This window comes from Canis lupus, chromosome 5, assembly GCF_011100685.1.
Source record: "Canis lupus familiaris isolate Mischka breed German Shepherd chromosome 5, alternate assembly UU_Cfam_GSD_1.0, whole genome shotgun sequence".
In the NCBI taxonomy this organism is placed as follows: domain Eukaryota; kingdom Metazoa; phylum Chordata; class Mammalia; order Carnivora; family Canidae; genus Canis; species Canis lupus.
The window spans coordinates 9,579,366-9,715,053 of record NC_049226.1 but is presented as its reverse complement, the minus strand read 5'-3'; the positions used below and the strand labels follow the sequence as shown (position 1 = coordinate 9,715,053).

Below are 135,688 nucleotides of genomic sequence, written 5' to 3'. Positions count from 1 at the left end.
AGGGATTTCCAACTCGGTCAAAACACCTCATCTCTAAGGATTGCTCATGTTTCCTCATTTCCCTTGCCCCTTCTCTCCAGGCCTGCCTTAAAGATGGAGGCTTGGCTTTTCCTTCAAGGCCTCACAGAGGTCAGTGTGACCAATCTCTTTCAGGGTTCCCGAACCCAATTCCAATGGCAGGGGTGGGAAGAGGTCCCACAAACACAACACCAAGCAATTGTCAGAGAGCCTGCTGGGTTCTGAGAATTCAACCCAATTCTGACACTAACTACCCAGAGATAACATCAGGTTATCCTGTAGTTAAGGGCTCACTCCTACAAGACTACAAGACTACAAGTCCTACAAGACTACCTCCTCACCCCCCACTTCCGATGCCAGTCACAAGCGCCAGGCTGTCACCTTTGCTTCTGACCAACAAGCTACAAATTGGAGGCGTCAACAACCTCCTCCTTAGATTCGGTGAATTTGCTAAAGCAGCTCATAGAACTTCTGGAAATACTTACCTACATTTACCAGCTTTTAAAAGGATATGATGATAAAGGATGCAAATCAACAGCCAAATGAAGAGATGCATAGACTGAGGTCCTGAACAAAGGAGATCTGTCCTCATGGAGCTACAAGCCCTACTAGGTTGCATGTGGAAGCATTCTGGTTCCCCTAGCATGGAGGCTCCCCTAAAAAGAACCCAAACATTGTCCTCTTGAGTTTCTATGGAGGCTTTGTTACATAGTCATGATTGACTAAGTATTGCCTCTTGGCTGATTCAACTTCCAGCCCCTCCCCACTCCCAGAGGTTGGAGGAGGGAGCCTGAAGGTTCCAAACCTTTAATCACAAGGTTGATCCTCCTGGCAACCAGCCCCATCCTTGAGTGGGGTCCAAAAGTCACCTGCATTAATAATGGGGCACCCACTTCACCTTCATGGCTCCGAAATATTTTCAGAAACTCTGGATGAAGATCAAATATACCTGATAAACACATTTTGGTCATCTGAATGAGTAAATATATATATTTGTATATTTTATATAATTTTAATATTTATATAATTTTTATTAATATATTAATAATTTATATAATATTTATATTGGGACGCCTGGGTGGCTCAGTGGTTGAGCATCTGCCTTCGGCCCAGGGCGTGATCCTGGAGTCCCAGGATCGAGTCCCACAGCAGGCTCCCTGCATGGAGCCTGCTTATCTCTCTGCCTATGTCTCTGCCTCTCTCTCTGTGTGAGTGTCTCAGATAGATAGATAGATAGATAGATAGATAGATAGATAGATAAAATCTTTTTAAAAATATTTATATTATATATTTATATATATACATTATATTGAATCTTCCCAGATCCCCTTTTGTTTAATTAATCTCTCCCTCCCTGTTCTAAAAATACCTGCATCTTCTCACCATTACTTTTGTTTCAGATCAGTAATCTATTCTTCTGTCTCATCCACTAGATGGTTGAACTCCCAGAAGCCAGTATATTTGCAATTTTTATTTTTTAATCCCCTGCTTACTTCTAGAATATTTGCTCACAATAGATGCTCATTAACCTTTTTATTTTTTTATTTTTATTTTTTTTAAAGAATTAGAGTGGTGGGTTTTTTTTTTAAGATTTTATTTATTTATTCATGAGAGACAGAGAGAGAGAGAGGCAGAGACGTAGGCAGAGAGAGAAGCAGGCTCCATGCAGGGAGCCCAACGTGGGACTCGATCCCAGAACTCCAGGATCATACCCTGAGCCGAAGGCAGATGCTTAACCGCTGAGCCACCCAGGCGTCCCTCATTAACACTTTTAAAATTTGTTCATCCCCATCAAACATGCATTGAGCCCTACCAAGACTTACACACCATAAGTAATCATGAAACATTCTCTATCATTTAGGAGCTCTTGGCCCAGTGGAGGAAGACAAGTAAACAGTTTTAAACAATGTGATGAATGTTGTAATAAAGATATGCCCAGAATTGCAAGAAGTTTCCTGAGGCAGGGGTGAGGGTGGTGTAGAATATGAGCAAGAGAAACAGAAATGGTTTCATGGAGCTTACTCTTGAAGAGCGATTAACATCCACCACTGGATGATCACTTCAATCAAGAAGAGCTTGTGTGGAGGTTCAAAGACCTAAGGGGGTGGGAAAAAAAGGATTGGATTGAATTGAATATACAACCCGGGCCCTCAACAAGTGGAATCTCCTGCTGGCCCAGTTCATCTCTCTGATACCCACACCCCAGATCCATGCCCATTGGTGTCTTTCCTCAGGAAGTAAAAACCTCTTCCCTCTCCTTAGCCACCTATTTCAGGCTGTGGGGACCAAACTGCTGCCAGAAAGAAGATAATTAAGAGAGACTAAACAAAGCTGACACATACCACAAAGCCCCCTGTGGAGTCACACTCCTCAGTGGACCAAGAACTCATTCAGTTAGCTTGACCAGCCTCCAAAGACCAACTGTCAACTCAGGAGTGGCTGATGGGACTCCATTCGAACAGAGCAGGCACCTGTTTCTTTAGGCAGTGGGCATGGAACCATTGGACAGATGGCAACATCTCCTCCCCCAAATCCAAGATTCTTGACCTTTAGTGAGACAGAAACTGCAGCAGAAATTTCTAGGTGTCTGCCATTCTCTCCTTTTTCTTATTAATAGAAACACTGATTTTACATGGAGCTGCAACATGGTCAGTTGAACGACCATACTTCTCTTGTAGGTGGGTGTGGACAGAAAGATAGAGGTGAATTTCTGGGATAGCTTACAAATAGGGGGATCCAAGACCGGAGTGGATCTTTCCTGCCCCCCTCTGCCCACCCACCTTTCTCTTGCTCCCTGTCCAGAAGACAGATGTTCACCTAAGGCCCTAGCGGCCATCTTGGGCTATGAGGTGACCTCAAAGGTGGGTACCACATGCTGAGGATGACACTGTATAACATCACATCAGCTCAGAGGAAGTTCACTACTGTCCCCAAAAAGCTGTTTATGTGTGCACACACAGTTTTACAAACAATTTCCAGGGTTTTGTGAGCCCTGTAACCAATGCATGGACCCCAGGTTAAAAGAACCTTGCTCTAGAGATATGGGGCGAGGCAGGCTCTACCACAACTGCTTAGATCACCACTGTTAGTGTGGGGGGAGCCTAGGATTGTGTTGTGACCACGTCCCCTGTAACCTGACAAGCCCTCCACTCCCCTCTCCAATTCCAGCACCAGTCCCTCCCCTGCCTCATTCCTCTTACTGGTTCTTAAGTGGGGCCACCCACCTCTCTCACCTCCTCTCCTCCCCCTCCCCACCTATTCTCCCCCGGCTGCCAGTCCCACTCCAAAGTCACTGTATACCAGGAAGGAAATTAGCATTTATGTTGGGACAAAAAGTGACACTGCTCAGCTCTCCTTGTCATTCTGCTCTTAATTAATATTTAACCTCAGAGATTGTGTAGCAGACGGAAGTGGCTGACGGGAGAACACAGCCAGAGCTGGCTCTCCTTTTCAGCACTGCCTCCCCCACGCCCAGCCTCTCTCCCAGAGGGCCCAATGGGAAGTGACGAGGAGTGGCAGCGGACACGCCTGAGTCCCTCGATGGTACTTTCTGGATTTGCATTCTCAGGATCCCCTGTCTAAACAACCCTCCTGCAACAAAATGGGAGCAGTTGGAACCCAGAACTGGCTCCCAGTGCCCAGAGCTAGACCGGGGCCTGGCCTGCCCAGAAGGATGAAGAGACAGGCGAGGGCGAAAGAAAAGCAATGCAAATGTGCCCCTCAACAGATTATATTTAATGCACTATTTTTAGCTGCCTTCAATCCCTCGGGGCTGTCAGGGCGGTTGCAGCCCCACTCCCCCGGGGAGAGGAAATGACAGGCATTATTACCCAGCCCAGAACACTGGTGCAGTGCGTGGTGGGTGGGGGAGGTGCTGCTGTGCCAGCTCCAAAATTTGGGAACTTCACTTCCAACAGAGAACTGAGGACACCAGGGAAGATCAGGCTACGCACAAAGGGCCTGGGACCCCCTCCTCCGCCTCCAGCCAGCCTGCCAGACCATCCCCAAAGACGCGTCCACTGGGCCCGGACCAGGAGTGTGGGAGGCTCCTCAGTCCCCAAGTGTCTCGAAAACTAGGTTATACAACATCCCTCACTGCCAAGTTCTTCCTTCTCTCTAATCTTAGCCCTGCCTTCGGTCTAAGCCCATTTCCCCTTGCTCTGCAGGCAGAGGCAAAGGAGGACAGCCGGTCACATCCCCCACCAAGGGAGCCCTTCTTGGTCTTGCAGGAAATCATTCCATTTCCCCCGGGGCCTTCTCTTCTCCAACCTGGGTCATCTCCGCTCCTTTAACCTTTCCACACCTGTCACGCGGTTTAGCTGATCTCTTTGTCCCTCTAACCCTGCTCTGGGTGTATCTCCAACTTCCTCCTTGGATCTGAATAGTTGCTGGACCTTGGCCAGGGGGCACCCGAACGTCAACTTGGACAGAAGAACTTACCGCATACGGTCTCCTGAGAGATTCTCTGATCGTCTTCATGATCCCGCCTCCCTATAAGACCAAACTCTGCTTACGGATTTCATCCTTTACTTCTGGAACCTCCCTCACCCTCCTCTGCACCCAGCTAAGTGCAAAGCTTATAAGAAGCGGTTGCAGACATTTTCATTGTGTTTAGGTTTGTTTTTTTTTTTAATGTGTTTAGGTTTAAATGAGATGCGCCTATACCATTTTTCAGCCAAGTTAGCTATCATTTGCTTTGTAAATTCTACAGTGGCATCTAAGTGGTAGCTTTTATCGGTTTGCGCATGCCAGACCCCTGGAGAATGCTTGTTTTCTAACCGTAGCGTTGCAAACCACAGCACTGTATCCTATTCATCCCATAAACACGGATCGAGTGCCTACTGTATTTCAGGCACCATGCTAGATCCTGAGATGTCAAAATGAAAGGCCAAATTCTGCTTCTACAGGAGTTCACAGTCTAGTGAGGAAGATACGATGTGAACAATTAGGGAGCAGTGTGGGAGCCACTGATAAAGCACGTACACGTCCTCCGGGTATAGGGAAGGAGGGACCGACCACAACTCTTTCCTTTCGATGATTCCACCTTGTTGGGCATTGGTGTGGCTGTGCGTATGACTGCCGGCATCCTGTCCAAGGGTCGGCCCGGTCTGTGTTGTCCAGAAGTATTGGTCAGCAATGTGGGCACATACCCAAGAAGGGCTGTTGCAGAATCCTGCCACAAAATTTGGGGAGAGATGGTTCAGGAATCTTCCTGTAGCCTTCTCATCAATCTGAGGGTAATCTAACACAGAGAGACTCTGAGAGAAGCAGTGTTGAAAAATGGAAAGGAAAACAGAGACCCACAACACCATTCTAAGCCCCTAGGTCCAGCCATGCCAACCCAGTCAAGTGGCTCACTAAATCCTGGGCTTTGTTTCAGCTAGGAACTCCAGAGGAAGTAGAAGCCCCAAAAGAGCCCACAGCACCAAGATGGCATTTCCTGGAGGGTGGCTGAGGGGTAGAAGGTCATTGCCCAGTGTACAGACTTAGGGTAATTTGCCTTAATGGCTCCATAGATTCTAAGCATATAGATGGAGGAGAAACTCCTCTAGGGAGGAGAGGTGGTCAAGCAATAGAGTAGTTTTGGAGTTAAGCAGACTCCAGTAGAATCACAGGCCTAGGGGCATCTGGGTGGTTCAGTCGGTTGGGTCTGCCTTTGGCTGAGGTCATAATCCTAGGTTCCTGGGATTGAGCCCCACATCGGGCTCACTGCTTGGTAGGGAGCCTGCTTCTCCCTCTCCCTCTGCCTGCTGTTCCCCTTGCCTGTGCGCTCGTGCTCTATCTCTCTCTCTCTCGATCTCTGGCAAATAAATAAATAAATAAATAAATAAATAAATAAATAAATAAAAAGAATCACAGCTCTATATCCTACCAGCTGTTCTGACCTTGTTTGAGTTACTTAACCTCTCCGTTTCCCCACACCTTCCTTGTTTGTAAAACATGGATAATAGTAATTACCTCACTGGACTATTACGAGCACTTCCTGGCTTCACGTACTCAATTGGACATCCATTGCTCAGCCAGCCTGGTCGGGAACAACACCCCTTCTCTTATGGAACTGCTCTTCCCCACTCTGCCCACATGGTTCTGGAAGGCACTGCCAATCATATAATCCAGCTGGCCACACGGTTGTGCCACAGGCTGGGTCAATTATCCTTCATCCTTCAATTATCCTTCATCCTTCTAGCCACAAGGTTTGGTGCGGGGATGGGCGTGTGGTCCAAGTCTGGTTTATCAGAGACCTCTCCTAGGGATTTTTAAATTATTATTAATGAAATTGGGCTTGAAGAATGCTATTTCCTCTTTAGTTTCAAGACTATAATGGTTTAAGTTCAGAGCTGCCTGCAAGCCATAGTTCCAGGAGTATGAGGATGGCAGCATTATGCAGAAAGAAGCAAAAACCAGAAATTAAAAGGGAAAAGGAGAGTCTTATTAATATTTTATATTCCTGGATTTGGTTCTTCCTGAAGTTCCAGCTCCGTCCTCACAGTAAACTGATGCTTATGCTAATATAAATTGGGTTTCTATCCCTTAAAACCAAGAGAATCTTGATCAACACAACATGTGATGCCCTTAGTATAAAGGAGATGGGACATAATAAATGCTCAAAATAAATATATGGTGCAGCAAGTGCTCCCAGGAAATGGTTTGAGATCTTCCGGACTTATGACATATTTACTTTAAGGTAAACTCGGACATTCTTGCATATATGTACTGGTTTACAATAATAATAATAATAATAATAATAATAATAATAAGTACCCTCCCAGTGTCCCAGGGGTTTCTGCTTATAGGTGCAAAGCATTCCCTTCTAGAGATTAAAAGTCATGCCTCTTTCAAGGGAGACACGCCTTCATTACCCCAAGAACTGGTAGAGAATCTTCGTCCTGGGGGTATCTAATTAACCCTTCAGAATATCAGCAGGACTAGACAGGCAAGGTCAGGTGGGCGACACAGACTGTCTGCAGGAATGATGGAAGAGAGAAGCGTGCCCTGAAAGAGCTTGGAAGGCTGTACCGAGATTCTGGATGCATATCTGCTCTGCCTTGTATCTAGCTCCTTCCAGTGCTAACCCTGGAATGTTTTCTTTTTACTGAAAGAGGTGGGAACTCGCATCAGTACATGACCTGTTATGGTTGATCCCAATTCCCTTGAATAAGTTGATATGTTAACAGCTTCTCTCCCTACCAAACTAAACCAGAGGCCTGTTGGGTGGACAAAGACCAGCCCATTACTGCCATTTATAAGGAATCAAGGGTCTACCACCTATAACTTTTAAAAAACCAATATAGAGCAGCCATCTGGCTAGAGATAAAATGCCCAAACCCAACCAGTCCTCATCTAGCTCTGGGTTCTTGTCTCTGTGTTAAAGGAACTTTCCTTAATTGTCAGTAATTCTAATTATAGTGAACCCACACACCAGTCATGGGACAACTGAGAGGTTGATGTGATAGCAGTGCTGAGAGGCCAGGGACAAAGACTTTGAGCGTGACTACAGGAACTATAAATGGTCACTTAGAATCCTACAATGGTTCCTTTAATTATGCAGAGCCAATCTAGGACAACCAATCAGGAAGTCAGGCTGCATGAGATCACCTACACTCATGTCTGAATTACTAGCTATTTTAACTTAGAATTTTCAGGTCTGTCATCAAAGAATCCCTGGAAATCACCTGCACACGCAGTCCCCATCTTGTCCACGATAAGCACCCTGATCCGACGCTTGAATCTCTCTTGTATTACAACGTCATACTAGGGATTCATTTGTGTAAACCTTCCAGAAAGTTTGATTGATAATGCCTTAAATATAAAAGAGGTGGGTTTCTTTTTTTCCTTCATGATTTCAGTATTTGATTTGCTGCATGGTCGAAAGCGGATGCAGCTCTAGACTTCAGGTCTGTTTTAAGGCAGAAAGAAGGGGGCTGGTGGTGCCAGCTGCATCTGCCTCCTCCTCTCGGGAAAGCAAAAGCTTTCCCAGAAGATTTCTCAGCAGAAATTTGCTTATACCTCATTGGCCATATCTGGGTCTTGTGACCAGCCCTAGCTGTCATAAAAGCTGAAGTAGAAACAGGCTTAGTCTGATTATGGCAGAATGTCAGGTCCGGACCCATGACTGCTCCCAACAAAATCACAGTTCTGTTAGCAAGCAAGAAGGGGAAATGCGTAGATATTGGCTAGGAAGCCAATAGCGCCTGCCATGATGGATTTAGTAAGATCTATACGCATCCTCACATAGTATCCCAAATGTGGAACTTTCCTGCTATTATGATCTGACATATGTTTAGCAAATCATAACACAGCATAGCTCCATGATGCTGTTCCCAGTAGAACAGAAAGTGCTCTCTCTTTTTTAAGGACCAGGCTTTATACCCTTTTGCTTGTGAGGAATATATATGACATAGGATTGTGTCTACGGTATTGACCTTTGACTCTTGTCTCCCAGGTAGGTGTGAACACTGAACACCTGTAGAAAGACTACTTAAAGACCTAAAGGCTTCAGGGTCAAAGGACAGAATGGTTTTACCTGGCATGCCTTCTATCTAAGCAGCAGGAACATTTCCACTAACAACCCAGTCCCAAAACAGCTCATGTTCCAGCACTCCCCACTCACCCCACTCCAACACACAATCCCACGGCAGGCAAAGCAAAAATAACAAGAGTATACCAACCCCAAATAACTATCAGTGCTTACCTCATTAAACTTAAATGCTCCACCCAAATTACAGAATAACAAAAGCTTGTAGCTAATAATCCTTTACTTTTCAGTGCTTCCACCTGGCCAAAAAGGGGGAAAAAATGCAAACAAAACAACAGCACTTTCCCAGGCAGGGTTAAGCTAGGTAGAACTACTCTCATTTTTACACTGGGAAAGACATTTGAACTAATGGCCAAATTCCTGTGTCATCCAATTCCAGGGGTATGTGACATGTCTTTCATGTTGGGTTGTGCCTTTAAGGAAGCTTTCTCCTGCAGATGGCCCACCACCCAGGCCTTACAATGGCTGAATTCTAATATCTGTTCCCCCATATCTTGGCCATATTGGATGACAGTCTGCTAGGGAAATGCTGTCAATGTCTCCTTCCTTTGGAAGTTTGAGGGTAAGAGACTTTTCCATACCCACACTTACTGTTCTCATAGAAGCTCAAATGGAAATCCAGTAGAAGATGATCATTGGTAGACCATCTCCAGCCATGTGGCTGATCTTTATTGGCCTAAGGAAAGTGATAGGTGGTAGGTCCTTCATTCCTTATAAATGGGAGTGGCAGGCCAGTCTTCATCTACCTATCAGACCACTGGATTGGCCTGGTAGACAGAAAGTATTAAGATATAGACTTATTCGAGAGAATTGGGATCAATCATGATCAGACCACCCAATGAAAGAAACTTCCCCCTTTAAAAAAAAAAAAAACAAAACTCTCCAGGTTATCAATGGGAAGAGAATCTCCCAGTGGAACAGGGCAGCAAGACCACAAAGCTGGACTCTGATTTGCCAAGAGCCACCTTCCTCATCAGATGCTCCATGAATGGCTGCTTTCACCAAGTTGGCTATTCCACCTTGGTCTCTTCAGCCTAAGACTGAGTATATAACTCTTCCTTAAATGTCCCCTTTCATAGCTCAGACAAAGTTGAAATGCTTAACCAAGATAAAGTAAAGAAGCAATAAAACAGAAATAGAAACAAACTCAATAAACTGGTTTATAGGCATGGCTCCTTCCCCTGGCATGCTCCATCTCCAATGCTGCTCCCATAAAAGGGCCCCCTCCACATGGACTTCCAAGGAACACATGGGTCTGTGTCTCAGCTCCTCAGAATGGAAGGCCTAAGACTGAATCTTATAGAGATAAAGGGTTCCCTCCCTACTTAAAATCCACCTAAGTGCTTTGCTGAAGACACACTTGGCCTCTAACAAATTTGATCGTTCCTGATCACAGATATATGCACTGTGCCTTACCCCTTGTTTCCTTTTTTTAAAAAAGATTTTATTTATTCATTTGAGAGGGAGATAAAGCATGAGCAGGAGGAGGGGCAGAGGGAGAGGAAGAAACAGACCCCCTGCCGAGGAGGGAGCCTGACTTGGGGCTTGATCCTAGAACCCCAGGATCATGACCTGAGCTGAAGGCAGGATGTCCAATCCTCTGAGCCTTGCTCTTCATAACCCTCCAACCTTGTTTCCCTGAGACAATAGTATTCATTCACCCCCTTATTCATTCAATCATTCAAAGAGTATTTACTGAGTATCCACTATGTCCCATACACTGTGCTAAGGCTACAGTTGTAAAGAAAATAGCTCTAATCTCTCCCTCCAGAGCTTCCAGGCTAATGAACATATGCTTTAAAAATAGGTATTAAAGAGTTAGTATGTTTTAAGGATACATACTTCAATGTTTATGAATGAAATGGTAATGGGGGAATCATAACAAATATAGGTTATAGGAATTTGGTGATGAGCTGGAAATTATAGAATGTGGGTAATGGAACAGTGGGGTTCATTATATACTACTAACTCTCGCAAGAGTTTGAATTTCCTAAAATAAGCCAAATGATTTAAAAAAAAAAACAGAGTACATTGGTAGATGCCAAATGAATGAGAGCCATGGCCAGTGGATCCAGCACAATACCACCACTCCAACCTCTCAGATTAGACAGTGTGAACATGAGGAAGTGTAAGGCTGGAATACTGACCCCATAGACACACTCCAAAAGATGCTCATTCTGAACGATTATAAGAGGGTCTCCATCTCCTAGATAAGAGTTTCTTTTCTCTGCCCTGAGGTAGACAATGATAAGGAGAATAGCTTGAACCTCACATGACACATATTGCTGGTTAAATCAAGAATTTCTTTTATCTGAATATCTGGGGGAACCACAAAAGAAAGGGTCTTTAAATGGATTAAAGAGGGGGCACCGGGGTGATTCAGTCAGTGAAGCATCTGCCTTCAGCACAAGTCATGATCCCAGGGTCCTCGGATGGAGCCCCGCATCGAGCCCAGCATCGAGCCCCACATCGAGCCCCACATCACATCAGGCACCCAGGTTAGCAGGGAGCCTGCTTCTCCTCTCCCTCTGCCCTTCCCCTTGCTTGTACTCTCTCTCTCTCTGTGTCAAATAAATATATAAAATCTTTATAAAAAATAAATGGACTAAAGAATAAGGTGAGAATTATACCTCCTGTAAGCCTTTTTATAAAAAAACTAATTAAAACAGACATTTGCCTGGACCCCAACTGAGGTGGTTATTAGGTTCGTGCTAGAGTTTGTCATTAAAATATTATCAAGATGGTTGTTCCCTTGTTACAAAAATGGTTGTGTTGGTCCAATGTTTACAGATGGCATGTGTAGGACCAGAAGGTACGCACACTGCTTAGCCATCACTGGCTGTTATTCATGAGGAAAGGTGGGAAAGCAAACTGAGGAAAGGGAAGTGAGTGGAACAAAACAAGTAGATGTTTGGGGCAATTTAGGAACAAGGCATTAAGCATATCCAGGACTTTGAACCGCACAGGCCCAGAGAACAGGAGGGCGGAGGTGAAGGAAGCAGCCTCCTACCACATCAGGAGGAGCAAGGGGTAGGTGTGTGTTAAAGCACCAAGGAACAGCAGGCTGCTGACAGGCACAAGCACGCATTTGCTGCGCACCTGCAGGTCCTGGGGTGCTTCAATATGTTGCCATAGGTAAAATCAGGGCGCTGGGCTTCAGACATAAAACCTTGTTGGGAGGCGAGGGGTGCAAGAGGGCGCCTGGATGGCTTAGTGAGTTAAGCCTCCAACTCTTGATCTCAGCTCAGGTCTTGTTCTCAGAGTCATGAGTTCAAGCCCGTGTGGGGCTCCACACTAGGTGTGGAGCCTGCTAAAAACAAAACGAAGCAAAAGGACATTGTACGAGGGGGAAGGCGTTTGGGTTTGCTGTCCTCAGAGCCTTTCTGGACTGGGGTAGCATGCACACAGTGCCACCACGTGCAGTGCACCGCTCACAACATTTGCTCCTGCCTACAATGTCCTTCTGCCCATTTCTAGCCCCCTCAACCAGGAAGCCTGCCTGGATCATCCAAATTTTCAATCATTTCTCTCACAGCTCAACTCCCATTAACACTTATTGTCTGCATCACTCCTTTGGCACCTATCATTTATTACTTTAGGAGATACAAATATATCTCATATATATATACACATAGATATATATACACATCTATTTCTATACATATATGCGCACACATATACATATGTACTTCTATCATCAGACTGTTGGATCCAAGAGAGAAGAGACTATGTCTGATTTGCTAACCACTGAAACCCATTCCACTGTAACCACTGCAGCCCAGTACAGGTCCTGGCTGTGGTACAGAGCAGCTTAGAGGTGAAAACACAGAATTCGAAGTTAGAACTCCTGTGTTTTAGCCCTGGTTCTGAAACTCACCAGAGGGCTAATTCTGGACAAGTCATGTAACCTCTCGAGGCCTTACTTTGTCCTCAGAAAAAAGAGGTTAAAGATACTAATACCTCCCCCAAACAGTTCCCACCAGCGGCAAATTAAATCACGAATGTGGTAGCACTTTGGAAAGCACCATTCCCGTGTCGGATGATGTTATTATTCTGCTCTGGGTTTTGATCTAGATTCTTCCATTTAATGACGATATAACCTTGGGTAAATTCTTCAACCCTTTTGCTTCTTCATCTATAAATAGGAAACATAATGCCTAAGTCACAGGATTGTTGTAAGAATTAAATGCAACCATATACATGATGCTGCTAACTCAACACATGACACCTAGCAGTCACTCACAAGTGCCGGTTCCTTCCCCTCGTCTTTCCAAGTATATTAAACCTTTTCCATTGTGTCTCTAGTAGCACCCTGCACGCAACAGAAGTTCAAGAAGTATTTCATCTTCTGGATAATGCTGCTAATGATGATACAGCTGATGACTGGTACTATGGGGGAAGACTACTTAATGGTCAGCTAGTGCCCAGCAAACCTGATTTGAACGCAGCCCTTAAGCCATGTGCTTTCTCCCCATCTCCTTTAGGATGTGTGGGGTAAGGGTGGGAGGAGGCCTCCAGTCTGGCAGAGGCCCCTTTAAAAATGTACCCGGGCTCCTCCTCTGCCAACCAAGTTGCTAAAAATACTACTACAGCAAAAGCTGAAATATTTGCAGAGAAAACTGAATTTCCTGCTACCCCCACCCCCTCCATTCAAATGGGTGAAATCCTGACCTAAGAAGCCCCCAGATCAGCTCCGCCAAAGGCATAGGCCTCCTACTTTCCACCCCCATCTCATCATGGAGTCCCTCTGTGGGCTTGAGCTGGGATGTTATGTTCAGAAAGTGCCCACTCCAAGGAAGAGAAGCCACAAGTATTGGCAGATAGCTTGCCATGTGCCTTGGCTTTTCTCTCTGCTTACGAGGACCAACTCTCTCCAAATCCCCCACCATCTGTCCCCAGATGGATCTGTATTGGACCCCAGAAGCTTCCCACTAATCCATCGCCTCTCTTTTCCTTTGTCTAAAATCTCTTCCTGTGCTGGCCTTGGCTTCTGCTTCGCACCCCTGCCTCCCTGCTGGAGGCAGCCCACCACACCCACGCGCCCCAAATCCCTCTCTAACCTGGCCCTCCGGAGTTCATCTCATTTCCGAGGCTTGCAGACCCTCTCCTTCCATGGCCGTGGGGACCCGCAGAGTTTATGAAATGCGAAGAGTCGCGGAGGACAGCTACGGGGCTCAAGTCCAGCTGGTTAATCGGTGACCCTCCAAAGGATGACCCCGGCACCCAGGTCCTAAGCCAGGGCAGGCAGTCCCTCGTGGGGTGGGTCATCTGGCGCCCCTCTGCCAAGCTCCTGAGCTTTGCAGACTGAGGCAGCCGGCCCCTCAAAGCAGCCAGCCCCAGGCATTCCACACGGCTCCTGTCCCTTCTCCCAGCTTGTCCACTTGAGCGGGGCTCAGAGTCCCACCCAGCCCATCTTGCTGACAGACCCCAGCCACCTAGCCCAAGAAAGGAGGCCCTCACCACGGAAGCATGTGCCCTCGGTGAAGGGGTCCACTTCCGTGCAGATCTTTGGATGGCAGTGGGTGGCAGTGGTGTCTCTGTGGATGTGTGAACAGGGGGTGTCTCTGTACCTCTGGGTGAGTGTGTGCCATTTAAATGAGAATGTACGTGTTGCTGCTCCTTCCTCTGGATTATCTGAGTTTGCATGTCTTCTGATTCCGGTCTCTGCCTTCCTCTACCTTCTCCTTACCTCGAAGACCGCCCATCCCCCAGGGCAGACACAGTGGCCAGTTCTGCGTGGGCGCCTCAAGTGGGCTGTTGCCGAGATGCTTGTTTTGCGGATGGAACTGACAGTTGCCGTGTCTGCTCTTCCACGGCCCGCCAGCGTTCAGAGACACCCTCACCCCACACAAGGGCGTCCTGCGGGAACAGGGGAGGGCTGTGCTGCCTGTGTGGGAGTTTAGGGGGCCATGTTGTAAAGGCACCCCCCCTTCAGCTCTGACCAGCAGGAAGAAGGGCCCAGAGGCAGCGCAGCCTGCAGAGGGATGTTGCCTAGCAACTTCGAGACTTTACTGCAAACTCGCTAAATCCCGAATTCCTCAGCTCTAATTTGGGAAGAGAAAAGCAGAGTCCAGGCCTGATACCCATTCTGTCCCCAATTTCCTCCTTCCCTTTCTCCTCTGGATTCTAGATTTGAGGCCCAACAGGAAGTGATACAACCCAAAGCCCCCGATGCGCCCATCATCTAGGCAAGGGGCTGAGTTCCCAGGACATCCTGCCATTTGGTGGAGGTGGGGGATAGACGATGTGCCAGAGACAGATTGGGGAACAGATTTTCAGTTACAAGGGTGGGTGGGTCCCAAAGATGCTGGGAGAGACACCCCTGTACCCCTAGCCCTGGAATCCCGGCCAGCATCCCGCTTAATTTTGGTGGCCCAAGCTGACTAAGCCTGTTCCCAGCATGAGTGGCCACCAGAATTTCCCTCCCACTCAGTTTCCCTTTGGCAAGCAAAGCCTGTAGCCCATTCAGGTAGGAAGGAAGCATGCAACAAGCCACACTGTGACTGCCCAGTGGCTGTGGATTCACGGCAGAGCTGTTTCAGGGTCCCCTGTCCCAACCAGACCCACAGGGCACTTGCCCCTCTTTGCTCTGCTTCAGTCTACCTACCTGAGCAGCAGCCATCCTTTCTACCTTCCCTCCTCTGGGACCTTAGCTGAGAAAGGCTTTCTATTTTCCTCCGAGATGGCCCCCACTTAACATGCCACACTGCCAGCAATAGTACCCTGACAGGCTGGGGGTCCGAGGGGGGCACTGGTCAGCACAATTGTGGCTAGGCCACCGCTCCACGACGTGCCTCCTATATCTTCTTTTTCCAGCCTCTCACAAAGCCCACATCCTTCCTCCACCACAGACCTCAAAAGACGATTTTTTTTTTTAATATATTTCCCAACACTAGGGTTTAAGGTATTTTTCTTCTTCTCACAGGCAAGGTGAGAATGGCTAGTTTTTGTTTTATTCTGAAGCAATGGATCAGGAGGTTAGGGAGGGACAGTGAGGGACTCTTGGTTTTGGCTGAGGTCATGAACTCAGGGTGGTGGGATCAGCCCCATGTGGGGCTTCTCTCCCCATCAGCTTACAGAGGAGTCTGCTTGTCCCTCTCCCTCTTCTCCTCCCCACCCTTGCTCTCTCCCTCTCTCTCAAATAAATTAATTTTTAAAGAGGTTAGGGAGATTCTGGTATGGGGAGTGAGAGGGAAGGGTATTTCTCCTAAGCCAGTGGCTATGCATAAATACATACATTAGACAGAGGACAGATAACAGGTAAGGAGGACATCGCAGGTAGGGCGAGCACCTGCCTCCATAGGCGGCGCACACGTCTGCATTTACCTGCCTAGTGTGCACAAGATCTGGGTAGCTCTTTTTTTCAGGTTGTGTCTGTAGAGTGTGCACGTAGAAGTGCACCTTCTAGTGACCCCGGGGCACCACCACATTTGCACATTGCACCACGTGGGGCTCGTGAGCTTTTGTGTTGCTGTGTGGTCCCCCTCCGGTTTTGTCCCGACGGTTTTCTTGGTTCTCTTAGCAGAGCGATGAGGGGACTTTAAAAATGCACGTCTTAGGGGGCTTTTCTTTGAGGACTGGCGGGGGGTGCGGGGAGGAGGAGCTGGAGCCATACTGGGGACTCCAGCTAAGTTGTGGAAGTCTGGGGAGGTGGGTGAGGGGTGCGTGGTGTTCCGCATGCGGGCGGGAGGGGTGCCGCGCCCAGATGTGAGTGTATTTGTGCCCGGGGTGTCGGGGGCCCCCCTCTGCCCGCGGCGGCATGAATCTGCCTGGCAGTCTGCCGCCTCGCCAAACAGGGGGCTGGATTTGGGAGGCTGGGGTGTGTAGGAGGCAGGGATGGAAGCGCGTAGGCGGAGGGGTTGGGGCGGGGGGCGGGGGGAGCGCGGAGGGGGCGTGGTCCCCGCGGCAGAGTCCCCGCCCACCCGGCGAGGGCCCCTCCTGATTGGCTTCCCGACCGAAGGGCTCAGGTTACATTCGCGAGCCGAGCGGAGCGCGGGAGAGAGGACCCGGGAGCGGAGCGGCTGCCGCGGCGCTGGTCAGCGGGCGCGCCGAGGCCCCCGAGTCCCCACCCAGCACCACCCAGACCCCACCCCCGCCCTGCGCCAGCCCGTGCCCCAGCCAAGGACCCCCAACACCAGCATGGACTGCTGCACCGTAAGTTAGAGGGCCGTGGGGACCGGCGCTCGGCTCGATCCGGGGCAAGGGGCTCCCAAGAACCCCCTGGAGGGAGAGTAAGGGATGGAAGCGCCTTGCGGGTGCAGAAGACCCAGGAGCAATAAGGGGCGCCTGCTGAGACGTGGGTGGTGGGTGGTGGAAGGTACCCGCCTGACTTGGAAGCCCTAGGCGAAATGCTCCCCAACTCGCGGGGGCGTCCGGGCGCCCATTCGCCAGGCAGTCTAGGTTGGACGGGGAGCTCGGCTGCAGGTTAGACGAGAAGAGGAACTTCCCAACACCCACCCCCAGAGAGACGCTGTAGACTGCAGCCAAGCTGCGGCGACTCCTTTCGGTGTCCTTTACCCTGGCTTTCGCCCTCACCCCACTCCCCATCCCACTGCCACCGCCGTGGGTGGGCAGACAGGATGATCTCCGTGACCCTGGTGCACCGTCCAGCGCAGGGACGGGAGGGGGGGCAGTCAGTCCACCCTGGTTAGCTCAGGAGTGATGCTGGGCAGCAGAGAGCCTCGTCAGTGAGGTTCTGGGGAGGGGTTGGCCCGTCCCCCAACGCCTTCTAGCCCCGGAGGGGGCTGGGTGAAGTGACCGCGAGAGAGCCCTGCTGGCGAGGCAAGGAAGTGTCTGCAATTTGTCAGCGCCCACACGGAGACCTGGATGCTGCGAGTGCCTGATGCCAAAGTAGGTTGCTGTTAAGGTGACTTGGGTATGAAAGCGCCTGGCACAGGACCTGGCTCCTAGCACACTAGCGGAGTACAGTGATCATACGTCTATTAAATGTGTTTATATATATTTTTTATTTTTAATCATTATTTTTAGCCCCTATACATATAGAGAAAGACTACTCCAAAGTCCTTGCATTCTCTGTCATTCAGTCAACCCAGTTAATGATACGAGAGGTTATGACTTTGCCAGCTCCCCACCCTCCACCCTATGGCTTACAAAAGAAAAAAAAAGTGAGGTTTGGAAGGAAAGAACAGCACACTTTAGAAGAGGTGAGACTTCCCTATGTCTGGGTACCAAGAGGGAGAAAGAACATAGGGGCACATCATTGTGGTTGTTCTTATGACTTTGACTCACTAATATCAATAATATTGGTCAACTGGTGAAGGCTTACCGTGTATCTAACTTTATATTTAATCATCACAACCGCCCTATGAGGCCCTGTCCCAGATCCGAAGGGCTAAAGGACTAAACAGGAGATGGCACCATTGTCAGACTGTGCAAGGGGCAAGAAAAGAGAGAAGAGGTGATGGGGGCAGAGGGCTGGGACAGGGCTGGGACTGAGCATCTTTCTGCCCCATCCCCATTCTGTGGAGGTGGACTCAGCTGGAAGGGGGCTGGGACATGTAGAGAACAGAGTGCATCTGGGGTCTAGAGGCAGGGCCCTCTTTTTTTTTTTCTTTTTTTAAAGTAGGCTCTACACCCACCCCCACCCCGTGTCAACTCCCTTCGCATGTTCTACCCACTGAGCCAGCCAGGCACTCCAAGGAAGGGCCCTCTTTATCTCTCATCCTGGGGCTCTCCTTGCTGACCATCTGACCTGGTGTTTGGGAAACAGTCTTGCCTTACTACCTTCTTGCCCCTTGGGAAGGAGGCTCAAACAGAAATGAGAAGAAAACAGCCTTTTTTTTTTTTTTTTTTAAGAGGCAGAGCTGCTGATTCAAATGTACCAGTTGTTGATTTACATGGTCACATATATATGACTTCCCTCCATTTATTTAATATGAAAAGGCAAAGAGACTTTTTTTTTTTTTTTTTTTTTTGGATCCTACTCCTTGCTGTTGCTTAGTCTAGTTGGCCTGGTCTAGCTGAACTCATATAAACAATTACCTGCCCTGAGGCAGTGGCTAACAGGCAGGCTTCTGAATCCCATCACAGTTTGTTAGTTCTGTGGCCTTGGGTAAGTTACAAAATGTCTCTGAGGCTGTTTTTTTGACCTCTGAAATGGGGATTAAGTGAGGTAATGTGTGCAAGCACAGGGCCTGGCATGTAATAAGCAATAGGCAGAGATAATTCTTAAGGCTTTTAGGATTGGGGACCTAAATAATTTATTCCTCTAAGCTGAGTTCTAGTTGCGACAGAAGAAACTGAGACCCTCAGAGGTGCAGTGATATGCCCACCTGGGACCAGAAGCCATGGCTCCTATTTTACTCACTAGTGTATTTTTCCACCTCTGGTTATATGGAGCTCTCAGGCACACACCATAAATCTTGGCTTTAGAAGGCACCAGCCCAGAACCACAACCCTTCCTGGATTCCTTTTATTTTCTCTCCAGTTCTGCCTTTGGACAGGCCATCTAGCACCTCTGCCCTGAGAATTCAGCTGGAGGGAAAGAGAGGTGATTTAGGGGAGGAGCAGTGTGTTGGGTGGCTTGGCCTGTATGGAGTTCCAGGTTTCCATTCTGGATCTGGCTGAGGTGGGTAGAGATAGCAGGTTGGTCATAGCATGGATGGGGGAAGATACCCCTTCCCCCATAGCTGCTGGCCAAGGATAGGTTGGTCAGGAATGGGTTTGTGTTGCTGTTGTGCTGGGTTATTTTTTTTTAATCATTGTCCTCTGTTGAGGAGAAGCTTCACTGTTCCCTAAGGATATCCCAACAGGGGCATGAGCTCTGAGACGCAAGGAACCCAGAAGAGTCATTTCTGATTACAGGTAGAGACTAAGATGTCAGAGAGAGAGAGAGAGAGAGAGAGAGAGAACTAGACCTGCAAAGACAAAAAGGGTCAATCCCCTCCACAATCACACTGGCTTCTTAATAACTCCCTTTAACTGCATTTAAATCAATTGTGGGCATCTTGAGCACAAATTGCAGCACTCAGAAGCCCAGGAAATGAAAATAGCATTGCGAAGTATGATGAGGGGAAGCCATTTTTAAAGCAGTAGAAGTCCTTAGGAAAAAAAAAAAAGAAGAAGAAGAAAGAAAGAAAGAAAGAAAAAGAAAGAAAGAAAGAAAGAAAGAAAGAAAAGAAAGACAATTCCTAGATGCCAGAGGGTCAGATCAAAAGAGAAATGCCTTTCTAACTCCCTCAGTAACCATCTCCAGCCCAACCCACATTAATGCTGTGCATAATATTAAGCAACAGAAGGGCTCAGGGACTGAGGCCCTCTCCATTTCAGAGCCTTACCTCTAAAAGCAATACTTTCTCGGTTCCCTAACCCTCACCTATCTCAGCTAGGGCAGGCTGTGGGAGATAGAAACCTGAGGCATGGGGGTGGATGTGATTATTACAGGCTGAACCATATGAAATTATTTTTATCTGGCCACCTTTGGCCTACAAAAACAACTATTTCACATCAACTTATTAATTAAAAGAATCGTCCTCATAGCTACCATTTATTGAGCAACTAGATTGTGCCAGAAACTGGGTGTAGATCTTGCTATTTATTCTTCCTCACCACCCTAGAGGCAGGTATTATGATCCTGATAAGAAAGCATTAGGTAACAAGAGGTAGAGCTTGGCTCTTTTTCTTGACTGCCTTTGCTTATCCTCCAGAATAGGGGTTGAAAATATACTCGGGCCTCTGACATACAAGAGTCTGAATCTTAGGTCCACTAGTAACTATCTGCGTGACCTCATGTCAGGTTTATAAACACTTAAATCATCAGTTTTATTAGAAGTAAACTAGGATAGTGATAAAAGGTACGTCATAGCTTTGCCAGGACCGAACAAAATAACCTCTGCAAAACATTGTGTTACTGTGCCTGGAACAACAGGCGTGCTTAGTGAGTAGCTACTGTCATACTCTCTTTCTTCAGGAGCACACAACGCAAAGGGCTTCTTGCTCCTCCTTATCTTTCCTTTGTCCTTTTTTTGGATTGAAGCCTTTTCTCCGTAGCTTCTTCCTTCCAGACCACCTCCTCTGTTCTGTGTTTGCCTACCTCCTGGGGAGCATTGGAGAGGAAAGAATCCACAGCCTGGCAAAGCAGTCTCTGGGCCTCTAGTCCCAGGTGGAGGGAGGCTGACTCACTGGGGTGGGGGGTGGGGGGGTGTTAGCCCCACCTTCACCCTAATTCCAGCTTTGAGCCCTGGTGTGATTTTCCTCAGGTTAGGGACTAGCCTGATTCTTCTACACCCTGTCCCAGGGAATCCTGGACTCCGAAGGGGCCCTTCAGAGCTGGAGGCAGCCTCTGAGGACAGGGGCAGGAGAGGCCACTTCCAGGAGACCTTACTGCTGTTCACTTTGCTCCTCCCGGCCCACGCTCCATCAGCTCTGCAGCTCTGCAGCTCAGCTGATGGTGAAAGGACCCTTGGCTCGCGCAGGGCCATCCGGCGGTCCTGTACCCCTTGCCACCGCGCGCGACTGTTTGCTGTGTTGGAAACAGCTGTGCCCACCTGACCCCCCCACCCTAACTTTTTTGCCTGCCGCTCTCCTGGAGGGACAGACGCACACGTGCACACAGGCGCGCGCACAGGTGTACACACACACACACACACACACACACACACACACACACCAGCGCGCGACCCCTCCTCCCCTCCCCGCGTTTCCCACGGGCGCGCCGCCCTGGTCCAGGTCCCCAAGGCTCTGCTCCCACCCCACCCTCGCGGGGTCCCAGCCCAGTCACCCCACGAGTGCCCCCCCGCCCCGCCCCCAGGAGAGCGCGTGCTCCAAGCCGGACGACGACATCCTAGACATCCCGCTGGACGACCCCGGCGCCAACGCAGCCGCTGCCAAAATCCAGGCGAGTTTCCGGGGCCACATGGCGCGGAAGAAGATAAAGAGTGGAGAGCGCGGCCGGAAGGGCCCGGGCCACGGGGGAACGGGCGGAGCTGGGGGCGCCCGGGGAGGCGCGGGCGGCGGCCCCAGCGGAGACTAGGCCAGGTGAGGCGGGCGGCAGCTGCCCTCCCCAAAGCCGGGACCGCTCTCCCCCACCCGAGGAGCTCGACGACCACGGGGAGGGCTGCGGGGTGCAGAGGGAGCTAAGGGTGGGGGCCTAACCTCGGAGACGGGGAGGCGGGGGGCGGGGGGAGGGCCGGGAGGAGGCCGAGAGCTCACCTGTTCCCCTCTCTCCTCCTCCCTCTGCCCCGCCCTGGACCGAAGAACTGAGCGTTTTCAAAGGTAAAGAATACCCTCGCCAGCGGGTGCAAGGCCCCGGGGGGGGGAGGACCAAATCCCCCACCCTGCCCTCTAACCCGCCCTCGCCCCCGCCCCCAGCCTGCGGGGTTTGCTACATCCGGACGCCCGAGGCTGCGGCGGGGACCCCCCTGGGCCGACACGGAAACGCGGCCACCCGGGTTTGGCCGCGCGAACACGGCCTGAGGCTATAAGCACCCCGGGCGCGCACGCACAGGCCGCCGGCTCTTTTCCGCTCAGTGACTCGGGGGGCGGGGGGGGCGGGCGGTTCTGGGTGACTGGGGTCCCCTGGCGCTCGCCGCCCCGGTGTCCTGGCTCAGGAAGGGGGGCAGGACCGGGGAGAGGAGGTGCCAGGAGGGCAGGTGCTCAGACCTTCTCTCTTCGCAGTTGCCGAGGAGAGATGGATGCCGCGTCCCCTTCGCAGTGACGAGACTTCCCTGCCGTGTTTGTGATCCTCTCCTTCCCACCACCTGCCAGCTTCAGGAGCCCTCCCCGCGTCCCTGGACTCCCTCTCCCAGGCAGGCTCCGTCGAGGAGTCGCTAAGCCCCGCGCCCTTTTAGTTAGTCCTCCGGGCTAGTACGGTCCCCACTCGCCCCTCCTTCCCACCCGAGCCCCAAACCCCAAGCCCCGCGCTCTCCTGTCTTCCTTCTTTTGCTTCTCGCCCACCTCTGCCCGCGCCCCGCATGCAGCTCTGCCTCCGCAGCCGCCGTGCACTTCCCTGCGCGCACTGCGGGGGGCGCCCTAAGCGTCGCCCAAGTACACTCACTTAAAAAAAAAAAAAAAGTCCTTCCGTTCTGTGCGCAGCTAAAGGGGGCGCTCTGCGTCTCTGCGCTGTTCGCGCCCCAGCCGCGCCCCGGAACTTTGGCTCTGGGGCGAGGAGAGAGAGGAAGAGGGTTTTCATGGTGTCGGATACCTCCTGCTCTGATCCTAAGGGAAGTACCTATTGCTCTGATCCTAAGAGAAGTACCCATTTCGCGCCCTCACCCCACGCCTGCCTGTAATCTGCTTCCCCCCCCCCAGCGCACCCCGAGAGCCGCCTCTCCAGCTCTCACCTGGTTTATGCAAACGCCGAGCGCCGGGGAGGCTCGGTAGGAGGAGTCTGCCGCGGCCCCGCCCCCGCCCCTGCTAGCCCCGCCCCCCGCCGGGCTCCTGGGGCTGTGGCCCGAAGGATTTTTATCTCCGTGTGTGCATGTGACCGTGCTGGGTTGGAATGTGAACAATAAAGAGGAATGTCCAAGTATTCAGAGGGTGCCGGAGGCGAGGGAGTTTGGGTGCACCAGGCCATCGCCTGAAGCTTGAGCGGACTTCCCTTGACCAAACCAAAGAGCGGAGGGGAGGACGGGGACGAGGGGACAAGGACGACCTTGGTTAAAACCCACTGTCTTGGCCGCCAACCAAACTTCCCACCCGCAGCATCACCTCTAGGACTCCAAGCCCATTCTTTCCCGTGCTGGTAGTATTTTTGTGCCGCCTGGGGGGATTTGCTTTGCCACCAGAAGAGAAGAAGGGGAAACAGCATGGTACCCAAGGGCTTTAATTCTTGATATTCCCCCTTAAGGATAGGGGGAGAAATCAGACAAGCATAGGAAGCTTGGACTTGGTGGTTGTCGCACTGCCGGCAGAGGGGGGCCTCTCCAGGAACCCTTTGCTAGAATCGGCTCTCACGGAAGTTTGCCCAGAAATCCCAGGAGCAAGGGCATCCTCCCTGATAGACATAAGAAAATTTTTAGTGGAGGCTGAAAGCATCCCTCAGAGGATCCCCCCCCATTCCCCCCCCATCCTCTAACCTGAGGACTTTACATTTTTAATGTGCATGCAAATCATCTGTGGATTTGGAGTTAAAATGAAGATTCCAGGCCCCATCACACACACACACACATACACACACCACACGCACACTGCTTCAGGAGGGATAGGAAGTAGCGTGAATCTGAATGTTTAAGAAGCGCCTGGTATTTTCTGTCCAGGTAATCAAAAGACCACACTTTGAGAAATATTGCTCTGCTTCCTATTCTGGACCCCAGGACTGACAGCTAAGGTGGATGACTGAAGTGGCGTTTGCCTCTCCTTTCCCTACTACCCCACACAGAAGATCTAAACTCAGTTGAAGGCTCTAACTCCCGGCATCCATATCCCGTATATGTATAGGAAAAAGCCTTAAAACCTGAGAAATTCTCTTAGTATGAGGAGGGTAAGGGAAGCGGTGAACCAAGTCCTCCACCCTCACACGCAAATATACTTGCTGTACTGCCACCCCCACCACCAAATCCCAGAGCTGAGCAGCACTGCTCACCCCAAAACAACCCTACAGATGTCAGAGTTTGAGGGCTGAAGTCACCTACTCATAACCCAAGCCCTTGTCTCTCGTCCGCACACCACCACCACCCAGCCCTCCGCTCACCGAATGTCACTGCCCCCATATGTCTCCTTAGGCCTCTTCCTCCTCTCTTTCTGGAATCTTAACAGGCAGAATGCAGCAACTGACAAGAGCAGCACGACCAGGAGCACCCCAATCAAGGCCCCAGCCACTCGGCCTTTGGATGGGTCTAAGGGGACATGGGAAACTCAGAGCTGCAGACCTTCTTGGCCCACCCCCCTCAGGTTTCTGGCGAAGCCTCCCCAGCCCAGGCCCGCCAGCGGGGCCTCTGCCCCGCATCCCCTACCAGTCACAGAGAGGGTCAGCTCACAGGAGGCACTGCCCATCTGGTTGGTGGCCACACAGCGGTAGGTGCCAGAGTAGGTCAGGGAGAGATTGGTGAGAATGAGCTGGCCAGACACCTCATCTAGAGGGTAAGGAGGAAGTGCTCCATCATTCACTCAACCCACAGTGAGCAGCTACCGGTTGAAGGCATGTCTCATTTCACCCTTGCAACAGTCCTGTCAGGAAGGGACTAACCTCATTTATTAGGGGGGAAACTGGCTCAGAGAAGGCGAGTGATTATCCAAGGTGACCCTGGAAGGAAGTGCCAAAGCTGCTGCTACTTCCATGCTCTTTCCACCCTACACAGCTGCCTTTTCAGGGGAGGGGGAGGTAGCACACTCTTGGAATTGGGGTGATGTCAGGTTCCTGGTTGGGGGTGGGGGGGAGAAGGCTTGATTGCTAGAAACTGTATCTTCTGGGGCGGCTCAAAGCTCACCCAAATGTTTTACTAAGCTGCTTGCCTTCCCTTTAGAAGGCAGACCACACACCAGATGGTCTGGAGGGCTCTATGCACTGATAAAGGGGTGTGCTGGGGCTGGGGCTGGGGCTGGGGCTGGGGCAAGGGATGGGCCCTGGAACAAGCATGAGGAGGCTCAGGAGCCAAGGCTCTTACCCAATGATATGGTTCCTCCCAAGATGCTGACTACATGACTCCAGCCAGTCCATGCTATTCTGCCTCAGTTTCCTCTCTGGGAAGCTTACAAATGATTCACAACCCTTAAGAAACCCCCAGATGTGGGAGTCATAGAAGACCCCCTGCTTTCCACTGTCTTCCAAGAGATCAGAGGACATTCAAGTCAAGAAATGCTCCCAGGACCGCGGAGCCACAGACTGCAGGGAGGCAGACAGGAGGGAACCATAAGGACACCAAGAGAGAAGCAGGGAAATGTAGAGCCGTTTCTCTCACACCCACAGGGACAGAACCGAGAAGGGTGGGTGTGTGGAGTTTAGAGACCAGATTTGCTCAGATCCTGAGTCCCCCTTTCCCCATGCCCTGGGCCCTTACCTTGCATCATGCTGCCAGGAGAAGGTGCAGGGGAAGATCCGAGGCGCACCCAGTTGTACACTGGCCTGGGGGCTCCCTGGGAAGAGCTGCACTTCAGTGCAGCAGAGCCCCCCACGGAGGTCTGCCCACTTGCACTGCAGGAGGGACTACTGGGGGGCACTGCAGAAATCACAGGAAGTACCTTAGCCATCTCTTAGCTCCCCTCCCCACCCAGTAAGTGCTAGATTTCCTGCTCTGACCAAATAGTAGTCCACCTCTGGTCACGTCCCACTGCATCCCCAGGAAATGATTCCCACTATTGGAAATTCTGATTGTTAGAAAATTCTTCCTCGTGCTGAGCCAAAATCTGTGTTAATACAACATCCACCCATTTGGTCCCAATTTCTGTCCACAAAGAGAAATGAAAAACCTCTCATCCCCAGGACAAACCTTCAGCTATTTGAATGCAGTTGTTACACACCTCCTAAATCTTCACTTTTCCACCTAGACATCCCCAGCCTCTTTAAGAGTTTCTGTTTGCTCATCTCTGAGCAGGTTCTGGGGTGGAGCGAGAAACTTGGAACACAAGGTTGGTGCCTTAGTGGCAGGGGCCCTTGTTCCTTTAATGGCCACTTCCCTTCTCTGCCACTGACCTAAGGAGAGAAAGAATCTGAGCTACAAATGGGATGTTCCTCCAAAGAGAGAGTTGTTGGGGATGTGACTCAGATCCCTATAAAAGGGAAGGGTTTTCTCTCTCTTGAACCCTTTGTTACTAGGGACTGAGGAAGGAGGCATTCTTTGTGGAGGGTGGAGCAGGAGTAGGACTATGGAGATTAGAGGATTTGGGGAGGGAGGTATTCTCCTTCGAGGTCGAGGTTGGAGCAGGGTGTGCTTGGGCTAGAAATGGGGATATGGGGGTGGACTTAGCAGGCCCAGTGCAATCTTTTACAATACAGGGGTGGCTGGTGGCTCCCCAGGCTGCCTTACCAAGCACAGTAAGGTTGATTAGCCCCAAGCCATTGGTGTAGAAGTCTGGCGGGTTATTAACTTGGCAGAGGTAGGTTCCAGTATCCGAGGGCTGGACATCAGTCAGTTTCAGGGTGGCCACCCCTCTTGTGGGGGGGTTCTGAAGCAGGCTGGCCCTCTTTGCCTTAGAACCAGTTGGATACAGGTGGCCATTGGTGAAATACAAGATCTGGGGAGAAGCAGAAGACACCCGTGTGTGCCTTTTTCTGCCTGGCATCCACTCTACTGTCCTTTCTTTAAAGCAGGTATAAGAAAGTATACGAGGCCCCTCCTTGTATACCAGGCAGGGAAGCTAATGCTCTGGAGCAGGAACCAGCAGGGTCTATCTGTCTCCAAATGCCATCCCTTCCTGGGTGCTAAATGAACTTTATTTGCTCATTTATTTGCTTGTTGTTTTGCTTTCTGCTAAGCATGGTTCTCAATTTGGGGGGGCGGGGAATCAATGCAGATATTCTTGGAAGGGGCATCATTTGATCCTACTAACAATCACTAGAGCTCAACAGCAGTGGGTTTATTTGCTGGAAAGGCACTAGGAGAGGGGAGTTGCTTGTAGAAGGTAGGGGAGAGGAGGATGCACAGAGCCCTGTAGGGGATACCCCGGCAGGCAGACTGTGGTGCTAAGATCTAGGAAGAATCCATTCTTTTTTTTTTATCCAAGCATGCCGATCCCCAAACCCACCCTCTCTGACCCGCACCCTCATCCTGGCTGGGCCCCCTGTTCCAGCCTCCCCCAGCCCCACTCCCTGCCACTGCTCTCAGCTCACGGGATGGGCCTCCGAGACGGGCTTCCCAGGCTGCACAAAGCTCCACTCCAGGGCGAAGTTGTCTCCCACGGACGTGCTGTAGCTGCAGGTCAGCTCTGCGCTCTTGCCCGCGGGGGTGCTCAGGGGCTCCACGGGCACCTTTACCTCCACAGCTAGCCCGGGGGCTGGGGGACACAGAGAGGGGAGGCCAGCCGAGAAGGGCTGGAAGGCACAGGTCTGGGGTGGAGGGGAGGCCCTGCCCTAGATCCCCGGGGGTGATGTGGGGGTCCAGCCCAGACTAGGGGCACCCAGGGCCCAGACTGGAGGACCCTCTCCCTCCTCCTCCTCCTCCAGAGCTCAGTTCCCTTCCAATCCCTCCCTTCTCGGTTTCCGGGAGGGAGGAGCGCACAGCTCGGCTGGGTTTTGTAGGTAAAAGGACGGAGCCGAGGCCCGGTATGAGGGTGTGTTTGTCGGGGAGGTAAGACAAATGGGGGGGGAGGTGGAGACCTTCCCGGGGAGGCCCAGCTTGCCCCCCCCAAGTGCCCACCTCCGATGGCCCCAGCCCCCCAGCGCCCCCAGCCCCCCAGCGCCCCACAGAGCCAGCAGGCCCCAGGAGTGGGGAGCCCGGCCTGTACCCCCAGCCCTGCCGGCCCCCCGCGGCCTCCTCACCGCCCAGGCAGACGAAGCCCAGCAGGGCCGCGCAGAGGAGCAGCCCCGGAAGCCCGGCCATGGCGTGTCCAGTCAGTGGGTGGGTGGGTGCGTGTGTGGGAGGGACAGCGGCACCCACGGGGGCAGCCTCGGCTGGGCAGGAGTGAGACTGGCTATCTCAGAGCAAACAAGGGGAGAGGCCGGTCCCTGAGGTAAGGGAATGCTCCTCCCTCCTCCAGCCCCAAGACTGGAGCCTTTGTAGGCCTACTCCCTCTTCCTCCCTCTTCCCTCCAAGTTTCTGAAGCTGCCAGCCACCACCACCCCGTCCCCAGACCCGCTGGGCTTGGAAGGGCACCCTCCCCACCCGGGGCAGGCATCAGATCTGGAACTCTCTGTAGACCCAGAGTCGCCCTGGAAGAAGAGGGAGGCATTCTGAGAACCTGAGTTGGCCACCGGGGCGTCACCACTTTGGGGTCCCGCCTGGAGCATGAGGCCCAGGCCAAGACCCTCCCTTCCCGACCCCTCCAGAGATTCTTACTCCTTCCCAGGCCTTTTCTCTGAGATCCCTTCTTTGGCACCTTTATCACTGCCTGCTGAGGTAGGGGTTTCCATGGAAACTAGAGCCACCTCCCCACTCCCAGAGCCACTCCATTTCTCCAGGAGAGAAACTGAGTCTTGGAGGAGACGCCACCTGGGTAGGAGGTAGGACAGGCTGTAGCAAAATTGGGGCGCAGGCCTGCACCCGGTCCTATGCCCGGCTTTCCCTCACTACATGGAGGGCAGGACTTGATGGTCTACAAGTCAGGTTTCTCTCTCCTGTCCTTAAGAGGAATCAGAAGATTAAGAGGATCTACACCCCAAGTCTGTGAGCTGTCAAGCCCTAGCTGAAAGGGCACCGGCTTCCATCCCCTTGCTGCTCAGAGTGAGTTAGGATCTTCCTGGCCTCAGACTTTCGGAGCCTTCCCCATGCCACCTGATAGCAAGTGATCCTTTTATTATTTTTTTTAAGATTTATTTATTTATTTGAGACAGAGAGAACATGAGGAGGAGGGGCAGAGGGAGAGGAAGAGAGAATCCATCCCAAGCAGACTCTGCAGGGCTGGATCTTAGGACCCCGGGACAATCACTCTGAGACCATCACCTGAGCCAAAACCAAGAGTTGGTTGTCCATCTGACTGCACCACCCAGGCGCCCCCACAAATGACCCTTTTAAAGACCCTAGGAGAGCTGTTCCAGGAGGCTGTGTGGAGAAGCCCTCCTGGGTTTGAAAAGGCAATTTGACTCTTACTTTCCATACAAACACAATGCGTCTTTATTAAAATTTGCAAAATAAAAACAAAAACATATTTCAAGTTAGTTAAAAAAAAAAATACCTTCCCTATCCCCTGCCCCCAACAAAACCCAACCAAGCCAGCAGGACAGGTTATATGAATGCAGGGAGCTGGAGTGGGAGTGAAGGATGCTGTTAGATGGGGTGGAGTACAGATCAAGGGCCTGGAGGACTCCTGGACTGGCCCGTCCCTACCAGGGCCACATCTCAGCAGTGTTCCCTGCAGTCATAGGAAGGCCTGGGGGAGGGGGTGGCCCTCTTCCTAATCCCCAAGATTCACTTCCTCTTCTACCTCTTGAATGTTTGGATCTTAACTGAGACTCAGTTTCCCCATAGTAAAGAAAGGTGTGAGCAGAGAACTGGAGGTCTGGAAGGTGGTCTCCCAAGACTCAGGCCTCTGTGCTAGGGGGACCCGTCTAGGAAGGAGAGAAACCAGATGGCTTAGCTGATGAGTGGCTGGACCATCACACCAGAGACCCAGCCTGACTCTGGGCGGGCACCATTACGGGGACAGCGCCCATGCGGCTCAGCGTGGAGGAAGAGACCCCACCCGGGCTGGGGGATATTGGCTGAGGCTGGGCCCCATCTGTCCTGGGCAGCCTGGGTGAAGGCAGGACCTGGCTGGAGAGGCTGAGCGTGGGGGTCAGGGCACCGGGCCTGGGAGGCCCTTGCGGGTGCCGGAGGGCTCGAGCTGAGGTGACCGAGGAAAGGGTCCCATTCTTGGAGATTGTGTCTGAGCCCTTGGGCCAAGGCAGTGTCCGGGGAGCAGTGGCATCCTCCCTGGTCATCAAAGAAGTAATAAGAGGTCAGAAGCTGGAAGGGGGAGCAGGGGAGCATTTCTACATGCTTTGTCTTCCTCCCTGGTCACACACCTTTTCACTCTCCCCTCCCTTAAAGCCCACCCAATGGAAAGCCGTTTCAGCCACTGCCCACCTTTCCCTGAGAGGACAGCTGCCCAAACTCTGAGCACCAAGGGAAGCGAGCAGAACCCCATTGGAGCAGAGACACTTACTTGATATCATTGGCCGGCTCCTCTAGGGCCTTGCTCCGGCGGTGGTACAAGAGGACCAGCCCGGCCAGCATCCCCAGCCCCACCAGAGTGCCCACGACAGCTCCAGCAACCACCGCAGGCCCTGGCCCTGGAAAAAGCCTTGGGGTCAGAGGGAGACTCCCAGCTGGTCCCCGCCCCCTCCAATCCCTGTACCCCACCGCCACCAGAAACCTTTTCTTTTCTTCCCGTCAAGCAGAAAATGGTCAGTCAGTGACCAGATATTTGTACAAACATTTGACCAGGACAAGCTCCTTGTCCTGTTGACATTGAGAGGCCTCAGCAGACAGGCCTCCTCTCCTCCTGCAACCCCGCCCCCACCTGTGTCCAATCTTCTCCTTAACCACACTTACCCCTCACTGACCTGTGCTCACTTCCAAGGTCACGTTGCACTGGGCACTGCCCACCTCATTGTGGGCCTTGCAGATATAGACTCCAGACATGGGACTGGAAAGGTTTGTGAGGCTTAAAGATCCACGGATGGCATCTGTGGACACAATTTGGCCATAAGTCCAGGGACCCTCTTTCCCCCTGAAAAAATTCTGCCCCTTCTGGAACATCTTCTTTGTCTCTCTGGGAGACTCATCTGTCTGTTGCCTCACAGTGGGAAAAGTTGTGACAGCCGGCATGCTGGGTACTAGCCCCAGGCACTGAACTGCGAACCCCATGCCCCTTGCCATTTCCACTGCTCAGTGTCCCTGATTGATTTCTAAAAAGATTCAGAGAGGAACTGATGCCCAGAACAACCCAAATACCATTTTTACTTTTATTTCGGATTGGCTGTGTGATGAGAAAGAAAATATTAGGCTAGGAATCAGAAACCCCGAGATGCCCCACAGGCCATGTGACTTTGAACAAGTTACTGGCTATTCCTGGGTCTTAGTTTTTTTATCTGTAAAATGAGGTAATATGACCTCTTTGATGGTGTTGAAAGGATAATATAATATAACCATTGTAACAGTTCGAGTTTATTGACCACTGACTCTACCCCAGAGACTAAGTTCCTGACATGGACTAACTTATGAAAACTTCACAACAAACCTATGAGCTAAGTACTATTTTAAAAATACAAATAATTTTTTTTATTATCAAACTGGTCAAATGAAAAGTAGAAAAAGGGACAAAATGAAAATCCATATACCCACTACTTTGATTCGATGATTGTTAACATTTTGCTCTACTTACTTCATTTCTCTTTTTTGCGAGACATTTAGAAATAAATGCTTCAGCATAAGTCTCTAAAACGTAAGGACATCAGCCGCATCACTACAAATCCACTGCCACATCTGATAAGTTAATAATTCTTTAAAGGAATTATCTAACACCTAAGAGTAATTATCTGATTATCCATATTGAAAATATCCAGGGACGCCTGGGTGGCTCAGTGGTTTAGCGTCTGGCTTTTGGTTCAGGTCATGATCCCGGGGTCCTGGGATTGAGTCCCCTGCAGGGAGCCTGCTTCTCCCTCTGCCTGTGTCTTTGCCTCTCTGTGTGTGTCTCTCACAAATAAATAAATAAAATCATTAGAAAAAAAAAAGAAAGAAAATGTCCAATTGTCCTCAAAACATCTTTTATAACTAGTGGGTCCAAATCAGGGCTATGATATTCCCGTTTTAGAAATAGCTCAGAGTTGCAGAGCTAGTAAATGGCAAAGCTGGAATTTGAATGCAGATTACCTAGCTCCAGAGCCACAGCACCTGAAAGCCCCCAGCACAGTGCCTGCACCTGGAGGGCCCTCTTTTCCCACCCCTTCTCTCCACATCCTCCTCCACCCCAGTACCTCGCAGCATTGCCTCCCCTTTTTGCCCCGCCCCCCGTCCCCTCTGGTGCCTCTCATCTTTCCTTACCCCAGCCACAGTCTCAAGTGCCCTCACCTAAAACTGGTGCAAAGAACACCTGGGCAGATGGGGGTGCCCGCTCCCACTGGTACTGGGCAGCTGGCTTACTCCTTGGGGACTGGCAGCTCAGGGTCACATTGGTCCCCACGCGGGGCACGCCCAGGAGGCGGCAGGAGGGAGGAGCTGGAGGAACTGGAGCAGAAAGATGGGTTAAAAACTCAAACCCAAGGAAAAACAGACCCCTGCCATCCCCACCCCCCAAAATGCTCCCTGTACCCCCCTCCTCCAACCTCTACACTCTGCCATTTGGGAGAGAGACCTGCCTGTCCCCCCCCTCCCCCCATGGGGCTGGGGAAGGTTTGCAAAGTGTACTTCACACTCACCCAGCACACTGAGTTCTAAAGTTTTGCTGCCATGGCTCCTATTTTTGCCTTCATGGTCTTGCACATTCACAGAGCAGCGGTAGGACCCAGAGTCTTTCTCCCGGAGGCCCTGCAGCCGCAGGGACACATTCTGGGAGGGCATGGAGTAGACCAGGGATACCCCAGATTTGCTTGATGTGGCCCCACTGATGTACGCCAACACCTGGTGGGGAGCACAACGCCTCCCCGTTATTCCGTGTGTGCCCTGTGCCCACAGGCTCAGCTGACCCGCCTCCCCCACGCTGGCAGTCTTCAAGTGCTCCTCCCTGTACTCATCCCTCTACCCTGTAGCAGCTCCTCATTCACCTGCTGTCTCTCTAGCCTCCCTCTCTCTGCCCCTGGGTCCTCTTCCCACAACAGTTCTTGACCCCCTATGCTTTGTCTCTTCATCTCCCATTTGGGGCGTTTAGAAAGGTGGTATAATGGGTGAGGGATAATGTAAACAAGGGTATTTATGAAAGAAACTTGGATTGCAGGGGTACCCCCAAGATTTTTTAAAAAATCTTTTTATACTCTTCTTTATCTTGAAGATGTCCCCTTTCCCCATGTATAAGTTCAGACCCTGTGAACCCAGGATCTAACCCTGCAATCTCAATTTCTCACATACAGCCCCCCTGCTTATCAAATGACCTCTTGAACATACTTTCCAGAGCCTTCGGAGGAGCCGAAGCAAATATGGGGCTTTGAAAATGAAGTTTCATTGGCTTCTGGGTAACTCTGCCTTGGAGAATAAGTCTGATGTCAGGAAGGAGGGAGGGTAAGTGTAAGGAGCCTGCCCCTTGTCTCTCAAAGGAGTGTATTCAGGGGACGGATTCGGGAAGAGAAGTGGCCTGTGACAGTGTCCAAAGCACAAAGAAGGTGAAAATAGGAAGATGCTCAGCTTTTCCATGTTGTGTGATCCTCGCCCTAACCCTCCCCTTGTGATGAAACCTTAATCCTCACTGTCCCTCCCACAAAGCAAAGCAAAGCAAAGCAAAATGCTTTTCTGCTTTCCTGCATTTCGTGTCCTGGATTTCGGGAGAAAGTTGGGGACAAGAACATCGTTTCGGGCACCCTCCGAAGTCAGACCAAACACCCCGGCGGTGAGGAGGACCTCACTCCTCCTCCCCAACTCCTTCCCTGTCCCCTCTGCCCAGGCCACCCCTCCCACTCCCGCCAGCTCGTCCCTGGGCCGGGTCACAGGCTGCCCCCAGCCTCTGGCAGAGATGCTTTCCTGCCTCACCTGGTTCAGATCCTGCCCTTGTTCCAAGAACCACATCACGGTGAGCAACTCCCACGGCCCAGGCTGGGCGGGCGATTGGCCTCGCAGGGTGTACCACACCGGGAGCACGACCTCCGCGCCTTCCACCGCCTTCAGCTTGGCGAGGCCCGCGGGCACGTGAAGCTCCAGCTGGGCCCGCGAGGAGGACGCTGAGCACAAGAGCGCGGAGGAGGCGAGAGCGTGAGCGCCCAGGACCGGCTCCCGCTCGGCCTGCGGACCTTGCCCCACGCGCGGCGGGAGAGGACGGAGCTCGCAGGTCCACCTCCTGGGCCTCGAACACCGCCCAGGGGCTGCTGCCCTACGGTCCTGCTTTTGTCAGAGCTCAGCCCAGGGCTCCTAACGGGGGTAGGGACACATTCCTGCGCCTTTATTTGCATCCAGAGGAGCGGGTTTCTACGCGCCCAGAGAAGGGGGCAGATTTCCCGCGGGGAGGGGACGACCCCTAAGGGGAGGGGGGCAGGTTTCCTACTATTAACCTGCACCCTTGCAGCGCACTGGCTCCCCCAGTTTTCGGGGGCAGCGGCGCAGGTCTGGATGGCCAGCGTTCCTGCTCCTGCTCCTCGACCCCACGGGCGGGGTGGGGGGGTTGGGAGGCCGCCGGATTACCGATTAACCCGCGGCTCGGTCTGAATCAACAGCTCAGCTCGGGCAGCGGAGAGCGGAGCCGGCCCGGCGCTCCCCCCCACCCCGCGTCCGCACCGGGGCCTCCCCCAGGAAAGCCCAGGCCCAGGCCCAGGCCCAGGAGGTGGCCCCAAGCCTCCGGGCGGCCCGCGCTCGTCCTGCGAGGCCGCTGGGCAGCGGGGACCGACGGAACACGGATGGAGGCCCCGGGACACTCGAGTACGAGTCTCCCGGGCGTGGGTGTGGCGTTCAGGGGTGGACGGGGTGTTGGGTTCAAGGAGACGACAGTGGGGTCCATGCTTGCGCCAAGGCGTCCAGAAACACTGGAGAGAGGCAGACGGGCAGCCGAGTCCCAAGCCCCGGGAGGGAATAACCTTGGGCTTGTACGCTGCCAGGCCGAGGAGGCTGGCACCACGGCGGGCCGACGAGTCTGGGCCGCCGACCCCCGACGTGACCCGCTCCCCGCCCCCTGGAGCGGATCCGGCCAGGATGCGCGCCACCCCCGCGGCTTTCCGGCTGCGCGACTCTCCAGCACCCCCACCCCTATTCCTTGGCCTTCGCGGCACCCCCTGTCCGCTTCCTGGCGGGTCCCCGCGGGCCGGGGCAGGAAACTTGTGCCGGGTGATAAGGCTGAAGACAATGACGCGGGAGCCGCAGGGCCGGAGGTGCTACAGGAGAAAACAACCTCTGCTCAAGGAGCCCGACGCCCCCCCCCCCCCCCCGCCCCGGGGGCCCGGGCGGAGCGGCCCGCGGACCGGCCTCTGCGGGCCCATCGGGGTCTCCCTGGATCTCCCCCGGATCTCCCCCGGCCTCCCTGCAGCGCACGCCCCGAGGCCACAAGCGGTTCCCGTCGGGGAAACCTGCCTGCGCCCCGGGACACGCGCGGGCCCCTCCGCCACCGGCGCCCCCAGGCCCCGCGCTCCTCTTTTTCACTCTGCAAAAGGTGGGGGTGGCGGTGGCAGCAGTGATGGACACGCACCCCCCCCCCGTCGGCAGCCAGGGGCTCCCCCGCCCGGGCCCCGGGTGTCCCCCGCCGCAGACGCCCCTGCGGCCCACGGCGTCCGTGCGGCGTTGGGGGAGGACGCGAAGGACGCGGGGCGGCCCAAGAAAGGGACCCTTCGGGCCCGAGTGAGGGAGCAGGCCGCGGCCAGAGGAGCACAAAAAATGGGCCCGCTCCCCGGGGCTACTATTTTTAGTTTCCCTTCCTCTGAGAAACTCCCCCCGCGGGCTTCTCACGCCCCAGGGGCAGCGGCGCGGGCCTCGGGAGCGCGGAGCGCACGGCCTCCCCGGGTCGGCCGAGCCCGGATCCCAGCAGGGCCGCGGCGCTCGAGGCGCTCGCCCGGGTGCCCGGGTGCCAGGGACTCGCGGGTGCGGCGGCAGCTCAGCAGCCCCCTGGGGAGGCCAGTTAGGGGCGTGCAGCCTGGGCTGTCGTCGTCCTAACAACTGAGGCCCAGAGTGAGGGTAGGAAAGGCAGAGCTTGCAGGAGAGGTAGCGGACGATGCCCACGCAGCGAACTTGGACTTTTTTCTCCTGCGTCGCAAGCGCCCCGCAGAGATGGGCACGTTGGCGGTAGAGGCCGAGGCTGACGTTGGGAGAAGGGGGCTGAGACTTAAGTGAAGGGACCCTGGGGCAGGCCCACCAAGCCTAGAGGAGCAGAAATCTGTCCAGGATTTGGTGTGGCAGGTGGGGACCCTAATGACTTCATGCCCCAACACCCTTGTGGCACATAGCAGGCTAAAGGGGGCATGGGTGAGCTTTAGGGGGTCCCCTTCTCAGTCCCCATCACTGTGGCTGAGTTCCACTCTAGGTCTCTCTGTATCTGGTGACTTCTGACCTGAGAGAAATGGATTAAAGTTGACCTTGACAAACTCACCCTTCACCCAGTTCGGGATCCTTGAAAAGAGATGGCAAGAAAGCCCCAGAGGAAGTGAAACAAGTTTATAACGGTTTGCTCTTACTGCGTCCTCTTTTCTCCAGATGCCGCAGGGCCACCCCAGCTCCTGGGAGCTCCTGGAAGCCTCCGACACGCCTCAAGCACTTGCTCCAAGGAGGCACCCTTCCTCTCCGACTCTGAGGAGCCTCCTCTCTATTTCCTTTGTCCCTTTGGCTCTAGGAACCAATGGGGGTGGTGGACCTCGCGGTGATGGTGGGGGGGGGGGGGTCACAATTCTGCTCCTTTAGGCATTCAAACCCCTCCCCCATTTCCTGTGTCCCAAGTGACCTCACGGCCAAGCTTTTGGGGCACCTCCCTTTATTCCCAGGGCAGGAAGCAGGAGGGGGCTAGAGGGAGGATCTGGGCTGGGGAATTGACATGAAGCGTGTTTGTCCAGCCCGGTACCCAGGGAATTCCTGGGGGCTCCTGGATATGGGCTTGAGCGTGGGGTGGGGGATAGGAGGGGGGACTGGAGTTAAGTCCTTAAGCTCTTTAGCCAGTGTCTCATCTAGCAGCGCAGCTCATCTGGCCCTGCTGCGTGGAGGTGGGGAGTGCGGGGGAGGACTGGTCCCCACAACTCAGCAGAGGTCTACCCAGCCGTGTCCGGACCCTCTCCGCCGCCACACATAGTCCACACCCAAGGTGATAGCTGTGTGGACACGCTGCCAGCAGGGATGCCCTGGGTGGGGAGGGGGGAGGAGGGCAAGAGCAGAGGCGGGAGTCCCCATCCATCCGGATCCTAACCAGGGCCCAAGACCACCTCCCTGGGGGTGGGATTCACCCCATCTCCCATCTCAGGCCCCTTCCGGGCCGGGTTGCACTCACCGAGGGTACTCAGCCCCAGGAACAAAAGCCGCAGCAAGCTGGTCGCGGGGCGCCCGGGCAGGGAAACCATGGCACTCCCTGGCCGGCCGGCGTCAGGGGCACCGGCTCCGGGACACACCGAGCGACAGGTGCTGCGCGCCTGGGCAGCCGGGGCGGACGCGGAGCCGGGCCGCTGACACCAGGGCGGCTCTGGCCGGAGTCTGTGCGCGCGTGTCCCGCCGGCGGGGTGGGGACCGGCGGGGACAGGGGGGCGGGGCGTCGAGGGGGCGGGGAGGTCGCGGTCTTCCCGGGCGGGGCGCGCGGGGGACCCGCCGCCGGGGGTGGGGGCGGCTCGCGCGCTGCGACGGCGGATCCCGCGGCCTCCACCCGGGCAGGACGCAGGGTGGGGGCGGGTAAGTGGCCGCGGGGCCGGGGCAAAGGGGAGCGGTGCTGAGCCGCCACCCTGGGCGGCCGGAGGCCTGGGGACCCCCGCGCCGGGAGCCACCCGCACGCCCGCCCCGGCCTCGGGGGTGGCGCGCCCCCGCCTGCGGAGGAAGCCTCGGGGCCGCCGCGGGGTGTGCGGCCGGAGGGGCCCGGTTCTCCCGCCTGAAAGCTCGGCTCTGCTCGGGTCCCGGCGGCCCCCCCGCCCTCGCCCCCGCCCCGCAGGGGCCCCGCGGCCGCCCCCGGGCAGGGGACCTGTGCACCTGCGGCGGCGGAGGGAGGGGCGGTCGGCAGGTCCTCCGAGCCTCCCCAAGCCCCCGGGGCCCCGGCTCTGGTGCCGCACACCCCGGGTAGGGAAAGGGCCGGCGCGAGGAAGCCCCAGGAGCTGAGCGGGAAACTGAGGACAGGAGCCAGGCTCCCAGCTCCTCGCCTCGGAAGAGTGGTTTAGGGCCTCATGCCGACTGCGGAGGGGTTTATGGGCGGCTCTGGGAAGGTAGACCGCACAACGCCCCCCGTTTCTTTATCCCCGTATCTTCGCTGCCCCCCATCCGTCATCAGGCCCTCTCTGATCCTTTAATTTCCGGGCCAGCTCTTGTTCGCTGTGAATCTAATTTAACCGTGTCCCCCCCCCATCCCCCCCGCCAGGCGGTCCGCAGGCACCTCGGCGCCCTCTGGCGGCCGCAGCGCCCTCACAGAGGGGCGCGCACCTGTTCCTGCTTCTCCGTCCAACAGCCCAAACACAGATGCTTCGAACATCCGGGCACAGCTTAGGGCACAGCTTAGCCACCGAGCAAAGGTCACCGGGGCCAGAAAGCAGAACAACGAATTCCTGGCGCTGCCTGCTCTGGGTGCCAGTTGACTGGGAGGAAGAGCAGCCAGGCCTCCGATTCCATTTATTCCACAAGGTTCTGCTCTATTTTAACGCGGAATGTGGTCCTTGTGCCCGACTGCGCAGGGGCTTTTTCTACACAGCGCCCCGTAGACCTTCTCAGGTGCCTCTTCCTAGTGTGACTTGCCTGGCTGCGCTTCAAATACCTGCCATGCAGTGGCTTTGAGAAATGCCTGTGCAAACACTAGACCGCTCATGCAACCCCTGGAATCTAACACTTGGCAGCTCAGCGGCAGCCAGCAAAGGCAACAGAAAAGAGAACTGCGGGTCTCATACACTTATGCAAGGCCGTACACACTTGCATTGTCAAGCGATTGTGTGTGTGTGTGTGTGTGTGTGTGTGTATGTGTACTTGGGGGCTGTTGGTTTGGTTTTTTCTACTCTACCACACTCAGATTTTTCTTTAGTTTACAGTGCAAACCACCACCTCCTATAAACATCCCCCTTCATTTCCAGACCAGGGTTAAGTGACCCCAAATAAGGAACTCCTTCCAAGAAAGGTAGTACAAAGTCTCTTGTCTGTGTCCAGGAATGCCAAAGCATCTAATTACACGGGCTGTGCTCAGCCCTATCAAGTGCTATACAAGGTAGAGTCTCAATATTCACTCTCTGTAGCTGACTTTTCCTTTGGAATGTAGATCCTAAATAATTTGCAACATCGGAAGTAAAGCTGCAACCAAAGATGGGTAGGCGGCGAATCTCTCCCTGTGACACAGGGGCAGGCCCTTCAGGACTCTCACACTGCCCTCATCCCAACCAAAAAATTTCCCACTCACTCCTATCCCAACCATTTCTTTCTGCTGGCCCCGCATTAAAGTGACAGAAATTAGCAGAGCAGCTCCCTTCCTTTCTGAAAGCTTTTGCCAGGATGCATTTTAGGATGAACACTGCTCCCTGCCCTTGTGTAATGTGAGGATGTTGGCAGATAACCTGTGAGTGACCTGGAGACTGCTTCCATAAACATGTTGCATTCAAGAGCTAAGTTCATAGTTTGATATGTTAAGAGACATGCAGGCCACTAGCGTTTCTTCCAATCATACTTCACCTCATCTCTCAAAATGTGCTAATTCTTAGTTTGAACATGGTGTCTCCATTCCCCACCCCCACCCCCAACTCAGATATATGGCTTCATTAAGGGTCCACTTTTTGTCTTTAGCAATGCTCATATAGTTATATGATACCCTGTTACCCTCTCTTCTAGACTGTTCTGGCCAAAGAAACTGGATATTCAGTTATCAGCAATCTCCTTTCTTTCCAAGCTTCATTTCCCAGTGTCGTTTCGTCCTCTTGCCCCTACTGCTCACCCATTCCAAGCCAAATGGTGAAAACATACTGGTTCCTGGATCCAGCCTTGGCCACCTTCTCTGTGCTGCCCACAGTGCTCTAGTAGTAATGCCTCATTCTCAGGTAGATTAAAACAGGTAAAATTAGGTAGATTTAAAACATCCACACTAAATTTTCCCCAAATGACCACCCCAGCTAAAGTAATAGCAACAGGGAGTGGGATAGAAAGAAAAATGCACAAAGCATGTTGGTTTTGGGGTTGGTTGGTGGCAAAGTTTGGGGGATACCAAAGTTTGATAATGCTTTTTCCTGAAGCACTTAGCACTGAATATTAAGAAATTACTGCTAAAAGATTGTCAGCAGAACCTCAGCCTTTAAGTCTGTAATTCCAAGTTCTAAAGAAAAGCAAAGTCATAAAAATTCCCTAAGGCCCATCCCTATAGACTGTGCCCAGGGAGAAGAGGTGCTACACTCAAATTCCAAGAATATTTATACTCCCCCTGAACTAGTATCCATTTTTAAAATTTGTTTTGTTAAGTAAGCTCTACAACCAACGTGGGGCTTGAACTCACAACCCCAAGATTAAGAGTCACGTGCTCTACCAATGGAGCCAGCCAGGCACTTCCACTAGCATCCATTTTTAGCAGCTCATATCAGAAAACAGCCAACTGCTTAAACCTAGACTAAAATGACATTAATAAAAGTCATCCCATTGATTAAAAGCACTCCAGCCATTCGAAAAATAAGCATCAACTAAGAGGTATCAGGATGAGAAAAATCACTGATTTGAGTCATTCAGGTTGTAGGAAGGAGAACATTTTTTTATCAATATGCAATTTTATCTTCAATAGTATAAAAAATAGGGAAAATTATAGCTCTTACCTGGATTTGCAGTCCATCTAAAGTAGAGAACCTGAGAGATGTTGGGGCAGTCATTAAAGATAAATCACCAATCTAATAAGTCCCAGCCGTGAGACCAAAGTGACCCTTGACTGCTCTTCTAGTAAGCTCGTTGTTAGCCATGAGCACTAACCACTAAGTGGAGCGCTAGGTGATGCAAAGAAATCCCCGAAAGGTCTAAATGAGATAGCTACTTTCCTAATGGACTGATACCTTACAACTTCCTTTTCTGTGCATCACTCAAAAAAGTTTTTGAATGTTTCTATTGGATCTTCTCTTCTTTATATAAACAGCATGATGACCACACTTCTCCATTTGTACTCTCATTTGAGAGAGCTGCCCTTGACTACTGAGTATAAAGATGAGGAATGAAAATCTCTTACTAATTCACGTACTTAGGGTCAGAAGGAACATCTCAGTCATTTAAAAAAAGGAAAGAAGAAAGAAGAAAGAAAAGAAAAGAAAAGAAAAGAAAGAAAGAAAGAAAGAAAGAAAGAAAGAAAGAAAGAAAGAAGAAAAGAAAAGAAAAGAAAAGAAAAGAAAAGAAAAGAAAAGAAAAGAAAAGAAAAGAAAAGAAAAGAAAAGAAAGAAAAGAGAAAAAATGAAATGTCCAGTGACTTTGGTACTCTGACAAGAAATAATGATATTGGTCAGCGGGGTACAGAGAGTAAGTGAAGATATCCTACTCCCTTTGTTCTGTACATTCTCAGCAGAAAAGTCAGAGCACAGTCCCCAGTGCCAGTGAGACTATACCCTGCTACAAAAAGTTCAACTAGTACTCCAAGAGGTCAAGAATTACTTTAATATTTTTTTTCTTAAAAAGTTTAAATGGCAACACAACCGTAAAGTTGGTACATCACAGAAACAAAGGTCTTTGCAGGCAACACTGATTGGGAATAGCAAAACACTTGGGTGGTGAAAAAAATGAGACTCTAAATTATATACAATCGTAGCTAAGGGTGATATTGAAAAACAGTCTTATTTACTGTGACTCAAGATTTAACTTGCCATTATCTATTGCTTATTTATTCAGGGTTGTAAATAATACTTATATAGAGACATAGAGATGTGTAAAAATGAAACATTGTGAAAAAAATACAATTTTTCAATTTCATATGAAACTCAAAGTATAAGTTTTGTCCAATATGGAATGTACCTACATTTGTTTATATCAGGGCTCTAAAATCCATTTAAAAATTGTTTTTTGTTTTTAAAAAAGAAAACAGCTAACCCACCATGCAAGTTCGCTGTATATCTTGCTTGCTCAAAATGAGCATTTTCAGGTGAGGTCTGTTTTTTTTTTTTTTTTTTTCTGCCCAAAGTCTAGTATGATTCTGTAGAAGTTGTACTGGCCCAATGGTGGTAAGAGTTCCCATGAAGAGCCTGATGGCAGCATCTGGATGAGAGGCAGTCTGAGTAATGCCAAGTGAGTAGAGAAGAGGGAGGTAAGAGCCCAAATCCTTATGAAGGATGACATTCAGTTGTTAAATTTTAAGGGGTACCCAATGGCTTTTTCCAGGCACTCGACTAAAGAGCCAGCGGAAAGAAAATCCCTCTCTACTTCTACAAATTTGATATAGATGGATTTGGGGGAAATTCCGGGATCCACGATACAGTTCTGAGATAAAAACCCATTAATACCAACCCAATCTTTGCTGAAGGTTTTGGCATTTGCCTGGAAATGTAAAAATAAGCATTGCTGGAGAGTCCTGACCTCAGCAATCCCGAGGTAGCAATAGATTATTCGGGTGGGTTCGATTTCCACCTGTAATGAGGCTTGCGCTGAGAGGGTCTCCAAGTCAACCCGGCCCTCCTTTCCTGGGTCCAGAGGACGTCGCTCCAAGTGCGGTGAAGGGGGCCTCTCAATACATTCTTCGTAGCCAATGGCATAAAGGCCTGGACTTTTGGGAATGCCTCCTGGTAATAAATATTGAACCACGTTCCCACCAGTTGGTTTGGAATGGGCAATGGGTATCCAGTCAATTTCCATGTGCAGCTCCAGGCATCTAGCCTCACTAATGGTGATCTCTAAGAATTTGTAGTAAACATTTTTCCAGTTCATTTTCTGCACACGGGTCATAATGATTCGTCCCTCGGGCTTCTCGGAGTTGAAGTACTCCCGGAGTCGCTTGCCAAGGGGCACCTGGGAGCTGATCTCAGCATAATGATAACGGATGTCCTCTTTCCAACGGGTGTTATAACCAATTCCAAAAATGGCCAGTTTATTAGAAAGATGAAGCCTTGAAAAGTCTGTCCAGCTCTGAAATAGTTCCCATTTCAATTGTACTGATTCCAAAATCTGTACAATGTTTTGCATGATGTCTCTCTTCCTAGAAAGAGAAATACAAAGTCAAATTCCTCAGGGATCAGCACGGTCCAACAGAACTTTCTGCATTGATGCAAATGTTCTAGATCTGTGCCATCCGATATAGTAGCCATTAGCACTTAAAATGTGACCAGTGTGAGTGACACAGGAGATTTTTAGTCATAACTGGAAATTACGGTTAAATAGTGGCTACCCTATTGGACAGTGCAGGTCTAGATAAACACAGCATTAAAATCTGAGAAATACTCTTTCCTAGGAAGTTTCTAGGAATTATTGATAAGCTGCTTACCATTACTTCTATAGTCTGGCTGTATTAAACTTAGTAACTATTGATATGTAAGACCCTAAGATTTCAGAAACCCAAGGATTTAGAATTTAAAATTTTTTTAATTTATTAATTCCAGTATAGTTAATATACAGTGTTATATTAGTGTCCGGTGTACAATATGGTTTAACACTTCCATACAACAGCCAGCGCTCCTCACGACAAGAGCCCTGCTTAATCTCCATCCCCCATTTCCTACCCCCCACCCCCACTCCCCTCTGGGAGTCATCAGTGTGTTCTCTATAGTTAGAGTCTGTTTCTTGCTTGGTCTCTCTCTCTCTTCTCCCTTTGCTTGTTTTTTTTGCTTCTCAAGTTGTATACAGTGAAATCGTATGGTATCTATCTTTCTCTTACTGACTTATAAAGTGGCTATTACAATGCATATGATGGCCTTCAGACCTAAGTACCAAAAGCAGATGAAGGATGTTGTATTTAAAAAACTATCCACTATTACTTAAAGTAATGAATAACTTAATTTCTAATCTGTAAATTCTTAAGAGTTCAGTTATTTTGACCCATTCATGCTTCCTGTAGGAAATGTACAATAGATTATGACTAATGACCTGATGCAGAAACAAAATGGTATTTTCTTCTATTTGTCTGAAATTCATTACTACTCCCAAATTTAGAAGAATGGTCAGTTAAGCACAGAATCAAGATCTGAGAATTCAGATGGAAAAGGTCTACATCAAGCTTAGGATTTAAAAGGGAAAAATGAATGAATGGAGACTACTCTAGAAAAAAAATTTGTTTTTAAGATTTTATTTAGTTATTCGTGAGACACACACACGAGAGGCAGAGACATAGGCAGAGGGAGAAACAGGCTCTTTTCCCCCGCAGGAGCCTGATATGGGACTCGATCCCAGGACTCTGGGATCATGACCTGAGCCAAAGGAAGATGCTCAACCACTGAGCCACCCAGGAGCCCCTAGAAAATATTTTCTAAAGTGGAACAAAAGTATAGAAATAATTTTGATTTGGATAGTAACAGGGAAAACATGCTGGGAAGTTCTTGTTTCACATGCTGCTTAACTCATAATTCTAACTGATACTTCATGATAACTCATGTGCTATATATGAGGGGATATGTAATTACAAGTTTGTTTCTCAGGTATGGCAAAACTTTGATATTGAAAGACTGAAGTCTGTTAAATATTAACCTAGCAACAGTCTCTTACAGTTTTATCGTTACAGGTTTGAGTTACAAAAATATTCAACGACCACCCTTATGTACAATCAAATGTAGGCAAGAGACAAGAGGTATATCGTTGCTAACAGGTTCTTGGAAGGAGATAGATGCTTCAAAGTTTCATATTAAGATCCTTGCATCTTGGGGGTGCCTGGGTGGCTCAGCTGGTTAAGCATCTGCCTTTGGCTCAGGTCATGATCTCAGGGTCCTGGGATTGAGCCCCGCATTGGGCTTCCTGCTCAGTGGGGAATCTACTTCTCCCTCTGCCTCAGTCCCTCTCCTTCCCCTTCCTCTCCTCCTCCCCCTGCTTGTGTTCTCTCTCTTGCACTCTCTCTCCCTCTCTCCAATAAATAAATAAAATCTTTAAAAAAAACAAAACATAAATCCTTGTATCCTCTAGGGGAAGAGTTTGGGGAACAAACTGGGGGAAGCTTCCACATAGTCATTTTCAATCTGTCCTCTTAACACTCTTTGGCTTTCTTTGTAAGATGACAAGACGCTAAGATTTTGTTATCTGCTGCTGCTTGGAGCCAAAGACTGCCCTAGACTCCTCTTCCACTCTTTAGTTTGTTATGAAAGTTCTCAAGCTTTGGAGTGGCCATCAAGATGAAATCACTGCATTTCTGGAGAACTGTTTTTCTTCTCAGAGTACACAAAGGCACTCAGTTGATTGCTAATGTTTAGCTTGGTGTTCATGAGGTGAAGATATAGGACCGTGCTTCTGCATGAATGCTTTAAAGAAAAGCTCTCTTTCGTAGCCACCCTGCTTCCTCATCCTCTTTTGAAATGCTACACTGATCACAAGGACTAGGCTAAGGACTTGAGATGGACGGCAGAGATTTTCATCTGTTCTGCTCACTGATATATCACAATGCCTGACATAAAGTAGGCACTTGACAAATAAACATTGGCTAAATGAGATTAGGTGACTCTTCTTTATGGATGAAGGATGGTATCTTTTAACTACAGGCTATGTCCACTAGCTCAGGCTAATCCCACCTATACTTAGAGGGGAAAAAAAATCCAATGCCCAGATGGAATTATTTTACTCAGCACTCTCCTAGCCCTAAATAATCAATAAGGAACAGTTCTGAAGAAACTTGCACTGGAAAATAAATGGCCTAATAAGAACCACAAAAATCTCTCACCATGTGAGCTAGAACCTGGAGAGCAAAGCTGTCTATTTCTATGGAACCTGTCAGTGTCTTGCCCTGCTGCTCTGATGCCAACCTGAAGATCCCTGGGCCTAAGACTCATCACATTTTCAAAACTATGGAGCACAGTGAAAATGAGACCCAGTTATTTAAATGGCTCTAGAGAACTGTCTATTTTAGTTCCTGATTTCTAAAGTTCCAACCACAGGAAAAGTGCAGATGGTTTGAAGGTGACACTAATTCTGTGAGGTCTGAGTTCACATCAACTGGGCCTCCCCTGTAGTGAAACGAAGTGGTAGTGAAAGGACGAGTGGGATGTTTTAGTGAAGGAGAGACAATGGCCTTTTTGGGGACTAGGGGTTTGAAGGTAGGGACTAGTAATAATGCATCTTTAAAAATATTCATCAAAGTTTCCCTTCCTTTGGGACATTCTGATGTCACAATTTGAAAACAGACCCATTTCCTAACAAGAGATGGCCTCAGTAAAACCTACTGACTTGAGTCATAAACTTCTTTTTTGAGGGGTAGGGAGTGGTTATAATTTTAAGGAATAATCCTGGATCCCTAAACTTTCACCCTCTCCCCAGATATGGGAGCAACTGGTACTCTGGTCCCACAGATACTCTGAAGACAGTAGCATTCGCAAAGCAGGTGGTGGTGGTGTTTTGCTCAGTGAAAACCACAGTTTCCTTTTCATATTGCTTGTTGCTTATCATACCACCTTGCCTGTTCTCCTTTTTTCCCACCATATCCCTCAAACATCAAGATCACATATGTGGAATGAAATACAGAAAGAAAAAAAAAGGGGGTGCTATCAATGCTTCCAGGTGACCAGGTGGGAAAAAAAATGGTGTTCCTCTACTTTTCCCATAAATTCATCTTTTAATATATTTGTTTCATACATTTAATCAGGGACTTCCTTAAAGTTAAGGAATAATTTCCTTAAAGTTATTGAAAAGAACCACAAACATAGTATCACTGAAACCCAGACACCTGTGCTATCCTTACAGAAGAGATACTGCTGAGGGAGGAGGATCAGGTGAAGTAGCTAGCCAGTGGAAGGAGTCTAGCCCCAGACTTCATCTTTCTTCTGGCAACTACTTTCTTTTCCAAATGTATAAAAAGGCTACCTACGAGCTTGATTTTTGATCCCCAAAATGTAATATCATAAGGAAATGTAAGTGCCCCTCTGGCCCTCCTGTCACCTCACCCAACCCCAGCTAAACTCAGGGCCATTTTTGTGCTATAATTAAACACCTACATATCTACATCTGCATACAGGGAAGCACCATCAACACATTTATTTTTGTGTAATACATTTATTTCTTTACGTTGTATACAAAATCCTCAACATTTTAGATTAAATACTAGCAAATGTAAGCTAAGAGGATGAGAAGCAGTGAGTACACTTGCTCCCTCAGTGGTACGGCAGTTACTTTCCATACGTGCCTAATGACAGCAGTGACTTTCTAGGTCTTCCCAACAGTCATTAAATTTAGGTAAATACACTTTGTAGAAAGAAGCATCTACTTACTGTGCTTCTTCAGAAGACTCTTGTTTTATTTTTAATGTTCTCTTTGTGACAGGTATTTCATCTGAAAAGCAAGGTTTTTGAAACAAATTATATTTTTCTAAGTAGCATACATTTAGGCAGAGAAGTAACTGTATTGACTGTTCATCCCATACTTTCCAATGCAAGGCTGTAATTGTAGTGTCAAACCCTGTCCAATGCCAGATTTATAAATATAACTCTTTTATAATGAGATGCATACATTTATATGCAAGATCAGAAACCAGCTCTACAAGTATAAAATTCTTCAAGGTCACCAGTGGATTGCTAGCTAGGAGCTTAAAGCTTAATTTCACTGCAAACATGATTTTTAAAGGAACGAGAATGAAAAACGATTCTCTTCTATTTAGATTTTCTGTGTAGGTTTTACAGAGCAATTTTCGCCCCAGTATCATGATCAATATACTCTGGACATTATTTTTCCCTAAGGTTTGGGTGACTTAACTCTTTAGGGCAAAACTCCCCTGTAATGGGAAGCCAAAGCAATTTAGACCTTATTATCTTAGAAATTAAAAGGCAGCCATCACTTGGCATCAGCCCTTTCTATTCTCCCAATCTTTACATTGCGTTACTCTTACAGTTTTATAGCCTCTTTCTTCTCTCCCTTCCAATATTGAGAGATTTTTTTTAATAGCATTTGTAGGAGATATTAGCATTTAATCCTTTTTCTTTTCAATTAGCATTTATCATCAGGAATTCTATGAAATGGTGCCTATGGATTTTTATCTTAAGCTAGGAAAGCACATTTAGAGTGCCAATCCTACTTATAGTTCCTTGGAGGTTGCCTGAGCAACTCACTGAGGAGTCGAAACATTTACTTAGAAGTGAACACTCATCACATAACTTGCTATCAAAGCACAGTGGCTGCAGCAGAAACTGGATTCGGACTTCCAAAGTATGAAAATCCAAACTGGAGCGTTTGTTGCAAAAAAAACCAACAAATATTAGACCACCCCAGTTTGGACTTGACGGCCAGGAGTTTTGTTTTCCATCTTTAATGCTAAGTCTAAATACTTCCAGCTACTGCTTGGATGGGATCCTTCATGAATTGTGAAGGAGTATAATCACTGACAAAATTCAAAAGCAGCTCTTTTCAAGATAAAATGAGGCTTCTCTTCCTTTTTTTGTTTTGTTTTCTTTTGTTTTGTTCAGACTCAAGTCTGGCTGGGGACCTTTTCCAAATCATAAAGAGAAAAGTATTTGGAATAATGGAAGGAAAAGATACTCATGAGCAGCTGAACCAAGAGTTAACATTCTTGGCAGCGGTCTTAGAACCAAGGATATGCAGGATATTTTAAACTGCTTAGGATTCCACCTGCCACTGATTAGGAATTCTGTGTCTTTAGGACTTTTGCTGGTACCCAAATCCAAATGACCAACACCAAGCACCTGTTGGCAATTTAGGGCTAAACCAACGATGACCAAATTGCCCCCAAGTAAGGCTGGCTGTGTGCCTGATGCTGACAATGGGAACGGTACCAGAAGAAATGACAGATACTAAGTACCTGGTGCATATATAAAGGTGTACACACACACACACACACACACACACACACACACACACACACATTAGTTAAGCATCATATATATTGGCTTTCTTACCCAATTCCTGATCTGTTGGATAACCATGGAGATCCTGACTGTGGTTTCCCCAGTCCTCCTGTGGATACTCCTCCATAGTGCTGCCATCTGACTCCAGCTCCTGGTACAAGCCACTACTGTTAATAAGTACAGGCTGGCAGGGCTGAGCATCCCATCCTCCCTGACCAAACACCTGTTCCAACTGTTCAAATGTGTAACTGCTCTTTCTTTTCCCAACACCATGTTCTTTCACCCGACTGTAACACCTGCGAAGGGTCTAAGACACAAAGTCTTTTGTTATTCCTTTAAAGCTGTACTTCCTCTTCCAGGTACGGACCACAGATATTAATTACTATGAGACAGACACAGACAGACAAACAAAGACACATTGTTACAGGAATGCTAGATTTCAAATTCATTATTATATTAGAAAAAAAAACTAATTTAGCATTTACTCAAACAGGTTATAATTCAAACAATTATTTTGCAATTAATCATCCATTTAACAACAAGAAACATTACAACATTATTGCATGTACCCCATACACATATTTTTATACCCCCACTCCCCCCTTAAAAAGAATAAGAAAAAAAAAAAGAAAAAGAAAACAAGAAATACCAGCCAGCCAATAGGATGCACACCTGCCACAGAAGAGAAAGAGCTGCTATTGTGCCCAGAATTTGGAAAAAGTGAGGGAAGGGAGGACAGAAAGAAGAATTTCCCAAAGCAAAGAATATAACCTTCCTTACGCTTAAGAAGGAAAACAGAGTAAAAAACAATGCCTCAATGAATCAGCTAGTAAAACATATTACTTACAAAGTCTGTAGTCCTTACTAACTTACTCTGTCTTTAGGGAAGTTGCTAAAATTTGAAGGAAGTCAAATCAATTATGCTACAGATCCCTAGTCTCAAACATCAACCATTAAGAAACAACACACTACTTCCTACAGCAAAAGATCAGCCAATACTCATCCATTCTATCAACTCAAACTGCCAGCTAAACAAACCAACAAAGGAGGCCAATAATTTCCTTTTTTGTTGGGGGGGGGGGAGTGAGGTGGAGGGGTATCATTTCATTTCTTCCTCTGCCTTGTGCCACACAACAAATAAAAATCACTACTTGAGTCCACAGAGAAAACCTGGATGATTTTATTATCTTGCACAACCCTTCCATTTTCATCTTGGTCTTCTAATGAGTACTTCTGATCATTTGCCCAGTTTTGTTAATTAATGGTAGATCTTAATTCTGTCTTACATGATATTTTAAAGGATAAATCATGGACTTAGTCCTGGCATCCAAATTTAGTTAGTGCTACCCAGTGTCTATCATCTCTGCTCCTCTTGCTCCTTCTAATCTCCCTTCTACTTGACTGGATTTCACTCAGTTTTCTTGAGAGACAAGACCTTTTCTCCTTGATGGCTCCCAAATATTTTCTAACTCAACTGTGCAAAACCAGCTCACCTCAGACTTAATTTATATGCACTAGCCAGACTGTAAGTTTCTCCTAACAGTGAGATTACTTTCCACTTTCCATAAGCCAATATATCACATATTCTCACCAAACTAAACCAACTCTTAATAATCTTTACAGAGCCTCCGTGAAAGTTCCATATCTACAAATCACAGTTGACAAACGACAAGAAGACACTGTCAAATACTTTGCAGATCTGTCCCCTGAGAACAGAAATCCAGATGGGCAAAAGGAATAATAAAAGCATGACACATAGGATGATCTTCCTCAGACATAAACACAGCCGTGATGTAGTTACCCCATCTGAAAAACCAGCCAGTCTACCCCCTGCATAAGCACCTGCCTTTCTCCCTTTCTAGAGAACTCTTCTGGTGCCTCAAATGATGCCTTAAAGAACTGAGATTTCTGATTAATGCACTCTTAAAAAAAAAAAGTGTTCCCTCTTTGCCTTTGTAAAACATAGTTACAACTACATAACACAAAACTTTCTAGAAAAAAATCAGACATGAACTTGGGAAATGTGTCTCAGGGCAACCCTTCCAATGGAAGGAGACATATGCCTGCAGCAGATCTCATTTGACTTTCTATATATTCTCCTTTCCCAGTGCCCTCTGCCCTCCTTGCAGGGATTGGAATTTGAATTGCAAACATCTCCTGCCAATTTATTTTTATCTCACAATGTCTAGTTGCTGCCTCCAAGAACATCCCAACCACTCTTTTCAACTGCTCCAAGGACCGTACATGGAGAGTCCCGGCCGTGTCCCTTTCACCCTTCCAAGGCCATAAATGGAGATGCCACTGCTCACTTCTGACTGGCTGCCTAGAGAAAAGCATGCAGCACACCAAAGAGCCCAGTCAGATCTGTCACTAAGGGTTATTTCAGAAGTCAAGAAATAAAACTGATGTTCCTTTGAAGAAAGGTGCCACGGTTATCAGGATGGGATACAGGCATAAACAAAGCCACCAATCTCTGACAATATACATGGTGGGAAACCACAAAAAAGATTTACTTTCTTTGAAACCACCAAATTGAGCTTGAAATTTTAATTGGCTTATGTAATTGTGAATGAGGAAACTACCAATATCTAATGATTTTAGATATGGAAGAACAGTCAGATGATATATATTTCATCAAAAAAGGCTAAAAGATCTTGCCTCCTCTTTCATCGTGTACTTTTGTAATACACTTTGATAGTGTAATGTGCTGATATGTAAAATATCTATCAGGAGCCTGGAAGACAAATGTTTAGTAATTCCTAAATCTGTATGATAGGAATTCACTATATTGAAATCCTGTTGAAAGGATTTCCAAATTGATTTAACTCTCTTAAGACATAAATACACATAAGAGGTACCTTCTGGGTTCAGTAAAAGATCCACAGATCCAAGGAGAAGCTGTTTGGATAGGACACATCAACTAAGATAGAAAAAAAAAAAGTGAGAACTCAAACGTGAAATTGACCACCACTATAGGAGACACTGGAATTCAGTGAAACTGCAGGGACTTTAGAAACGGATAAAAGGAGCATATGGAGACCTTCCAATCAGAAAAAGTTACACTTCCCACGCTCTAAATGATGAACCAAAGCAGGCAATTAAATGACTGTGTGTCTGTGTCAACAGTCCTAAATAAGCCAACTTAAAAACCTACTCTAAATCTGAGATTAAGAGAACGCTCCAGAATCTAGGAAAAACAAAGTCTCACCTCCCATTTCAGACAGCCATGCCAAACCCAACAAGAATCTCAGTTTAGCCTACTTGGAAGGCCATTTCCTACTCAACACAAATACCTTACTTCCCTTCCTTCTTTCTTTACCTCATTTGTCTTAGAAATGTGCAGTAATTTAACGTCTAGCACTTATTTTTTTAATTAAGATCTTGGTGGGGGGGCAGAGAACGGGGAAAGAATCTGCTTAAAATTATTAAAGACTAGTCTATTCACAATTGCAAAGAATAATATTATCCTTATTGGCTAGAAATTTCCATGGTAAATCAATCTTACAATCTCACTGGGGAAGAGGAGTGAGATAACATTGTTATCTTGAATGAAGTCAGAGGGACAGAGGTCAGGAGGAGTCAAGAAAATCTGGAAAGAAGAACTAAAGCATAGGTAACAACTAGATCAGGCGGTCAAATCAGAGGAGTTCGTAGGGAACCGATTTGGAAAAAATGCCAAGTGTTTAATGATTCCGACAGGAAAAGCACCAGAGAGAAGACTAAAGGTTGTCCCATTACCAAAGCAGGGAGGAAAATCAGGTGGCTGACAACTGATAATTTATAGACAGAGCAAAAGTTTTATCAAAGTGTAAGATTGGAGTGAAAGGAAATGAGAGAATAAAGATGACATTCATTGTGGATGAATGTAAGGGGGGGGAGGGTCTGGGGGGGAGGGGAGCAGGTAAACAAAGGCAGGAGTCTTAGATTGGCAGGATTGGGGATTTAACGGCAGCAATGCAGAGAGAGACCCAAGGTTACAGTACACGTAACATTAAATACAGTGCACAATGCAGCTATCTTGCCAAAGTAAGTAAATCCAGTATTGGGTTGTATAAGCAGAGGAATCACATGTAAGCTATGAAGGTGGCTCTTCCTCTCTATTCAGCATCGGTGAGGCCACAGCTGGAGCACAGCATTCAGTTCTGGGCATCGAACCAGCTACAAGAGAGGGAAATTGTAGAGTTCAGAAAAGGGTAAATAAAATAATGAAAGGCTTGGAAAATAAGATCTATCAGCAGGGCCAGTGGTTTCATCAAAGCCCTTCCTGACATTATATAAGCTACTGGAGGGGGGAGTGGTAAAAACAAGGTCTCTTCCATTTCAGTGTCCTCCAATCCCTCGTTGACTTTCAGGAAGTAGAAGGAATTGAATCCTTCCCTGGTGTAGCAAAGCAGGGAAGCAAATGAAATAAATCGTATGGGCATATGCCAACCAATTCTGCTACTGGCTCAATCATTTTCTCAAAATTTGCCCCATTGCATATAATCATAAGATAATCACCATGACAAAACCCCTGTTCTCATAGAACTGACTGCAGGTGGGGCAGGGTCTATATAATGAGGAACGGAAATAAGGCTTAATAACTACATAAATGTGTTGTTTAGAAAACACTGGCATGATCAGTCTAAGATGTCAGATGAAAAATAAAGTCAAACTGCAGGGCAGGACAGCTTAGTTATTATAGCAGGAAACAATGTTATAAGAAAAAACAAGCAGTGAAACAGATTTTCAAAGGCAGTTGTCAAATTGGACATCCTAGGAATGGATTACATAGTTGATCTTAACCCTCTGGCAACTAAATATAAATTTGAGACTTTTTTAACCCCAATGATTACATAAAGAATATACTTATTTACAGTCCAAGTCTTAAAAATCACATATTTCACAAGAGATAGGGGAAATTATCCTGGGGGCAAATCTCCAATGACTAATTGTTTATAAAAGTGTTAAAAACAACACCTCAGCCTAAGATGTGTATTTTGTAGCAAAAAAGTCTTTGTGAAATATATCTATCTTCTTTCTTCCTTTAAAGTTACTGCTTTAGGGGCACCTGGGTCTCTCAGTGGTTGAGCATCTGGTCCTGGGATCAAGTCCTGAATCAGGCTCCCCTGATTCCTATGTCCCCAGACATAGGGAGCCTATGTCTCTGTCTGTCTCTGTCTCTCTCTCTCTGTTATAAATAAATAAATAAGTAAATAAATAAATAAATAATTTTAAAAATAATAAATACAATAAAGTTACTGCTTTTGGAGAACCTGGGTGGCTCAGTTGGTTAAGCGTTTGCCTTTGGCTCAGGTCATGATCTCCTGGGATTGAGCCCCACATCAGGCTTTCGGCTCAGCGGGGAGCCTGCTTCTCCTTCTGGGCCTCTCCCAACTTGTACTCACATTCTCTCTCTCTCAAATAAGTAAATAAATTCTTAAATAATTTATTGCTTTATTGTAACTGTTACAACTAGTTGCTCTTAGTTAATGAGGCAACAACAACAACAACAAAATCACTGAATTTATTGCAATATCTTGTAGAGAGAGTCAAAATTTCTTTAGCTAGCTTTAGTTTCTTACTGTGAGCACAAAAGGTGGAAAATTTTTAAAAACCTGAAAGAGGAGACATGAGTAAGTAAACACATTTCTGCACACAGTAAGAGGGATATTATGAGTACAGCATATATCACTGCATATGTGTGTATATTACACAGAGCTGTGACTAATGATTAGGAAGTCACTGGAGGCACAATCCATCTGGGGCCAGCAGAAGTTTTACTACCTATTTTCTTAGGTTCTCCAATATATCAAAATCTGGCAAACTGATTTGCCAGGCACCTAAATCCTTTAAAACCAAGCAACTCTAAATCCCAACAAATCAAAACCAAAACCAAAAATATAGCACTTGTTTCACACTCCCCCAGTCCTTAGCGCTACAGGGGAGGTTTTGGCAAGTGAAAGATATTTTTTTTCTTAAATTTTCTTTTTCTTTTTCCTCTCCAGAATAGAGGTTCTTAACTTTTTTGGGTCATGGATCCCCTTCCCAGAAAAACACACATATAAAACTGTTCTATACAATTTTAAGGGGAACACAACTCTCTGAAAAGCCCATACAAGAACCTCACGTTCAGAAACTGCTCTATACCATGTTGTTGTTTCTTCCATAAAATACATCAGGTATTAGTTGGAAGTCCTAAAACAAGGCAGACTTAATTTGTGTATCAGGTTTTATAAGAGATTCTAAAAATTGGGACAACCAGTTTAAGTACAATTTAATCAGTTTGCTCCGTATCCTGTTCATTTAGATAAGGCAGCATTAATATTTCCTTCAGGAGGTAAATTAGTCAAAATCTCCTGCTTTTTGAAAGAAACGATTTCTAGCAGTAAAAACATATAAGGATATCAATTTACTTATCACAAAAATATAGCACTTTTTCCCCACCTGCTAGGGAGGAAATCTTTTTTCTGAAGTGGCAATCAGGCAATATTAAATGATTCATAAATTATGCCAATTATCTGTTCCAATTGAATCACATAATATATGATCATTCATTATCTGATTCACTTACCAATACAGATGCTAGATAAACTACATAAGGTAACAACTTACAACAGGGAAATTCACCATCTAGAAACAAGTATAGGAAAGAAAGTCTTGACTACTTTCCTTAGTAGCCACAATGGCTAAGCTTTAGCATCTTCCCATTTTAATACTTTCTAAAGACCAAAAGGTCTCAAAGGAATAGGCAATGTCTACACTAATTAGTCCTTAACCCAAGGGGACTAAGTCTGATATATCATTCTGCTGAAATCATTCATATCATGGTCATCGATGTCTTAATTACTAAGAAAATTACCCTCAAACTTTGTCCTTAACTCACTGGAGCACCTGATACTATTTATTATCTGTATATCACCATCCTTGCGGGATAATCTCGTGGGTGAATGGAGCTGCCAAAAGCTCCAAGAGCAAAGAGCAAGGTTTCAGCTTCCAAAATATTATGGGCATTTTGAATGGAAAAGAACCTCAGATTATGTTAGTTCACCTTCCTCACTTGACAAATGAGCCAAGGACCCAAGACAAATAGGTAGTCCTTCAAAAGGGATTTGGCCAAAAAAAAAAAAAAAAAAGTCCCAAATGCCACTCACATAATGTGAATGTTCCCTAAGAGAATATTCCCCTAGATCATAAACTCTGTGAGGTAGGAATTATGTCTGCCTAGTTCACAGTTTCCCTGAGCCCAGAATACTGCCTATCACATAAGAGCTATATATTTATGTGTGTATATATATTTATTAGGTAAATGAATTAGGGTAATTTCTACATTGTAAACCACTAGCAGGATTATTTTTTTCCTGGCGAAGAAAACAGGAAACTCCCTGTATAACCACTATGGTCTATTATCTTTATAGAATCGATAACTCCAAGGTAGGTAAGGCTCCTACTTGAAAAAAGCAGGAGCAAAAAAGGGTATGAAACACAAATACAGCTATAATTAGCAAAGCAAACTCCCTCTGTAACAAAAGGAATAACTGCAGAGGGCAAGGGCTATTTTAAAAATATCTACCATTCTGGTTTATATTTTTCCTTGGGTGGGGTCACTCACCAAAGAGAGCTCTGTCACTCTGTCCAAATATTATTATTACTTATGCCTTACAAATTATATAATATAATATTCAAGGATATAAAGTAGAATTCTGTCAAAGATAGAAAAGGAAAAAAGACTCAACTGTTCCCTGGATTCTGATTGGGTCAAACGGAAGAACGACCACCAGAAACCAAGAGATCTTACCTCGCTGGAGCCCCAGTCTCTGTAGGGAACTGTCCAGGATTGATTTTATCAGCTCACACCGCATTCCAAATCTGGCTATGAATGACTCACTTTTGTGTCTATAAAAGTACTGTCTTCATGAGGGAGAGAGTCTTGCGTAGAACAAATAATGCAGGAAATTTTGATTCTGAGTATCAACTCTTCTAAGTTTCCTAGTTCCTCCATGCTAGCAGGTGAGGGTCCTATCCATTCAGACTATGCAGAAAAACCCTCAAGGAGGATAATACCAATTGTCAAAAACAAACATCTTCCATTGCTCAAGAAACTATATTCATATGACCATAAAGTTTTTAACCCTATACCATTGGTAAATCATAAGGGTGCTCATACAATATCTCCTATTGGTGGCAACACTGTACAAGCCATACCTAGTAAGTGTAGTCATGTTTAAGGGCTTCTCTGGGATACAAGAATCCTTCTAGGCGTGAAATCCTCAAATGCTTCTCTATTTAGAACAAGACAGGTCAAAATATTAGGGCTTACCGAACTGCTTAACTATTTCAGACACAAGCAGCAACAGATAGTTAAGAGTCAAGACAGTCACATACCACTATTTGCCTAGAACTTCTTCGGCATCCAAATGGGGGAAAAATCAGTTGTTTGGCAAAGAATTAACCTGGATTAGGTTATTTTCATCTGACCTCCTACATCACTTCTGAAGTTACTACATTAGCATCTCTGTTAAGTCTTTTTCTTAGTAATTCACACCCGGGGGCATCACCTCAAAGTGGTATTCAGATGATATTTAAAATGTTAACTTCTATTAATATGTGAGAACTAAACACTCAAGAGAATTATCTAAAATATTTCTAGGATAGTAGGGGAGAATCATTCATCTGTAAAGGCCTCCCACACCAACATCCCACACTGCACACTAATTGGTCCATAATCAACCATGTCTAACAATTAAAAACTACACATGCAAACACACACACGTGCACACACATTACAAAAATACCTCACACAGCTTTACCATTACAATGCTGTCCTGCTCCCCAAACAAAGGGTACTTTCTACCAGCAATGAGACCAGTGTTTAGAAGGGAAATGGTGCAAAGCAGTTCGCCTCCCCCAATGGCCACCTCATTCCTTTCATGTGAACCATGAAAGTTTTGTAGTTCTTTTCTAACTAAAAACTACCATCTATTATGCAAAGATAATCTATAATACAAATTCTTTCCATTAGTAAATTTTACATCTTTGGTTGTGACATCTAGACAAAATCATGGAAGAAATAAGGTTATTAGAAATCCTCCATCAAGGTATCTGGGTACAAGCATTAGTCCTGACTGAATCTGGGACGAGATTCAGTCAATTGTTTTAAAAAGGGTAAATACTGGGGATCCTTGGGTGGCTCAGTGGTTTAGCGCCTGCCTTCAGCCCGGGGCGTTATCCTGGAGTCCTGGGATAGAGTCCCACATCAGGCTCCCTGCATGGGGCCTGCTTCTCTGTCTGCCTGTGTCTCTGCCTCTCTCTGTGCGTCTGTCATGAATAAAGAAATAAAATATTAAAAAACAAAAAAGGGGGTAAATATTGAATTAAAGTTGACCCTTGAACAACACAAATTTGAACTACAAGGGTCCACTTACACGTGAATTTTTTCAATTACATTACTGTAAATATATTTTCCTTTATGATTGTCTTACCATTCTTTTCTCTAGCTTATTTTAAGAATACAATATATAATACATATAACACAAAAAATATGTTAATTGCTCATATCATCAGTAAGTCTTCCAGTCAACAGCAGGTTATTAGTAGTTAAGTTTTAGGGGAGTCAAAAGTTATAACCAGATTTTTGACTGTTAGGTGTCCTTAACCCTTATGTTGTTCAAAAGTCAACAGTACTTCAAAAAATAGTGGGTTTTTTGCATTTACATGGTATAAACTACAGATCATAAATGCATGAAAAGAACACATCTTCATATGCTGACAGATATCCCATGAAAAACCTGAAAATAAGCATGTTTTAAGTTTATGCATCTGTCCTTGGGCAACCTGAACTTATATAGGAAGTTGTTAGAAAGAAATTCAGGTAATCATAAACACTTTTTATAGCTCATTTGGCTGTATTTTTATATTTTATTCTTACCTTTATGAGGATTGCTAAAAGCAATGGCCATATGAAAAATGTAGTCTACAAAAATCAAACATTTTCCATATGTGGCTCAATGTCCTGTGCAATGAAGGTAAAAACCGTAACTACCACTTCTCTCAGTGCCTACTGTGTGCTGAGATTTGAACTAAGCAGTTTATATTTATTATTCCTAATTTTTACTGCTAAAAGAGAGGGTCCTAGGAAATAGCCTGCGGAGTCCGTGCAGCAGGCTCACTGAGGAAGGCTCTTGAAAACACCTCTAAGAGACTGACCGGAATAGGGTTGGGCAGACAAAGTTGAAATAAGATACGGCTGCAACAGAGGCCTTGGCTAACCCAAAGTGACATGTGGCAACCAGGGATGACCCTTCAGAGTTGTCCTGAACTGGGGCAAGGTGGCTGGCTGTATGTTGAATTTCAGCACTGACCAGCCACTGGATTCAGGCTGCCCCTGGAGAGGGAGTCTAACCTTGGGAGAGGTAGCTCCCTTGGGCTAAGGGAACTTCCTTCCAGGAATTCAACTGGAAGCCCTGGCCAGTTATTTGTCCAGGTGTGGGGGCGGGCAGATTAGCATCTTATTCCTGGAGGGGTCTGGAGAGTGTATCCCATGTATATGAAAGATTTGTGATATATCCTTATTTAACTAAATCGTGAACTAAGGGAAAGGTAAGAGCTTATCCAAGGTCACTATCAGAACCTCGTTAACATAAATTTCGGTTTCAAAGCTAAGATCTGGTGTTCCCCTCTTCGGTAGACATTGAAAAGTATAGAAAGTCATGGTGTTTACCTTTTTGCCATAATTGCCAGGATGTTTATACAGAGCTCATTTTATTTTATTTTTTCAGAGCTCATTTTAATATTTAGCAGAAGTAACCATATTCATGTGGGTTACTCCCTGCACTCTCCTATTTATTTTGTTTTTAGCTTTCTTCATATGCATATATACTTTGGGGGGGCACATTTACATTATATATTACAAACAGCCCATCTCATCCTCATCATCTCTAAGAAGAGTAAACCATTTACATATTAGGTGAACGATGGCAGCTTAGGTAATGGACATTCCATGGCCTCTTTTCGGTAAGCCACATCCTTACCTGCTTTTACTGCCAAAAAGTAATTCTACCTTTAAATCCTTCTGCAGTTCAAACTTACTTCCTTTAAGAGAAGTTGGTAGTTCAATAAATATCATCATTTCTATAAAGATTTGAGCAAACTGAGTCTTTAACAATAAAAGCCTTATTTATGTTTCAACACCTGTTGTCTTTCTTGAGACTTCCAAATCAGATCTTTTTCACTGTGCTTATAATCTCAGGACACCATGAATTATCTGCAAGGATTTGAAAACTTCTGTTTTCCTTCCGTGATAAGTAACATGTATGAGCATAATAACATCCATCTGTGTTGCTATGTGTTTTGGCTATTGCATTTGATTGTTTATGATCACACTGTTGCCAAAAACTTACTTCCATTGTTAACATTTATAAAAGGTGGGCTGATGATTCATAAAGGGGGAACAGAAACAAGTGGTTAAGAGCATGGAGATAGACTGCTCAGTCTAACTTCACCACCTGCTAGCTCTGTGACATTAAATGAATTAATCTCACTGTGCCTCAATTTCTCCATCTGTTTGGTGGGGCTAATAACAGTACCTCCATCATAGATTTGTTGTGAGTGTTCAATGAAAAATGCAAACAGAGCACTTAAAACCGTGTCTACCTAATAGCTTGTACTCAGTAAATGTTCATTATAACAAAAATGACAGTCATACCACATGGAGACCACTTATAAATAAAGGTTAGTTTAAGTAAAGAAAGCCCCAAAATTTTATCACAAAGCACATGGCAGGAACAACAAACTGTAGCAGTTAGTATCAGAATTTTGTCTGGAAGTAAGTTTCAACTAAACCACCTCATCTGATGTTAAAGGATTGCTAGCTTGATTTTCTCATTTTTAGTTTTATTGGTATGTAAAAGTAATTTAAAGTTATTTTTGATTACAAAGGAGATCTGTAAATGTTATACCTAGATTTAGGTTTGTTACATATTAAGTAACATTGTTGTATAAGCATGCTTCAGATTTTTCAAGTTTCAGAAACACCTGATTATACTAGTATAGCTCCTTTAACTTTTTGCTTGTATTTCCTCTTTATATATAAAGGCCAATCATTTAACTATTTTCAAAGGTCTGTAGTCTTGGCAAGAATATGGTGACTAACACTGACATATAAAGAAAAGGGGAGAAAAGGAATCCTAACTAACCACAGGAATAGGCCTCACTCATTGGGCAACCTGCATATGAGAACCAGTAGGCAGACGAACAGCATGAATCAAATAGTAAGTATGGATGACCCATAAATTTTCCTTGAGTTCGATAGGGGAAAAAAGCATGTGGATCTCTCATTCCTGTTTTGGCGCATGGAAATTTACTGGAATTAAAATCATGGGGCTCCTGGGTGGCTCAGTCAGTTAAGCGTCCAATTCTTGGATTTGGCTCAGGTCCTGATCTCACCCCACTTTCGGCTCCATGTTCAGTGGGAGCCTGCTTGACTATTCTCTCCCTCTGCCACTTCCCTGCCCCCTTCCTCAAATAAATAAATAAATCTTAAAAAAAAAAATCAGTTTCACCACTTCTTGAAAAATAACATGTCATAGGTATGTAATTAATCATGCTACCATGAAGTTAAAACTTCCCCACTGATTTTTCTTAATTCTGTAATGTGGTTTACAAAGGAAATATTATTTTATACTGTTCTAGAACAGGCACGACTCTGATCCCTCAAAGTCCAACTATTAACCATGTCTCCTAATCGCAAAAGAGAGAAGGGACATTACCTGATTATGCTGAAGACTAAACAGGGGTGCTCATTATCTAATGACTGAATGAATATTAACAATGTTGCACTTTGCTGCTTGATGGGGCAAACCTCAGTGACCTGAGTGGACATATCACAATAAAAAGGTATAATATAAAATCATGTAACTCTTGTTAATAAAGAAAAGGCAAACTGAACCTCTATGGCTAACATACAATGAAAGATAAGAGCTCAAACATTCCCGGGCGCCTGGCTGGCTTGGTGGTCAGCAGAGCATGTGACTCCAGATCTCAGTGAGTTCAAGCCCCATGTTGGATGGGGAGCTTACTTAAGGGAAAAAATAAAGAGCTCAAATGTTATAAGGTCAATAAGACTGATATCTATTAATATCATATTTGAGTGGCCTTCTTTCTTTTGTGCTATTTGTTTTGAATTGCATATTTAAAATATCATATTGGTTTCTATTAGAATGTAAGCTCTTTGAAGGGAGGGTTTGTTTGTTTTTTTTCGATTTTGTATTTCTAGCACCTAAATCAGTGCCTGGCATGCAGAAGCAGCTCACCGGATTTTTTACTAAACGAATGAATGAATGAATGAATGAATGAATGAATAAAAATTCCCTAACATTTTATATGGTAATTGAGAGATCAAATATAAGGTTAAGATTCTTTTTGACCTATCACACTCTTCTTTCTAAATCATAAACCAGCTCCTTCCATTTAGAGAAAGTATCTGTAAATTTAAAATAATAATAATAAAAGCAGTTTTTGAAGATATGAACTTTATTCTGGTTTTATTAGTATCAATTACAAACATAATTGACTTATTCAAATAAATGAAGAAATCTGAAGGTAGATATTAGAGAAACAATATAGTGAGTTTCAAAACTTCAGGCTATTACAACAAAATAGACTTACACAGGCTGAGAAAATGCAACTAGAAAACATATCTAAGTAAATAACTTCCATTCTACTGCATCAATTTGTATAGAATGAAGTATTACTTGGTAGCTCAAAATATGTAATTTATGAATATAGCCAAGAACACATATATAAAAATAAAATGATGGCTGTTATTCCTAAAGTCTGAGAATAAACACAGGTTTGTATTTTACTAAGGAATAACAATACATCCCGCTAAGTGACAAGATAAAACTCACTTGATTAGTGCCGAGAGAAAAAAAAAAAGTTTTTCCACTGGCTCAAGGACTCTCAACTACAATAAGTTAAGAATTAAAACAGACTTAAATACATGCCTTTTTTCCAATATGCAGACATTTTCCAGTGATTCAGAACAGTAGGGGGAAGACTCCGTATAGATTACAAACTCCAGATAATTTATAACATATGCATACCAGGCACAGATTCATTAAGCACTCATTCTGAACACTGAATAAAGTTTTTGCAATGGTCAATATCAGGCAGACAAACACACTGCATGGGCCCCACAACAGAAATAAGATTAGAGAGTACCTAATAATCACAGCAACCCTAACAATCGTTTAAAACTAAAGCTCTTTGTGGTACTGGTCTTTGTTTTTGACATTTTTCCTATTTTGAAACCTTTTTGATACACAGATGTGACCTTCATAAAGGGGGGGAAATTGCTATTCTATCTGACATGAACATACTTCAGAGTGCCTGTATGACAATTAACATCTGAAATTGGAGACGTGACTTTAGTCCTTGCCCTTTGGTAATGTTAGAAAAGAGGAAAAAATAAAAAGGCAGTATCATTACTTCTGAAAATCATAGAGATCAGAATCCAAGAGACTCCAGAGTACATCCTAGAGGTAACAGGACTGTGCTAAAATGGTGTTTTAGATGGGTTCTAGAACCAACTCTAAAAACTGAGGTTACGAAGCACTGTGACAATCTTTGAGGACTGCAACAAAGAATCCTGTGTAAGTGGGTAGAAGCTGTGACCGGTTAAGATCTATCAAACCCTACAGATTAGAATTTTCAGATTCCCCAATCAACCCCTCTGATTTGGGTATATCTGAAATCTACTGTCTTGTTTTCATCGCACTTCTTGTCAAGCTTACTGCAAGAAGCCTCTGAATGGTCTTTGCGCTTCTAAGTCTCATCCTTTCCAACTCATTTCCACATCACAGCCAGTACTAAAACCTAACACTAACCATGTCCACTCTCCATCTTACAGCTCTTTGATGATTAGGGTAAAGTCTAAACTCCTTGGTTCATCATCTCACCTCTTGTTTATGTCTCCAATCTCATTTCTTATCACTTCCCATCTCCTTCCACCTTCTTCTCTCAAACCCTAGGCTCAGGCTATCTAGAACTACATAGTATAAAACATTTCACCAGAATGCCTGGGATACAACCTGTTCCAAATTATGATATTTCTGAAGTTCTGACACCTTAAATCTAAAAGAACACAATGACTTAAAAACCTTGATCTCACACCAATATCTTCTAATCTTTTATCTAACTGCAGGTTAGGGCCCATTAGTGGGTTGGGAAATCAATTTTAGTAGGTTATGACCACCTTTCTAAACATGCCAAATGGGAGATGAAGAGACAAAGCATAGGGGGTCAAGAACTGTTGTGGGAAGAGGACCCAGGGGCAGAGAGAGGGAGGCTAGAGAGACAGCAGGTGAATGAGGAGCTGGTACAGGGTAGAGGGATGAGTACAGGGAGGAGCACTTGAAGACTGCCAGCGTGGGGGAGGCGGGTCAGCTGAGCCTGTGGGCACAGGGCACACACGGAATAATGGGGAGGCGTTGTGCTCCCCACCAGGTGTTGGCGTACATCAGTAGGGCCACATCAAGCAAATCTAGGGTATCCCTGGTCTACTCCATGCCCTCCCAGAATGTGTCCCTGCGGCTGCAGGGCCTCCGGGAGAAAGACTCTGGGTCCTACCGCTGCTCTGTGAATGTGCAAGACCATGAAGGCAAAAATAGGAGCCATGGCAGCAAAACTTAGAACTCAGTGTGCTGGGTGAGTGTGAAGTACACTTTGCAAACCTTCCCCATGGGGGGAGGGAGGGACAGGCAGGTCTCTCTCCCAAATGGCAGAGTGTTGAGGTTGGAGGAGGGGGGTACAGGGAACATTTTGGGGGTGGGGATGGCAGGGGTCTATTTTCCCTTGGGTTTGAGTTTTTAACCCATCTCCCTGCTCTAGTTCCTCCAACTCCTCCCTCCTGTCGCCTCCTGGGCGTGCCCTGCATGGGGACCAATGTGACCCTGAGCTGCCAGTCCCCAAGGAGTAAGCCAGCTGCCCAGTACCAGTGGGAGCGGGCACCCCCATCTGCCTTTGGCTCAGGGTATGATCCTGGAGTCCCGGGATCGAGTCCCACATCGGGCTCCCTGCATGGAGCCTACTTCTCCCTCTGCCTATGTCTCTACCTCTCTCTCTCTCTCTCTCTCTCTCTGTGTGTGTGTGTGTGTGTGTCTCTCATGAGTAAATAAATAAAATCTTAAAAAAAAAAAAAAAAAGATGCACTGCTCTGGTTTTTCTATATAAGAATGAAATATATAGGGCAGCCCCGGTGGCGAAGCGGTTTAGCGCCGCCTGCAGCCCAGGGTGTGATCCTGGGGATCCGGGATCAGGTCCGTCGGGCTCCTTGCATGGAGCCTGCTTCTCCCTCTGTCTCAGCCTCTCTCTTTCTCTGTGTGTCTCTCATGAATAAATAAATAAAATCTTTAAAAAGAATGAAATATATAATAGATATCTGCACAACTACAATCTAACACTACAGAAAGGTTATTCATCAAAACATAAAATTGTCTAGAATTGGTATCCCACTCTACTGTTATTCCAAAACTACCTGCTCCACCCCATTCTTGGTCCTTTAAGACACCAACTAGTCAATGGTAGATTCTAAGTCATACCTTCATCAAATGCCATGCGTGGCGTGACTTCTAAACAGCTTATCACTTATGAATTTTTTGGAACTACAGCGTTTAGGTGTTTTCAGTTTAGGATTCTTGAACAAAAAATATTTTACCATATTTGTAGTTTTCAGTGTCTTAGGTTATGCTGTCTTTGGTCTTTTACCCCAACTGCTCATCTCTCTCTTCCTTCTCAGTCCAGTCCCACGTTACCTTCAAGATCCACCTCCTGAGAGGCTATGATCCCAAGATACCCTCCTGGGCCTTTGCTGCGTGCATCTGAAGCACAATGAACATAATGTCAACATGCTACACAGACCTTGATCACAATACTGTAATTGATGGTTTACTAATCTGCCACCATCGCTGGAAGGTGGACACTCAGTGGTAGATGGTACCCTGCTGCATTTCTAGGGCCTAACAGGCAAGGTACTCAAATATTTGCGTGTGAATAATAAAAAAAATATCAAGTCCTTATTTCAGACTTTAGTATTTGGAGAAACCCTGTGATCAATCTGTCAATTGAATCTGATGAAAGGGAATGGGCAAGATCTCCAAATCCTCCCAAAGATTCTTGGACTTTAGCCAAGAGTTAAGCTCCACACCTTTCTCCTGTTTCCTAAGGGCAATGGAATCTAATGGCCCAGTCCCACTATATCTGGAAAGAAAGAAAGAAAGAAAGAAAGAAAGAAAGAAAGAAAGAAAGAAAGAAAGAAAGAAAGAAAGAAGAAGAGAGAGAGAGAGAGAGAGAGAGAGAGAGAGAGAGAGAAGAGAAAGAAAGAAAGAAAGAAAGAAAGAAAGAAAGAAAGAAAGAAAGAAAGAAAGAAAGAAAAAGAAAGAAAGAGGCTCAGAGTTCTAAAGCAGTGGCCTCCTACTGGGATATCTCTACTCTTCCTTTAATGATTAATCAAGGCACCTTAAAACATTAGAGATTCCTGGCATTTCTTAGGTGTAAAGCTTGGCTTTTAATTTAGAATAACCAAAGCAAAATAGGCTAGTGATATTGTTTCTTTTAAATGTAAATGGAATATTGTCTATCAACATTTTCAAGATGCACTTTGATAGAATCTACAGATATGAATTTTGCATGGATTTTTCAGATTCAGAGTACATTACTAAGTTTACAGCCAATCCTCAACTTGTTCATCTCATACTAGATTTACTATTTCCTATATCCTATTAACTTCCTGTAAACTTTCATATATAATGAAAAAATTGTAATGTCAGTTTTAAAATATTCAAGAGAGTACAAGAACTCGTTTGGGAGTACATAAACAAAGAAGCTCGAATACCGTTATTCCAAAGCTGTTCTGGCCAATAGCCAGTGGTTACATACATAGGACTATTTAAATTTAATTAAAATTAAATAAAATTTTAAAAATTTCATTTCACACAGTTACACTAGCCCCGTTCAAGTGTTCAGTAACCAGCTATGGCTAGTGGTTATTGCACAGTGACAGATGGGCATACAGACAATAGGACACTCGTATCACAAGAAACTTCTATCAGATGTCATCATCCTAGAGAACCAAGAATATGACACTCTCTGCCCCAGCCAACTGCAGTTACAGCACTTTATTCCTTGCACTAAAAGCTCTTCCTCCCTAGTACATGGACCATTTTTCTTGACTTCTATCAAGGTTCCTCTAACACAGGAATAAAGTGACAAGGAGGGCAAGAAAAGGGAACTTTGAGCTTCCCCTAAAAGTTTGAGTATGTAGCTAAGAGAATTGTTTCATAAAACAGACTTCTTTAGGACTCTAAATAACTTTTTATGGACACTGTTCAATATAGTAGCCACTAGCCACATGTGGCATTTATAATTTAAAATTAAAATAATTAAAGGGGTGCCTGGGTAGTTCAGCTAAGTGTCTTAACTCTTAATGTCAGCTCAGGTCATGATCTCAGGGTGGGGAGACAGAGCCCCATGCTGAGCTCTGCACTAAGCATGGAGCCTGCTTCTCCCTCTCCCTCTGTTCCTTCCCCCTCACACTCTCTCTCTCTTGAGATTCCTGGGGGAATATCTCTTGAGATTCTTGGGGATTCCTGGGTGGCTCAGTGATTTAGCGCCTGCCTTCAGCCCAGGGCGTGATCCTGGAGTCCCGGGATGAAGTCCCGCATCAGGTTCCCTGCCTGGAGCCTGCTTCTCCCTCTGCCTGTGTCTCTGTCTCTCTCTGTGTGTCTCTCATGAATAAACAATAAAATAAAATCTTTAAAATAAAAAAAATTAAAACAAAACAAAATTTAAAATTCAGTTCCTTGGGCACATTAACCACCACATTCCAACGTCTCAACAACTATAAGAGATTGGTGGCTGTCGCACTGAACTGCATTAGATATAGAACATTTCCATGATCGTAAACAGCACTCTTTGTACTATGTGCTTTCTAAACTCCCTTTTCCTTTTACACATCTTCTTCATGAAGTGTCCATAATAATTTCATTCCACTCTTCACTAGATTTCCCAAAATGCCAAGAAACAGACTTGGAAGCCTATTCATCAAAAGTTTTAACATGTGCTCATTAGACCCTTACCTCCTAAACTGAAAGACTCTACGTATATGGTCAATAGTCTAAGATGGTCTGGTCTTTTAAGACACACACCAGGCCTGTATCAGATTCACAAGCCGGCAAACATTCTGGAACACACAAGTTTCTGGGTGACAGTGGCATGGCAATAACAGAAAAGGAATATCTAAAAAAAATGGAACCCAACAAACCTGACTAAATCTTCCTTACAAACTATTTGACTGGTATACCATATATCTTGGAAATCTTTCAGTGATAATACAGAGGGACCGTCTGGGCTGCAGACACCAGAGAAAAGTCCTCAGAGATGGGTGGAGTCTGTTAAAATGCTTACACAGGAACAAAGGTATCTAGCTTCGGGCTCCAAGTCATCTTTAGCCTATGGGTTCTCGCAAACAAATAATGACAAGGCTTGAGTGCTAAAATGAAAGACCAAATGTACTATACGTAATTTATCTGTTAAAGTATGAAATTTATTCTACAGATTTTAAAAATTACTGATGACTAAATCTAAGCAATATCCCTTAAAAAATAACCATTTTTGCTTGCCAGGCAGAAGGCTCCTGACCATGTTTAAATTTGATGAACAACCCATATTGGTCCAGCAAAGACAAGCTTTTTAGGTCATACAATCACCTTGCATTTCATCTCAAGGCAGAGCAAGAAGTACACATCTGTTTCAAAGACATAAAGCCAACTCTCAAGAGGCAAATATTTGGAGAACACCCAAAAATCTGGGACTTGAGAATGAGTTTTGCAGTGCATCAGATTAACTGACTGAAGTGTGAATACAGCATCTGGCTCAGAAGTGAATGCTTTCATGAATGCCAAGTCTAGATGGATCTTTCAACTACTACAGTATGGACTGTGATGAGATCTTTCCCTCCTTTGAAGTCATCACACTTATTGTCTGCTTTAGTCATATGACACTTAATCAAATACTGCCATCACATACCATCCCTTGTGTTGGAGAGCTTTTTAACTCTCTGATGTGTGTACAGACTTCAACTGCCGTGTAAGCTCTGGAATGTATATTACAATTTTTTAATTCATCCTAACATCTAGCATACAGCCCTGCATATAGTAAGCAGTGATGTATCTGGTAGATGGAAACAGGGAAAAAAGGCCTTTAGGAGATAAGTCATACATGGACCAGACAGAAAATCACCTCACTATTTATCTGACTCTAAAATTAGACTGCAATTGTTAGTGGGCAAATTTCCTTCTGGCAAACAAACAAACAAACAAACGCAAAAAAACACTTCAGAACCAAACAATAATCTGTGGAGTGAGGCAGTCAGTCTCAAACACATCCATTTCATCCAACTGACTGAACAAATACTAATAATAGGACATGTCAGACTTTAAAATGAAACTCTTTACAGCAATAAACAAATGGTTCTATGTGACTTTAAGGTAAAATCCTATGCACTTAGAAATATATGTATTCACTTGGACAGTATTCAAAAATAGTACTCTGGTAGCAAAATCCAAGAGTCATTACTTAAGTTCAAAATTTGGAATTTTAGGGATCCCTGGGTGGCGCAGCGGTTTGGCGCCTGCCTTTGGCCCAGGGCGTGATCCTGGAGACCCGGGATCGAATCCCACGTTGGACTCCTGGTGCATGGAGACTGCTTCTCCCTCTGCCTATGTCTCTGCCTCTCTCTCTCTCTGTGTGTGACTATCATAAATAAATAAAAATAAATAAATTTAAAAAAAATAGAATTTTAATAGGTAAGAAGTCTCAAACACAGTTCTGAAAAGGGAAGGAATGTGCTTTCAGTTTATTCAGAAAGGTGGCCAGGCTGGGCTAGCGGTCAGCTTTCTGATGCCTTCTTGTGATGAGGTGGAAGGCTGCTACATTAACATGCTGAAACTAAGATTGAGGGAAAGTTTCGTGAACAAAATCTAAGTTACTGTCTATCTCTTCCCTCCTTTCAAACTTAAAAGATACTATGGAGTTTTCATAATGGAGCTTTAATAAATATTTCCGCCAGAAATTTCATTGACACATGATATCCCTTGATATCTGTGAGCCTCTAACACAAGTCCACATTTAAGGGAGCACAATATCGTGCACAAGAAGTTCCTCATGGTCCACATCTTCCTGCACTGCTTTTCTCTTTTGTAAAATCTAAAGCAAAAAAGATTGATTTTTTTTTTTTTTTTTTTTTTTTTGCAGTTCTCATCAAGACAATAAAGTGAAAGAGATTTCTGAATTACAAATTCTAAATAGGTTTTCTGAAACTGGGATCTAAATATCTGTTTTCAGGGATTTGAGATTCTCTGATAATTTTTTGAAGTTGTGTTTTTATTTTCATAAACATATTCTGGGTTACTTGGACATCCACCTCAAAACTGTGTAAGGCTATGCTATGATCCCCGTGACAACATTTGCTTGTATGCTTAAGATCTCATTCATACTAAGTCTTCTGGACAGAGCTTAGCTTTCAATGCAAAATGTTTCAAATGGGGTTTCAAAGCCTATGTCTTTGAATTAAAGTTTGAGGAACACTAATCTAGATTTCTATATGTTCCAAACTTCTCCTTCTAGACTTTATTTGGTAAATTTAGTAACCTCCAGTGTCTACTAGGTGCTAGGCACTGGAGATACAGCAATGAATAAAAGAAACCAGAACTTGCTCTACTGAGCCTATAATTCTGGCAGGAAAGACCGACATTAAGAAATCTGGTTCCTTGTTGGAAATCATTTAACAAGTAGAGAGTGTAACACAAATACAGTTATCTGCCATCCTTGTCAACTACAACTGTTGATCACCATCAACATATTCTCAAAATATTCTAAGAACTTGAGGTCAGTTTGGTCTTATCTGTTCAAAAATAGGTCTTATCTGTTCAAAAATTCTCTTTTAAAAATTCTTCAGAGATGCTCAATCTCCTTTCTTTGCTTTAGGTTATGGTTCTCATAACTGGACAAAGATGCAACCCAACTAGACAGATAGTTCCTGGTTATCTGAGAAACAATTTTATGGAAAGATTTAAATTCAGTGAGGTTTTGATAGCACATTTTTTCCGTTTGATTGGGAAATTTCTACGGACAAAAATCGATTACGCTAAAATGGCATTTGTAAAAATGCCTAAGTATGCTTCTAAAGTCAAGAAAAGTTCATGAGTGGATGCTAACCAACACAGTGCAAAAACTCCCCCAGAAATTTAACCTTGATGATCTTGCAATCGAATTTATAACTCTATTCTTTAATGCAACAATGAATGAGATTCAGAAGACAGTGGCTACTATTAGCTACTACTTTAGTCCTGTCTATAAACTGTGATTTTAATGACACTTTTGTTAAGAGGGGAGAGGAAGAAGGGATACAAGAAAACCTAAAGGTATATGTTATCGAATAAACCAATTTTGTAATTGACAAATGGGTGCCGAATTCCTTGAACAACAGTTAATAAGTCTGAAACATCTTAGTTTCTGGCCCAAATTTTCTAAGCAACATCGCCGCAGGATGAACATTACTTGAGCCAAGATCTCCTCAACTTTGGAGCCATCTCCAACTTTAGTGTGATTGCCTTTGTACTCACTGGGTTTTTTAGCCCCCTTCCCTCCCAAGGGAGTTCAAAAAAAAAAAAAAAAAAGTGCCATCCCTATCAGAAAAGAAGTACACAGATTAACTATGACTATTATTAACAAGAAGTAGTTCACTGACAACTGGGAGAAAGAATCCTAATACAACCTTTCAGCAGACACTATGATGAGGGGAACCAGCTTACCCAAAAAACAAAAACTTCCTAGCTGCCAATAATACAAATCGGAAAGCCTACATTAAAAGTCAATAGAAACAGCAAAAAGATAACCTGGCTGATAATTTAAAAAAAAAAAAAAATGTCTAGCCCGAATTAAGCCTCTATATTTAAACATTCAGATAACACAGAGATAATGGCCAGATGCACACACTGAGAGCTTTACTCGTCACCACATCCGGCACAGTAACTACAGCAGGGGGAAAACTGGCTTCCACGAAGGAGCTTGGTCAGAAACACAGCAGGGCCTCAAGCCAATCTAACTCTGGAGGCATCCACACTCCACAAATTCCAGACCGACCCTCAGGCAGGCTAACTTTCACTGCGCCCCTGACTCCGCGGTAACAATACGCTCTCTGACTGCGATCGAGCCTTTCCAATTCTCCAAAGCATCTCGAGGCTTACTCGTCCTTCGAAGCTCAAGTTAGAAAGCAAGGCGACGGACACAAAGGCCAGCCGTCCAAAGGCGCTTTTCTGCAGGGCTCTGCACTGCCACTCGTTTGAAAATTCCTAAACTGGGGGCTCGCCGGCCCCCCCCCTCCTCTACCCCTTCCTCGATCCCGCCCCGGGCCAGTAAGCCTGGAACAAAGCGAGGGGCCCCGGGCGGTGGGGGCGAGAGGCGCCAGCCACACGGGGGCCGCCGCGCAGCGCACAATGAGCAAACTACCAACTTCGGAGGCGCAGGAACATCCTCAATTGGCAAGAAAGAGGGGCGGCGGCAGGCACGCCCAACTTCAAACTCAGGAAACCTACGGGCTGGCGGCCATCTGGGAAGAGAGGAAAAAAAAAAAAAAAGAAAGAAAAAAAAAAAAGAAAAAAAAAAAAAGCCCCCTTCCCAGGGAGAGAAGAAAAAGGCGGAGGAGATGCGAATCGCCCGCGCCCCCCCCCCCCGCCCCGGGCCCCGGAGGGGAGCCCCGCGCTCGGACCGGCCCCCGCCCCCGAGGCCCGCTTCCCCGCCTTCTCTCTGCCTCTGGTTCGCTGCCCCAGGCCGGGCGGCCGGTTACCTTGATGCGCTCCCGGCACTGGGACGGGGTCCGCTCGTAGCCCAGCTCGGCCAGGGCCCGGGACACGCGCTCGTACATGGCTGGCCCCGGGGCCTTGCTGCCGAACACCGTGCCGGCTCCCTCCAGCTGCTGGTACCGCGCCTCCACCAGCCGCTCGTTGCCCCACACTGCGATGAGCGCGTTCGTCTCGGCCGGCGTCCACGACATGCCCCGGCAGGCGGCGGCGGCGGCTGCCGCGGCCCCGCCGCCGCCGCCGCCGGGGGAGAAGGAGACCGAGGACGAGGCGGCGCTGCGGCCCCCCAGCCCCAGCCCGAGACCCCCGGACGCCGCTGCCCCCGAGCCCGCCGCACTGCCCGGCCCGAGCGGGGAGGCACCCCGAGGCGTGGAAGGGTCGGACAGCGATGGATTCCCGTCGCTCAGGCCACCAGGAGAAGCCGGGGAGAGCACCTCCATCTTCGGGATTTTTAGCGGCGAGTTGGCGGGCAGCTCCGAGCCACAGGGCGCAGCCATCTTCCAAGCGGCCGCCGCTGCACCGCCCGGAAGTGACGCGCCCGCGCATCCGGCCGCCGCGGTCTCCGGGGCTGCCCCCGGGCCTGGCTCGCCGGTGGGCGGGCGGCTGCGGGCTCGCGCCGCGGGGCGGAGGCGGGCGGCTGCCGCCGGCCTGAGCCCGCGGGCCCTGCCGCGCCGCCCGCTCCTCTCCCGGGGCGGGGGGCGGGGGTGAGGCGCGCCGCAGCCCCGCGCCGCGGAGAAGGGCGGGGGCATGAGGGCGCTGGTGCGAAGACCAGATTGCAGCCTTCCCACTTCCTCTGCAATCTCAGCCCCCGGGAGGAGGGGGGCGGCCCGCGAGGGGGCCCGGAGTTAAGGAGGACTTGACCGCTGGGCCCGCTCGCGCCGCCGCGTCCAGCCGCCCGGCCTCGCCCCGCGCCGGGCCGGCCCCGGGGTGCCGAGGCTGGCGTCCGGGGCGCACGCCGGGGGCACCCGCGGAGGGCGCATCCTGCCAGCGCCCCGGCCGGAGGAGCGCATTTCTGGGGGGAGGCTTAAAAAAAAAAAAAAAAAAAAAAAAAAAAGGCAGCGAGGACCAGGGTTAGACCTGGTACGCTGCGGCTTTGCAGGGAAGCCCTGCGCGCTGGTGGAACCGCAGCCGCGCTGCCTCCGGTTGGGCTCAGCTTTGCAGGCAGCCTGGGTGGGTGTGACCGTGTGCACGAAAGTGAGGCGCCCTCGTCGCGTGTTGGAGTTTGCAGCTTAAATTCGCTTTTACGGACTCTGGAGGCCCGGCCCGGAAACTTACTTTCCAATAACCAGTCCCCATCCTCCCTCATTTGGAAGTTGCCTCGTAACTGCATTTCACACTCTGGAGTGTAAGGAGATTGAAGACTCAGTTGTGGCAGCTCCTGTGGCCCCTAGTAATTAGTGTATTAGCCGTTCCTGAGTACCCCTCAAAGTGTTGCTTTTCTTTTTTTTTTTTAAGATTTTATTTATTTATCGTGAGAGACACACAGAGAGAGAGAGGCAGAGACACAGGCAGAGGGAGAAGCAGGCTCCATGCTGGGAGCCCGATGTGGGACTTGACCCCGGGGCTCCAGGATCAGGCCCTGGGCCCAAGGCAGATGCTCAGGCGCTGAGTCACCCAGGGGTCCCATCGTGCTGCAGTTTAAAGAGCATTAGCACGCCCACTCCAATGCATAGCTGAAAGGTAATACTCTTCAAAGCCAAAAATCTAATTGTTTAACTTGGATCCCTAACTTAAAAGCCTCAGCGGAACTTTTTTCAAATATGAATAAGCCATGCGATAGACACAGATTTTGTTTTTTAAGGAAGCAAAAAATGCATTAGGTTTAAAAAAAAGAAAGAAAGAAATGCATTAGGTTTAAAAAAAAAAAAAGAGGTGAGGTCAGCTACATTTAAACTCAGAATCACCTGGGAGATAGAGTGATGGGGTTAGAAACCCAAAAAGAATGAGCAATAGGGATGAAGTAGAGGAGGGGACTCTCAATTTCACATTACGGGGCTGTCATAGTTTTAAGTTACCAGTATGAGAAGTCATAAAGAAGTTCCAGAACTTATGCTCTCTTTTCCTCTTTTTCTCAGAAAAAAAGATAGAGTCAAGCAACTTGGTTAAGAGTGCAGAGTCTAAAAAATAAATAAATAAAAAATAAAAAAATAAAGAGTACAGAGTCTATCTTGATAGAAGCGCGAACTCTTCTCACTGTAGCATTCCAGCTGTTCTCTCTTTAACTCTCAGACCAAATTTGTAGATTTTCAGGATGATTTGAAGGTTATCTAGGTAATTTGGTGGGGACAGGTGACTTAGGGACCCTACTCTTCCACCATCTTGTCCCTCAGAGTACAGAGTCTAGAGTCAATGCCTGGCTTCAAATTCCAATCTGCAGCCTCAGCCCAATTTTCTTTCTTTCTTTCTTTCTTTCTTTTTTCTTTCTTTCTTTCTTTCTTTCTTTCTTTCTTTCTTTCTTTCTTTCTTTCTTTCTTTCTTTCTTTCTTCTTCTTCTTTCTTTCTTTTTTTAAGATTTTATTTATTTATTCATGAGAAACACAGAGAGAGGCAGAGACACAGGCAGAGGGAGAAGCAGGCTCCATGCAGGGAGCCCTATGCGGGACTCGATCCTGAGTTTCCAGGATCACGCCCTGGGCCAGGCAAACGCCCAACCACCAAGCCACCCAGGCGTCCCTCAGCCCAATTTTCTTACGCAATCCCTCAGTAGCTTGGTTTCTTGATGGATACAATGAGGGTGGCCTCACAGCAGTGTGGTAAATGGGTTAAAATCGGTAAAGCCCTTAGAATGGTGCCTGGTTCACAGTAAATGCTGTATGAGCATTAGCTCTTTTTTTTTTTTTTTTTTTTAGCATTAGCCCTTACCTCACTTTGGTTATGCATTAGTTCCCTCTTATGCCTGGTTTCACTTTCAGGGTTTCAGTTAGCAGTGCCAGAGGCAACTGGGAAAGCAAATCAGACTCCTGATCTGTGGTCAGAAGGTCAAAAGTAGCCTAAGGCTGCCTCACCACGCCTCTGTCACTCACCTCTCTTCTCTCATCATGTAGGCAACTTATTGTTGCACCTCATCCCAAGAGGGGGTGAGTACAGTACAGTAAGATATTCTGAGAGAGAGGAACCACATTCACATAACTTTTATTACCACATGTTGTTATAATTTGTCTATTATTATTGTCCTTAATCTCTAGCCATGCCTAATGTATAAATTAAACTTTATCATAGCTATGTATGTATAGGAAAGAGCATAGTACATGTAGAGTTGGGGACTGTGTGTACTTTCAGGCATCCCCTGGGGATCTTGGAACAATCCGCTGTGGGTTAGGAGGACTACCGTACTTCAGTTAATAGAGAATCTTCCCTTTGTCGCTTTCTCTCTACCACTAGTTTTCAGTGTCTTCATTGTCAGTTCTCTTAAGGGCCCTTGTGGCATCTCAGACACCTGTCAAAGCACAATTCTCTCTCGTTCAGCCCAACAGTAACTTTTTTTAATGTCACGAGGTATTTAATGTGTATGAAAGGGAGAATCATGTCTAGATCAGAGACTCCACAAAGACTTTTAAAATCACTGCTTATCCTGCTCTCATTTTCCCACAAGCCTGAAAAAGATCCTCCCTCCCTCTATTGTTAATTCTGGATGATTCTCAAATCAACTCTGACTCATGCAGGAAGCCTTCCTAGATAAAGTGGGTTGACTGGGAAGTCTCCCTTCCCACCAACTTCTGTTTCTAGACATTATTTCTCTATACCCCCCCCCCTTTATTCCCACACTCGTCAGTCTATCCAATGAGAAAAAGTCTCAAAAATAAAATTTCCAGTAACATCCTGAAGTTAAAATTAATTCAATAACATAAAAGCTATTAATATGTACTACACAGTGTGGAGCATTGCTACATAGGTGACCTGAATCATGTGCTCGTCATGTTGGCTTACCATGGCTGATCCTGGATTCCAGGGGCTGTGTGATGTGCTGGCTCAAGGCTTCATAGTTCGATCAGAATGTATAGAATGTGTTTGAAGTAATGTACTGCACCTTTTATCGTGCATTCAAATGATAGCATAAATAGATAAAAACCTATGTGAGATAATGTATGCAATGTCTCAAAATAATATGCAAAGAAATACAGGACAATGCACGATAGCTTGACCTGGAAACTGTCAACTCTTCCCTTTAATCGTATCCTTCCCCTTTTCCATTTCCTCCACAATCTGTGTCCAGGATATGTTTCTCAGCTTTTCTTTCTTTTTTTTTTTTTCATTTATTATCTCCCCATGACTTATTCATCCCATAACTGGAAGCCAGTATCTTCCATTCCCCTTCACCTGTTTTGCCCATTTCCCTACTTCTCTCCCCTCTAGCAACCATCACTTTGTTTTCTGTACTTATGAGTCTGTTCCTGCTTTTTGTTTGTGTGTTTGCTTTGTTTTTTGGATTCCACATATGCTATTTGTCTTTCTCTGTCTGACTTATTTCACTTAGCACAATACTCCCTAGGTCCATCTATGTTGTCACAAAGGGCAAGATCTCATCTTTTTTTTTTTTTTTTTTGGCTGAATAATATTCCATTGTGCACATATACCACCTCTTCTTTATCCATTCATCTGTCAGTGGACATTCATGCTGCTTCCATATCTTAGCTAGTGTAAATAATGCTTCAATAAACATAGGACTGTATATATCCTTTCAAATTAGTGTTTTCATTTTTCTTTGGGTAAATATCCTATAGTAGAATTACTGGATTATATGGTATTTCTATTTTTAATTTTTTGAGGAAGCTCCATACTGTTTTTCACAGTGATTATTGTACCAGTTTATGTTCCACCAGTAGCATATAAGGGTTCCTTTTTCTCCGCATTCTTACCCACTCTTATTTCTTGTCTTTTTTAGTCTAACCATTCAGACAGGTGAAGGTGATGTCTCATTGTGGTTTTGATTTCCATTTCCCTGAAGATTAGCAATTAAGCATCCTTTCATGTGTCTATTGGCCATCTGGATATCTTCTTTGGAAAATGTCTATTCAGGTCCTCTGCCCGTTTTTAAAAATTTATTTATTTGAGAGAAAGAGCACAAGAGCAGGGGGAGGGGTAAGAGAAGGGGGAGAGGGAGAAGGAGAATCCCAAGCAGACACCCCAGTGAACACAGAGCCCATAGCAGGACTGGATCTCACGACCCTGGGATCATGACCTGAGCCGAAATCAGGAGTCAGAGGCTCAACCACTGAGCCACCTAGGCGCCCCTCTTCCTCCCATTTTTTAATGGGGTTGTCTTTTTGGTGTTGAGTTGTATAGGTTCTTTATATACTCTAGATACTAACTCTTTATCAGATATATCGTTTGCAAATATGTTCTCCCACTGGGTAGGTTGCCTTTTTATTTTGTTGATGGTTTCCTTCACCGTACAAAGGCTTTTTATTTTGATATAGTCCCAATAGTTTAGTTTTGCTTTTGTTTCCCTTGCCTTAGGAAATATATCTAGAAAAATGTTACAGCTGATGTCAACGAGATTACTGCTTGTGTTCTATACTAGGAGTTTTATGGTTTCAGGTCTCACATTTAGGTCCTTAATCTATTTTGAGTTTATTTGTGTGTATGGTGAAAGAAAGTAGCTGTCCAGTGTCCCCAGCACCATAGAGCCAGTGCATATTTCTGTATGCAGTGTTTGTTGTATTCCCAACTTTTCTATGAAGCCTCTCCTAACCAATTGGACAGAAGTCCTCTGTCTAATGACCATTCATACAATTTAGGACTTCACTTTAATGTTTTCTGTTTCAAAAGCTTTGTTAAGGGCAGCCCGGGTGGCTCAGAGGTTTAGCGCCAAGGCCTGATCCTGGAGTCCCGGGATCGAGTTCCATGTTGGGCTCCCTGCAATGGAGCCTGTTTCTCCCTTTGCCTGTGTCTCTGCCTCTCTCTCTCTCTCTCTCTCTCTTTCTCTGTGTGTGTGTGTCTCATGAATAAATAAATAAAATCTTTTTTTAAAAAAGCTTCTTTAATTCTGTTATATATGCTCTTGCTGTGTTTTATGACCATCGGTGTGTGTGTTGCTTCATCTTTTCTACCCTTCACATCCTACATCAAGACCTGTTACCTCTACCTCTGAAATATTTCCTGAATCCAACTGCTTTCTGGCTCTTGTGCAAGCCTACATCATGTCTTTACTGGACAACTGGACTTCCTGCTTGCACACATGACACAGTAGCAGAGGTGAATTTGGCTTTTTACAACTATTTTCTTGTGGAATATAACATGAGTATAGAAGAATACACGAAACACACATGTACAACTATTATATGATTTACTATAAAGCAAATATTACATGGCCATCATCCAGGTCAGAGAAATAGAAGCGCTCTAAAAGCCCTGCCCCATAATCTCTGCCCAGTGTTAACCCTTATCTTCCTTATAAAGATAACCACTCTACTGACTTGTCTTTCTTTGTAGTTTTATCACTGTATCCTGCATTGCTAAAAGTTTTTGCAAGTGAAGTCACATGTATTCTGTATCTGGCTTCTTTTATTCAATATTATGTTTTTAATTAAGATTCATCTATTCTGTATGAGGCCACAGTTATTCATTTTTGTTGCTGTAAAATACTCTTATTTTATGAATATGTCACTTTTTATTTATCCATCCTACTGTTGAATTTTGGGGCTGTCTCTAATTTAGGATATTATGAATAATGCTGCTACAAACATTCTTGTACATGTCTCCCAGCGCATATGTGCAAGAGTGTATGTCTTCCTCTCTCTCCTTCTCTCTCCCTCCCTTCTTCCCCTCTTATCTTCCTTCTTTCCATGTGGATACCCAATTATTCCAACTCCAATTTCTGAAAAGACCATCCTTTCCCTTCTTATTTTGCAGTGCTATCTTTGACATAAAGCAAGTGTCCATATGTGCCTGGGTCTGTTTCTGGGCTCTTTGTTACATTGGTCTATTTGTCTATTTTTCTGTGTTTCTTTCAGCGCTATCACACTGCCACAATAATGAGTCACACTGGCTTTATATCTTATGTCAAGTAGATAAAGTCTTTCCTCCTCCTCCTCTTATTTTTCTTCCTCTTTCAAGAGTGACTTGCTATTCTTGATCCTTAATATTTCCATATATATTTTATTTTTAAAAAAGATTTTATTTATTTATTCATGAGAGACACACAGAGAGAGGCAGAGACATAGACAGAGGGAGAAGCAAGTTCCCTGTGGGAAGCCTGATGTGGGACTCAATCCCAGGACCCCAGGATCATGACCTGAGCAAAGTCTCCACCACGCCTGAGCCACCCAGGCATCCCCCCATATATATTTTAGAATTAGCTTGTCAAGTTTACAGAAAAAGCTGTGGGTATTTTGATTGGAATTGCACTGAATCTATGGGCCAATATGAGAAAAACAGACATCTTTATAATAATTGGTCTTACAGTCCTTGAAAATGATATCTCTTGGGATATATCCTTGGACTGATACCCCTTCATTTAGTCTTTAGTCATTAGTCTCTCAATAAGGTTTTATAGTTTTCCACGCAAAGTTTTCGCATACCTTTTGTTGGCTCTACCCCTAGGTAGTTGGTATATTTTTTTAACACTCTTATAAATGGTATTGTTTCATAAATTTTATTTTCTAATTGTTTACAGTTACAAAAATTACAACTGATTCTTGCATGTTTATTTTCTATCTAGTAATCTTGATGGAACAGTCTTATAAAATTGTAAATATCATTGCACATCCTTCCTTTGCTGAAAACCCACCAATGGCTTCCTATTGCGAAAATATAATCCAAATTCTTTGCAATGACCATGATGATTTTAAAAACATATTCACACATTATTTGACACTCTTCCAACAAGAAATTGAGTCTGTGTTCCCTCCCCTTTGGACCCGGGTGAATCTTTGTCACGATTTCAATGAACCAAATGTGGTGGAAGTGATACTGTGTGACGTTCAAGGCTAGGTTTGGAAATACCCTGAAGTTTCTGCCTGTTTCTCTTGATGTACTTGCTCTGAAGACCTTTAGCCATCATGTAAGAAGTTGGCTAGCCTACATCCATGTAGAGAGACCTTGTACATATAGAGAGAAAACCAAGGAGTCAGAAATGTTCCAGTCTCCAGAGTTTGTCTACCTAGCCACACATGTGAATGAAGAAACTTTGAAATAATCCTAGCCTCAGCCACCACCTGACTGCCTCCTTGTGAGATACCCTTAACCAGAGCTGCCTAGCTGACCCTAGGTACCCCCAGATTCATGAGCAAAATTCATGATTGTTGTTCTATGCCACTGATTTTTAGGGTGTTTTGTGAGGCAGTGATAGGTAATTGAAACAATGATGTTCAAGATCCTTTCACTGTAATCTCAGCCTGTCTACTGCACCAATCCCACCTCCCCCCTCAGATATGCTCCAGCCACGCTGGCCTTGTATATGTCCTATCAAACAAGTCAAGCTTATTTCTGCTTAGGGGCCTTTGGAGTTATCACAAATCCTTATCTTAGAACACTTTTAACTCTTCACGTGGCAGCCTCCTTCTTATAATCCATCCCCTCAGATGCCATCTCCCCAGAGAAGCCAACTGCCTCTCTAATCACATTACCGCCTTATTTTATCAGTGCACATTTTCCAAAATCATTTATTTATAATATTTCTTTTTCTTTCACGTATTTATTGTCTACCCTCCTCCTCTGGAATGTAAACTGTTTGAGTCCAAGTATTGTCCATTTTGTTCGCTTCTAATAGATCCAGCCCTTAGGATGGTGGCAGGCAGGTTCTCACCATCAACAAAAATGGAGTAACAGGGACTAGATATACCCTCCTATCTCAAATAACTAGAAAACCAGACAAAGCATATGAAACAATGGATTTCAAGACAATGGTACAACCACTTAACAAACCTAAACATAGTTTTTTACAGCAGTGGTGCCTGTGTGCCCACAAAAACCTGCATATGGGTGTTTGTAACTGCTTCATTCATAATTGCGCAAGGCAGGAAGCAACCAAGAAGTCCTTCAATAGGTGAATGGAAAAACAAACCGTGGTACATCCACACAAACAAATAAAGGAAATAAGCTATCAAGCCGTGAAAAGACAGAGGAATGTTTCTGAAAGTGAGAAAAGCTAGTCTGAAAAGCTACATAATGTAGCTTCAAACTACATAATGTAGGATTCAAACTACATAATGTTTTGGAAAAAGCAAAACAATGGAAACAGTACAAAAAGAAAGTGGTTGTCAGGCTGGGCAGGGGGGAAGGGAAGGATGCATAGGTGGAACACAGGATTTTTTGGGGCAGTGAAAATAATGTGTGTGATACTGGCGTACACATGGATACTTACACATTGGTCAAAACCCATACAACTGGGATCCCTGGGTGGTGCAGCGGTTTGGCGCCTGCCTTTGGCCCAGGGCGCGATCCTGGAGACCCGGGATCGAATCCCACGTCAGGCTCCCGGTGCATGGAGCCTGCTTCTCCCTCTGCCTATGTCTCTACCTCTCTCTCTCTCTCTCTCTGTATGACTATCATAAATAAATAATAAAAAAATTAAAAAAAAACCCATACAATTCTACAACATAAAGAACCCATACTAATGTGAACTATGGCCTTTAATTAATAATAATGTATCAATACCAGTTATCAGTGGTAACAAATATACCACAGGAAAGTAAGATGTTAGAAAAAGGAGAAGCAGCAGGATGGGAAGGACTCTCCAAACTTTCTGTTCAATTTTTCTACGAACCTAAAGCTGCTCTAAGAAAATATGTCTATTAATAATTTATTGGAAAATAGGCTTCCATTACAATTTATTAATTTTTAAAAGGGTTGAAATAATATGCAACAAGTTTTAATATTGGTTATATCTCAATTCTGGTTTTTGTTTTGTGGTCGATCTTTGTTTTCTCACCCAGAAATGATGGTGTTGTGATACTTGAGGAATATTTCAGTGATTTTATTTGTATTATTTTTTAAACTAATTTTTTTATTTGAGTGTAGTTGACACACAATGCTACATTAGTTTCAGATGTACAGCATAGTGATTCCACAAGTTTTAACATTATGCTGTGCTCACCATGAGTATGGCTACCATCCGTTGCCAACCAACACTGTTACAGTATGATTGACTGTATTCCTTAAGCTGTGCCTTTTATTTCCATGACTTACTCATTCCATACTTGGAAGCCTGTACCTCCCACTCCCCTTCACTCATTTTGCCCATCCTTCCACCCTACCTCCCCTCTGGCAATGATCAGTTTGTTCTCTGTGTTTACAAGTCTGATTCTGCTTTTTAAGACCCGGTTATTTTTTTTTTCATTTTTAAAAAGGATTTTATTTATTTATTCACAAGAGATAGAGGCAGAGACACAGGCAGAGGAAGAAGCAGGGTCTCCACAAGGAACCTGATACAGGACTCCATCCCAGGTTGCCGGGATCATGCTCTGAGCCAAAGGCAGCCACTCAACCACTGAGCCACCCAGGCATTCCAGATCCAGTTATTTTAAAAAGAAGTGTTGGGGTGACTGGGTGATGGGCACTGAGGTTGCCCTTGATGGGATGAGCACTGGCTATTATGCTGTATGTTGGCAAATTTAACTCCAATAAAAAAATATACAAAAAAAAAAAGAAAGAAGTGTTGGAAGAAATAATGCAATAATCTTCCCTCTCCCACTGCTGTAGCACCTGTGGGACACTGTGACACTGAAGATGGACTGTGTCGATTTGTTCCCAAATGGGGACATAATACCTACCTCTTAGGAAAGTACAAAGCATAAATAAGATAATGATGAAGTCCCTTAATAAAAGATAGCTGATAAGGAAATTTTCCCACCCCAAGCCCTGACCCAACCCAACAGCAACAGCCTTGCCACCACTATTTGATTTGGGACTATGAGGACTAATCTCATTGTGCCCCTTCCTTGTATAAGTCACCCCACCTGCCACAGGAAGCCCCAGAATACAAAGACATCCTAAATGCATTCGAATTTAATAACCCTGGGACTCTGTAAATTCTCTTTAATGATTCCGCCACCACCCCCTTCAAACTCCCGTGTCCCTTGTGTTTGTGATCCGTGGTAAGAAAAGCTCCCTATGTCCTCAGCTCCTTCTTTAACGCTTCTCTGTGCCTTCTTGCTCTTACTCAACCTTGACTGTCCCCAGCTTCCCACTTCAGCCTGTTATCTTTCATCTGCTTGTTCCTTTCTGTCTTTGTAGCCCTTATTGGCAAAAATCACAATCCTGTTTAAATCCAACTGTCTCCCTGTGCACCCTGCGCTGTGCAACTGCTGGTGGTTGGAGGAAAACACAAATCAGGCTGACTGGTTTGCCTCTCAATCATGCTGATTGCTGACCTCAAGAGGCCCCTTGATATGGTTGAGCAGCCATTTCATTTTTCTCATTCATTCTCTCACCCTCCTCTATGACTAGACTTCAATCCTTTTGTTCATCTCATATTAAATATTTGTGAGAAAAGGGTCCAACTTTTTTTTCCTTCTTTCCCTTTTTTTGCACCTAGATATCCAGTTGTGCCAGCACTGTTTGTGGGAAAGACTATTCTTTCCCAGTCGAATTGTCTTGCTCCGCCCCCCATCAGATATCAATTGACTGTAAATGTGAGATTTATTTCTATATTCTCCATTCTATTCCACTGATCTGAATGTCTATCACTTTGACATAATCACAATGTCTTCATTACTGTAGTTTTATAGTTTTTTAAAGATTTTATTTATTTATTCATAAGAGACACACGAGAGAGAGAGAGAGAGAGAGGCAGAGACACAGGCAGAGGGAGAAACAAGCTCCATGCAGGGAGCCTGATGCGGGACTCGATTCCTGGTCTCCAGGATCAGGCCCAGCTGAAGGCGGCACTAAACCCCTGAGCCACCAGGGCTGCCCTTTATAGTAAGTTTTGAAATTGTGAAGAGCAAGTCCTCCAATTTTATTCTCATTTAAGATTGTTTCAGCTATTCTGGGTCCCATGTGAGTACATGTGAATTTTAGCATCAGCTTGTTAATTTGTGTTCCTACCCCCCCCCCCCACCAAAAAAAGCCAGCAAAGATTTGATAGGGATTGATTGGATCTGTGCATCAGCTTGCCATCTTAACAATATTAAATCTTCCAATCAATGAACATAGAATATCTTTCCATTTATTGAAGTTTTTTTTAATTCCTTTCAACAATTTTTGTGTTTTTCAGAGTAGAAGTTTCATACATTTTTTGGTTAAATATATCCCTGATAGTTTATTCTTTTGGATGCTACTCCAAATGGGATGGTTTTCTTTCTTTTTCTTTTTTTTTTTAAGGTTTTTATTTATTTGTTTGACAGAGAGAGAAGCCAGAGAGCACAAGTAGGGAGAACAGCAGAGGGAGAAGGAGAAGCAGGCTCCCTGCTGAGCAGTGGGCTCGATGTGGAGCTTGATCCCAGGACCCTGAGATTGTGACCCGAGCTGAAGGCAAACACTTAACAAACTGAGCCAACCTCGAGCTGTTAATTTTGTTTTCAGATTGTTCATTGCTAGTGTCTAAAAATTCTATTGATATATGCATTGATCCTGTAGCCTGCAACCTTGTTGAACTTGTTTATTCTGATGATCTTTTAGTGAATTCTTTATGATTTTCCATATGCAAGATCATGACATCTAAAAATAGAGATATTTGGGGTGCCTACCTGGCTCAGTCAGGGAAACATGGGGCTCTTGATCTTGGGGTTGTGAGTTCAAGCCCCACATTGGGTGCGATTATTTTTTTTTTTAACTTTTAATTTAAAAAAAATAGAGGGGGCACCTGAGTGGCTCAGTCATTGAGCATCTGTCTTTGGCTCAGGTCGTGATCTGGGGTCCTGGGATCAAGCTTCGTGTCAGGCTCTTCACAGGGGTGGGAGGTCTGCTTGAGATTCTCTTCTCCCTCTATTCCTCCTCCCACGCACTCTCTCTCTTCTCCCTCTCTCGAAAATAAGTAAATAAATATTTAAAACAAAAAGGAATGAAGTACTGTTAAATGCTACAACATGGATAAGCCTTAAAAAAGAAACTATGCTAAGTGAAAGAAGCTAGATGCAAAAGGCCACATATGTATGATTCCATTTAAATGAAATGTCCAGAATAGGTAAATCCATAAAAACAGAAAATAGGTTAATGACTTCCAGGGGATAGGAGTAGGAGGGAACTGCATTAACTACCATGAGGTATAGAGATATTAGAAATGTCCTGATATTCCTGGGATGTTAGAAATGTCCTAGAAAAAAAAAAAAAGAAATGTCCTAGAATTTGATAATGGTGATGGTTTTACAACATAGTGAATATACTAAAAAAAATCACTGAAGCATTCATTTTAAAGTAGTGAATCATATGTTATGTGAGGTATATCTCAATTTTAAATGCTATGAAAATAAAATTTAGGGATGCCTGGGTGGCTCAGTGGTTAAGTGTCTGCCTTTGGCTCAGGGCATGATCCCAGGACTGGTCCCCCATCGGGCTCCCTGCAGGGAGCCTGCTTCTCCCTCTGCCTGTGTCTCTGCCTCTCTCTGTGTGTCTCTCATAAATAAATAAATAAAATATTTAAAAAACATAAAAATAGAGATTTTTTACTTCTTCCTTTCCATTCTGAATGTCTTTTACTTTATTTTCTCACCTAATTACCTTGACTAGAACCTCCAGTACAATGTTGAAGGGAAGTGGCAAGTGTGGGTATCCTCGTCTTATATGTGATCATAAGGGGAAAAGCGTTCACTATTTCACCATTAATAATGATGTTAGGTGTGAGTTTTGGTAGATGTCCTTTATTAAGTTAAGGACATTTTGTACTATTCCTAGTCTGTTGAGTATTTTTATCATGAAGGGCTACTAGAGTATTGGATGTTGTCAAAGTACTTTTTTAAGCCTCTATTGAGATGATCATGTATAAGATTTTTGTCTTGTCTCTATTGATATAGTAAATTATAAAGATGTTTACTACTTTGCATTTGGGGAATAAATCCTACTTGATTATGAGTTATAATCCCTTCTCTATGTTGCTGGATTCAGTTTATTAGTATATATTTTTTAGGATTTTTACATCCATATTCACACTTGACAGTTAGGCTCCACTAATCGTCAGCTGACTGTTCTCTACTGTTTTCTTTCATCAAATGGGACACAAATTGTCCCGCAGTGTAAACCAGTTAAATCTGGTCTGCTTTGCAGAGGTAGTTTTTTTGTTTTTGTTTTTTTGAAAGATTTTGTTAAGTAATCTCTACATCCAGGTGCCTCTACAGCCAGGCACCCCTACAGGGAGTAGTTTTTGAGGTTTGTCCTGACCCCAGGAGTGCTGTTCTTAGCTGACTTTTTCCCCTGTTCTCTCTGGTAAACTTATTGGCCTACAGCTTAGCCTATTGTCCTCAGGAGCTACCAACTTTTCAATTGCTTACCACCAAAATCTCCATTGTTTTCAAGAGGGCCTTTAGGCTTGAACCTCCCCACAGTCTGTTCCAAATCAAGTCAGTTCCCTTGGCAAAAGCCTTGGCACTCTATGTTCTTATGGCCTACCTCTCCCTGTGGGCAAAATCTTTGCACCACTGCTTTAGAGCTGGTAGCAGGGACAGTAGTCCAAGTGTCTCAGAATGACACACCTCTCCAGGGCACAGGATGGGGGTAGTAACTATCTGGTCTTCGTGGCTTGCCTCTGGCTAAATGGAGCCTCTGTTCTGAGTGAATTGGGCTGAGAAAGATTGAGATCCCAGTATTCTAGGCCTGTTACCGCTAGGTAGAGCCTCTGACCTACAAATGAGGGTTCAGTGAAGAAAGAGACTCTAACTTCTTGGGAGCACTTCCCTATAATTTAACGTCTGCAACACAGAGTTTGGAGGTGTGGAAAATGCTGGTGGCCACACTGCACAGGGAGATAACACATCTGTGATTGGGAGGTGGGGGGAAAAGAAGCCCTGTCTTCATGGTCACTGCTACCGTGATGAATTTCTATCAAGCAGAGGTGGGAGAGTGGTCAAGAGAGGCAGTGGGTTGTGGCTGAGGTGCTACAGACTCTATCTGTTCAAACAGACCTAATAAATTTTTCTTGGATAAATATTTCTTCATTTGCTATATGCCCTTAGGACAATTTCCAGGGACTGAAAGTTTGTTTTTAAAGAAATAATTTTCACCAGTTATGGCTGTTTCACTGAAGAGAGGATCCACAGGGCTCCTCATACTACCATTCCAGAAGGGATTCTCTCTCCTTCCCTCTGGAGCAAAGCTTCTCAAAAGTGTTGTCAATGCTTCCATGTTCAATTCCTGTCTCCTTCTCTCTGACCCCTGCCAACCTCTTTCTTGAACCAACTCCAATCAGGCTTTGGTCCCCCACAAAGTCAATGAAAATACTCTTGTAAAGGTCATTGATGCTTTCCATGTTGTTAAATTCTATAGCCAGAATCTCATTTTCGTCCTCCTTGACTTGGCAGCCGTATTTGACACGATCGATCTCATCTTCATCCTTCAAATGTTTTCATCACTTTGCTTTCAGAACACTACACTCTCTTGGTTCCTAGTTTTCCTCTGACCACCTTCATTGTTCCTCCTCTATCTCCTTTGCTAGTGTCTCAGAACCAGTCCTTAGACCTCTTGTCCTTGTTATCTACACTCATTTCCTTGGTGATCTCCTTTGGTCTCACAGTTTTCAATAATTCTCCATATACTGGCTTTCAAACATCATTTCAAGCCCAATCTCTCCAGGCCAGGCCTCCCTCCCAAACTGCTCACTCATGTAATACACTGTCTACTTGATGTTTTCACATGATCTCCAAATGGGCTTCTCAAGCTGTATGTACAAAACAGCTCCTGATCTTCTCCTACAAACCTCTTCCTTCCAATCTTCTTCATCATTCCAGTTGCTCAGCCCAAGAACTGTGGTATAGTCATTGACTCTTTCTCACTCTAGGTCCAAGCTATCAGCCAGTCCTGTTAAGTCTACGTTCAAAATTATTCAGAATATGACTTCTTACAGCTCCATTGTCATTCCAAGTCACTAGTATCTCTTACCCAGATTATTTCAAGAACTGCTTGAGTGATCTTCCTGCTTCCATTTGGTTACCTCTCTGACCTCACCTCTTACTGCTGTCTCCAACCTCCAGTCACACTGACTTCCTTGCTGTTTCTTAAATATACAAAGCATGTGGATGAGTGTCTTGGATTGGCAATATTCTGCATATTACCACACATCAATGCCAGGAAGGAAACACATTCTTTTTTTTTTAAGATTCTATTTATTTATTTGAGAGAGAGAGACGATGAGTGAGAGAAAGGGCAAGCAGGAGCAGGGGGAGGGACAGAGGTGGAGGGAGAAGCAGACTCTTTACTGAGCAGGGAGTCAGACATGGGGCTCAATCCCAGGACCCTGAGACCATGCAGAAGGCAGACACTCAACTGACTGAGCCACCCAGGTGCCCCAGGAAACACATTCTTGAAGACACAAGGGGTTGCATTTGGAATCCTCTCACTTTTATTTTTTTAATTTTTTATTTTTTTCCTCTTACTTTTAGATTATGCTGTATATATCTTTTCCTCTGGCTGGCTCTAATTTGTATCCTTTTATTATAATAAAATTACAATCATAAGGCCTGAGTTCTGTGAATCATTCTAGCAAATTATTGAATGGTGGTCGTGAGAGCTCCCTAATTTGTAGCCAGCCAGTCTTAAGCAAGGATGATCCTAGGGGTTCCCAAACTTGCAGCGGGTGCCTAGAATCTAAGACACACTTGACAGCATGGAGGACTGTGCCCTTAACCAAGTTTGGCTACTCATGGTAGCCTTAGAAGAGGTTAGGCAGGAATATCTAGTATCTTGAATTCAGAAAGATTGTGGTGTCCTAAAGGCAATGATGGTTTAGATCACTGAGATTCCACATCCTGCACTGGATCCCGGATGGCATCTAGAACCTCTAGGTAAACATCATAATACCATATAGTTTTTTATCTTACCTTTGCAAATTGCTTTCCTATTTGAGCTTCAAAACAGGTAATACCACCCTCCTTTACAGGTAAAGAAACTGAAGTGAAGGGGAAGACACTTGTCCAAAATCATTAGACTCAAGCACGGGTGTCCTACTTCAATGCAGAGCTCTTCACACCAGGGCCCACTGTGGAGGTCAGTTACGACATGTAGGCAACAGATATCTTTATGATCAGTTCTCCTTTAACACCTTTTTTATTTTATTTTATTTTTTCATTCATGAGAGACAGAGAGAGAGAGATAGAGAGAGGCAGAGACACAGGCAGGAGAAGCAGGCCCCATCCAGGGAGCCTGACATGGGACTCAATCCCAGGTCTCCAGGATCAGGCCCTGGGCTGAAGGCAGCGCTAAACCACTGAGCCACCTAGGCTGCCTTCCTTTAGCACCTTTTAGGAAATTGAAGCAACTGAGTCCCTCCAGACTTAGGACTCAGGATTCTCTCCCACCATGTGATTTTCTTCCTTGGGGGGCAGTGAGATTTAGGGGAATATCTAGAAACCGGGGTCTTCTTCAGTTAGAGAACTACATATTCCTTTAGAGCTCATTGTGGTCTCCTCATGCTAATGGCCCTTCCCAACGGATAACATTTGTTACCCTCAGCAAGACCAAAATTGAGTACGTAAGGAATCTTTTAGTTCAGAGACTCAAGTGAACCTGTCCAGGGTTGGTGTCCAAGCATCCAACTATGAACATGTGCAGGTTCTCAAGGGCATTGCAAGATGATAAGTCATGCCTACAAACCAAATGGAAAATGGCAAACATATGACTTGCTGGTTTCCAGAAAAGAAAAACACAATTGGCTCTCAATAAAATATGCCCAACCTCACTCATCATGTGCAAAATACAAATGAAAAGTACAACAACCTGTCATTTTTACCTGTCAGGTTGGCAGAGAAAATAATTTGGAAAACACATTGTGGTATGAGATCTGGGGAAACCTCATCTGGCATCATATGTTGCTGGTGAGATTCAAAATCTGTATAACCTCTGGGAAGGTTGGCAGTATTTCACAAATATGTATTTGCATTTGACTCAGCAAGTTCACTTTTAGGAATTTATTCTAAAGATGTATCCACATGTTAGTGTAAAGATGTCTGTTGTAAAGATGTGCCACAATATTTCCCAACTCTTTCTGTTGAGAGATGAGTTTCTTTCCCCATCTCCTTAAATCTGGGATGGCCCTGGGATGGCGGCTTGCTACAATAAAATGTAGCAGAAGTGATGCTGTTCCAGAGTCTAACCTCAAGAGGCTTGTAACTTCCACTCTCATGCTCCCGGAATTCTGCCCTTGGACCAGTTGGTGGTTAGAGGCTGGAAAAACACCAAAGAGGCTGTTAGCAAAGCCTGGAGGAATGGTGGACAAACAGTTGCTGGAGGCTGGGAATGCACTGAGAAAATAGTTATCAGAAGCTTAAGAGAGAGGGCAACTTGTGTTATGTAGTGATGCAATAATTGGCAAAATGTCGCCTGTGAAAACTTGAAAGATAGGAAATATACCTAATAGCCTTTTTAAAAAAAATCTTATTTATTTATTCATGAGAGACACACAGAGAGAGGCAGAGACATAGGCAGAGGGAGAAGCAGGCTGATGTGGGACTCGATTCCAGGACCCCAGGTTCCCGACCCAAGCCAAAGACAGATGCTCAACCACTGAGCCACCCAGGCGCCCCTAAATTATGATTAAGGAGATTTTTAAATATGATTAAGGAGATTTCCAGGTAGGATGTTGAAAGAGCCTTTTGGCTTCTTCTAACTGCATGATAATGGGCAGGAAGAAAAAGATGAGCAAAAGAAGAAACTTGGGAGAAGAATCTAGAGGATATCTAGAAGCCCGTAGATTTGCTAGTTTGGAAAATATAACTCTTAACCCAGTTCTCCCAGCTGGTAAACATTTCTAAAAGCTCAAAGAGTCCAAGGCCAAAACCAAATCAAGGGTATGGCTGTAAGGACCCTTGCTCAGACTCCCAAGTGATTTAAGGTAATGCCTAAAGGACAGTCTCAACTGGAGCTTCTGAGAACCTTAAGACTATCTCCAAGCCTCAAATTATTGCCCAGAAGACTGTACATATAACACAGAACACCAAGAAGTTCCCCTTTTCTGATAACAGTATGTTCATGGGATCACTTGAATACCAGAGGGGAACAAATAAACCCTAAAATGACTCAAGGGTCTACTTTATCAGTGAAGCTTTTAGGCGGCCAGTTGTCTGAAGAATGCCAGAGCATCCACACCAAGTTTGGGGACAAATGTCTTGCTTTTCCTACCACTCTGAGATACAGTACTGGTAGGCCTCTTTAGACCCTGGTGACACCAGGTACCACATTTAGGAATACCGCTCCGATCTATGTATAGAGTAATAAGTTTTCAGGGGGGCCCAGAGCAAGAATAGACTCTGCAGCAGGTTCTGACTGCAGTTTAAGTGGCCTTGCTGCTTGGGCCTCGTAGATTCTGGGGTCCTGGTTTTATTTGTAGTGGATGTCTATGCCATACAGTAAGCTCCATTAGGAAACCTGCAGTATAGACCTTTAGGGGTTCTGCTGTACATTCATTCTTTTTAATGTTCCCAGAAGCAGATCTTAACCAATGCTGGATGGAGAATTGGTAAATAAATATCCTGGGGCACCTGGGGTGGCTCAGTGGTTGAGTATCTGCCTTTGGCTCAGGTTGTCATACAGGAGTCTTGGGATTGGGTCCTGCATCGGGCTCCCCACAGGGAGCCTGCTTTTCCCTCTGCCTATGTCTCTGCCTCTCTTTCTCTGTGTCTCTCATGAATAAATACATAAAATATTTTTAAAAATTAATTTCAAAGACCAAATGTTGGTCTGAATGAGTCTGGATATTTGCCTTGATCAATAGTATCTCAGTAAAAAGTAGGGTTTTGTTTTGTTTTTAGCCTGGTTTCCTGGTATGAGAGTCAAGATGATAGGACATTCTGGAAGTGTTATGGATGGGAACACAATTTCATTTATTGGTGGCCACTAATGGCCTATAACCAGGGCATAACCTTCCAGGTAAACATTTAACTTTGGAGCATTCGTAGAAAATGATTCACTAACTTCTGAAGTTAATCTTCCCTCACATGAACACTATCCCATTAGGTTGGTAGCTTTTAAGTCCATATACTCAGATACAGGTGTGAATAAATTCACATAGATCATTTCACTGTGTGATGGTTTACATAAGACCTTCCTAGTACCAACGAGGCTGTTACCTTTGCATCTCAAATTAGTTCCTGCTAACCAAGCAACTAAAGCAAATTCCTTTGTGAAAAAAAGTTTCCAAGCATGACCTGGTAATTGCTTTAATGGATTTTCAATGAAGGGTGAAGTACCATGCTATGTGCCCTGAAGGTGTTCCATAAATATGTTTTGAGTGACTCCGTTAACCCACATAGAAAAAAAAACCCACAACAAATGTGTACTATTTAAATAATATTCATTTTATAGTCTCTATCTTTACCACCCATATCCATAAACATTGAAGGTGAACAAGGGAGCTGCCACAGTGGCAGAGAATTGGCCAATAAAGTACTCTGGGCTGGGGAGTTTTGCTTGGTTTGAGATTATCCATGTGTACCTGGGACCTGCCCACTCACTCCCAACGAGGGAGAAGGCCTATAGTTGGTCAACTGAGAGAAGCAATGACCTCTGCAGGCTGACAGGATAATATCCACCTATGTTAGAGAACCTGATAGTGGCATATACAATTTCCTCTCTTCTGTGGAAGGAACAGATCTGCTCTGACCTTGGCATTGCGGTGCACACCACTATATTCTCAGTATCTGTTGTACCCCCACCTGAGATGAGAAAGGTATATAAAACAGAAATCTTCACCTTCCCTTCTCCCAAAACTTTCCCTGAGCCCTCCTGTAAGAGATACATGCATATATTCTTCTTTTGTACGCGTGTAACTCTTGCTTTAGTTATTGTAGGATTGGGATCCTTGGGTGGCGCAGCGGTTTGGCGCCTGTGTGATCCTGGAGATCTGGGATCGAATCCCACGTCGGGCTCCCGGTGCATGGAGCCTGCTTCTCCCTCTGCCTATGTCTCTGCTTCTCTCTCTCTCTCTCTGACTATCATAAATAAATAAAAATAAAAAAAACTTAGTTATTGTAGGATTTAGGTTTTGTGGAATGTTGAGTATCATCCGAGGGGCACAAGCATTCCGGGGAGTAATAGAGACCATCCAAGTGTCCACTATATTGCAAGCTGGAATTTTGTAAGAAGGCCCCTGAGCAGACTCTAGAGTTCTAATGAAGCTTTCCTTTTTTTGTTTGAAAAGAGTTCAATATGAGCAACAGAACAAAGAACTCTTGGATGGTAGGAAATAGAGGAGTGCCGCTTCCCTGACAACGGCCGGGGAGAAAGAAGCCCAACAATGTGCCTAAAAGTGGCTGAGGGCTGCCGCATGTCTTTATGGCACCAGAAACCTCTGGTGTGAAGTTACATTCTTTGTATTTTTCTTAGTTAAGTAACCCATTTTCTTACATCTGCAAGAGGCTGTACCTCTTTTCCAGAAGGAAAAACTAGATCGTGTCATTGATCCTTTTCTGACTAATAAGGAAGCGCTGGGAATCATTCGAATACCTTGGCAGCAGTTACAAAAGTATTTATAAGCAATTGCTCTCCCTGCTTCAATTCTGGTCTTATAAGTAGAGAAACAGTCCTTTAGTCCTGGCTTTGATTTGAAAAAAGTAGAGTTTAGGTCAGGCTGCAAATGTAGGTTTATTCTCATTCCTGAGGAGAGGTCTGCCACCTGGTGGTAAGAGATAAAATACCACTTGCTTTTCTCCAATCTCCCTCCTTTCCTCCCTCCCTCTCTCCTCCTCTCTCTCAATTCAATTTTTGCAGGTTCTTCCTCAGTTTCTGACTTAAGGCTTGCTTGCTAGCCACCCGCCAAAGGCTTCTGACTGGTGACAAAGACAATGACACCTCAAAGAGAACTTTTCGGCAAATATCTGGAATTTGACCATGTTAAACCACCTTTTAATTGTTTTAGAACAGCTGGGAGAAGCGAAGAGAGAAAAGGAGGGGACTTGTAAGTGTTGGGGTTCTCCTAAAGAGAAAAAGAAAAAGCATAATTGGTTTATTCATGCACATTCATTGATTCACTACTGAGTGCCCAAAACCTATGCTAATCAGTTTGCAAACAGAAACATTTATGACAACACCCCTGCCCCTTTAGTGACAAAGAGATAAATGGATGACCAAATTAGGTTGGGAAAATTAATTAGAGTTCCTCTTGTTTCCATTCCTAAGGTGGAGGAAAGCGGAGAATTGTCACAGTCCATTAGGGGGAGTGCTGAGTCTCCGGGAAGGTCAGAGGCACTGGGCTAATTCTGGACGGTGCCCACAATTCCTTGGAGATTTAGCCCATCTACCCCTCAGAGAGAAGAGACCCAGGCACCCTTGGGAACGTGAACTGCCAATAACTATTTCCAGTACCCTATATACCATCCCTACTTACTACCGTTCCTACATATGGTACTTCAGTACTTCAGTCCCTACTTTTGCCTTCCATAGAGGCTGGGCTCAAAGTATGGTCCCAGGCATCAGCATTGTCATCACCTGGGAAACTTTTAGAAACCCAAATTGTCATACCCTACCACAAACTACTGGATCAGAAGTTGGGACTATTTTAACAAACCCTCTGGGTCATTGTGATGAAAGTGAAAGTCTGAGAACCACTAGTCTAATAAACCATAGGGGTGTGGACCAGTGAGACTGGTGAGAGTGGAAGGGGAGGGAAGGAGCGATGAATCCTACAAGCCACACGGTGTGAGCACCACAGTGTTAGAGGAGGGGGAGGGACAGCTGCAAGGAGGGACGACAGAGTCCTTGCAGAGGTTGTTGGCACCTATGTTGTGGACACTTACCCCCAACTTTACTCTAGGTCAGACTGGCCATGGTACCATGATCTTCATACTAGAAACATGGACTCAGCCTTCCATTCATGCTACTCTGGAGAGGGAGCCCAACAGTGTCCAGGCCAGGTAGGATAAACCAGGCCTGCGCCCACCTGTACTCATGCTCAGCTCCAACTCTCTCCCGGATCCACGGAAAGCCCATTGTACCCCCCCTGGCAGTGTGGTGCGGTGGTAAGCCCCCTCCAACAATAGCCCCCTCCCGCCATGAGTGTTTGGGATGCTTGGAAGAATACTCCCCCCAGGCCCTGGTGGCACTCTGCAGGCTGCTCCCTGTGTCGAATGGAGAGAATACTACTTGCTAAAGGAAATGCTGCTTAAATGTATGGTATCGCGGTGCGAATAGTAGGGCAGGCATTAGGCCTTAGGGAATAATGTGTGTGTGTGTGTGTGTGTGTGTGTGTGTGTGTGTGTGTGTGTTGCTATATTGTGTTGCTATATTTTCACACTCCTTCCACCACCACCCCCCTCCTGTCTGCCTGTGCCTCCCGACCTGGCATTTCTAGCACAAACTGGGCACTTGATAAAGAAGAGTGGAAAGCACAGCGAAGCTTCTGCTATTTCCCATATTTTCTTCTAGCTGCGGCCCGAGGTGCCAGCTGAGAGCCAGGGCCTCGGACTTTGCCTGTCTCTTCTGGAAAACAAAACTAAACAAAACACCCCCCCCCCCCCGCCCCAAGCATCCTTTTTTAAAGTAGTAAGCGCACTGGGGCGCGTCCCTGACCTCGTCCCTCCCTCCTGCCCACCCGTGCGCGCACAAAGGGCAGAGCGCGGTGCGATCGGGGCGCTGGCTCCGCCGTCCCGGGTGCCCTCGGCCCCGGGTGCGTCTAACTCAGCTGCAGACTCGACGACCGGGCCTGGGAGGGGGGCGCGGAGCCCTCCCCCACCCCACCCCCACCCCGGCTGGGTGACTGTCAGGCCGCATCTGCTCCAAATTTATAGCTGCTCCTGGGCCGCCGCGGTCCTCTCCACGGCCTCTTTACCAGGCGCAGCCCCAGCTGAGACCCCTCCCGCGGGGAGGGGGCCGGGGACACGCCCGCGCCGGCCCGGGGCTGGGGGCGGGGAGCAGGTGCGAGGCGGGGGCGGCGGCCGCGCGGTCACCCTCCAGCGCCGCGGAGACCCGGCCTCGCCCGGACCTGCACACAAAGGCGCGGGGCCCGGGGAGCGGCTGCTGGAAGCGGCGGGAGCAGGCGCGGCGGACGCGCCAGGCCCGCAAAGGGGACCCCGGCCCGGGCGCGGCGGGGAGCGACCTTCCCGGTGGCGGAGCTGGGCTCCCGGGCGGGGGGGGAGGAGCCAGGGAACAATGAGAGGCCGGCGGGCTGGGAGGACCCGAGGCCGCCCGGGCGCGCGCTCCCGGCGGGCGCCCCCCGCCCCCCGCCCTCCCGCCGCAGCCTCGGGGTCCGCTGATTGCCTATTGTCCGTCTGCCCCGCGCCCGCCTGGCGCCCCGCGTCCCCGGCCCCGCGCCCCGTGCGCTCCGCTCGCGTAATTCATCCTCGCAGCCCGCCTCTGCGCCTCTAAATGAGCAGTTAGCGCCGCAGACACGTGCCGGGGGAAGGGTCTCTACCTCCGCGCGGGGAGGGTGGGGGTGGAGGCGGTGGGGTGACCCGGAGGGACCGCGCACACACGCACGCACACGAGCTCCAAGCCTGGGTCCAACACTGACCCTCGCACCTGCCCTTGGATAAGGGGACTTGCACTCGCTCCCCACCCCCACCCCAAATGCTGGGTCACCCCACCTTGACAACTCTCTTCTCTAACCCCAACCGCTCCGAGGAGATTCCTGCTCGCTCTTTCTTTCTTTCTTTCTTTCTTTCTTTCTTTCTTTCTTTCTTTCTTTCTTTCTTTTTCTTTCTTTCTCCTTCCTTCCTTTTTCTTTTCTTTCTCTTTCTTTCTTTCTTTCTTTCTTCTCTTTCCTTTCTTTCTTTCTTTTTCTTTCTTTCTTTCTTTCTTTCTTTCCTTCTTCTTTCTTCTTTCTTTCTTTCTTTCTTTCTTTCTTTCTTTCTTTCTTTCTTTCTTTCTTCTTTTTCCAGGGCAGTGGATACCTTTGTCTGGGTTCTGGAACGCGGAGGTAAAAGGTGGGAGGTCTGGCGGGGGCGGGGGGGGGGGGGTGTGTTGTGTGGACCTTTAAGGTGGGGATAAAAGGGAGGGATGCGGGAAGCGTGGAAGGGCGCACGCAGACGGGGGTTTCTGGAAGGCTGCTAGCTCGTGACAGCTTCTAACTTCCAGCTCCACACGCCCTAATCCTGTGTCTTCTGTCCCCAGAACTGTCCTAGGGTTTATGGCTTTCTCTAATGCTCCTCTCTGCACACCATCTCATGTTCCCTGGGAGATGGGCTCCTCTGGGGAAGGACCTGAAAAGGGACACAGAAAGGTTTGGGAAAATGAGGTCCACTAATAAAGGTTCTCACCACTAATGGTTTGGTTTATGGGCAGTTTAGAGGTGAATGAACCACAACCTGGCTGCCCATGAGCCCAATGGAGGCAACAGACATATTTTGGCCCAGAAAGTTTTTTTAAAAAAACGTTCGATTATGGGTAAGAGCATATTGTGGACAATAAACATATTCAAAATTCAAGAGAATAATAGAATGAAGCCCCATGTACCCAGCCTGAGCACTTATCATTCAAAGGCAATCTCCTGTCATCTATACCCCTACTCTCCACTCATGATTTAGGAGCAAATCTTGGAAATCGTATTTGTTCTGTAAATATTTCAATGTAGTTCCATAAAGTAAGGACTCATTAAATAGTGTAATGACAATAGCATTATCAACTTACAATATGTCATCATATATAATCAATACTCAAACCTCTCCAGTTGTCTCAAGTATTTTTCTTCATTCGTATTGTTGTTCAAATTAGAATCCAAATGAGTCTGTACAGTGCAATGACTCTTTTAACCTGATGTTCTCTGCTTAATCTTTTTTCCCCCTTGTAATTTATGTGGTGAAACTAGGTCGTTTGTTCTGTACAATTTTCCACAGTCTGGATTTTGTTGAATGTATCCCCATGGTGTCATTTAACATGTTCTTCTGCCCCTATATTTTCTGTAAATTAGTTGCTAGATATAGAAGTTAGATCAATTAATGCCTGATTTTTTTTTTGCTCAGATACTTCATAGGTAATATTGTGTGTCCTAAGAGTAATGGCTGTTTGTCTGTTTTGCTGTTGTCGTTGTTGTTGTCATCGTTGTTGTTGTTATATTAGCATCCAGCAATGATCATTGCTCGGATCCATTATTTCATTAGTGAATGCCAAATTGTGACAGTTTTTTTTATTTTTTTATTTTTTAAAATATTTTATTTTATTAATTTATGATAGTCACACAGAGAGAGAGAGAGGCGGAGACACGGGCAGAGGGAGAAGCAGGCTCGATGCACCCGGAGCCCCACGTGGGATTCGATCCCGAGTCTCCAGGATCGTGCCCTGGGCCAAAGGCAGGCGCCAAACCGCTGCGCCACCCAGGGATCCCAACATTATTTTTTTTTAAAAAGATTTTTATTTATTTATTCATGAAAGAGAGAGAGAGGGAGAGAAAGGCAGACACACAGGCAGAGGGAGAAGCAGGCTCCATGCAGGGAGCCCTATGTAGGACTCAATCCCATGACTCCAGGATCACGCTCTGAGCTAAAGGCAGGCGCTAAACTGCTGAGCCACCCAGGGATCCCCAAATTGTGACAGTCTAATTCTGTGATTCCATCTTCATGTATTAGCTAGAATACTTCTTTAAAGAAAGTTGATCACTTAGTATCTATCCTCTAAAGGTGAGCAATGATTTAAAAAATCATTATGATTTCATGGATTTTGGTACATTTGATGTGGTTCACGCCAAGTATGTTTTTGATTGCATGGTGCTTGGGTATTTTTAAATGAGATATCGTATTAAGAATACTAAGCTCTGGCTTCTCCTGTAGATGATGTGGCAATCCTAAACCTCTTTCCAGCATGGCTGGAGTAGTCTGTGGTTGAAGGGCACTGCCCTCTTTAGTGGGCATTTGTTCTCGCCCTGATCTGCATAAATCTATCTATCTATCTATCTATCTATCTATCTATCTATCTATCTATCATCTATCTATATTGCTAGGCCCCCACAGGTATGAGTTCAAAAGCCCTATCCAAGCCATGTTTCATCTTATAGATGAGAGTACTCATAAAGTAAATTACGTGGCACTAGAAGATAATCCTCCCATGAAGGGAGAGGTGGCTGGGCTCTTCCTTTCCTCCAGTTTGAGTTGAGTCACACACCTTGGAATAAACATCTCAATACCATCTCCCCCCCCCCCCCCCCCCCCCCGTTCCCCAAACCATCCTTTGCAGAGGAAATTTGGGAATATTTGAACCCCCCCGCCCCACCCATTTCTCCTGCCAGACCCAGTCTGTCACCTAGCTTGCTAATTGGCCCCCCTGCCTCCATTCCTGTCCCCTCCAAATCATCTTCCTTGCTGGAAAAGAGGTTTTTCAAAACATGAGTCTCATCTTGTCACCTGCTGGCTTCAGACTCTGTCTGTAGCTCCTCATTACCTTTAGGTTGGATCTAATCAGCCTCCCTTGCATAGCCTAGGAGGCCCCTCTTCACCTGGGTCTTAGCACCCTGCCTCTTTACCTCCTGCTCCCTTCTGGTCAGGACCCTGTCCTCCAGCCAGATCACATCACCCACAGGGCTCTGCACACACAGTGCAGTCTACATTTTGTCCTCTGTATTCGCTATTGGCTTCTTTAGGCACCAGCTAATTCCGACTTTAGGTCCCACTTCAAGCTTCGATCCCCTTAGGAAAACCTCTTTTATTTGGCAAACCCTGAAAAGTCCCGCTCTGCACTTCTGTAGCATCCCGTGCTTTCTTTAAGAACATCACGTTGCCAGGGCTGCTTTTTGCTTTTCCAAGTTGGTTTGGTTTTTTTTTGTTTTTTTTTTCCATTGGTCTCCCTCCTGGCGGGTGTGGGAACTCCCTGAAGCCACTCTGTCTCTGTCTTCCAACACCTAAAACCACAGGACACAGCAGGTAGCTCAGCAGGGGTTTGATAAGTAAATGAAATTAGACTAAAGAGATGAAGATTTGTGGACCTTTCCCAAAAGGGAAGGGACTTCATGCAGATGACACCTCCGGAGTAGACTCCTTGGACAGACGACAGACGCCGCGGTGTAGACGCTAGAGCTACCTGGGGCTGATGTAGCGTCCCGGGACCCGCGCCCGGTGCCTGCTGCCCGGGCTGGGTCACCACCCAGGACCCTCCGGGGCCGGCCAGCCGCGGGCAGGTGTGTGCGCGCGCGCACGGGCGGATCGGTGGTGTGCACGGGGCCGGTGTGTGTGTGTGTGTGTGTGCCCGCGTGTGCCCCCGCGCGCTCGCCGCCCACCCCGCCTCCTCCCGCTGGGAGGATAATTAAAGCGCCAAACGGCGGAGCTGGCGGGCAGCGTTCCCGGGGGCGCATTTCATCGGGGCTGATTAATGAGGCCGGGGAGTTAATGAGGAGAAAGCTAAACGGAGGGAGCCGAGGCGCGGGAGCCGCCGCCGAGGCCCTGGAGGGGGGCCCTCCGAAGGCATCTCCCGCCCTCCTCTCGGCGGAGGCCTGGCGCGGGCCGCGGGGCCCGGGCGAGCGGAGCAGGAGCCTGCCCCGGCCGCCGCCCACGCCGCAAAGGACCTCGGAAGATCGCCCTTTTCTTTTCACCTCGAGGAGCATCGCGGGCGACGTCGCAGACCACCTGCCCATTTTACCCCCCCCCCCCCCCCCCAATGAAGCAGCAGCTCGGTCCTTGCCAACCTCGTGACCTGAAGCGGAGGCCTAGTCATTGGGGCCTCAGTTGCTGCATCTGCCACCTTGGGTCCTACCCCTACCCCCCCAACCCCCCCAAAAAAGGCTAACATTGAGAGCTTGGTATATGCCAGACCTACTCAAAGCGTGTGGCGTGTGTAAGCGCATTTATTGTTCCGGGCAGACCCAGGAAGGAGGCTCTGTTACTATCATCTGTATTGCATAGATAAAGACACTGAGGCAGGAGGTGTGACACAACCTACCCGAGGTCATCCAGCTACCAAGCAGTGGAGCTGGCAAGTAAGTGTGCAGGGTGGCTCGGGAAACTGTGTCCAGAAGCTTCAAATGAGGGTGCCGGTGCACAAGGCGGGTGTAAGGAGCTAATCATATCACACACCAAAAGGACTTTGCAAACTGTAAAAACGCTAAGCAAAACTGAGAAGAAGCCATTATTATCAGTATCGATATTAATTTTTTTTCCTTCCCAGTTACAAACCCAGGGTAGAGGGGAGGCAGTGAGGGATGTAGCCCCTGCACAGAGAGAGAGTAGGCAGTATGATGGCCTCTCCAGCAATCTGGCCTTGTGTCCTAACCTATGCTGGTAGAGGAGAGCAGAAAATGACCTCTGCCGACCCCTCAGACCTAACCTGACATGCACACGCTTCTATGGTCAGACCAGGTGTTCCCTGTGTCCCCACCAAGTGTCCTCTGTGTCCCCACAAGTGGCACAGGAGTAGTAGCCTCGATCTTAAAGGTTAGAGCATGGCACAAAGGGATGAGGCTGGACACAGAAGAACCATGTTCCCATGTGAATTTGCCATTGACCAGCCCTATGAAGCTGGGTGAGTTGCTCAAGGATTCCGAGCCTGCCAGTTGGAGTGATAACCACCCGGCCTAGCTCATGGGGCCCATGCAGAGGGACAGGTGTAAAGCTTTGCACTGAAGAGTGCTTGTAACCTGATGTGCTCTCTATCTGGAAATGGTTGGAAGGAGAGTCCCGGTCACTTCCCCGGGGTGTGCCAGGGGTTTCTGGCCCAAGCTCCCTAGTGAATACACCTCCCTTGCCCCAGTAATCTGACTTTGGGCTCTAACAACTCTATATTGATCTGCAGTCAAGAGATCTGATTTGAGACCAGAAGCCAATCAGTTCCAACAAAGTCTTGGCGAGTTTGAAATGAGGCAGTTTCCCCTGAATGAGTTTCTTCTGCGGAATTGGGGAAATTGAGACTGGCCCGGCTAACTGAAACCAAATCAGTCTGCCCCCTCTTGTCAGACCCGTCCACCTTCCCCACCACCCACGGGCCTCTCAAGCCCCCAGCCCTCACTAGAGCTCCACAGCCCCCCCCCACCTCCCCTCACTGTGGGAGCTGGCCAGCGCTGGCAAAAGGGGGAGCATCAGTAATTTTCTCCAAAGGAGCTCATGTCTAGAGAAACCAATATTTAACATCCCCATTTACATTGAAAGCGTGATTCTGATTATGAGATGGTAATGAGGGGATTAGCCAGAAAGAGCCCCCCTGCCTGCCGCCCCCTCCCATTCTTCTCTTCATCACCCAGCACGTGGGCTTATTCTCCGAGGAGGTGTGGGGGAGGGTGTGGGTACTCCCACTGGGAGAGCATGAGAGATGCCAGAGCAGGGCAGGGGTCCTCCAAGACCCCATCTGAGGACCCCTTGTTCATCTCTGGAATCAATTAGCCTTAGAAGGGGTGATGGGTGAGATGCGAGACACCTGACTCTGAGGGTCCTTCCTTTCTTTCCTCGCCACCCACCCCCAGCCTCTGCTGAGCTACCCGCCCCCCCCTCTGATTTTGTTTGGTATTTCAGACAGGTAAGCTTCTTATGTCACACTTTCCCTCTGAGGTAGAGGGGTGAAGTACAAAAGTCTGGGGGTAGGGGGTGAACTTTTGCTTTGGCTCCTGGCTTCTCTGACTTAATCTGAAACCCATTCTCCTCCCCTAAATTCCCTGCCTCTCTGGAATGGCACCCCCATCCCCCTTGTCCCAGACCCTGCCTTTTAACCAGGCAGCAGTTTATCTCTGGCTCTTCTTGTGGGGCGAGGGGTGGGGGATGGAGAGAACCCAAGGGGGTCACCCATCCTGAGGCCCCGTTTGTTGGTGGACAATTGCGCTCAGACGGGATAATTCAGTGTGTGATTGTGGTCACGCCCCCCCTTTTGTGCCCCTTTCAGAGCCAATCTCCCAGGCCCAGATGGGTTAATCCATAATGCAGACGAGCAAGTAATTGGCTGTCAGCCCGGCCCCCTGCACCCCCTCCCCTATTAGTGCCACTGCCCTAATGAAGCCCAGCTTGGAGAGCCCCCTTCTCAATGAGGCGCCAGCCCCAACCAAGCCAGGCACACATGTGTCTCCGCTGCTCTGCCTGAAGCCTGGCTCCCTTCAGGGACCCCCAGCCCAGCCTCCCCGGGGTGACCCAGCTGCCAGGGCTGCAGCGGCCCGGGGGGAGGCTGTGATGGATGGGAGGGAGTTAGTTAATAGAGCCCAAAACACATGGGCCCTGTCCCCACACCGACCCTCCCCCTGCACACACACACACTTTTACAGCTTCCTCTGACAGCAGCCCTAGCCTTTGGAAATAGCCCCATAGAATATTTCCCACTCCCTTCTCCAACCTAAGCTGTGTCAAAATAGGACCTAAATGGGGGGCATGAAGCTGCTTCTTTGATGCTGCCTCAAGTCATTGCTGTCCACGCTAGCCCCAACCTCTGCCAACTTAGGTCTTCTTGTAGGTTTTGGGGAGAGATATCTCAAGGCGGTATTAAAAGGTGAGCTTGACCCTCAGTCTCCAATGTCTCAGCTAATATTAGAACCTTACCAAGAGATTTCTTTTCCTTGGCCCTCGGATTCCATCTCTGTTTCTTGATCCTGTATGTCTTCTGAACCACTGCCCAAACAATCGTTTAGCTAGAGCCGGAGCTAGAACTGTGGCAGATAACCACAGATAAGGGCTGTTCTCTTTGTTGGAGCTGCTGCCTCTTGTACTGGGCTTCCACGCCAGGTTTGAGCCCCTTTCTCTGGAAGGATTCAAGCCAAGACAGGATGAGATTTGTTTAAGATGTCATAGAGGGAGTTTTGGGAGAGGGTATTTGCAAAGGGACCTACCACTCTTTGATTCCCTTTATTTCCTGTTCCCACATCCTTGTCTCATCTTTTCCCCCAATGCAAAGAGTGATGGCCTTGCTGATCCTTTTTTCCAAACCAGTGGAAAAAAAGGTGAGACTGGCTGCTGCCTGGGCTTGGGCTGCTCCTGTGTGCTCACTGAAGTGACAACAGTCCTGGACACATAATCTGCCTGCCTCCTTCCTCTACTTAGCACCTTCAAAATGATAATTTTATATTTTCCACTATTAATGAACAAAATATTTTTAAATGGAGAAAAGATGGAAAAATTGTGTATATTCCCTCATACCTAACCACACATTGCTTATATTTTGGCTTATTTTTCTTTCCAATATAGGAAATCATTCAACACAATGAAAATATTTGCTACATGTCTTCTATGTGCCAAGCATGCTGCTTATAATTTTTCTACATGGATCATAACTCCAGATCCTGGTTTTCCTCTTCTCTTGCCCTACAACAGGCAAACTTCTCATCATGGAATATTTGAGAATTCTCACATTTAGAGATAGGAGTCTCAGGGCCTATCAAAGTTGGAGCCTATGAGGGGCTCCAAAGTCACAGTGGGCAATCCCTCTATGATTAAGATCATGGATAGGAAAATAAGGCCTCCATGCTGATAAGTGCAGGGCTCAGGGGGTGGAGGCAAGTGACCCTGAGAAAAGTCTAGTCCCATTTCTGATTAGATGAAAGAGTAACACTGAGCAGTGAAATATCATTCAGAGGTTGCTTCTAGGAAATGTTGAATATTTATGAGCTATGCAGTCAAGACCTAGGAGGTAAGGCTTTAGAAATAAACAGGCAGCAGGTTGGGGGGAGGGAAGGATGGAAAGGGAGAGAGACATGGAGAAAGGAGAGGGCCCCATGAAAGGAAGGAAGGAAGGAAGGAAGGAAGGAAGGAAGGAAGGAAGGAAGGAAGGAAAGGCATTCTGACCATGACCATTACTGGTCAAAATAGTGACTTCTCTGCTGCTCCTAAAGTCTAGTTGAATTTCTACTCATCATGTAGATGGGGAATGAGGCTGAAGTTTTCTAGGTCAAACTGTGCTTCCTTCTGGGGGCCCACAGAGATCTCCGAGTCATTTTCACTCCAAGGAATTGAGCTCCAGGATATGTCATGAAAAGGAGCCCCTTATGGTATAGAAAATCAAGGATGGGCATAGAACAGTGAAAGGAAGCACTCCAGGCAGAGGGATCCCCATAAGTAGAGGAGATAGGTCTAGTATTCAGGGTAAATATAAACAAATCTTTGAATACACACAGGCAACCAAAGAAACATGGAAAATAAAGACTTAGTAATATAAGGTGAAAAACTGTTCACATGTATATTTAACCCAAAGTATTTCCATCTGAATGTAAATCGTGAGAGGCAAGGGACCAGTCCTCTTTAATTGAAAAATGGAACATCCTCTGTTGGATGCAGGGGGTTTCAAGATCTTAATTAGTCTCTTCCTTTGTGAATTTGATGCTCCGGTACAGATTGAGAGAGATAAAGAACAGAGTCCATTTCTGACTTCCTGAAACTATGAAACTGTCGGAAATTACAGAAATGAGCAAATACAAAGAGCAGTAGGTTTAGTAATGGTAGGTACCAGGGACTAAGGAATATAGGAACTAAAAACAAAATGGGAGAAAAGACCTGGACGTCTTAGTGGATTATACTCAACAAAGTGATGGTAGAAGTTATTCTGTTATTAGAATTATATATAAGAGTAGAATGTTGGGGGAGGAATGGAGGGAGTCTTCGACCTGCTGTCCTCAGTTGCAGGTCTTTCACAGAGATGTGGTACATGAAGCATATAGGTATAGGTTTAGCCTGAGTTTGAATACTGGATCCTCAATTTACTAACCAAGTAACTTTGGGAAAGTTACTTGACCACTCTGTACCTATGTCTCCCCCTCTGTAAAATGAGGATAATAACAGTGACTGTTTGTAGAGGTTTTTTTTTTGTTGTTGTTGTTGTTGTTGTTGTTCGTAGAGTTTTTTTAAGAGAATTAAGTGAGTAAAGCACTTAGAACAGCCCTGGTGATCATAAGTTTACAATAAATGTTATCTGTTGTAATTCGTGTCTTCCTTAACATTAAATGAGCACTGACTATATGCTATGCATTAAGTAAGACACCAGGGGTACAAAGATAAATAAGATACATTCTACGGGGGAACTTGGAGCTTATGGGGGATGATAGGTGTAAGCAAATCATTAAAACATTTTATGTTAAATTATACAGGAGGGGAATAAAGTACATGGTGTGGGAGGATACTGCAGTCTATGTGGGAGGGTCGGGGAAGGCTTCATTAATCAGGTGACTAAAGCTGGATTGCCAGGATGAAAGGAATCCAGCAGGTGGAGAATAGAGGGGAGAGGCTTTTCGGGGAAAAGTCGGTGGGAAACACCACACCTGACAGAAATAAAGTTGCTTGGTGGTGGGGTATGGATGCCAGAGGGGTGAGGGTAAGTGGTGAGGTTGTGTAGAAGATCGTGGAAAGGCAGACAGCATCTGGACTATGGCTATACTTGGGAGCCACTTGTGTGGGGTCGATCTTGTAGGATTTAAGGGGCCATTATAATTCCTAACTGAGGGAGTGACATGGTCAGATTTGAACATTATGAACATTAGAGCTGAGCACGTAGCTCAGTACTTAGTAGGTGCTTACTAAATGGGGGATGAACAACTCTATGACAATTCCCCAAAGCAGCAGCAGTGTGGAGAATGGATTCTGGGTGGAAGACTGGAGGTAGGAAGTTAGTTTGTAACTGTTAGAATGAAACATAGTAAGGCCTACACTGGAGCTGGGCCGGAGGGGCAGAGCTGATAATACACCTCTCAGAAACTCACTGCAGTGGCATGCGCAGCTCAGAGTTTAAGGCGAATACGGAGAAGTTAGAAGTCCAAAAGAAAGATCCTGTATACATTTGTAACCCAAGAATATTAAAAATTGGAGTAAACAAATACGGGGTGTTGAAGATCTATATGATGAAAACCTTAAAATTATTAAAGGGCATAAACATGAGGCAGTCATATCACCTTGTTCCTTGCGGCCGGTTTTAGTTCTCAGTTAGCTGTCTTCCACCAACTCTTCCCCTGCTCTAATTCTTGATGGTTTTAATGACCACTTAGATGATCCATCCAATATCCTTGCTGCTTAGTGTCTTGACCTCTCCTACCACAATCTTGTCAGCTCTACCCTAGCCATTAGTGCCTGTGGTCATACCCTGGCCGACATTGTCATAACCAATAACTGAATGACTTCATGATCTTAATTTCAAGCATTTTCATTTCCAATCATCATCTTCTATTTTTTTCCTGTTCACCTCTTCTGGTATTCCAACTCCCACAAACTTTAGACCCCATCAGGACAGTCCTTTGATCAATTCTTTCCATTGATCTCGACTCCTTTTCACTGTCACTTTTTTCAGTTTATCAACTCATAGCTCTACTTCCCTTTTTACTCAACCATCAGAATCAGGTTTTTTGCGCACGTTCTCAACTTCCCTACCTCTCACTTCTTTAAGCTTGTCTGGCTCACCCACAAAGATGGGAAAATCCAACTCTCTACCTCTTCTGCACTTGCAAAAGCTGGTATGGACATGGAAAAAATGCAAACCATGTCTCACTTCTATTTTTATTTTATTCTTTGAGAGAGAGCATGCATGGGGGAGGGGCAGAAGGAGAGGGAGAGAGAGAGAATCTCTCCCCCAATGCAGCCCACAGCCTGGCTCAGTCTCACAACCCTGAGGTCATGAAGCTGAAATCAAGTCCGATGCTTAACCAACTGAGCCACTCAGGCGTAGCAGTTGTCTCACTCTTAATTCATGGTTGCTAACTTCAAGAAGGCCTCTAATCTGCCTAGCAATTACACTGTATTTTTTCAGGTGTTAAGTCTTCTGCTCCCCCACACAACTGTTACACACTCTCCTCTCTTCTCAGACCGTCAACACCTCTCCCTCTATCTTCATTCTTAGCTGATAACTTTGCTTCCTATTTCATGGGGAATCGAGAAACAATCAGAAGAGTACTCCCACTGGCTCCCGCCACATCTTATCACCTATTTGTATGTGTCCAGACATCCTACCCTTTGTTACTGTGGATGAGCCATGTTCCTAAGTGAACCTGTTCATCTATGGACTAGACTGCATCATCTCTCCTATATAAAGGACATTACTGCAGCAACTGTCCCTTCTCTTCTTTGTATCATGGATTTCCTTTCTCTATTAGATAATTTCAGTCAGCACATAAACATAAGTTTGTTTCTCCCATAGGGATATAAATATATTCTGATCCCACTTTTTTCAGCTATCTCCCTACACATCTGAAATCAAGTCATTTCTTTTGGCAAAATCAAGTCATTTCTTTCCATTTACTCTTGAATCCACTCCAATCAGATTTTGCCTCCACCAGATCCACCAAAACTACTTCTCACATGGCCAACAGCAGCATCCACATTACTAAATCCAGTGGTTGGGCAGCCCAGGTGGCTCAGCAGTTTAGCACCTGCCTTCGGCCCAGGGCCTGATCCTGGAGACCTGGGATCAAGTCCCACGTCAGGCTCCCTGCAGGGAACCTGCTTCTCCCTCTGCCTGTGTCTCTGCCTCTCTCTCTCTCTGTGTCTCATGAATGAATAAATAAAATCTTAAAAAAAAATCCACTGGTTAATCTTTGTTTTCATCCTAGATGATCTTACTCCACTTACCATGGATCCCTCCTCCATCACTTGGGTTCTCCTTCTTGATTTGGGTTCCAGGACATCATGGTCTCCCAGATTCTCTCTTATCTCTCTGACCCCTTCTTAGTTTTCTTTTTGCTTCATCTTCAACTTCCTAAATTCTAAATGTTAGAGTTCGCAGAGGCCCAGTTCTTGGGCCTGTCCATTTTATTCTATCTCCCTTGATGATCTCATCTACTTCTATGGCTTTACATACCACTTATATGATGAAGACTCTCAAATTTCTATCTCTAGTCTAGACTGCTCTTCTGAGCTTCAAGACTAATTCATCCAACTGCCCATGTGACGACACTACCAAGGTTCTTATCATCTCTCCTTTTTAAAAAAGACTTTATTTATTCATGAGACACACACACACACACACACACACACACACACACAGAGGCAGAAACACAGGCAGAGGGAGAAGCAGGCTCCATTCAGGAAGCCTGACGTGAGACTCGATCCCAGGTGTCCAGGATCAGGCCCCGGGCTGAAGGTGGTGGCGCTAAACCGCTGAGCCACCCAGGCTGCCCAGTTCTTATCATCTCAAACTTAACATGCCACAAACAGAATTTCCTAATATTATCCATTGAATCTAGGCTTCCCCATCTCAGTAAAATCTTGTAGCTCTAATTTAAAAATATATTCAGAATCTGGCTATCACTCGTCACTACTGGTATCACGCTGGTCCCGTCACCATCACCACTTGTCTGTGTTACTGCAAAAGCTTTCCAACTTAAAAAAAAAAAAAAAAAAAGCTTTCCAACTGTTTTCCCTTCTCGACCCTTGCCTTATCGTCTGTCTGTTCCCATCACAGCAGCCAGAGAAATCCTATTAAAGAGAAGTCAGACTATGTCAGTCCTCTGCTCAAAAGTCTTGCTATGTGATTTTGGGGAGTTTATTTAGGTAAAATTACTTCAGTTACTATCCTTTCTTAGGCCCACTTTTCTCGTCTGAAAAATGGAGATAATAGTACCTACCTCATAAGGTTCCTGTAAGAAGTACACAAGAATATGTCTTCAACATGCTCAGACCAGATCCCTTGTCTATTTTTCTCACACAGGTTGTTCCTACCTGCAGAACTGTGTCTGGAATGTAGTTGGTACCTGGTAAACATCTGCTGGGGGGCTGAAAGAATAGAACCTCTCAATAAACATTAACTGTTCTCAGCTATTATTTACCTCTACAATTTCACTTCTAAGAATTTATCCTAGAGTTATGCATGTGTGCAAAGATATATGTATGTTTATTTGCAGCATTGCTTATTTAAAAATAAAAGATACGGGGATCCCTGGGTGGCTCAGCGGTTTAACGCCTGCCTTCAGCCCAGGGGGTGGTCCTGGAGTCCCAGGATCTAGTCCCACGTTGGGCTCCCTGCATAGAGCTTGCTTCTCCCTCTACCTGTGTCTGTCTGTCTGTCTGTCTGTCTCTCTCTCATAAATAAAATCTTTTAAAAATATAAATAAATAAAAATAAAGATACAATCCAGATTTCCATAAATAGGAGACTGATTACAAATGTATGATAAATCCATACAAGGGAATATTAGGCAGTCACCAAAGTTAAAAGAATGGAGATACATATACTGATATGAAACAATGCCCTAAAAATATTGATAAGTTAAAAAAATCAAGGTGCCAAACAGTACATACAACATGATTATATTTGTGTTTTTAAAAGGATAGATATATATATATGTTTTTTTAAAGTCTGGAAAGATACACAGGAAACCATCAGTAGACCCCAGACAAATGGGTCTATAGGATGAAGGACTTAAGAATGGTGAGGACGTTTGGAGCACCTGGGTGGCTCAGTTGGTTGAGTCTATCCAACTCTTGATTTTGGTTTAGGTCATGGTCTAGGGTCATGATATGGAGCCTGGCATCAAACTCCATGCTTGGCACAGAGTCTGCTTGAGATTCTCTCTCTCCCTCTCCCTGTGCCCCTCCACCCCGCCTGTGTGCTCTATAAATAAATAAAAAGTAAAATCTTAAAAATAAGAGAATGTGTGGGGACTATTCATCTTATACTCTCTTATTCTGCTTGGGTATTTTTGCATATGCATGTATTATGCCTATAATAACAAAACTATTTTCTTTTTTAAAAAATATTTTATTTATTTGAGATAGAGAGAGGTGGATCATGAACAGAGAAGAGGGGCAGAGGGAGAAGCAGATTCCCCGTGGAGCAGGGAGCTGGATATGGGACTCGATCCCAGGACCCCGGGATCACAACCTGAGCCAAAGGCAGACGCTTAACCAACTGGGCCACCCAGACATCTCCAAAACTATTTTCAAAACTAGCAAAATAGGGCCCCCAGGAGAGCATCAGGAATAATAGCAGGGGGAAGCGGGCAAGAAAAACAAGAAAAGAAGGCCTTTGTGTTGAATTGTATCCCCTCAAACTCATATCCACCTGCAACTTCAGAATGTGACCCGATTTGGAAATAGGATCTTAGGAGAATTAGTTAAGAAGAGATCACACTGGGATCCCTGGGTGGCGCAGCGGTTTGGCGCCTGCCTTTGGCCCAGGGCGCGATCCTGGAGACCCAGGATCGAATCCCACATCGGGCTCCCGGTGCATGGAGCCTGCTTCTCCCTCTGCCTGTGTCTCTGCCTCTCTCTCTCTCTCTCTCTCTGTGTGTGTGTGACTATCATAAATAAATAAATAAATAAATAAATAAATAAATAAATAAATAAAAAGAAGAGATCACACTGTGTTGGTGTGGGCCCTAACCCAAGGACCACTGTCCTTATAAGACACACACACACACACACACACACACACACACACACACACGGAAGAATGCCATGTGAAGACAGAGGAAGGGACTGGAGTGCAAGCCGAGGAATGCCAGCACCCACGAGAGGCAGAGGCGGGAAGAGGTGAGGAAGGATTTCCCCTAAGACTTCAGACAGTGCGTAGCCCTGCCAACACACTGGCTTCAGACTTCTAGCCTCCAGAACTGTGAGGGAATACATTTCTGCTGTGTGAGGCCAACTAGTTTGTGGTGCTTTGTAACAGCAGCCCTAGGAAATGAATATAAGGAGGGTAGGGGGTAGGCAGAGAGGTTAGTGGGCTCTGAGGGGCCAGCTGTGAGGACTAACCAGATGTATTCACTAAACCAGTATTTATGGAGTGCTTGCTCTGTACCAAGTTTTACAAAAGGAACCAGGAAAGCTCTTTCTCCCCCACCCCTTGTTCCATCTGTACTGGGGTGTGGGTATTTCTACCCAGGTGCCTCCAGATTTCCGGACTTGGTAGAGTGTGTTGCAAAGTGTCTCCCCGCAGGCTCCCCCACTGGAACCCTGTGGGGAAAGGGGTACTCTTGGGTAGGGGGCCCTGGCTTATTATCTCAGCAGCTACAGGGGTTGAGCCAACAAACCCTGGCTCCTGCCGGGGCAGGCTCCTGCTGTCTGCTTTCCAGCCGGGTATCTGCTCTTTGCTCTCTGAACCCCCCTCCTGTTTGGCCCTCTGGCCCCTGCCGACAGGGTCACTGCCCCCTGGCATCCTCACTCTGAAGCCAGTAACCCTGCTGGGCCATTCACCAGCATAGCCTAGTGGGGGTGGGGGACAGATGTTCGTATCTTGCCTCCCCCCCCTTCCAAAACACACACATATGGTCAGAGTGAACCAGTGCCCTGGGAAGGGGTCCAGGCAGAGAGAGTAATGGGCGGCCACAGGCTCTAGGGGGATGTAAATGGACTGGGCGGTATGTCTGGGTGTGTGTGTGTGTGGGTGTGTGTGTCCGTGTGCATGCACTGGGGAGACAGTGACAGTAATCAGTGTGAGATGGGGGTTTGTCCTCAGACTACCCTCCTGGGCAATTACATGCCAGCAGCTCCTTCCACTACCAGCTGGCATGCAGGCCTGGGACCACCAAGAAGCCTCCTGCACAGCCCCCAGCTTGGTCACTGAAAATTCCCACCCACATTCTCTGGCCTGTGTGCTGGCACCTGGCCAAGGGAGTTGGCTGGGGGTAACTATTCTCTCCCTCAACACACACACACACACACACACACACACACACACACACACACACTTCTTCCCCCTAGATGCCATAACCCTATCAGAACAAACTTTCCCCATCCACCCTGCCTGCTGCTACTCTCTCTTCCTTCTGCCAACTTCCAAATCTCCTTTTCTCTTCCTCACTCTTTTAAAAATGCAGACTGTATTATTGATAAGACTCTGGAAATGATGTAGTCTCCTGAGGCAGTAGAAGAGAGGAGCCCTGAACTCAACTTTGATTCTTTTCTTCAGCCTAAGGTGGAAACTTATAAATCAATCGAATGGACCCCCAGACAAGGGCTCCCCGATTTCAGCACATACGCAGAGTATTTTAGGTGCTGCACGAGCATGTACAGTCTACAGGTAAGGAAATGGAGGTAGATGTAGGGAGTGATTTACTCTGTGCAAGAAGTAGAAGCCAGAGTTGTGTTGGTATTCTGCGGGAGGGGAGGCACGGCTAGTGAGGAGACAAATAGGAGGCAAATTGCTTCTAGAATGGTCTATGGGAACAGTCCAGAGAGATGCTGGACTTGAAAATGTACAGGGCCAATTTCCAGGCTGCTCATCTGATTTTACTATATTTTTAAAAACTTATTTATTTGTTGAAGAGGTACAGAAAGAGGCAGAAACATAGGCAGAGGGAGAAGCAGGCTCCCTGCAGGGAACCGATGTGGGTCTCAATCCCAGGATCCCAGGATCACGCCCTGAGCCATAGGCAGATGTTCAACCAATGAGCCACCCAGGTGCCCCTGCTCATCTGACTTTCAATAAAGGAAAGAAGGGAAAGCCAGGGCTTCTGAAGAACCGCAGGTGTAACCCCTGCTGGGCCTTCTCTGTCTTGTCTCTGTCCCAGTGTCTCCCAGGCCTAGCGCTCTAGGAGCCCTAGGGCAGGAGAAGGGAACTTGGGAGGTGTTTATTCTCCAGAATAGCTCTAGTTGAGTACTCGTCTTCTTTTTACATTAGGTCTGAGTTGGCTTAAAGGGAGAGTATTCTAGAGACATGACATATCTAGAGATATTCTTCTGTTCCAAGAAGGAAGGAACAGAGAAATAGGAAGAGAGGTGGGGTAGGAAAAAGAACATACCAAGGGGTGAGGTGTAGAGGAGATTCAGGCCAGGGGAGTCCCAGGAAGGAGAGTGGCCCCATTATTTGTCCAGGCTCCAAACCAGGATGACTGGGATTAGGAAGCAGCCTCGCCCATGGGCTGAATTGAAGCCTCCGCTCAGGGAACCCTGAGCAAATACGCCCTGATCCTCACATAAAGGGCCAATTAACTGCGTTGTCTCTGGGAACAAATCCGCTAACAGGGTGACAAGCCCCTAGACGCTGGCAGGCCCTGTGTTTGCTGAGAGGCCGACCGGGAGCAAATCAGGGGATTAGGATGGGGCAGGAGCCACATGGTGGGATGCAGTTTACTGTCTGCCGCAGCCCTCCGAGCCAGCAGGGGCCAGGTGCCAGGACCCCGGGTTTCTGTCCTGGCTTAGCCTCTGGTGTGATGGAAGCTGGGTGACCCCGGTCAGCGGGAAACAAAGCAGAGGGCCCCAGACCCGGAAATCTGAAGGAAATTTAAGTCCAGAGTGGTGAAGTCTTGGAACGCCTTCTGGGCTGGTCATTCATTCCTGAATGCGTTGATTTCTGGTGAGGGAAACCTATCCCGTGCGGGCTCTCTGACCTGAAGGCAGTGTGGCCCTGGAGCAAGGGACAGCGTCAAATCCCATGTTTTAGAATCCTGACTTGTCAGAGAGGATGTTCGCTAGCCCCTCGTGGTCTACCCGAACTTAGGTCAGCCTCAAGGTCTGCTCGGATTGAAGCCCTTTGTGGGGCTTCAGGCCCCAAGTTCAGCCCGGCAGACCAGGTGCTGAAAGAACAGCTCCCAGGGCTCTGCCCCCGCGCGGCTGTCTCCGCACCCCACACCCCTTCCAGCCTTACAAAGTCCAACGCAGAGCTGACTCGAGGTTGGGGGATGAGGGGTGGGTAGGGAGTTGCCTAAACATGTTAGTTAGTTTGAGGCCCCAGGGGCCCACATGTGGATTGAGGGTGGAGTTTTGGGACAAGCCATCCAGCCTTTGTGACAAAGTGTCCATCTAGTTCCCTTGAGCGCTCCCTGCCTGAATACTTCAACTCCTGAATGTGCTAACTGTGGGCTCTATGACCATGTAGCCTCCGCCTGTCTGGATCCCCTCGACCTGTTCACCTAGCCGCTCTGGGTCAGAAGCAGCCACCCCACCGAGGTGGTATCATCATGCAGAGCCCAATGACTGGGCTAGAACCCCACCACTCAGCCATCAACACGGTCTTACCCCCAGATAGGTAGGCCCAGGTCTCTCTCTCCCTTGAGCCCCCAGTGCTATCTCCAGCCTAGGAGAGTGAACAAGTGAGTGTAGTGTGCACACACACGCGCAGGTGGACAGGTGGGTAAGTGATGGGGGACTCCGAAATCTTCAGGTAAAAAGAGAAAACTCAGAAGCAGGCTGGATGGAGGAGAGGGGGTCATGGTTTCTCCCCACTGCTCCCCATTGGAAGGACAACCTTTATCATTTGAAGATTTGCAGGAGTTTTGCCTCAACCCCTTCCCTTCTCTTGCACTTGCCTTTACAGAAACTAATATTGCTCTCCTTGTCTTTGTCCCGGACTCTGCTTTCGGTCTCCTCAAGAAAGTAAAAACAATTTAATAAACCGTGTCATCGCAGGGCAACGCAAAAGTCCGCAGATAGATGCCAGAGGCATGCATATGGATGCCAATGCCGGGGTTCCTTGGGCCTTTCCCCCTCCCGCGGTACCCTCCTTGCTCGGAGCTCCCGCAGGTACTGCTAGACTGGAGCGTCTGGAGCGGGACTCCCAGTCAAGGGGCAGCACCTGGTCCCACGGTCTCTCTGCTGCAAAACGGGCGACTAAAGGGGTGGACGCGCCCTGCAGTGATTCCCCACCCACCCCAGCTCCCGCTCCAAACCACCCCAGCCTCTGCACTCCGCAGCTAAGCCCCGGGACTTGGGAAGACATGCAGGCCCGGGCTTTGAGAGCTAGAGGCACGGTCTTGGTCTTAGCCTAAGGGCGCGGAAAAGAGAGACTGGATTCCTGTTTTGAAGTCAGTCTGAAGGGCAGAGTCCGACAGAGCCTCCCATCCCTCCTCTTGGCTGCTTTGAGAAAGGAGGGAAACTGTGTCCTGCCGCGTCCAGACCCCGACCCCGGACACCGGGCGCGGGGCGGGGACTGCAACTCGCGCGCTGCGCGACTCGTCTCTGGCCCTGCTAGTGGCCATCGGGGTGGGGACGGGAGGGTGGAGGGAGGCGGATTAATCCCTTAATTACGCCGTGATCGGCGTGGCACCTGCTTTCCGTCCGCCCAGCTCCCAGGGGACCCCGGCACTGGGGGGTGGAGAGAAGGACGGGGAAGGAGGAGGGCGCGCGGAGGCACGCACCGTACCCAGGCGCGCCGGCCGGAGAGCGGCACCGTGGCTGGGGCAGCGCGCAGAGGCTGCGGAGGGGCGTCCGGCTCCCGGCCCGCGGGTCCCAGACCCAGGGGCTGGGCCCCGAGCCCCCCGCCCCGGTCCCGGCTGGGTCGCGCCATGCTGCGCTACCTGCTGAAGACACTGCTGCAGATGAACTTGTTCGCGGACTCCCTGGCGGGGGACATCTCCAACTCCAGCGACCTGCTCTTCGGCTTCAACTCCTCGGTGGCGGCGCTCAACCACAGCCTGCTGCCCCCCGGCGACCCCTCTTTCAACGGTAAGACCCTGCCCCGCGGGGACGTCGGATCCGGGGACGGGGTAAGGTGGGAGGGCGGCGTGGAGGGGGAGGCCGAAGCGCTCGCGCCTCGAGATCGGGGCCAAGGGGCGCCTCCCTGTGCCTCCTGGGGAGGGCGGGGACCGACCAAGGGATAATCTGGGGCTTCGAGCGCCCGAGGGGGGTTTCGGCGGAAGATCAGCCCAGCCGACCCCGACGGCCACCCCCAGCGAGGAGAACCGGCCGGTGATGGGCGAGCACGGAGCCGAGGGAGGCGGGGCCCCCGGCCCGGGGCGCGGCGGAGGCAACGCGGTCGCCGGCGGGCCCGGGCCAAGCCGCGCCACTCGTGACCCGGCCGGCCTGCAGGTTTTCCTTCGGGACCCCGCGTTTCCCAAGAACTCACTTCGGACTAGAGTGAGGAGGCTAGAGCGTGGGATGCGTTTGCGACAGGGGGCGACAGAAGCGGAGCCCGTTTTAGGGAAACTTAGAAGTTTGCCCCGCAGAGGCGGAGCTCACAGCCGGCCCACGCGGCAGAAGTGCGGCGGCGAGGTCGTTACCGCTAATTACGGTGATTAATAAATGACTGGGACAGCGCGCCCTCCCCCAGCTCCGCAGTCCCTCCCCGCGCGCGGAGAGGCCCGATCCCGCCCCCTGCCGGCCGCGCCGGGAATCCCGCTCTCCCGGACCCCTCTGCCGTGTCCCCTCTGCTTCCTCCCGTCCCCGTCCCTTAACATCCACCCACTCGATCTAGGGACAGCACGGTCCTGGAAACTCAAAGATGACCAAAAAGGAGACCTCGGCCATGTGCACGTGTGAGGGGTAGTCCAGGTGCTGGGGAGGAGCCCCAGAGCTTCATTAGCATGATCATTAGCTATTCATTAGCTGCTGTCGGAGCATCTCCTGAGACCGGGAATGACAGGGAAGAAATTCCAGGGAAAGGGCGCCTGCAGCTGTGTCTACAGGAATTAGGGGGACCAGAAGGGTGTGGTATGTACGAGGGGGCCGGGACGGAGGAGGTGGCAAACGAGCTGGGTGTCTCCAAATTCCTGGCCCTCCTTTGGGTTCCCAGGAGATTAAGCACAGAGCCCTTCTCACCCACCGCGCAGACACACCTCTGCTCCCCCAGCGCTCAGTTTTCACCACTCACTGTCTCATTTATGCCTGAAAACGTTAAGGAGGTATTAGGGATGGCATTGATGGCCACATTTTGCAACCGAGGAGACAAATTTAGAGAATATGAAAAGTGCTCCAGTGGTCACAAAGGCAACATAAAGCTTAGCAATAATGAATCTATTTCCATCACATCCTAGGGTTATGCAATGGGGGAGAAAGGGATACTGGGGCCTGATAGAATCTGATAAGGTCAGGTGGGCTAGGGAGGAAGAGGCCCTAAGTAATCAGGGAATTACCATATTTATTGAGCCTTCCCCCAAGTGCTTTACATATATTACGGTCTTGCGACAACCCTCACTGCTCCCATATTTAAAACAAACTGAGACTCAGACGAGCTCCATAATTTGCCCAAGTTCGTACAGCCAGGAAGTGTCAGATCTGAGGTTCCCAGCCCAACCTGGTTCCAAGACAATCCCTGAGTTCTCAGTTGCTCTAGCGTCGGCTCTGCCTCAACTGGGACTGGGATGGGATTCAGGAGTGGAGACAGGTGACAAACAGAGATTTCCATTGGTAAGGAAGGAAACTGAGAAAAATCACTCCCCTCCCTAAGTGGGAGGGAAACTGATCCTGTCCCAGCCAGTTAAATAAACTCTCCCCAAGACAATGTCAGCATGGGGCACCCCTTCCAGCTTTGTCTCCATAGGAGCTTCCAAGAGTAGGGATGGGGGAATGAGGCCCAATCCCACACCGAGGCCAGGAGCTAGAGGTCCCGGAGGATTTTGGAACAGATCCAGAGGGGCGCGGGCGGGGAAGGGTAAGGCGGAGAACAGAAGCGGGGTAGTTCTGGTTAGTGCAGGAAGCCAAATTATGCGAGGCAGCAGCGGCGCCTACTGGCCGCCACCGGTTACAGACCCACTTCGGACGAAGTTGGGAGTGTCTGAGCCTAAAGGGCTCCGGGATCCTGGATTCCAAAGCAACTGAAGTAGATGAAGCCGGCAGGAGTCTGTAGGCCAAGTGAGAGGCAGGAACAGAACACTCAGGTGAACGCATCCGATGAAACAAAGGAGAGGAACCCCCTTCCTAGTTAGTGATTCTTAGTCTTTCTCGGCTAAGGCAACCCGTAGAAAATCTGTGGACAGCTCCGCACCTCTTAGAAAAGGAGCATCACTCACATTTCCATTACCATTTTCATTAATTTCTGTGACTTCATGGGTTCTTCCAAGTATGATTGCGGAGTCAGTAAGAGGGCCACCTGGCTGGCTCAGTCCACAGAGCATGAGACTCTTGATCTCTGGGTCGTGAGTTTGAGCCCAATGTTGAGCATAAAGATTATTTAATTTAAAAAATGAGATAAAAAATAAATTAAAAACAACAACAACAACAAAGAAAGGTTGTGTGTCCATTCGTGGACTCCAGGTTGAGAACCTCTCCTGGTCCCACATTCCAGTCGGATCACTCTCACCTTACCTTTCCTAAGAGACTCCGGGCTGGCCCACGCTCTCCATTTTGCTGGCCCAGCACCATGCAGAGGCCAAGGACCACGTGTTGGCTCTGGTGCACCGCTTCAGGCAGCAAGGACAATCTGCAAACCAGCCAGTGTGGGAGATTGAATACCAAGGCCTAGAGGGGTGGTCTACTTGCCCAGACAAGGCCCAGTCACTCTCCACTTAACCTTGGCCAGAGAGAAGGCTGGTGTCTCTAGGCAGCCTAGAAAGCCGGCCTAGGAGCGCACGTCCTGATTCCTCTCTCCGGATCTGTCAATCTGGAGGCATAACCTTTCCAGCCTAAGAAGGGGGAGAGGACGTCTGCTCAGAGAGAGAATGGACCCTACAGAGGGAAAGGGGTCAGGGAGGGCAGGTAGAGTTGTGTTTCTCTCTGGAGCCTCCCCTCTAACCTCCCGAGGTCTAAATGCTCTGTGCCAACCCCCCTACCCTCAGCGTCAAGGGTCGAGCCGGAGGACGCGATGCCGCGCATCGTGGAGCAGCCGCCAGATCTGCTGGTGTCCCGGGGCGAGCCGGCCACGCTGCCCTGCCGCGCCGAGGGCCGGCCCCGGCCCAACATCGAGTGGTACAAGAACGGGGCGCGGGTGGCCACTGCGCGCGAGGACCCGCGCGCGCACCGCCTGCTGCTGCCCAGCGGCGCCCTCTTCTTCCCCCGCATCGTGCACGGGCGCCGCGCGCGCCCCGACGAGGGTGTCTACACTTGCGTGGCGCGCAACTACCTGGGGGCAGCGGCCAGCAGAAATGCCTCGCTGGAAGTGGCGGGTGAGAGTCACGTTGTCCTCTGGTTGGAGGGCACCAGGTAACCCGATCTAGAACCAGCCCCCATCTTCTTTCGGGACGGTGACCTTTGGTGTCTAAGGTCGCAGGAGGAAGCGGGCCTGGTATCTTTGCACCTGGGGAAGACTTTGGGTCTGTGATGATGCACCCCTCCCCAAAAACTTTCCTGGTGTCCTAGCCCAGTTATTCGTTTAGTCTCCTGGTCATTCATTCTCATTCTCTGTGTCTCTGTCTCTGTCCCTGTTCATCCATCTCTCCAGTCCTCCGTGATGATTTCCGGCAGTCTCCTGGAAACGTGGTGGTGGCAGTGGGCGAGCCAGCGGTGATGGAATGCGTTCCCCCCCGTGGCCACCCGGAGCCTTCCGTGTCCTGGAAGAAGGACAGTGCAAGACTCAGAGAGGAGGAGGGAAGGATCACGGTCAGGAGTGGTGCCATAGCTGGGGATCTAACCGGGCCAGGGCCATCATTAGGGGGCGGGGCCATAGGGTAGGGGGTTAGGCATGTCTCAAAGGAGGAAGGAGTGAATCTAAGGGTCTTGGAGGGTCAGGAAATAATGTCTTGGATGTGATAAGGCAGGAGATTTAAGGTCAGTGCATTAGCTCATCAGAGACTGAGAGTCAGCTCTCTAGTGAGGGAAAAGGATGGATAGGATGGAACTGGTATAAAATAGGTGGGGAGCAAGGTGCACTGGGAACTCGTGGCAGGTGGGTTGGGCTGTGGGAACAAAATGTAGACCCGAGTCCCCACCTTGGGCAGATCACTTAAGGATTCTTTATCTGATAAGTGGGTCAACGTCACTAGGCTTCATTGGCTCCCTGGGAGGATCAAATAAATGAATATGCTTTGATGGTTACAACAGACCAAAGTTACCATTATTACCCTGCAGATTCGTGGAGGGAAGCTGATGATGTCACATACACTCAAGAGTGATGCGGGGATGTATGTGTGCGTGGCCTCCAACATGGCAGGAGAACGGGAGAGTGGGGCAGCTGAACTTGTGGTACTGGGTAGGCACAGGGAGCTTGGGGGTTTAGGGGGTGTGCAGCCCGGGTAGTGAGAAGCCATGCAGATCCCCTGATGGTTCACTCACTCCCGCTCCATAGAGCGACCCTCATTCCTGCGTAGACCAGTCAACCAGGTGGTCCTGGCAGATGCCCCCGTGGATTTCCCATGTGAGGTGCAGGGAGATCCCCCACCCCGTCTACGCTGGCGCAAGGAGGATGGGGAACTGCCCACCGGCAGGTGAGAATCCCCTTCCTCCTGCCTGTAAGGAGACCCAACCAGCTCAAGAGCATACCCTGCCCTCTAAAACTGGACGGCAGGGATCCCTGGGTGGCGCAGCGGTTTAGCGCCTGCCTTTGGCCCAGGGCGTGATCCTGGAGACCCGGGATCGAATCCCACGTCGGGCTCCCAGTGCGTGGAGCCTGCTTCTCCCTCTGCCTGTGTCTCTGCCTCTCTCTCTCACTGTGTGCCTATCATAAATAAATAAAATAAAAAAATTAAAAAAATAAAATAAAATAAAACTGGACGGCAGACACCCTCTCACTTGACAACACAGGGAAATCCAGACCCTACCCAGCCTCCATCTCCTTTCACGGGTCTGTGGATACCAGCTTCTGTTGCTGTTGAGGCCTGCCTTGTCTTTATGTGTCCCAATCCTGGTGTCCGTCCTGGGGGAGAGAGAAGGGGTCTGTAGCTGTGGCCAACCCAGCCTGGGGGTGGGGAGTGGAGCAGGTATGAGATCCGGAGTGACCACAGCCTTTGGATCGGCCGCGTGACTGCCGCCGACGAGGGGACCTACACCTGTGTGGCTGAGAACAGCGTGGGCCGCGCCGAAGCATCTGGCTCCCTCAGTGTTCACGGTGAGCTCCCCCCTCCCGGGACTGCCAGACCAGGAATGAGCTGAGGGCATGGAGGGTGGGGTGAAGAGGAGAACGAGGGAGAAAGGACAGAGTGGGAGGTATGGGTGGGTCGCTCGAGGCTTTTAGGAGAGAAAGGAGGAGAAAGCTGAGCAGGCTTGAACAGGAATTGGATATCTGCTCCTCCTTAAGCCAAGCTTGGGCTTCTCTCTCCTGTTCCCTCAGTCTCCCTTCTGAGTGCCCTGACTCCCTGTCCCTTTATCGCCTCCCCCTTCCCAGTCCCACCCCAGCTGGTGACCCAGCCGCAGGACCAGATGGCAGCTCCTGGAGAGAGTGTGGCTTTCCAATGCGAGACCAAAGGAAACCCCCCACCTGCCATCTTCTGGCAGAAGGAGGGAAGTCAGGTAGGTGGCCAACTCCGTGGGCCTTCCCACGAGCTTCCCCTCTGGGTCTTAGCCTCCCTCCTTCTACATTCTGCAGACTTCTCTCCGAGGTCTCGTCTGGGTACCTTTGGTCCTCCCAGAAACTGCTGCAGGTTATTTGGGAGGCTTAAATAAGATAACGAGAGTAAAAGGCCTGGGACATATTGAACACTTGGAAAGGAAATGATGCTAATAGGTTTAGGTGGAAGGAAACAGTCCTGTATGGTAATTCCCTGGAGACTCCTTCTATTTTAGGCAAGACTGTCCTGAAGATGTAGCGAATCCAGACGGACGCCTCCTCTCCCAGACACCCGGGGCTTGGGCTTTAATATGCTGCTCTGCAAAGTGTGTACTGACTGTACCAAAGCGGCTCAGGGTACAGGGAGTTGCTCATCTACTTACAAGGGACTCCCACCAGGGGGAGCGCACTGTCACCCCCTTGGCAAAAAAGTCCTGAATACCCACATGAACAGTAATGAGGTTCCAAGAAGAGTACCTCCTCCTACGGGAAGGGTGGGAATTTCACCACTAGGAAACAGGGTCAGTATAATAAAAATAAGTCTGACTGACCCTACCCCACTGGATAACCAGTTCTCCCACTGCCTCATTCCAAATCCACAGCCACAATTTTCCAATCTTCTCTAGCATCTGGGATTGCTGTATCTCAACTAGATGCTCAAATGAATAAAAATGCTGATGATAGTAGAGGATGAGAGTAGGTATGCATCAGGGGATCGGCCAGGTGCCCTTTACCTGTAACCCAAACCCCTTTCCCCACCTCCTATATATCTATGTAACATAAAACCAGAAAGAAGGGGGGAAATATTAAACCTTTATCACACAATGCATTAAAGGATTTTCATGATTACTCATTTAATCCTCATAACTGTCCCCTAAGAGTCAAATTTGGAGGGATTTGGGCCCAGGAAGGTTAAAGAGCTTGCTCAGAGTTGCCCAACTCATAAGTCACAAAGCTGGGAAGTGTACCCCCAAATCATCTAAGAGAATGTCCACATTTTTGTGAGTAGATCTAACTGGTTTACCCAAGGTCACATAACTGGCAGTTTTGGGGACAGAGTAGGAACTAGAGACTTAGGAATTCTCTGAATTCTGGGGTTGATGGGAACCTTTCTCTCTGCCAAATTCCTGCTCATTCTCTACCTTTGGTTCCTTGCTCTGTCCCCAGGTTCTACTTTTCCCCAGCCAGCCGCTTCAGCCCAAGGGGCGCTTCTCTGTGTCTCCCAGAGGCCAGCTCAACATTACGGATGTGCAGAGCGGGGATGCTGGCTACTACGTGTGTCAGGCCGTTAGTGTGGCCGGGAGCGTCCTGGCTAAGGCCCTGCTGGAGGTAAAAAGAGGTAGGTGCTCATGGAGGTGCCCGGACCCATGGCCTGGAAGGACATAATGGCTTGAAGATATCTGCTTCTCTAGGATTCTATATAAGATGTCTGCAAGGGGAGGGGTGTGTTCCTGAGACATGGCCTTGAAGTTTGGAACTCGGCTACAGAAGCCACTAGTACATGGCTGGTCCCGGGCAGAGACTACAGATGGTTATCAAGGCCCCTCCAGTCTCTGGGGGAGGAGGAATGACGGATCAGAGAAGGAAGACAAGGGGCTGGTTGCCTGGACCCAGGATCCTCTCCTGAGGTGCTGAACTTCTTCCTCTCCCAGCCTCCTCCTTGGATGGGCTGCCTCCTATCATCCTCCAGGGACCAGCCAATCAGACGCTGGCACTTGGCTCCCCTGTGTGGCTGCCATGCAGAGTGACCGGGAACCCTCAACCGAGTGTCCGATGGAAGAAGGATGGGCAGTGGCTGCAGGGGGACGACCTCCAGCTCAACCTAATGGCCAATGGTACGCTGTACATCGCCAGCGTGCAGGTGAGCCTCATCCCTGGGACCTGAGTATCTGAGAGGGGTCATACAGTCCACATGCCCAACTCGTGGACATACCCGCTGGGACTGATTCCGTTTCTACTCTGTTCTCTTAGACCACCTAAAGTGTGCCAGGCCTTCCCCATCCTTCTGAATACCCACCTCCACCCCCTCCCCCTACCTTGCTCTGCTCCCAGTTTGCCAGTCCTCTACCCTCTCCTGCAGGAGATGGACCTGGGTTTCTACAGCTGTGTGGCCAAGAGTTCCATGGGGGAGGCCACATGGAGCAGCTGGCTTAGGAGGCGGGGTGAGTAGGGGTTAGTGAACTACGTCCCCATCTTCACCATCACCACTGTCACAGCTCCATGGCTTCTCCGGGAAGGAGGCAGGTTACATGGGGGCCATCCTTTTCCCGTCCGCCTACTTAAAGATTATCTCCTCGCTGCAGAAGATTGGGGAGTATCACCAGAGCCCCCTACAGAACCCAGTACCCCTCCAGGGCCTCCCTCTCAGCCAGTGGTCACTGAGATCACCAAGAACAGCATTACCCTGACCTGGAAGCCCAACCCGCAGGCGGGGGCCACAGTCACCTCTTATGTGATAGAGGCCTTCAGGTATGGAGAAAGTTTTAAATGCAAACCTGGAAAGTCAAAAGAAGGGAATCTTATGTCCTTAGGGTCTTTGCTGTGGTGGGGAGAGTTTTGTCAATTCCCTCTCCCAAGGTGAGGAGATAGTAGGGGGCCATAGAGAATGGACGAGAGGGAGTAGACAGGTTGGGGGATCCCTGGCTCAGACAACTCTGTCACCCCATGCCTATTGCAGCCAAGCAGCTGGCAACACGTGGCGGACAGTGGCAGATGGTGTGCAGCTGGAGACACACACGGTCAGTGGTCTGCAGCCCAACACCATCTATCTGTTTCTGGTGCGAGCTGTGGGAGCCTGGGGCCTCAGTGAGCCCAGCCCCGTCTCTGAGCCCATCCGCACCCAGGGTGAGTAAGGTCAGAGTCCCTGGCTCATGGATATGACACAAAACACGGCAGAGCACCCCTTCCCCCAAACTATGGCAGCATGGCCCCTCCTTTCTGCTGTTATGGGTCTCTCCTGGTAGCCCAGCCTAGAATAGGTCATGCCTCCCCTCACTGGGAGGACAAGAAAAGAGGGGAGAGAGGGAAATTCAGTCATCTCAGTAAGCCCCCCACTTCTGAGCCTATTACCCACAGATAATGTAGCTTATTAGGACTACAAGGGACCTTGGAAGGTTCATCTTCATGTTAGAGATGAGGAACTGAGGTCTCTAAAGCGTATATATGTAGTTATGCAGGAAGTGGATTCATATTAGCTGGACACCCAGGCCCACCTCTGGAAGCTATTCCCCTGAGCAGCCCCCTGCTGATCCTGGGGTGGGCTCTGGGCTACTAAGTAGTACAGTCTGCGGGGGCAGGGGGTGCAGCGGAGGTAGGATACAAGCACACTTAGCACACTTGTGGTCTAACTCCCTGTCACTGGTGGCCCCTGCTGAGTGGGCTTTTTGGTCCAATAGACAGCAACCCATCCAGGCCAGTGGAGGACCCATGGAGAGGCCAGCGGGGGCTGGCTGAAGTGGCTGTGCATGTGCAGGAGCCCGTAGTCCTTGGGCTCCGGACCTTGCAGGTGTCCTGGACTGTGAGTGGGGCATCGGAACGAGCTTAAGGGCAGGGATGATGATAGGGGCCATAGGGACCTCCAGGAATGGGTACGGGAGAGTGGGAGGTGAGAGGCTGGGGAGGACAGGGAGGGTGGCGGAGGGCCGGGACCTGGAGGTCCCTGTCTCTCCTTCTGGTATGTTTTGTCCTGTCTACTATAGGTAGATGGCCCAGTCCAGCTGGTGCAAGGTTTCCGGGTGTCTTGGAGGGTAGCAGGTCCTGATGGGGGAAGCTGGACAGTACTGGACCTACAGTCCCCAAGCCAGCAAAGTACTGTGCTAAGAGGACTCCCCCCAGGGACCCAAATTCAGATCAAAGTGCAAGCCCAAGGCCAGGAGGGGCTGGGGCCTGAAAGTCCCTTTGTGACCAGGAGCATTCCGGAGGAAGGTAAGGGAAGTGATGCAAGAGCTGATGAGGAAACAACGGGAAAGAGGGAGTGGGGGAGGATAGAAGTTTGCATGGGAAGAGCAAGGGGGGTTGTGGGAGGAAGGGATGCCTGATACCTCAGTTCCTAAGGTGATACCTGGGAGGGGGAAGGTTGGGGCAGGAGGGGTAGCTGGCAATGACTGTCTTTCTCACCATGCTCCACCGGGGGGCCCAGCCCCCAGTGGCCCCCCCCAGGGAGTGACAGTGGCCTTGGGGGGTGAAGGCAACAGCAGTGTCACGGTGTCCTGGGAACCTCCCCTCCCCTCCCAGCAAAATGGGGTGATCAAGGAATACCAGGTACAGGGGTTGAGAAGGGACCGGAGAAGGGACAGAAGGGACGGGAGGAGGGAGGTCCTAGGGGCTAGGGTCAGGGAGGAGGGAACCTAGAACTGGCTTTGGGGCTGGAGACGAGGTTGGGGGAGAGGAGAGACGTTTCAGCGTGTTCCCTCCAGGCTGAATGATGCCTGCCTCAGCCCCCTCTACCGTTCAGAGCCTGGACCCCCTTTCAGCCTCTCTAAGCCCGGGTCTCGGCCTCCCCAGATCTGGTGCCTGGGCAATGAGAGCCGCTTCCACCTCAACCGGTCTGCGGCAGGCTGGGCACGCTCCGCCGTGCTCCGGGGACTGCTGCCCGGCCTTCTCTACCGGACCCGGGTCGCGGCGGCCACCAGCGCCGGCGTGGGCGTGGCCAGCGTCCCGGTGTCGGTGCAGCTGCGTGAGTCCCGAGCTGGGAGAGGGCGGGCCGGGCCGGGGCACCGGGGGTCTGGGCGCGCCTGGTCCCGGGCCCACGGCCCCGGCCCGCTCACCCCTCTGGCCCCCACAGCCTCCCCGCCGGAGTCGGAGCCCGGGCTCGAGGTGCGCCCGGGGCTGGCGGAGCGCCTGGCCAGGGTGCTGCGGGCGCCTGCCTTCCTGGCGGGCAGCGGGGCCGCCTGCGGGGCGCTGCTGCTCGCGCTCTGCGCCGTCCTCTACCGGCGCCGGAGGCAGCGCAAGGAGCTCAGTCACTACACGGGTGAGCGGGGCCGCGGGGGCGCCCTGGGCGCTGGGACCCCGAGAGGAGGGCCGGGGGCGGGGCCTGGAGATCCCGCCCCCCGGGAGGGAGGGGCCCGGGCGCGCGGAGAGCCGGACGGGGGGCGCCCCGCTGGGCCTGGGGGCGGGTCCGAGACGGGTCGGCCCCGCCCCCTCCCCCCCTCCCCCGAGGGACGCGCGGTGGGCATCCTCCGGCAGGGGGCGACGGGCCGGGGGGACTGGCGGGGGGACCTGAGTCAGGGGAGAGGGGCAGAATCGTCCCCTGAGATGCCCCGAGAGGCCAGCGGGCCTTGCAGTGCGTCTCAGTATAGAGGGGGCCCGGCAGGGCAGCCCGGGGGGCTCCGCGGTTTAGCGCCGCCTTCGGTCCAGGGTGTGAGCCTGGAGACCCGAGATCGAGTCCCACGAAGGGGCCCGGCCAGGATCCGGGGCGTTACACCGAGAGGCGGGGTGTGCCTGGGAAGGCTGGGGGCGGGGGGGGGGCCTGAAAAGGGGCGACTGGATTTCTTTTACTCTCCGGTAAGGGGCGTGTCTGGAGAGATTCTGAGGTCTCTTGGGTCAGGGGTTCCCCACCTGGACCACGCACAGGAATCATTTGGGGAACTTTTAGAAAAACACTGATGCTTGAGTCCCGCTCCTAGCAACTCTGATGAACTTGGTCCAGGGTACAGGCTGAGGGGTGGAATTGGGCCTGGGGCCAAGAAGGGGCCAAGAATGGGGGTATTTCTGACCCTCTCTCCATTTACCCTCCTCTTCCTCCCATGGATTCCTTTTCGGAAGCCTCCTTTGCCTACACACCGGCAGGTAAGCTATCTCCTCTCCAGTAGGGTTCAGACCCCGAGGACGGGTCCTTCTCTCAGTCTCCCCCTCGTATTCGCAGTGTCCTTCCCACACTCAGAGGGCCTCTCTGGAGCCAGTTCCAGGTAATCCTCTTAATTCATCTGCCGAGGATGACTCCCCTCCATCAAGAGATCATTCTCCTTCCTCCCCAGGCCTCACTGCCCGTCTCCCACCTGCCACCCTCAAATTCCCCATTCCTGTTCTACAACTCCCGAGTAGCCTTATATGCGCTGGCCCGTTCAGGCCCTGGGTCCCCAGCGTTCCGGTGCTTTCCCTCAGGCCACCCATGGGCCTCGGCCCCGCCCCCTACCCTTGGCTGGCCGACTCGTGGCCCCACCCATCTCGAAGCCCCTCAGCCCCGGAGCCCAGGGGGAGCTGCTGCCCCAGCAATCCTGACCCAGACGACAGATATTACAATGGTGAGGAGTTCTAATTCCCTCAGGGGCTCACCTGGCCCCCGCCACCCTTCTCTCCACCTCCTGGGGCAAACGGAAGGGAGCCGAGGATTGCCAGTCTTCCTGAGGTTGGTCAGTCCTTGGGGAGGATATGAGTTGGGGGAGCTTCTCTCATGCCTAACCTTCACCCCGGCTTGGGAAGTAAGGTTTGGGGAGGGGGGAAGAAGCTGGTCCGGTGGGATCTCCTTTGGCCCTCCATCCTCCTGTTGTCCGCTATTTCTCTGTCTCTGCCCTCTGCCCCCTGCCTCCCCCCCTGGCCTCCCTCTTTCTCCTCCTCAGAAGCAGGGATCTCCCTGTACCTGGCTCAGACGGCCCGAGGCACTGCCGCCCCTACAGAGGGTCCTGTCTACAGCACCATTGACCCAGCTGGGGAGGAGCTGCAGACCTTCCACGGGGGGTTCCCCCCAAATCCCTCGGGGGACCCAGGCGCCTGGAGCCAATATGCTCCTCCAGAATGGAGCCAGGGGGACAGTGGTAGGACTCTAGTCCCTAACACCCCCATTTTCATTCTGAGCAGAGTATCCCCAAAGAATATCCCCTAGCCTTCTCCTCTGAGACTCAGCCCAACACTTCTGACATTTCTCATCTACCTCTTATCTTGGGATGTCCCCATCCTACCCTTCTCAGGAGCCAGGGGAGGCAAAGTAAAGCTTCTGGGAAAAGCTGTGCAGATGCCCTCTCTCAACTGGCCGGAAGCCCTGCCACCACCTCCCCCTTCCTGTGAACTGAGCTGCCTAGAGGGGCCTGAGGAAGATCTGGAAGGCAGGTAAGGATGTGCCCTGCTGTAGGTGCCCTGAACAGATGGCACCACCCGAGGGTCTCCTGCAGGGGGAGGGCAGAGGTGCTGGGAGAGGAGGGGAAGAGGGCAACAGGAGGCCAAGGGGAAGGTATGGAAGCTACTCACTCATCGCTACCCTCCTTCCTCTTTGTCCCCAGCTCAGAGCCAGAAGAGTGGTGCCCACCAATGTCTGAGAGGAGCCATCTGACAGAGCCCAGCTCCACTGGAGGGTGCTTGGTCCCTCCATCCCAAGGGGAAGCCCCCTCTCCCACATCTTCCTATGGACAGCAGTCCACAGCTACTCTTACCCCCTCACCTCCTGACCCTCCCCAGCCCCCCACTGACATCCCCCATCTCCACCAGATGCCCAGGTAGGAGGGCACATTATTGGCCCTAGGTGCATATCTCTTCTGTGGGGGATTGGATAAATAGATGAATGGACGGATGGATGAATCTGGGGTCCAGAGGTCTCATGGCCGTGTCAGAGTGGAAGTGTGACTTGGGAAGGAACGTGAAGGCTGACAGGGTCTCTCACTCCTTTCAGGCTGTCTCTCCATGGGAGCGGCTCTGCAGGCTTCTTGGGGCATTTCAAAGACATGGCTCTCCTCATACTTCACTAGCTTTGGAGCCTTGTGGGGGACACCCTGTGCCTTATTCATCGATGTGTCTAGCACAGTGCCTGGAACGTAGTGGGCACTTAGAATTCGTTGAGTGAACAAAAGCTGAGGCCTCATGTCATTGCAGGAGGGTGCCCCTGGGGCCAAGTTCCCCTCTCAGTGTATCCCAGCCCACTCTGAGTAGCCATGAAGGGAGGCCTGCTGGCCTGGGTGCTGGCCCCACAGCCTCCCATCACCTCAACCCCAGTCCTGTCCCTAGTACAGCCAGCAGTGCCCCAGGTGAGTCTGTGGAACACTTAACCTGTCCCTACCTCCCCTTACTGCTCTCCCTCCCCACCAAGCTTCATCCTCAAGCCCCTTTCCTGATCCTCTCTCTTACCTGCTCTGCTCCCCATCCCCTAATCCCCTAATGCTACAGGGAGAACCCGGCAGGTGCCTGGGGAGATGACCCCTCCGCTTCAAGGGCCCCGGGCCCGAATCCGGAAGCCCAAGGCTGTTCCCTACCGGCGGGAGCACAGTCCTGGCGGTGAGGGTGCCTTGGGCCTGAGAGATGGTGACAGTAGAGGGAACAGGCAGGAAGCCAAGGATGAGCTCTGGGGGCTGGAGGAGGGAGCAGATGAACCCAAATCTTGGGCTGTTCAGTCACAGCCTCCCCACCCCTTCAATGCTGGGGAATAGGAGTGGGAGAAAGATTGGTATCAGGAGAAGTGAGAGACTCTGCTGAAAACAGGTCTCTCCCCAGATTTGCCCCCACCACCCTTGCCGCCACCAGAGGAAGAGACGAGCTGGGCCTTAGGGCTGAGAGCAGCAGGCAGCATGTCCTCCCTGGAACGAGAGCGGGAGCGCAGTGGGGAGAGAATGGTGCAGGCTGGGCTCCTGGGGGCCCAGCGGGGTCCCCACCTGGATGGTAAGGAGGGCCAGGGCAGGCCAGACGGCCACTGCTACACAAGAAGTTGGGAGTGGAGGCCAATAGCATAGTAGAGACCTGAAACTTTCGACCCAGCTCCCCCCCACCATCAGCTGGGTTCATGCATCTGATCAAAACCTCCACCTGTCTCTGTAGTTCTCGTGGGAAGAACCCCCTGACATTCCCAAGTTGTGTAATTTCCCAGGACTGAAGCCCAGATGAGTGGGGCTGGGTGTTCTGACTCTCCTTGCCCGAGGCTCTTTCTGGGTCCCCCATGGGTTTCTGAGCCTGTGTTATGTCAAGGTCCCATGCTGGCAAGGTCACGGGCATTCTGTCTCTCCTGAGCACCCAGGGTGGCCTGAGCCCCATGCCCGTGATCTCTTCCACCAGAGCTGGGGCTGAGGTCAGGGAGGGCAGACAGTGGCCAGGCAGTGATGTCCTGCTCTCTGCCTGGGCCCCGTGGCCCTTCTCTCTTGGGCTGCAGAAGAGGCCTGGCTCCCTTACAGCCGACCGAGCTTCCTGTCCCGGGGCCAGGGGCCCAACACCTGTTCCACAGCCGGCAGCAACTCTTCGAGAGGCTCTGGCAGCTCTCGAGGCTCCCGGGGACCTGGACGGAGCCGGAGCCGGAGCCGGAGCCAGAGCCAGAGGCCAGGACAGAAATGTGGAGAGGTGCGGGCTAGGGTATGCGAGCAACGAGCAACGGGGAGAAGGCTGGGCAGGCGAGCCGAGGAGTGGGTGCCTGGGAACAGGAAGGGCTTTCTGAGCAGGTGTCCGAAGGAGGGGACCCAGTGAGTGAGGGGGAACAGGTGACACCTGGAGAACAGGTGACAAAGAGTGAAGACAAGGTAATACATAGGGGAGCCTGGGCTCCCCAGAGGAGAGTGAGGTCAGGAGAGAAGAGGCCAGTCCCCACCCGTAGCCTGTTTGCCTTGGCTTCCGGCCTTGCAAACCAGCCTCTTCCTCTCTCTAGGAACCAAGATGACCCTGGATAAGGATACCTGGAATTCCACGGGGAAGGGCTTGGCCAAGAACCTTGGATGGGAGCCCCTCCCCCTGGCAAATGGGGGTGAGCAGAGAGGAGCAGGGGGGAGGGTCTCTTCCCTCCTGCAATGATGCTTAGAAGCCAGAGAGCCAGCTCTTCCCTTTCCATCTCTTTCTACCTGAACCATATTTGTAAAAGAGACAATAAAAGGAGTCTGATGAGAGCCCTGGAGCCCGCTTGTCTGGTTTTGTGCAGGACGCAGTGAAGAAAGGAGCTTCAAGAGAGTGTAGATCAAGGCACACAGAGTAGCTTCCACTTCCTCTTGACCCTCTATTAAAAGCACTAGATGAGGACAGGAGCCAAGGGATCCCGGCCTGTCCTGCCTCCTGAGGGAGCTGAAGCCCACCTTCTCCCAGTGAAAACCAGAGGGACTTTTGGGGCGCCTGGGTGCCTCAGTGGTTGAGCATCTGCCTTCGACTCAGGGTGTGATCCCAGCATCCTGGGGTTGAGTCCCACATCGGGGTCCCCACAGGGAGCCTGCCTCTCCCCCTGCCTATGTCTCTGCCTCTCTCTGTGTCTCTCATGAAAAAATAGATAAAATCTTAAAAAAAAAAAAAGACTGAAGGACTTTCCAAATAACCAAAACAAGAAACCTGTCCCACCTTCAGACAGACAAGCCAGGCCCTCCCTTGGTGTCCTCAGGGTCTGTCTACCCTCCTATAAGCAAATCAGCCCCTCACAATAATCATAATTGTTATAGAACTTAAAGAGCGGCTCTTGGGGGGGCTCAGGCTATTAAGCACCTGACTCTTGATTCTGGCTCAGGTCACGATCTTGGGGTGCTGAGACAGAGTCCCACACCGGGCTCCCTCCCTGCTCAGCGGGGCATCCTCTTGTCCCTCTGCCTCTCCCTCTGCCCCTCCCCCATCTCTCAAATAAATTTTAAAAAATCTGCAAAAGGAATTTTTAAAATAAATAAATGAAGCAAAACTCAAAGAAAGGAGTTGACGGGGGAAACCCCAGCTAAGAAGGAAAAACAGGCTTTTTTTTTTCAGACCCCCCCTCCCCCCGACCCCCTTGTGCACACAGACACCTCTCAGCCAGGTAGACCCAGATGTGATTGGTTTGCTGGCATACTGTTTTTTAAAAATGTGGCCCTGGATGCCACCCTGCTCCCTCATCCACCGTTTGTGCCGCTCACTGATTTCCCGGGGCTCATTTCTTTCCCACGGCTTCACCCCCAGGTGCAGTAACTGCCCTGGGCTCTCAGGGGGGACGCCCACTGTCCCCTTCCCCAAGCGCTGGCTGCTGTGGCCCCTCCGGCCGCTGCGACCTAAGTGTGCACACATCCCTTTCTCTCCATCCGTCTGGCAAATGGGCTTGGAATGTTTTCAAAAGGAATTTTACCAGGAAGCCAAAAGAAAAACAAAATCCAAAAAAGGAAAAGCAGATAGAGAGGCAGGGATCGGAGTCCGGAGCACTGATTTGTCATCCTGAGGTGAAGACGCTCCGGCCGGAAGGGCCTGATGACGGCAGTTCAGGCAGCGCTGTGACCCCCAGAGCCTCCGGGTCGTGGTCCCTCGGGCCAGCCGGGCTGTGGTCCCTCGGGCCAGCCCGTTGTGAGTTCAGAGTGACCCCAGCTGGAGCTGCTTAGGTTTGGGGGATTATCATCCCCTGTCACCTCCTGCTTCCTAGTCGGCCCTCCTGAAAGCTGTCCTCCTGCGGCCCTGGTCCCGTGCAGGAGCATGGTCCCCTCTAGACATGCCCGGCCTGCCCCTGTCTCTCCCAGCAGGTCGGAAAGATGGGGGCCCCACCTGCCCTCCCAAAGCTTTCTGGGGCTCCGGCCCTGGCCACCCCGCTCCGTTCCTCGGTTCTCTTGTTTCTTCTGAAGGGTGTTCCCTTGCCAACCATCTCAGGTGGTTCTACCTTTTCTGGAATTTAGCTACTTTGTCTATTTTAAGAAACCATCTGGTCTTAACCATCTGGGCTGGTCTCTGGGAAGGGGGGTGCTGGGCCGGCTGAAAGCGGGTCTTGTCTTCCCCGGACCGGTTGCTAAGACCAGCAGACCGGGAAAATCTGGTGGATGCGTGTAATTCTTCCCTCAGTGCCAGAGCAGAAATAAGTGATGCTCCCCGAGCACCAGTGAATGCCTGACCCCCTTCTGACTCAGAGTTCTTCCCGCATCTCCGGGCCCCCCCACAGCCTGGTGCTCTGGGAAATGATCTCACCATACTCAAGTCATCACACGTTTATGGTATCAGTTTCTTAAGCTCACAGAGTCCACATATGAGGAGGGTGTTTAGTCCCACCTTTTCTCGGATGGATCCTGGCCCCTCGGCCTGGGTACCAAGCCGGGGCGGGTGGGGGGGGGCGAGGGGGGCTGGCGCTTCACTGCTGTCTCTCCTTCCCTCCTTTCCAAGGTGTGGCTGGGGGGAGGGGAGCCTGCCCCTGTGAGAAGGAACGTTCCCCTCCTGAGAGGGGTGGCCCTGTAAAGCTCCTTCCCTGGCCGCCTGTCCCCAGCCTGCTGTTGTCCTCTGGGAAGACCTCTGGCTCCCCCCTGGTTCCCATGATCCAAAGGGGGTGGGACGATCTGGAGGTAAGGCTACTTCTCAGGCCCAAGGACCTGGTGGTGGGATGGATGGAAGGAGGAGAAAGCCAGGACGAGGAGGCAGGCCATGATGACTTCGCTCCCTGAGGGCCTTGGGTCTGCTTTGTGCTTATTTTGTTTTGCTTTCATTTGTTTTCACAATCCTGGACGGAGAATTCCCTGGACGCCCGGCAAGGGGTCCCCCAGATGCAGAGAAGCAGAGGCCAAGGCTGAGGCTCCACAGGAGGGGTGTTCTTGATTCTCTTCTAGGCAGTCCCGGCATGCTTCATGAGGAGTCTGTAGGGGAGGTTGAAGGAGAGTGGATTACCCCGCGGGTCCATATCTCCTGCCCAACCCCAGGGCTCCCCCTTGGCTCCTCCCCAGAGTCCCTCAGTCAAGGTCACCACGTTGGCTGGGCAGACAGACACTTACTGGCGGCCTTGGGCTCAGGACGGCCCAGCTGACTCCTTCTGGAAGAGCGCCGGGAATCAGGGGGCCAGGGAGGCAGCCCCCTTCCCAGCCGCTGGCTACGGTTGTTCTCCATGTCCTCCAGCCAGTCTGACCTCCACTCCCACAGGGGCAGGGAGAGGGTGGAGGTCAGGAAGAGGTCATCGCGGGGGGAAGGAGGAGAGGAGGCATCTGTCAGGGAGGGTAGATTTGTGTGTAGAGTGTTGGCCATCACTCTGAGGGACCAGTTTAGGGCAGGACGCTTACACTTACTTGACGCACACACTCAACCCGCAAGGTAACATAGCCCCAACTCGGCTCATCAATTCTGGAGGCCATTGGAATGAATCCACTGGTTTCTTTAGAGAGGATAGTTTGAACATTTCCTCCTAGCCCAGCTCTGGCCTTCTATCCATAATCTCACCCTTCACCTCTCCTCTCCCTGGGCACCCTTCTTCCCCCCTGTTACGGGTACCTCCTTGCTTTCCCATTTACCACAAGATTGTTTTTTTTGGGCAGGGGAA

The 135,688-nt window shown here is 48.2% G+C and overlaps 7 protein-coding genes across 30 annotated transcripts in view; 3 read left to right on the top strand and 4 right to left on the bottom strand.

Annotated features, from left to right (window-relative positions):
* Window positions 1-16,539: 16,539 nt before the first annotated feature.
* Window positions 16,540-23,243, top strand: NRGN (neurogranin). The gene is made up of 4 exons (XM_038535813.1): window positions 16,540-16,708; window positions 21,324-21,550; window positions 21,770-21,787; window positions 22,190-23,243. The coding sequence occupies exons 1-2, from the start codon at window positions 16,694-16,696 to the stop codon at window positions 21,543-21,545; spliced, it is 237 nt and encodes a 78-aa protein (XP_038391741.1). The 5' UTR covers window positions 16,540-16,693; the 3' UTR covers window positions 21,546-21,550; window positions 21,770-21,787; window positions 22,190-23,243.
* Window positions 23,244-23,320: 77 nt separating this feature from the next.
* On the bottom strand, window positions 23,321-28,102 carry VSIG2 (V-set and immunoglobulin domain containing 2). The gene is made up of 7 exons (XM_038535812.1): window positions 27,927-28,102; window positions 27,279-27,442; window positions 26,476-26,683; window positions 25,510-25,668; window positions 24,466-24,585; window positions 24,204-24,348; window positions 23,321-23,507 (listed from the first exon to the last, which is right to left on the bottom strand). The coding sequence occupies exons 1-7, from the start codon at window positions 27,985-27,987 to the stop codon at window positions 23,375-23,377; spliced, it is 990 nt and encodes a 329-aa protein (XP_038391740.1). The 5' UTR covers window positions 27,988-28,102; the 3' UTR covers window positions 23,321-23,374.
* A 1,091-nt stretch (window positions 28,103-29,193) lies between these two features.
* ESAM (endothelial cell adhesion molecule) lies at window positions 29,194-37,400 on the bottom strand. Of its 2 annotated transcripts, none has more exons than XM_038535810.1 (7): window positions 37,184-37,400; window positions 33,766-33,953; window positions 32,505-32,706; window positions 32,158-32,313; window positions 30,648-30,770; window positions 30,248-30,374; window positions 29,194-30,015 (listed from the first exon to the last, which is right to left on the bottom strand). In XM_038535810.1, exons 1-7 carry the CDS (start codon window positions 37,251-37,253, stop codon window positions 29,700-29,702), a joined length of 1,182 nt encoding a protein of 393 aa, XP_038391738.1. In that variant the 5' UTR covers window positions 37,254-37,400; the 3' UTR covers window positions 29,194-29,699. The 2 variants fall into 2 exon arrangements, with proteins under 2 accessions (XP_038391738.1, XP_038391739.1); XM_038535811.1 differs by lacking the exon at window positions 37,184-37,400 and adding an exon at window positions 36,299-36,510.
* A 4,055-nt stretch (window positions 37,401-41,455) lies between these two features.
* MSANTD2 (Myb/SANT DNA binding domain containing 2) lies at window positions 41,456-73,270 on the bottom strand. Of its 15 annotated transcripts, none has more exons than XM_038535801.1 (5): window positions 72,673-73,239; window positions 49,015-49,098; window positions 48,843-48,942; window positions 47,205-47,265; window positions 41,456-43,006 (listed from the first exon to the last, which is right to left on the bottom strand). In XM_038535801.1, the coding sequence occupies exons 1-5, from the start codon at window positions 73,180-73,182 to the stop codon at window positions 42,154-42,156; spliced, it is 1,608 nt and encodes a 535-aa protein (XP_038391729.1). In that variant the 5' UTR covers window positions 73,183-73,239; the 3' UTR covers window positions 41,456-42,153. The 15 variants fall into 15 exon arrangements, 10 of the variants coding, with proteins under 10 accessions (XP_038391729.1, XP_038391732.1, XP_038391728.1 ...); XM_038535804.1 differs by lacking the exon at window positions 72,673-73,239 and adding an exon at window positions 51,650-52,829; XM_038535806.1 differs by lacking the exon at window positions 49,015-49,098 and adding an exon at window positions 51,650-51,711 and having other exon boundaries at window positions 42,867-43,006; window positions 72,673-73,270.
* A 46,682-nt stretch (window positions 73,271-119,952) lies between these two features.
* LOC119871983 (roundabout homolog 3-like) lies at window positions 119,953-121,660 on the top strand. The gene is made up of 4 exons (XM_038535565.1): window positions 119,953-120,253; window positions 120,529-120,686; window positions 121,155-121,275; window positions 121,372-121,660. Exons 1-4 carry the CDS (start codon window positions 119,953-119,955, stop codon window positions 121,512-121,514), a joined length of 723 nt encoding a protein of 240 aa, XP_038391493.1. The 3' UTR covers window positions 121,515-121,660.
* A 5,706-nt stretch (window positions 121,661-127,366) lies between these two features.
* On the top strand, window positions 127,367-132,359 carry ROBO3 (roundabout guidance receptor 3). 9 transcript variants are annotated; one of them, XM_038535799.1, is made up of 12 exons: window positions 127,367-127,537; window positions 128,332-128,355; window positions 128,432-128,474; window positions 128,671-128,810; window positions 129,126-129,320; window positions 129,474-129,612; window positions 129,783-129,995; window positions 130,369-130,520; window positions 130,660-130,767; window positions 130,972-131,148; window positions 131,633-131,829; window positions 132,119-132,359. In XM_038535799.1, exons 4-12 carry the CDS (start codon window positions 128,678-128,680, stop codon window positions 132,128-132,130), a joined length of 1,326 nt encoding a protein of 441 aa, XP_038391727.1. In that variant the 5' UTR covers window positions 127,367-127,537; window positions 128,332-128,355; window positions 128,432-128,474; window positions 128,671-128,677; the 3' UTR covers window positions 132,131-132,359. The 9 variants fall into 9 exon arrangements, with proteins under 9 accessions (XP_038391727.1, XP_038391726.1, XP_038391721.1 ...); XM_038535798.1 differs by lacking the exon at window positions 127,367-127,537 and adding an exon at window positions 128,056-128,070; XM_038535793.1 differs by lacking the exon at window positions 127,367-127,537 and having other exon boundaries at window positions 128,077-128,355.
* Window positions 132,360-134,363: 2,004 nt separating this feature from the next.
* The window catches only part of ROBO4 (roundabout guidance receptor 4), a 14,044-nt gene continuing 12,719 nt past the window's right edge, over window positions 134,364-135,688 (bottom strand). The window contains 2 exon segments of the mRNA XM_038535789.1: window positions 134,364-135,014; window positions 135,150-135,356. Coding sequence (XP_038391717.1) covers window positions 135,004-135,014; window positions 135,150-135,356 — 218 coding nt within the window. The 3' untranslated portion in view covers window positions 134,364-135,003.

Excerpts from the sequence above, each read along its gene's own strand:
- VSIG2 (XM_038535812.1), bottom strand. The coding sequence starts at position 27,987 with ATGGCCGGGCTTCCGGGGCTGCTCCTCTGCGCGGCCCTGCTGGGCTTC. Across the intron at positions 26,684-27,278 it reads CCGTCTCGGAGGCCCATCCC|ATCTTGTATTTCACCAATGG; the intron begins GTGAGCTGAGAG and ends GCTTCTCCCCAG. Across the intron at positions 24,586-25,509 it reads TCCTGGCAGCATGATGCAAG|ATGAGGTGTCTGGCCAGCTC; the intron begins GTAAGGGCCCAG and ends CTTACCCTCTAG.
- ESAM (XM_038535810.1), bottom strand. The coding sequence starts at position 37,253 with ATGGTTTCCCTGCCCGGGCGCCCCGCGACCAGCTTGCTGCGGCTTTTG. Across the intron at positions 33,954-37,183 it reads CCTGGGGCTGAGTACCCTCG|CGTCCTCCTCGCGGGCCCAG; the intron begins GTGAGTGCAACC and ends TCTTGTGCTCAG. Across the intron at positions 32,707-33,765 it reads AAGGGCAGGATCTGAACCAG|GTGTTGGCGTACATCAGTGG; the intron begins GTGAGGCAGGAA and ends GCTCCCCACCAG.
- MSANTD2 (XM_038535800.1), bottom strand. The coding sequence starts at position 73,182 with ATGGCTGCGCCCTGTGGCTCGGAGCTGCCCGCCAACTCGCCGCTAAAA. Across the intron at positions 49,099-72,672 it reads AGTGCCGGGAGCGCATCAAG|ACCCTTCGCAGGTGTTACAG; the intron begins GTAACCGGCCGC and ends TTTGTGTCTTAG. Across the intron at positions 47,266-48,842 it reads TCCAACAGATCAGGAATTGG|ATGAAATACCTGTCACAAAG; the intron begins GTAAGAAAGCCA and ends CTTGCTTTTCAG.
- LOC119871983 (XM_038535565.1), top strand. The coding sequence starts at position 119,953 with ATGCCGCGCATCGTGGAGCAGCCGCCAGATCTGCTGGTGTCCCGGGGC. Across the intron at positions 120,254-120,528 it reads TGCCTCGCTGGAAGTGGCGG|TCCTCCGTGATGATTTCCGG; the intron begins GTGAGAGTCACG and ends CCATCTCTCCAG. Across the intron at positions 120,687-121,154 it reads AGGAGGAGGGAAGGATCACG|ATTCGTGGAGGGAAGCTGAT; the intron begins GTCAGGAGTGGT and ends ATTACCCTGCAG.
- ROBO3 (XM_038535790.1), top strand. The coding sequence starts at position 128,266 with ATGGGGGTATTTCTGACCCTCTCTCCATTTACCCTCCTCTTCCTCCCA. Across the intron at positions 129,996-130,368 it reads CATCTCCACCAGATGCCCAG|GAGGGTGCCCCTGGGGCCAA; the intron begins GTAGGAGGGCAC and ends ATGTCATTGCAG. Across the intron at positions 131,149-131,632 it reads GCGGGGTCCCCACCTGGATG|AAGAGGCCTGGCTCCCTTAC; the intron begins GTAAGGAGGGCC and ends CTTGGGCTGCAG.